This window comes from Mytilus trossulus, chromosome 4, assembly GCF_036588685.1.
Source record: "Mytilus trossulus isolate FHL-02 chromosome 4, PNRI_Mtr1.1.1.hap1, whole genome shotgun sequence".
Lineage (NCBI taxonomy): Eukaryota > Metazoa > Mollusca > Bivalvia > Mytilida > Mytilidae > Mytilus > Mytilus trossulus.
In genome coordinates, this window is record NC_086376.1 from 69192499 (window position 1) to 69336677 (window position 144179).

General features: G+C 31.9%; 3 protein-coding genes and 1 long non-coding RNA gene across 8 annotated transcripts; 3 read left to right on the forward strand and 1 right to left on the reverse strand.

The window, feature by feature from the left end:
- Positions 1 to 1575: 1575 nt before the first annotated feature.
- LOC134716775 (hornerin-like) lies at positions 1576 to 3242 on the forward strand. The gene is made up of 2 exons (XM_063579784.1): positions 1576 to 2071; positions 2293 to 3242. The coding sequence occupies exons 1-2, from the start codon at positions 1576 to 1578 to the stop codon at positions 3240 to 3242; spliced, it is 1446 nt and encodes a 481-aa protein (XP_063435854.1).
- Positions 3243 to 5282: 2040 nt separating this feature from the next.
- LOC134715836 (uncharacterized) lies at positions 5283 to 34978 on the forward strand. 5 transcript variants are annotated; one of them, XM_063578333.1, is made up of 10 exons: positions 5283 to 5398; positions 20570 to 20819; positions 23528 to 23619; positions 25387 to 25530; positions 25993 to 26155; positions 27895 to 28836; positions 29937 to 30104; positions 30345 to 30433; positions 31696 to 31836; positions 32358 to 34978. In XM_063578333.1, the coding sequence occupies exons 2-10, from the start codon at positions 20676 to 20678 to the stop codon at positions 34051 to 34053; spliced, it is 3579 nt and encodes a 1192-aa protein (XP_063434403.1). In that variant the 5' UTR covers positions 5283 to 5398; positions 20570 to 20675; the 3' UTR covers positions 34054 to 34978. The 5 variants fall into 5 exon arrangements, with proteins under 5 accessions (XP_063434403.1, XP_063434406.1, XP_063434405.1 ...); XM_063578336.1 differs by lacking the exon at positions 5283 to 5398 and adding an exon at positions 8405 to 8463; XM_063578335.1 differs by lacking the exon at positions 5283 to 5398 and adding an exon at positions 8605 to 8861.
- Positions 34979 to 45329: 10351 nt separating this feature from the next.
- On the forward strand, positions 45330 to 109982 carry LOC134715837 (sodium- and chloride-dependent GABA transporter 2-like). Its single transcript, XM_063578337.1, has 14 exons — positions 45330 to 45758; positions 79658 to 79792; positions 80086 to 80215; positions 82068 to 82103; positions 85222 to 85354; positions 86834 to 87010; positions 87826 to 87932; positions 93937 to 94061; positions 96219 to 96322; positions 96689 to 96829; positions 97348 to 97444; positions 106035 to 106114; positions 107340 to 107510; positions 109341 to 109982. The coding sequence occupies exons 1-14, from the start codon at positions 45626 to 45628 to the stop codon at positions 109560 to 109562; spliced, it is 1791 nt and encodes a 596-aa protein (XP_063434407.1). The 5' UTR covers positions 45330 to 45625; the 3' UTR covers positions 109563 to 109982.
- LOC134715838 (uncharacterized) lies at positions 81428 to 86926 on the reverse strand. The gene is made up of 4 exons (XR_010106806.1): positions 86827 to 86926; positions 85212 to 85384; positions 82921 to 83000; positions 81428 to 81519 (listed from the first exon to the last, which is right to left on the reverse strand). It is a non-coding gene; the product is annotated as an uncharacterized LOC134715838 (long non-coding RNA).
- Positions 109983 to 144179: the final 34197 nt, after the last annotated feature.

The window sequence follows — 144179 nt, forward strand, 5'->3', positions numbered from 1 at the left end:
AAGAAATTGTTCAAATGAATTAAAAAAGCTTGCATTTGCAAAATTGCTGAAAAGTAAAAAAAAATGAAGCATTTTGCTATTTTAAATTAATCGAAGAAAAGTAACTGTTGCTTAAATATGGTGTAATGATAGTCATCATAATTTGCAAGAGTTTACTAATATTGTTCAATTAAGGACCAACACCTGATAACATAAAAAGCTGTAATTTTCGCATAGACTTTAATAATGGTCTTTTGATTCAAATAAAGCGAAATTTGCTAAGATATACTATTATGGTTTAACGGCAGTATACAGTTCCCCAATCTGGAATGATAGTTTAAAGAGTAATATTTAATAATATTGATGGTTTAGTTTTAGTTCAAGGTAAAAATAAATCTGCTTAACGATGCAAATAAATAAATCATATTTTGCATTACAATAAAAGCAAGGCACACTCTTATTGTATATGAGTAAAGGCAACAGTAGTATACCGCTATTCGAAATTCATAAATCGATAGAGAAAAAAAAAACAAATCCGGGTAACAAACTTAAACTGAGGGATAGAGAAAAAATCAAATTGCAAACTAAAACTGAGGGACATATTATATAAGCGTTTAACGATATAGTTTCTGCTTAGGTATAAAATTGAGAATGGAAATGGGGAATGTGTCAAAGAGACAACAACCCGACCAAATAAAAAAACACAACAGCAGAAGGTCACCAACAGGTCTTCAATGTAGCGAGAAATTCCCGCACCCGGAGGCGTCCTCCAGCTGGCCCCTAAACAAATATATACTAGTTCAGTGATAATGAACGCCATACTAATTTCCAAATTGTACACAAGAAACTAAAATTAAAATAATACAAGACTAACAAAGGTCAGAGGCTCCTGACTTGGGACAGGCGCAAAAATGCGGCGGGGTTAAACATGTTTGTGAGATCTCAACCCTCCCCCTATACCTCTAACCAATGTAGAAAAGTAAACGCATAACAATACGCACATTAAAATTCAGTTCGAGAGAAGTCCGAGTCTGATGTCAGAAGATGTAACCAAAGAAAATAAACAAAATGACAATAATACATAAATAACAACAGACTACTAGCAGTTAACTGACATGCCAGCTCCGGACTTCAATTAAACTGACTGGAAGATTATGATTTCATCATATGAACATCAGGCACATTGACAATCCTTCCCGTTAGGGTTTAGTATCATACCATCATAACATATATGAGAAGAACATAACCCGTGTCATGCCAACAACTGTTTTTAGAATGTTTTGATAATGTATTATACCTTATTTCTCTTTTGGAGACTGTAAAATGAAATTGTTGTGACAAAATAACATTATAATAGATGAACGACAACAAAAATCAAAATAATAAAATCCAAGTGAACACATGTCATAGGTCATCATGCAGAAAACCTAGTAAAAGTGATTTGTACAATAAAAAATATGCATTGTCTGATGGTAAACTGTATTAATCAGTAGGAATATACGATTTAGCGATAGTATAGTGTAGGTCATGTATCTATTTGAACAAGTTTCTGTCCATACATAGGTAGTATTATCCTTAACTGTCGAAGTCAGGCACATGTTTGGAAGTCAGTCAGATCAGTCAGGTATAGTGAGGGTGTTTGGAAGTCAGTCAGATCAGTCAGGTATAGTGAGGGTATTTGGAAGTCAGTCAGATCAGTCAGGTATAGTGAGGGTGTTTGGAAGTCAGTCAGATCAGTCAGGTAAAGTGAGGGTGTTTGGAAGTCAGTCAGATCAGTCAGGTATAGTGAGGGTGTTTGGAAGTCCGTCGGACCAGTCAGGTATAGTGAGGGTGTTTGGAAGTCCGTCAGATCAGTCAGGTATCGTGAGGGTGTTTGGAAGTCAGTCAGATCAGTCAGGTATAGTGAGGGTGTTTGGAAGTCAGTCAGATCAGTCAGGTATAGTGAGGGTGTTTGGAAGTCAGTCAGATCAGTCAGGTATAGTGAGGGTGTTTGGAAGTCCGTCAGATCAGTCAGGTATAGTGAGGGTGTTTGGAAGTCCGTCAGATCAGTCAGGTATAGTGAGGGTGTTTGGAAGTCCGTCGGACCAGTCAGGTATTTTTTTTCTTTTTTCTAATAATAATAATCTTTATTCGAAAGCAATACAGCTTATAGAATATAAATATTACAAGTATTCAATTACATCAATGAAATATATTTACATTTAAACAATTAGACAAATAATCATATAAGTAAGTATACCCATATAACAGTACAGCAGAGTATGATAAAACAGAACACATATTAAGCATTTATAATGATTAAATTAATTACAGTGAGGGTGTTTGGAAGTCAGTCAGATCAGTCAGGTATAGTGAGGGTGTTTGGAAGTCCGTCGGACCAGTCAGGTATAGTGAGGGTGTTTGGAAGTCCGTCAGATCAGTCAGGTATAGTGAGGGTGTTTGGAAGTCCGTCAGATCAGTCAGGTATAGTGAGGGTGTTTGGAAGTCAGTCAGATCAGTCAGGTATAGTGAGGGTGTTTGGAAGTCAGTCAGATCAGTCAGGTAAAGTGAGGGTGTTTGGAAGTCAGTCAGATCAGTCAGGTATAGTGAGGGTGTTTGGAAGTCCGTCGGACCAGTCAGGTATAGTGAGGATGCTTGGAAGTCCGTCAGATCAGTCAGGTATAGTGAGGGTGTTTGGAAGTCCGTCAGATCAGTCAGGTATAGTGAGGGTGTTTGGAAGTCAGTCAGATCAGTCAGGTATAGTGAGGATGTTTGGAAGTCAGTCAGATCAGTCAGGTATAGTGAGGGTGTTTGGAAGTCAGTCAGATCAGTCAGGTATAGTGAGGATGTTTGGAAGTCAGTCAGATCAGTCAGGTATAGTGAGGATGTTTGGAAGTCAGTCAGATCAGTCAGGTATAGTGAGGATGTTTGGAAGTCAGTCAGATAAGTCAGGTATAGTGAGGGTGTTTGGAAGTCAGTCAGATCAGTCAGGTATAGTGAGGGTGTTTGGAATTCAGTCAGATCAGTCAGGTATAGTGAGGATGTTTGGAAGTCAGTCAGATCAGTCAGGTATAGTGAGGGTGTTTGGAAGTCCGTCAGATCAGTCAGGTACAGTGAGGGTGTTTGGAAGTCAGTCAGATCAGTCAGGTATAGTGAGGATGTTTGGAAGTCAGTCAGATCAGTCAGGTATAGTGAGGATGTTTGGAAGTCAGTCAGATCAGTCAGGTATAGTGAGGATGTTTGGAAGTCAGTCAGATCAGTCAGGTATAGTGAGGATGTTTTGAAGTCAGTCAGATCAGTCAGGTATAGTGAGGATGTTTGGAAGTCCGTCAGATCAGTCAGGTATAGTGAGGGTGTTTGGAAGTCCGTCAGATCAGTCAGGTATAGTGAGGGTGTTTGGAAGTCAGTCAGATCAGTCAGGTAAAGTGAGGGTGTTTGGAAGTCAGTCAGATCAGTCAGGTATAGTGAGGGTGTTTGGAAGTCCGTCAGATCAGTCAGGTATAGTGAGGGTATTTGGAAGTCAGTCAGATCAGTCAGGTATAGTGAGGGTGTTTGGAAGTCAGTCAGATCAGTCAGGTAAAGTGAGGGTGTTTGGAAGTCAGTCAGATCAGTCAGGTATAGTGAGGGTGTTTGGAAATCAGTTCGGTAAGGTGAGGGTGTTTGGAAATCATTAAGGTATGTGTTTTTGGAAATCAGTCAGGTACGTGTGTTTGGAAATCAGTCAGGTGAGAATAGGGTGTTTAGAAATCAGTCAGGTATAGTGAGGGTGTTTGGAAATCAGTCAGGTAAGATGAGGGTGTTTGAAAATCAGTCAGGTAAGGTGAGGGTGTTTGGAAATCAGTCAGGTAAGGTGAGGGTGTTTGGAAATCAGTCAGGTACGTGTGTTTGGAAATCAGTGTTTGGAAATCAGTCAGGTAAGGTGAGGGTGTTTGGAAATCAGTCAGGTAAGGTGAGGGTGTTTGGAAATCAGTCAGGTAAGATGAGGGTGTTTGAAAATCAGTCAGGTAAGATGAGGGTGATTGGAAATCAGTCAGGTACGTGTGTTTGGAAATCAGTCAGGTACGTGTGTTTGGAAATCAGTCATGTAAATGTGTTGAGAGATCAGTCAGGTAAGGTGAGGGTGTTTGAAAATCAGTCAGGTACATGTGTTTTTCTTATAGGACAAATATTTGTCTCATTGGCACTCACACCACATCTTCCTATTTATAATGAATATTTCTTGTTCAAACCAAATGTTATTGGACAGATAGCAATAGTACTTGGTCTTTTTGGCTGTCATGTGTCTTGTTTCATTTAATTATTTCCTGATAGGTTTTATCTGCTCAGTGTAAGGAAATATGTCAAACCGACAACACTAAAAAAAAACCCGATATTTATTAATTAAGACATTACTAGTATAAAAGCTACATGTAATATTAACGAGGACAGCCTGCAATACAATGCAATGTTCTTGCTGTGAAAAAAATGAATGAATTTCTTCCTGCGAATGACAAAATTCAAAGAAAATATAAGTTTTATATCTGGACAAAATTTTGTTGTTATATTGTTAAAATCGAATATGTAAATCATGAAAAACGTACACTATTAAGGGCAGATAACTCCGACGACTATATTACTCACAATCGATTTAAATGTTATTTTAATATGAATCAAGAACCTAGATAAATGGGGTTTTCCTTTACTATTTGCTCGGTTTATCTTAAATCAGTGGTAAAAATTAAATTAACAAAACACCAAAAAACTCTTTCAACTACAAATTACAAAGGTCCGCTTATTCATCTATATATATGTAGTGGATATTGAATATCATGGGGAAAAAATCAACCTAAAAAAAACCATCGTAACATCAGGCTGCATTTTTAATTGACGTTGTCAAGTTCATTTTAGGACCAGATAAGTACCCCAAATTTTCACAACAAAGTTTAAAAGCTGTGAACGGCATAAAAGCTTATTTATCGATCGCGGTTCGCAACTCGTTGTATTGTCTGGCTTGCTTTAAAAACTTTTCCTCATATTTGATTGGGGTCATTCAAACACCCAATCCTGGAGATGCCCAGTGACGAGTATCCGAATTTATTGGTATAATATTATACGTTCAATTAAAGAGAGTGGTGTTGATAACTAGGTAATCAATCTTTCATTTAACTCAGTTCTATTGAGAGATACAGATATTCAGATAAAAACAACATTGTATAGGTCAAGTCAAAACCCCATTACCTATTTGTTTACTTACATATCAGCGATCAGTAGCTAAATTACATCAGTATACAGATAAAGTTACTTATCCCTATAACAATAAAGGTTAATACCAGCCTTCGTCACGAATGACTCGAACAAACGTATCACCAGCTTTCATCTGGACTGATTCAAGTAAGGATAGTTTTGTCAGGACAGATTCGATAGAAATCATCAGGAATAACTTTCTTTAGAATCGATTCCAGTAAGTAGAATTTTATGAAAACATTTCATAATATTTGTAGAAAATCATTTCTTTATTGAGAAATGCATTAAACTGATAAAAAATATAATATTTATGACGTTTTGTGATGTTGGTTTTTTTAACAATTTTAGTACTGACAGGGCTGTTATTATAAATTAAGTAGATAAGACAACTGCCTACTCTTACTTTTTAATTTCAAGGTTTTTCAATATGCTCCATTATCAAAGTTTTTGAATGCAGTCATTCTTTTAACAGTGCAGGAGTTTCCGATATATATAATATTTTCCAAGAGGCGAAATGCTTCTATCTTCAATTGATTCCTACCAAATATATTCATATGACCGAAAAACATATCAATAACAACCTTAAGAAAATGAGTTGTTTGGTTCGTGATCTTATACACAGTTTTATTAAATGATATGAGCAAATAAGCCCTAATACGGACAAATCAGCATGTGCAATACTAAAAACGTTCCACTGTCGATATAAATCAAGATTTAATATTGTTCTTCGAACAGGGCCAATACGGAAAAAAACAGGGCCAAAACAGAAAAAAGCGGGAAAAAGCCATATTAGCCCTAGGGCTAATACAGGACGTTCACTTCCGGTTTTCAATTTTCTTACGCCATTACTTAACTTTGGAAGTATCGTTATGCATAAAAACATTTGTATAATATTTTTTAAATTAAAGTCATAAAATAAACAGGTTAAATGATGTGCAATGTTTTGTATCGTCTTAAAGTTTTGAAACGGAAAAAACAGGGCCAATACAGAAAAAAGCGGGAAAAAAAGCTGTATTGGCCCAAGGGCTAATACGGGACGTTCACTTCCGGTTTTTAATTCTCTTATACTCATTTAATAAAAGTGTTATGAACTGGCTGTTTCTGTATTGGCACTGGTATAGATTCTCGGTCAGCTGAACTGGACCTCGACCCTACGGGTCTCGAGGCCAAAAAAGCAAACCTTGAATCTATACCAGTGCCAATACAGAAACAGCCAGTTAATAACACTATAGTATAAACTTTTGACCTATCTGGTTCAATTTTCTCTTCTTTTGATTGAGAAATATTTTCTAGTAAGTATCTGAAGTCGATATGATACTACGTTTAAATGCAACAATCGTTCATTCATCTGAAAAATAAAAAACTGTAGTAAACTGTGACACACATGATACATAACATATATAACTGACCTGAATTATCTTAACTATGCAGGTTCGGTCTATAATATGGTTAAACCTTGATTGGATATTTACAGGGCCTTCCCTTTTGGGTTGGTTTATAGTGAAGCATAAATCGATTGTCCTCAATCTTGCTTAGATTAGATATACAGTGCCACGTCTCCTGTATGCGGTCCTCAAACTAGAGCAGCATCTATTTTAGAATCCTATATAAAGCCTTATTTAAAATGTACAGAGCCCAGCCTCTTACATTGCCTTTAATGAGTCATAGATCGACGTTACACAAACCTCAACTACTTTATGTTCCCATAAAAAGCCCTGATTTAATACTTTATACTGGGCTAATTCTCTCATATCAAATGGATGCTAGATCGGTGGTTCCTACATCGTAGTCCCGGGGCATAGGCATGATTAGATATTTATAAGAGTTTTTAAATACCGTTTGTCTTGACATGTCTAAAAAATCTTATAGCATGTATCTTTATATTTATCTTTGCATTGGAACCCTATGCGGTAGATATTTCCTTCCTCGCTTACATGAATAACAAATAGGCGGACAAATAGTTTTGAATGTCATTTACGTAGCTCCTTAAAATATGCACTTAGATTAGTTATTATTGGAACTTCTTATATATGCATCACAGCTGTACTTATGATAGTCAAAGAAAATATTTCTTCTTTGATATGATCGACATATGGCTGAGAGATGTGCACTTATTTCATCTACTCTTTAACAATTTAGATATTTAACAGATATACCATAATGTAAATGCAGTTTGATGATAACTTTCAATCTAAATTATTCATAGGGTGATGACAACATACAATATTGAGAGGATATGTACTATGAAGATTGTATCTATGTCGTCACTGGACGAGGAAGAATTTATTGTACAAATACATATACATGTAGTATATATAAATAAAGAAGACGTGGTATGATTGCTAATAAGACAACTCTCCACAAGAGACAAAATGACACAGAAATTAACAACTGTATGTCACTGTACTGCCTTCAACAATGAGCAAAGCCCATACTGCATCTTTAAAAGGCCCCGAAATGACAATGCAAAACAATTCAAACGAGAAAACTAACGGCCTTATTTAGTGTTTATTTTGAGCTAGACACAATCATCATGTATCTGTAAATTCTGTTTAATTTGCAATTACTGGTATTATTCTTCATTTGAAAACTTTAAGTGGAAGAGCAGTATTTGACCTATACGACCTTCTGTTATAACTACCACCTGAGAGGCACTTTCCGTTTAATTAACTTTACAAATCAAACATTAATGTATTTGCCATATACTTTGACTTAATCTGTTATTTTATCTACCGATATACATCGACTGTTGATAGATAAAGATATCAACGGATAACAACGAACCTTTAAGTGGTGTATGTGAATTATATACAATTACAAAAATACCTATGCATGGAGAATAGGATTAACATTTCTATTGTTAGTGTGTCATAGGCGGATTAAAGGGGTGGGACCGTGAGGGGACCCATGATCCCTTACTGGGGTACATGTACGGTTTTTCAGGTCCGACTTAAGCAAATGTAAAATGGAAGCGTAAAATACTGATCTCTTATAATAAGTTAAGCATAAGAGGATTCTAGCCATATGTTCAAATTTCGTTATTCAAATCTTCTTACTGAAATAAAAAAAATCACAATATAAACACTTGGTCAATAACCTTCACTGTTCAAGGAACAGTCACATTGATTCAGACGAAAGGAAATACCGGGTTCAAATGTTTCTGTAGTATAAACACGCATTATATAGCCCGTAACTTGACATGTACATGTGTTTAACCCGTTTCTAACAGATCTACCTATCAATCATACAGACACATTTGTTTGTCTGTTGACACTTGTGTAGGTAAGAGTTTTCATCAAATGTGCAATTACTGCGTGTAAATGTATCGAGACTGATTACTTTTTTATTGTTGTATAATCATAACGAATTATTAATATGTTCCTCATAGATATATTATATCGGTGTTTCGTTCATGTTGTAGTGTATCATATGTCGTTTTTAATGGAATGTAAACATATGTAAATATAAAATGTCTCTTTATTTGATCAAAGTAATCATATGATGGATAACTGGTAGTGATATATGTTCCTAATTGGATTTTCTTTCACTCGAGTTTCGTCCCAGTATAACCACTTTATGTATCCATTGAAGTAAATATAATACTTTCATGGTGTATCTAGCGATTTGATCCAGTTGAAAAAAAGTTTTAAAGACAAATCACGATCAAGTTTCTTATACTAGTAAGTACTTGTAGTATTATTATTTTACTTATTGTTTATAAATTAACCGTACAATACAAATACTGAGTGTGATAGAGTGATTGAGAATACTACGCTAGGATTGCATATACATGTACATACATCACTCGGCAGCTTTCATCAATATGAATTATTTCATTTTAAATTGTTCAAAGGTAGTCTTTATGATTAGTTCAAATATATTTGTAAGGTTTATACAGGAACATTTATATTGACATGTATATATACTGTTCCCAGGTTTATGATAGAACTTTTTTTTCAACAAGGTTCGACAATCTTCTCCATTAATTACATTTACCATCAAACAGAAACATTTATCTTTTTCTCGCATTACATAACTTCCTCAGACTTTCTACATACATTCTTACGTGTCTACAGCAGACTAAAGCATGGTAGTAAATCAATATACTATAACCCGTAATTCCCAATTTTGACAAGTCTGACTTAAACAGCCAACACTTGTTTCTGCTTGTTAATGATTGCATTGTCTGCGTTTAAGAATGTAAGGCACCGAAAGGGCGGGGGAGGCAGTGAAAATAGCCTATAAAATAGAGGCAGGACCACGATGCCCACAAAAGTATAACATACAATACTGTTATCTCATAAGTCGGCTAGTATTTAAAACGTACCTTAAGAATTGATACTGGGGTATAGAATAACGACTTCATTCGTGCATTTCTATGTATTCGTTTGTTCCATTCTTGTCTTGAAGGTAACACATTCTGCCAACCTTTTTATAAAGGAAAGGTATACACATGACTGTTTGCTTTATTTTTACATGTACTAAGTCTCCTGTTTTCCTGTTTGAGCGAGCGGTAATGTTGACATTACTGTTTACGTAATAGTTCATGTTTTTCGGTCATCTGAGTCTACGCGATCCAGGGTTACATTTTGTACTGGAAATTTTAAAAATTAATCCTAGATTTCTTTAAAAAAAAAATCATACAGCAATTTGGAATTCAAACAGTAAAGATAACAGCGCTATTGTTACATTGCAAGACTCTTACTTTTAATTTTGATTTGTAAAATGTTGGGGAAATATGAAAAAAATGTACTAGCTATGAAGCGATAGATTAGCTCGGCGAACCTTGCTTTTGTACTGCATCTAAAATCACATACATTTTCCGAAAATTGTGTATATATATTTAAGGAGTATTCATGATTGTACGGAATTTTCACTTCTATCGTTTATAGTGTCATACTCTTTATTCTGAATTTACAGTCCCGGCAATCTGTTAATGAACTATTACTTTCCTAAATTATATGTTCATAAACAGTTATATTGAAGTCTTTATATAAAAATATATGTTTTATTCTCACACTTCGTATCAGTAAAACACAGAGCCTTTCATTCGTGAAGTACAACTCAGACAAACAAAAACAAAAGTAGACTTGTTAAATTTAAAGTTATTAAAACATAAAGATCTTTTATATAATTATGCTGCTGTACAATAAATCACCCTAGTTATGTGGATTGTGTATCTTTATAGCGGTATATCACATGATTTATATATCTCCAATATTGATACTTGCGACTGGTACAACCCTAATTTCAATGACATATTGAGATAACGACAGTTAAAGACAGGTCACCATCTGTCGATACAAGTAGGGGACATAACTTATGTAAATAGTTTTAACTGGACTACAAGTACTTTGTAAACAGTAAAATTTATTGTCGATATTCAGGTTCATAAATCTCTCATATAGTGTGTAAATATGTTTTCTAGTTCAGTGGAGACGCTAGTTGGTGCAGCTGCAACGTACCTACTGATTTGTAACGCTCATATATCTCTTGTTTATTATAATTGGTGAACTCTGATAAGTACTGTGTTTTCGTGAAATTAATTTGTTCCCGGGCGGATACCGATAAACACATGGATGTAAAGTCTTGACACATCACCTTGTTAAAACTGTCATCAGAAATAAACGAACGAAATTCAGGTAAAGTTTTATCAATGTATATTTTTAAAAATGTTTTATAGGTTAGAAAGTTGTTTTTGTTTATTTATTTATTTATTTGTCTTTTCAAATCACTATAAAACCGGCTGATATTCAAAATAGACAAAAAGAAATGATCAGAAATGTTCAAAATATCATCTGTTAAACTTGAAAGAACAGTTAATATTTATTATTAGTTTATACTTCATGTACATGTATATGCATAACATAGCAGAATAGATCAGAATAATTATACGATTTATTGGGGTCGTCAAACAGGAAGAAGAATTCTTATAAACTTGACAACTTTATGGATGCAATAAGGTTTTAATTTTCAAAATAATGAAATTGCTTTAAGATTTGCTTTGATCCTCGTTTAATCAAAATGATATTAATAGCTTGATTGTTTTTGCTTAACGTCCAGTGAGAAGTTATAATGCTCATGGATATGTAAGTGTATATAGTTTAAATATGACAAGGGAATTTATTTAATATTACATTTTATGATTGTTAAATTAACCTTGACGGCTACTCATATTTCGATCATAAACCTTATATAAATATTATTTTACTATCAGATCAAAATATGAACTGAAATTTTGTACCTTTATATACACATGTGAGCGATATCACCTGCGATTATTTTGTATGTATGTACTGCCTAGGGTACACTAATTTAAATTCAATTAAAGGTCATCATTGATAAAACATTACTTACTGCATAGCTGATCAAACATATATGAAATATTTTTGAATATATTTATCAAAATTGTATAATAAGATAAAGCAGAAAAAGACTAATTAATCAACAACGTCTTTGTGTATTTTTGTATATAACAATAGATATGCAATGTAGAAAAATGTGCACAATATATTATGCGACCTGTTGCACAAGTAGGTGTATATTTAATCTTTTATGGTGTGTTAGTGCATGCAATCATTTGTCATTCATGTTTGCCTCTTTGTATATTTATTACTTAATTTAATAAGTGTTTAAGACTTCATGGAATATTTTTTTTAAATTTGCACTTAATAGGACATTTATGTTTTATGAATAAAAATTGTGACACATATCAAAATTTTGACCCGCCTTGGTTTTATATTAGCCTTTAAATTAGATTGTAACATTCTCAGGGAAAACTGACCGTCATGATATAGTTATGGTAGTCATAGTGGCGTTTCAAAACAATCGTTATTAAAAATCCCTTTGACCCCTTTGACTTACTGTGTTTCACTTAGTCGACCTTCTGATTTTCATTTAGTTGACTTGCCGTTTTTAACTTTGTTGACATGCCGGTTTTTTAATTTTTTGATTTGCCGTTTTTGATTTTGTGACTTTCTGTTTTTTACTTTGTATATATATATATTTTTACTTTGTTGACTTGCCTTTTTTTTTCACTTTGTTGACTTGCCGTTTTCACTATGTAGATTTGCCGTTTCATGGAAACTCCCGCTGCCTTATCGCACAGTTGAGATCTGTTTGGATTGGCCTCTCGTTTAGGCCCTGGGTATAAAAAGTTAACATTCGACTTAATTTTGTTGACTTGTCGTTTTTCGCATTGATGATTTGCAGTTTGTTTTCTTCATTTTGCTGATGTGCTGTTTTTCCCTATTTTGACTTGACACTATTCTTTTTGTTGACTGCGGCAGTTTTTCACTATGTTGACTTGCCGTTTTTCAGTTCCTAAATTGTTCCTGCTTTTTGACAAGAACCTTATTTTGCTTTGATAAATATATTGTACGGTTTTTATATTACATATTCATTAAAACGAACAGAAACGTTCCTATGCTTTGCAAACTCTCTCAACATATGTAACTTTAGTTATTATATTATATCAGCATTCCATTACATTACTAGAAATGGACTTTTGATTATATATACATATGCCACTGTAACTAAATAAAGATATATTATAGCATTCATGGTATTTGTAGAATAGTTTGAACAGTTAGCATACTAAAATGTCATAAAGGATTATGTTCGCTTAGGATTTTAATCGATCCCTAGATTTTTAGGTATTTTAATACTACACTTTTCCCTATGCATGTGTAGTAAGTAGTACTATATTTATACAACATATGTTATTTTTGGCACCACACATTATAAATTACGAAGTTATGACTCCTTAATTATCCATTGTTAATGTTGTCATTTCTGGTTCACTGAATTTTGCATAATTTATAACAGTTTCAAGCATAATTAACTTTGACTGTCATCCCTGACCGAGAAAGTTGTTATTTCTCAGGATCAATGTTAGAATTTTTTTTAATTTTGTTATCAAATTTTATACACTAGTAAGCTTTAATGTCCAAAAATTGCACAATATCATCTTATTTTACAACACTCCCAAAGTACTATTATATTTTTTTTTTATCTAAACTAAATTGTGCCCTGTTTGATAAAGTTGAAACATTCAAGGCCATTATTTTCTAAAAAATAAGTATTGGTTATTCATGACAAGCGGTAAATATTACAAATCATAGACGATATATAACCAAAAACGTAGATCAAACGAGACCCATGTGGAAACTAATGTATCGGGTGGTTAGCCCTATATATACTACAAATGGACCGAAGCAAGGCCAATGCCCCTGTTTTTAGTATATACAAGCAGATGTAACTAATATTTTACCTGAAATAACCCATACTCATATACACTTTTGACATTTAACGCTAATATAAGTCCTATCCGTGGGTGTTTCCACTCGACGTTTATAAACCGACCCAATACAAAAGACACTCTGTAAAATCAGTGAAATTATAAATAAAGATTTTTTCGTCAGTACAGTCATGCGTCAAAGATTGAAACTAAATCTATTTATTGAGCCTTTCCTTTTAAAATTTGATTTAAATTGAAGACACGGTATAATAATATTTATTTACTGTGGAAAGCACGGTTATAAAGGAACACATTGATGAGTGGCTACCCTGGTAAGGTTACCTTTAAATTATATCACTATATCAACATATATATATACAAGTTTGATGTTGTATATTATATACTAGTATATATTTCAATTTGGAAAATGATATACATTCATCTATGTTTAAATATTAAAGTTTTAATTATTATTTTTAAGATAAAGTACGATTTATTACGAGAAATAATTTTTTTTAAAAATCCAAATATATCCATTTGATACACATGTTTTATCCCACGTAAAGAAATATGACCATCGAGATGACAATCTGAACTTTTGCCATCCGGAAGTAAAAACCTTGCTCAAGGATCGTCCGTTTGGCATGCCGGATGTATAAATACGCAGTAACAACCGGTCGAAATGAGATGTTTAATCCACGTGTTGAGAGAGTACAACTATTCATATACATGTGTTAATGCTAAAGAACCCTTAAAACAACCCTTTTTTGGGAGTCCATAAACATGGCTTGTTGCAGGGCAATATTTGTGTGTGATGAGTCTATAAAAATGGCCTGTTTTAAAGGTCATTTTTTGGGGGAGTTTATAAACATGGTAAATAGACATGGTTAAACTTATTATTGATAATAAAGATCCTAGTTACTCATTAATACTAATGACGGTGCTTTTAGGCTCGTTTTCATGACTTTTTGAACTTTTGACAAGCAAAACGTTAAAAGGTTGTTGTCTTTTGATACATGGTACAGTATTCTCGCCAAATTATTGTTTTATCCTTATTTATAATATATATGCCTTTTTAACAAACGTGTAACATATAATATCTTCCCATATGTATCAATTAAGATGATTTAGAAAGACATCCATTCAAAAAGAAAAAGAGTTTCAGATAGTAGTCTTCTTGATCATTTTATGTTTTGCGTCTTTATAACGTGATCTCGTGGATTTTATTTGTTGCGGTACAACGAGACTGACGTGACTATATAGATGAACACAAACGTTAACTTGTATAAATCTGAACACATGTTTGGTGGATTATAAGGATATACATGTACAAATACAACAATTTTAAAACGAAAAAACTTCATAAAAACCCTGGATATTTTAACATTAACATGACTGTATTCAGCTTGGCTTACTTTCAACACTGCATGCATGTTGAGAGAGTCGAGTCTACCGCCTTAAACCTTTTAGTTGACGTCAATGATAAATGGCGGTGTTTGAACAAAGATTATTAACTAATTCCTCAGCAATCTGTGAGATAAAGAGATCTGTAAAAAATGTCGAATGTATATTACTGTTATATCATACCTGTCAGATCTGGCATTTCTTTTCTTTGGTCAAAGGATCCCATTCATTATTAAATACACGTTTTAAAGAGAACAACAGTAAAACAGAAATGCACAAAACATTTTGAATAATAATATCGCAAAAACCTCTCTTTTCTGAAGAAGACCTTGGTATTATAAAACGATCTGTAATGATTTATTGAATATGGCTGTTAAAGAGACTACAGTAAAAAAAAATTGAACAAAACATTTGGTAAATTATACCACACAAAAAATCACTTAAGAAGACCCTGGCATTACATAATGATTTGTTACCTGTCATATTTTAATAACAGTTGTTGAGATTATCATGTTCTTTTCAACTCCTAATGTTCCGTAAAATTGCAGATTACATGGATAGGTAACTGTGAAAAGACGGTTTAATCTAAATTCCTCTATGAGCAGTCCTACAATGTTTATCTGTTGTTAAAAAAAATAATCTTCCTGATGATATAATGTCACGAGCAGACAACAGACCCCCCCCCCCCCCCCCCAACACACACAGGTATTTTTTTTGTTAATACAAATCTTTTAACAAATAGAGATTTTTAACTATTGGTCCGGCTAACCGGACGAATAGCCACTCCTTTTAATTATCTTCGTATCTTGATATTACTTTAGCCTATATTTGATTTGTTGAACTAGTAATCAAACCAATACACCACCTTCGTGCTTGGCCTTCTACATTTTGTCTCATCTTTCGATTAGAAATCACAGAAAGCTAGATAATTTAGATTATAACAAGCCTTTTATTGAACTTCGCATCTTGTAGGCAATATTTGATTTGCTGAATATCGGAACCAAACCAATACATTACCTTTGGTTTTTTTTTTACCTCTCTTTTGTCTCGCCCTAGACCAGAAATCACAGAATGCGAGATATTGAGATTCTATGAACAATATAGGTTGTTAGGATGGTTGTAAGTTGTACATGATCGTTTGACAGGAATTGACTGACCTTGTTTTAATTTTCATGGTTAATTGACCAATGTCCAATTTTAGTGGTTGCGTTCGTTTCTCTTGAACTACTAGCAATATGTCCACAAAATTTGGTGTATGTAAAAGTTGTAAGGTGGTAGGGTTTATCGACCTTGTATAATTTTCATGGATCAATGATAATTTAATGTTGATTTAATATTTGTAGTAAGACCTTGATCTTAAAGATTTTCAACATACATTCTATCATGATCTGTAAGGGAAATATTTTAGTGTTTGCACTCTTGCTTCATTATTTTACAATATTATAAACCTTGGGTTTTAGAGTGCTGTCAATATCCGAATCAAACAACGGTGACATAATATTTGTAGTGTACCAATATTTCAGCTATTTACATGCAAGAACAAGTATAACTTGTACTGAAGTTCCTAATTTTCGTCGTAATTTAGCACAGGTGCCCCTCGTTATCAGGAAGAGTGTTGTCTAACTAACCAATAATGAGCTAATTATACTCTTCATGTGTTCTGTAGAAACGAACATAATTGCTAGAAATAAAATGCAAATAAATATAAATTAACAACGCATAATATAATGTTGTCTTTTGCCCTTGTTTCACCTTGAAAATGTCTGGAAGAACCATTGAGATTACAAGATCAATGGGATATCTGTTTGGCAGTGTGCTCATTGACATTTTTGGTATACTTACTTTTTGAAGTCATCAGTGCAAGTTTTAAGATTAGAAGCCAACTAACGTAACCCCGAGTAGACTTTGTTTTGCCAACCCGAGCAGCTTTCTTAAATATTAGACAAATTTACTGACATCAGTCATGTCAGTATGCTCCACTACGAATTGAACAAGTACATTAGAACATTATTTAATAATTAGTGCACGAAGCACACATTAAAGATACTGATCAATTAATGTTGACAAGAAACACAAGGAAGAGGAATAGATAACTCGGTTTAGAAAAATTATTACCGTAAAAATTAGAAAGAAAGAATGCGACCGCTGTTTAAAAAAAAATAGTATTGCGAATATTCCTCTCAAACAACTAGTATTAGCTCATAATAAGCATATGAACGAACCATCTACATGATTCTTCCAAGTTTCATAATCCTTACGACAGGAATTACTTATTTGTTCATCCGCGTATTCTATTATATAACTACCAAATCGGTTGGGATTTGAATGGAGAAGATTCATGTAGCATTGCAATGTGGGATTGATGTTTTTCCAACTCTCACTCGTTAGGCCTGCATGGAATAATATAATGATAACATGAGCATTACTGAGGAGACATTAGTTTTCAAGGTGCACATATGGTGCATTAACATTGGTAGCTTAAATGTTAGTATTATCACTGGGTCGATTTCTTCCATTTAGATTGTGAATCCCTGAGAGTATAATCAGTCCAGTATATCCATGCAGTATATTTCTCTCATGCAAAGTTCTGAATCCTTGTCCGAATTTACCATAACTTGTGTCCTTTTTGGCTTTTTAAATGTTTGGATTACATTTTGAATTTCAAATATTAGTTTGGCATCACTCAAGTACACCGAAGAGACAATACCTGTTGATATGTGCAGCTGGTGCAATAAAATCGGTATTGTTAGCTGTAACTGTTATAGACGATACTGATCTCACCTATCAGAAAACACAATGCTAAAGCAGCATGCTGACAACTTTATTTATTTTGTTAATTTACTTTCTGATGTCAAGCCAACCTTATTATATACTGATTACAGATTCGAACTGCAACCACAAACAAAAAACATAACAGATATGCATTAAATATGGAGTAAACGCCCATTAACATTAAAAATCTAATCCAAACATTGGAAAAAGCCATACAGGACACAAGTTATGCAAAATTCGGACAAGGGTTCAGAACTTTGCATGAACGAAATAAGTTAAGCTGCTGAACAAGTCAAGCTTACCAAAAAAAATAACAGCAAAGATGGTTGAGACATTCAGTCTTCAACGATATTCACACTAAATTCTCAAGAATAAGTTTCAAACATAAATTACCGAAATGACGACTATCAAGTTATCACGTGCACATAATTCCTGTATTTACTAGTCTTCACTGACTCGACATACCATCATCTCGTCAAACACTAATTGATAAATGAAGCTTCTCTAATTTGAGCTATGGTTTGAATTACGCTAATACGAAATAATAATAAATAAACAACTAGTTTGAAGTCTACAGAACAATCCGTTTACCCTGAAAATACAAAGGTGCTATTAGCTCAGTCATCTCAAATGTGATAAACACAAATAATTTAGAGATGAAAAGAAAAATATGTTATTATTTACAATTATGAATGGTATCCAACATACGCTGCATTAGATAACTTACTAGGTGCTTCGAATAATGTTTAGGATTTATGACGTTTTCGTTGGAATATACCAGTTTCAGTCAAGTGTGAGTTTTGTATACATGTATACATTTTTTATTAACAAAGTAACATTTTCTCTCGTATCAAATATTTAAGAATCGCATATAGATTTACCAACTTTTCAGACAACTGTATTGTATCACATGTTCGTCACTAATAATGTATGTTTCAATCACTCAGATACTTCGTTTTGAATGGAATTTGCATTATCATTATTCACTTTTCAGTATCATAGATAATTCTAAGATTAAGAAGTAATATTATTCGAATTGGTTATCTATCTTTTGAAAATATATAGTACAAAATGTTCAGATACTCCGGTTTGAATTCCGTTTGTAATGTTGGCAAATGAGTCACATACGACAAATGTTTGCCTACTAGGAAAATACTACTACTAATAAATAATAGCTGAATCCGTAAAAAAATTATAAAAAACTGAAGTTATTTGTCTTCAACCCCTACTTTGCAATCAGACTTGCATCCCCCTTTTTAAGTTTCGGACCATTTAAAAGTTGCATACTGTAATACTAAAATAACTTTCAACAAGGAAAACAACAGATATCATTATTAAATCAGGCGATATATTAATGGCATGTACTCTTATTTCTCCTATCTATTCGTCCTGAAGACAATTCCATGTGATTCAGATCCGTGCAATTTAGGAAGTAAAACTATTTCACCATGAATTCTCGATAAAGTTCCTTTCATTGTTTTTCTAATGAGCAATCATGATGTTTATACTATAAACATCCTTTATTCTCCTTACAAACAGAAGTTTATTTGTTTTGTTTGCTTATTTTTTTAATGTGATATCGGTACAACTAAAGTGGACAATGTGTCTTTTTCTCTACTGCGGTAAGTTATATATGTGATGTTTCATTTGAAATCTGTTGACGATTTTTTCATTCCCGAACTGACAGATGTATATCTGCATCGGGATCTTCAACAAATATATGCTTCTTTGAGTATTCCTTATTTTGATAACTTTAAGTAATTGAGATTATTTTCAAAGGAATATAAGGTGGTCGTGTTGTCTATCGCACCGGTTACAGTGCAGGCGATTTGGTGTCACGATATCTCAGTAGCATGGGTTCGAATCCCGGCGAGGGAAGAACAAAAAAGTTGCGAAAGTAAACTTATAGATCTAACATTGTTGGGTTGATGTTAAGACGAGTTGTATATATGTATAATACATGTCTCATCTAAACATTATATAATACATTTTCAGTCCATTAATCGAAACTCTCATGACGAATAATCAACATCAGTAAAAAATGTTTATAAACAATTTATCTGTCAAGCAATATCCTATTTATTCAGTTTTCGTTCGTAGTTTAGTTATTTTTGTCATGGCCAGGTTTGTTCTTGTCGATCGTTCTTTTGGGTTCATTGTTACAATATGTATTGTTCATAAAAGTACGAACCCAGCTACTAATGTTTCAATCTGATTAAACAGACTTTCTTTCTTGCATTCTATATTATACTACCGGTATTTTGATAGAATAATATGAGATTCTGTCCCTTTAAATGACATGAACCCAATAAAGATAAAAAAAAAAGTCAATATATTTGCCTTGAATCCCTATTATATTCAGAAATTTTTATTTGCACAAAATTCTATTTTATATGTCAGACGAAAATGCAAATATATTAAATTACATAAAATGATGGGAGAAAAGTTATTAACTAAAACTGGTTTAATTTCATTTTTATATAGTTTGCGTTGGCTATTGTGATAAATCCAAATTAATTTTTCTGTCATATCTAAGCTCTGTTAATTATTTTTTTACACACAATGTTGACAATTGATTGGAATTCCCATGATTACCGGCATGCAAACTTGGAGCAAACTTGTGATGTACAGACTTTACCCTCGTAAAACAGATATGATTGTTTTGTTACAACACGTTCACATGTAGTTTTATTTCAACCAGCGCATTCACAACTTTTTATTCTTCTTGATAGAAATGAAAATGATTAGGAAATACTGTACACGTGTTTTCATTGAGTGAGTATAATAGAAAGCAAGTACCAGTACATTGCCGTAAAGAGGTAACGAACCTTCTCACAAGGTTTGCTATGTACTTATCTTTATTTCAGTAAATTCTCATTTTAGACAGACTGTAGCAGTGTAAAACAGAATTTCCTCCACATTATTTACTGTTGTATAATGACATATGCAAATTAAATCGGTGTATCATTACAGGGTTATATTGATGGGAAATAATGGAAGCGGATAGCCTTCTATAGTTTTGATTTACGAGTGGCAATTTCTACGGAGTTATTTGACGACACAGAAACACAATAGAATCATGAAGATTCCAACGGATTTTGACTTAGCGGATATTATAACTGAACAGAAGGTGGCACCACCTCCACGGAAACCAAGGTTACAAAAACATGACATTTTTATGGATATTAAAAAGTTCAAGGCTATTGATGACCATGCAATTAAGGTGAGTTGTAAAGTGATAAAAAGTTGTTTCAAAGTAATAAATTTGAAATTAAATAGTAATTGCGTCTAGTTTTCTGTCATAAAATTGAAACATTATCGTTGCCTTTGTATTGTAATAGTCATATATATTCATGGACTATCTTGTCTTAATCTGGTTTAATGGCCCAAATTTGAACTTTTTAATGATACATTTAGATGTTAACACTTCTTGTAAGAAATAGATACAAATACATTTTATTGCAATACAGGACACAGTAGTATACCGCTGTTCAAAACTCATAAATCCATGGACAAAAAACAAAATCGGGGTAACAAACTAAAACCGAGGGAAACGCATAATAACGCTTCTTTGTAAGAATTAGATACAATTACTATTTATTTCATACATTTAATTAAACATGTTAACGTGAAAAAAATTATATTGTTTCTTTAAATGCAAACATGATCTTAACTTTAAATTCATCTTTATGCCTTGTTTATGTATAATGTTTTTTTTTTTTTTATTATTTGTTGTTTCTTTTATTAATACATACACAAGTATTGAATATACCCGGGCGAGGGGGCGTAAGACCGATAGGGTAAATCTAGTTATGGCGAATGCAAAATGAAAACTGTCAACAAGGGAAGGGAGGCCAGGATATTTTAGAAAATTCATAAGACTTAATAATTTGTTTCTAAGATAACAAAGGCATATTGTAAATTCTATGTTTTCTGTAATTTTATCTAAATTTCTCGTCGGTATTATGTATTTCACGAAGTTTTAGAAGTATTTGGCAACTAATTCAATGTTAGAAATACTCTTACATTGTACTAGAATTGCATTAGCTATCAAACACTTTTAAAAGATGCTTAAATCAAGTTTATTTTCATGTGAAATGATGACGCAGAACCGTGAATGCAATCTCGGCAAATGGTATGTTTTCCGTCTGATTAGTCCCGTTCCTTGGAGAATAAGAACAAAGATTGCACGTAAACAGTGATGCTTTTACAGATGCTAATAATTTTCTCTTTTATTTGTATAACATGTTCAATAATACCACAAGTAAACTGTCTGATATTTACTAATTACAAAACCCATCATCAGACAACGTTATTTGTTTGTGATTAACAACAGCACTTTTGAAATAAACAACCTCATTGTCCTTGGTTTTCAATTAGGCATAACCCATTCAATGATCAAACAAAAAAAATATAAGCTATACCAGGATCAAACGACAAAATTATAAATGCATCAACATTGCTTTCTTTTATAAATAGCCAAAATGTTTTGCTCCCGTCGTTTCATAACGAGTAAAAAGGACGAGCTAATGCTTTGTAGTTGTTATATCTCTGAACACCCCAAACAGCTTTGCAAGAGAAACCGAAATAAGAAAAACATATTAACATCGTCCAAGGCATTCCAAGGATTATTTACTTTTTTCAAAATTTAATCAACAACTGTCGTTACCTTTGGTAATTTGTCTTGTATTTATTTTCCTCGTGAGGCTCAAATAAATAGTGATATGAAAAAACTTTTAAATGGAAACAAACTGACAATGCCATGACAAAAGAAACAACAGTAACTCTGCAAAAAACACAACATAGGAAAGTAAAGACTCAACAGCTAGAATGACTCATAAACATATATCATTCTTTCATGGTATTGTGTGGAGACATTAAGAGGCGATATCAGTTTTTAATATCTTTTTCTTAATATGTTTCTGAAAGAAACGATTGTGTTATATAATTAGAGATTTGGAATTTCACAAACAATTATAGAATGTAGTAGTTAAACTAAGTTTTCAAGTTGACAGTAACTGTTCATTTTATTTCTAATGGTAAAGATTATATTCTTGATAGGAGATGATGTATTGTAAATTGTGTCTATAAAAAATGTCATTCAATAAAATTGCATGCGATCGAATCTAAAGATATAAGAACATTTGGAGAAGAAAAATTGTATGGTGTTTGACAACATTACAAAGATTCTGACATATTGTTTTTAAATATATCTCTGATCAGCAGCATTCTTCAACACTTTGTTTTCTTCCGTATGTTTAATAGCACACATGCCTTCTGACAAACTCTGCATACTGTTCGTCATGGAACTTCCTTCACTTACACTTACATGTTTTCGTCCTGACTATGCATGAAATAATTGCCACTGAACACTTAACATGTAAGACTCGAACAAACCATTTGACATGAAGAACTCTTAGTTTATGCTGGTTTTACTTAAATTGAAAACTTTTAGTTTAAACACATTGTATTGCTTTAAATTGCAAAAGGGGGTGAGGCACAAGTTAATTAAACTTAGAAAGCCTTCTCCCATTTAGTTGTGTTACGTAATTCCCTTTGTGATTCCGTAAAAAATGTTCCAAATACAAATGTTCCTTTAAAGGATCGGAATCGCAATAAAAACTAACAGTTTCTTCAATACCATAAATCATACTAGAAATACAGGTGCTTTTATCATTCGTTATATTTTTTTTAAATTAACAGGTAGCTAAGCAGAAATCTTCGTATTATTTAAGACTGCTATTGTCTTTATAAACAGGTAGCACAATAGAGACGCCGGTCTTTTAGAATACTGGTGTTTTCTTTATTAAAAGATAGTTTAGCAGAGCTACACGTCTTGTAGATATATAGTATGTTCTTTATTAACATATAGCACAGTATCTAGACACCAATCTTTTAGATGTATGAAACTAGTATGTTCTTTATTAACAGGTAGCACAGCAGAGACACCGATCTTTTAGAGGACTTATCTGGCATTTGGTTTACAGTTCCAAGCATGTAAAAACACAAGTAGAAAAAGTCAGGTAAATAAACTCATCATAGATACTAGGATTGAAATTTTGTATTTGCTCCAGATTCGATTTTCGTCTACAAATGACTCATCAGTGACGAGTAAAGTGATGTATTTGAGTCGTTGTGAAATCAAAGGGTTTACATATTTGACGCCACACAGCCGTAATATGAAATTTTATGAAGAGCTGAGCAAGTTAATAAAACCGTGTGAAGACCAATAACACGATTTAGGCGACATTCTTTTGATATTCATTGGTGATATCAACAGGTGCAAAAATGTAATGCAAATTTTTAGATTCAAAGAGTTCAATTAATCTTCCCTCTTTATTATAAATTAACTTTGGAGAAGACATCGTAATAAACTCATTTTATAACACCCATGTCACCATTAAATTTCCATTATATTAATAATAGCATTGCATAATTGAAGATGAGGTAAACTTTCAGACGTCTAACAATTGTAAATGAAACTACAATTTAACATCCACCCACCAAATCAGAACTCAATCTGTTAATATAAAACGTGATCTAGATATTGTCAATGATGGCATGTATTTAAAAAGATTGTACATATAGATAGTAATTCGATACCTTGAAAACTTCTTTATAATTATATAGGATATCTTTGACACATAATAATAACTAAAGTCAGATTAATCGCAGATGTAAGACATGTAATACCCATTTTACATCTATGGTTTAATAAAGTGTTTTTCGAAAAACTAAGGATTTTCTTATCCCAGGCATAGATTACCTTAGCCGTATTTGGCACAATTGTTTTGGAATTTTGGTTCTTCAATGCTCTTCAACTTTTTACTTGTTTGGCTTTATAAATATTTTGATATGAGCGTCACTGATGAGTCTTATGTAGACGAAACGCGCGTCTGGCGTACTAAATTATAATCCTGGTACCTTTGATAACTATTTACACCACTGGGTCGATGCCACTGCTGATGGACGTTTCGTCCCCGAGGGTATCACCAGCCCAGGAGTCAACACTTCGGTGTTGACATGAATATCAATAATGTGGTCATTTTTATAAATTTCCTGTGTACAAAATTTTGAATTTTTCGAAAAACTAAGGATTTTCTTATCCCAGGCATAGATTACCTTAGCCGTATTTGGCACAATTGTTTTGAATTTTGGTTCTTTAATGCTCTTCAACTTTTTACCTGTTTGGCTTTATAAATATTTTGATATGAGAGTCACTGATGAGTCTTATGTAGACGAAACGCGCGTCTGGCGTACTAAATTATAATCCTGCTACCTTTAATAACTATTACAATATTTAGTAAGCGAATCAACCGCCTTTTACAGATTGTTGTAATTTTTTTTTATTATTTACATTTTAGAATATTACACAAAGATTAAACAAACAAAACACAATGTATTGCAATTCAAGATAAATCTATGCATTAAAAATGTCAAGTTAAAAAATGACTAAGGAATATTTAGCCCTTTATTTCGTTTGCTTGTTTATTGTTGGTGTTAAACGCCACTTTCGACACTTTTTGTTGGAAGAATACAGAGTACCAGGGGAGATTGCCGACTTTCGGCTGGAAAACTGGTAATACTAGTCAACTTAAAGAGGAATCAAGCGCAGCTGCAACAAGTGGGTTGTGTAACTCACCAGCTCAGTGTATAGATTGGCTTCTGATACCATTTGGCCACCAGGGTTCTGGCCGTTGTTTTGAATTATTTAGTAAATTGTTAGGTATTATCTTTAATTCCTATATTATGTTATGAAGATTACCATATTCAATAACTTATATTTTTAGGGTATTATTTAAATGGATAGTACACCGAGATCCCGGAACAAAGGTGTTTGATACTAACAGTGGAAACAATACAGTAGAAAATATCATTGAACAGTTTAAAAATGGAAAGTCTACGCATGCTCAGATCTTTCAAATTCTTTGCCTGTAAGTATATAATGCATATTTAGTTACTATAAATATATTTTTTAAAAAATAATTACAGATATACATGTGTTTTTTTTCGGTTTTTCTTCATTTGTTCACGGTAAAGTCTTTCGTTCATTGAAAAATAATGTGTCATGGTATGATTGTCATTGAGATAACAGTAAACTCACCATAAGAACACAGATGAGGTTGATGTAACTACGGCTTTAAATATACTGTCTGTGTTATAACCATATATCAGTGTGCTATTTCTTAATACTGATAAAAAAGTAATTGTAAACAAAAAAAAATATTGGAATTAAACAATGGATGGCTTGATGTATGGCTATTTTCTATAAGTTAACATAAACACTTAGTGTATATATACTAAAAATAAAAAAAACAAAAACTGTTTCGTGAAGAAAATAAATAATTAGTTAATTTATCGTCTCATTCGTCTTGAATTACACTTATTAATTAAAGGTATGCTGGACTTAACTGTAAGATTATCTGTGGTAAAGCAAAAGGGAAAGACTATAAACCAGCTGACTCCTGTAATGACGATAAGTACCAGCATTGCTGGAATGCAGTTTGTATTGACGGGAACTGGTTTCCGGTCGACACGAAATGGGCAGCAAAACGAAAGGTAAATATTTATAAAACCCGGTCAGGAGATTCTGTAATAAAACTTGAAGTGCTATTTTCATTGCCAGTATATTCTTTCATGTGTAAAAATGTCGGGAATGATAACTTTTTCCCATCGATTTTAGCCGCATCTTGAAATTATAAGAGTTTTATGTTACAAACTCAAAATACCTTACATATACTTATTTGTGGAGATGCAGGGAGTTTCATTTGGTAAATCGAACAAAAATCTTAATTTAATGCGATAAGTATTATCACTTGTCTTACAACAAAACAATTATTCTCATCACACTTTAATAAAGAGCCGAAATATGTATGTTATATTGTTGAAATAACCCAATTTCGATATCTTGCCATAAATATTTACATATAAGCCTTGGCTTAACCTAAACTGATATTTTGCTGCTATATATGTTATATGTAAATACATATTTTACAAAGATGTTGTTGTGTGTAAAATATCTTATTTGACGAGGGCATGATTCATATATATTGCGTTTAAAAACTATTTTTAAAATGGCCATTCAGGTCAAATATGTCAGTTTCGACACATTATCATTAATACAACATGAGTGATCTTTCTACATATACTTCATTACCATTTAGAAAGTCTTGCATTATATGATTATATTTTTAAAATTCAGGGGCAACATAACCCCATAATAGCATGCGTATTCTTTGATAAGTACTACTAGAATTTCAATCATGCACGTATAGACACATTGGCTTCTAGTCTATCTTGATGGTAACCTTTGAGAAGTACATTCTACTAACAGTAACATCGTCCCAATGGTTGTAATTTAAACGTATAACTCTCCATTTAGTTACGCATGACCCAAGCCAGCAATATAAAATAAGGAATGTCTACTATTGGTTACATTCTCTCTCTGTTATAATTGCTTGCAGTCATAAAAGTGATTAAACCGAGAGCATTGAATCCGACTGCATGGAGAGACAATCAATTTCCATAAAAACAATTACATGGTTAATAATGGCGTCTTTGTTTCATAGTTTAAGACTGTTACATCGCCTTTCAAAAGTAATATGTCTAAGCTTTTAATACCAAATGTGGTAAAGAAATTGTAAATCAATGCGTTGGATTCTTTAGAACAACAAATTCTAATACGGGAATGTCACTTTTGTTTTTACGAGTACTTATTTTCAAAGCTACTCCTGTTCATTCAATCCGACATTTACATTCTTAATTGACCTTTTACGTAATAGTCAAAGTACTAATTTATCACATTTAAATTACCATAATTGTTGACAATTTTCTTCTATGATGAAGAATGACTTCCGTTTACTAGTTATTTTTCGTTATCAAAATGACATTTTCCTGACAATGTATTTCCCGCCATCATCGTGATTCATGGAAAACTTTATCACTGCGCACAAAGAAAATTGATTCAAATATGTATCTTCAGTGGTGGATCCAGATCTTTTATAAGGGGGCACACTGACTGCAATAAGAGGGGGCTGCTCCAGCCATACTTCAAGGATTTCCTATATGATCACCAAAGCTTTCCCACAAATGGGACCGCCCCGAAAGTCCCACTTGGATCCGCTTATGATCTTCATTGTTCCAAATACCGGTCTGATGTTTGAGCAGCAGTGAAGGCAGACTACGTCGATTCATCTGTCATTTCTATGACCATTGTTTTTTTTTGTCTTAACGACCATTTCCCCCATTTCATAAAACGAATTTGCTTTAATGTATTGAATGATTTTCTATCGTTACAGACACATCCAGGTTCCGAGGAATTCTACTTTCTTACAGATCCAGAGAAACTGTTGCTGAGTCATTGGTCTTCTGATCCAGTATGGCAGCTCGTGGATCGTGCAATCTCGTTGCAAGAATTCGAAAATTTACCATTCGTCAAGCCACATTTCTACGTTTGCGAGTTGAATTTTATGGCAAACGTCAAATCTACCATACAAACGAAACGTGGCCAAGTAAAATGGGATCTGGGAATCACGCAGCCGACAAAATTCTTTTTCAGAATGACCACATTTGATAGTGGTAGCGAATTGGTAGATGGACAGTGTTTGAAAAATTTTGTTTATCATGAAGTTCATAATGGACGAGCAAATTTCATCTTGAGATCACCCCCTCAAGGAATGTATTTATTAAAACTCTATGCAAAACAGCTTAAAACAGATCGTAAAGAGGAGATAACAAAATTCCAGGAGGTGGTTTCGTACAGGGTCCAAATAGACCACACGTGTATAGAAGATGACCCATTGCCTTGTTGCTGGGATCGGACATGGGGACCAGGTACCAGAAGTGAAAGAATGTGTCTTTATCCGGTTCAAAAAAAGGGAACAATAACAACAACAGAAAAGTCTATTTGTATCGAAATCAACAAAACTAGACCCGTTAATATTTTCTGTAGATGTATCCGAAATGGCTGGAACGAGAGAGAACTTCAGAAGTGCATCAAGATAAAAGACAATGACACGAAGGCTTATGTTGCCCTAACAATGCCAATGTCAGGTGAATATGGACTGGAATTTTACGGTAGTTTTCCTAATCAGCCAGAAACTGTGTATACGCATGTATGTCAATATTTTATTGTTTGTACACGTAGAGACGATGATGAAAATGAGGAGTTACTGCAGCAATACCTACTCTCTCCCGGAAGTAAAAATGTGGAATCTTTTGAAAAGATGACAGCCAAAAATGTAAGTTGGCTGAATGTAGAAATTTACGTTCAATACGTGAAATACTTTCGTTGGTATTTTAGTACTGGGACACAGTATATTGGTAGTATAATAGTACCAGCTTAGTATCCGTATCATAAAAATAGGTTTCCAAAACATGGCTGATAAAATATCAAAAAACGTTATTATTTCTTTTAGATATATCTTATATGTTCGAAATGTTTCTAGAAAAGCGGAGGGTCTTTTTCGGGATACGACAAAAATTTTCGCAGGAATTCGGGATTTACCTTTATTGTCACTAGGGAAATATTGAATAATTTTTCAAGATCCTGGAAAGAATGATTTATTTCAGTCGGGAATTTGGCTGAAATCCCTCTAATCGCCCCCTTTTCTAGATGTTGCAATCTCATTTTAAATCAAAATAGACAAACAGTGTAAATAAAAAGGTTACAGTAGACCAATGATCGATATGAATCCGTTTTTAATAGACAAATCATACCGTATCTTAATTTAAAAATCATATCTCTTTGTATGTCGTTTTTGATTATTTTGTGGTTAATTTACTTCGATTTTTCTTCGAAGAGTGTCTAATTTTTCATATATACGTATTCCAACGATTTGCGTATGGTAAATTTTCCTCAGATTTGGCATTTTTGATATGAAAGTTTTGAAAGAACTTCGTAAAACAAAGCCAAAATATAACTAAATATTTCCAAGAAGAAATATTCATTAGCTATCAAACTAATAACGACACCTTTGCATTGTCTATGCTTTTATATATTTATTGATGATGAATTGTGAAAAAATAATTTTCCAATATCGTTTGTCCAAACTTTAAAATGTGGACGTTACAGATACAAAATGAAAGGATAATAAAACAAATCGCACCCAACTCATCAAAAACACGACGTTTTTTAGGTTTGAATTTTTTAGAGGTTCTTTTAAGGTGTTTTTTTCTGATCTATAATTTTTGATTGCCTGTTTTTTTAATCGTCCGTCTGTCTTTCTATATAGTTGAATATACCGCATACAGTGTACTAGCTAAATGATATTGCTGAATATCTTACCTCAAAGTTGACTGCTTCCTCTAAATAGAAAAATGCATGTTTTTTTCTAATCAGGTGCAACCAATAAATAGTATGCCAAATGGGGTTGGATCACCACCATCATCATTCCAGTTGTCAGTTGTCAACATGAACGACGCCAATCTTCCAGATCCGGTTCCAATGAACCATCCGACCAATCATAAATTCGAAAACAACAATACCTGGGATAAGCACGTGAGGAAGGTAAATAAAAAAGATCAGGATAATTTTTTTCAGCAAATCATAATACGTTGTACTCATAAAATTTATTGTTACTCGCTCTAAATGTGTAATTTTAAGTTTAAACAATTCACTGGAATACAATAGCGTAGTAATGTCAATAATTTTTTTTTCTATGCAGTAGAATACATTTAAAAGTATCCATCATTTATTATTTGTTTTTTATACAAGTAACAAACTAATAAAATACATATGACTTTTTAGATATGTGAAGTGAAATATTCAACATTCCGAGAACTAATGTGGGACCTTATCTATTCCAAGAAACTAGAAGACGAAACAACAAAAGCTAGGTATGTATTTTTTAAATCAAAAAGTGAAGGAAATTAAATCATACATACAAAATTATAATTATGTTTTGGTATGGATTAAATTTTCAACATTTAAACGTTTGGAAAAGGGTATGAAGAAATGAAATAAAGAAAGAGATGTTTATGTCGTACTTTTCAAACCAAACTCTATTGTTTCATAGCTTGATTATAGGGGGTTTCGATCATGTTTTACGCATTCAAATCTCCACTTTGTTTGGCTTATGGTATCGTACAAACTGCACACTATTTCTCTAAATACGAGATTTAATGTGAATAGTTCAGTTTAAGTGGTAAAGAAAGGATACATCATAAAACATCATGCAATACTTTCTCTGTATTTATACGAAACGAAAACCCATCAAATAGTGTTGATTGCTTTCCGGTATCAAAACATATTGGACAATATAATTCTTTCAAAGGAACAGCTATTTTATGACATTCATTTTTATCTCGTGCTCGTGTCCTATACTTTGATAGTACGCATTTAATATACGTAATTTACATCATTGTAAAAAAACTGAAAAAAGTAATTGATTTTTACTTACAGATGGTTGCATTCTTCTTTTCTGCGGTCATATTCATTTGAATGCCTATCTTCACTCATTGCTGAATCTTTCTCGCTCTCTGCCTGTACTTTGATGACTTAATTTGACCTACCAAATTAGACTATTTACCGGATTTGCAATAACATGAGCAACCCGACGGGTGCCACATGTGAAGAAGGATTTACTGAGCCTTCCAGATCACCTGAGATTGATGGAGTTCGGGTTACTTAGTCTTTAGTTTTCTATGTTTGTGTACCATTATTTGTCTGTTTGTCTTTTTCTTTTTTAGCCATGGTTGTGTCAGTTTATTTTCGATTTATGAGTTTTGACTGTCCCTCTGGTTTCTTTCGCCCCTCTTTTAAGATGGTTCCAACCTCAACCAGATGTTTTGATCCTCTACCATTACATCCTTAGGTTGGCGGGTCAGTAGAGATCGTCAAACCTCTACCCATCAGCACATGGCTTCAAGCTCATATCATCTCGGTGATGCCATAACCAGCAAGATGAACATCCTTGTTTCTACGATCTGTCTTCATGCTGTCTTTATTACCTTTCCATCTAATCTCATTGCCTGTAGCATTCTCGCTCCCTACTGACTGTGTAGGAAATCCCCTGCAGCCTACTTATACTGGGTCAAATAATTTTTGTAATTGTGTAGTAATCCGAAAAAAAGTATTGTAACACAATCATTTATTTCAGGATCTTATTTACTTGGTTGGCGTCAGTTAATCGTCAAGAACTTAGTTTTGAAGACGTGGAACCTGGAAGTCCAGAAGAAGTTCTTAGTGGAATGAGTAATGGTAGAACTACTTATGCTATGGCTTTTCATACACTGTGTTTGTAAGTTCATTTTCTGCAAAATAAATTTATCACTTCGTACTTCGTAAAAAAAAAAAGATTATGAAAGTACATGTACATTCAAATTTATAATTAATTGTGTACCAATCTTAATATATCGTTTGTTGTTTGGAGTTAATAAAAATCGAAAATAGCACATATTGTATATTCGCTGTGTTTCTTTTTTCCACTAGATTATACTTTACATTGGATATGAGGAGCATTAACTTTTGCAAAGTAGTCAAAAAGGTTATTTACAAATTGGTACAGTAGGTTATCTCGAGATTTTTTTTTATTAAACTTGATAGTATTTGGTTTTGTTCGAATTCAAGTTACAAAATAGTCTTATGATGATACCTTCTCCATTATATTTTTGCTTCCTTTTCTGTAAGTATATAATGAACAAAAATCTATAGTCTTTCAACAAAAAATGTATGTGATAAGAAATAAAAAAATGCATTTACTGTTTATTGTTTTGATTAAAAGTCTTCTAGAGAGTAAAGTATTTCTATATATTTTTTCAGACATAGCGGACTACACTGTAAAGTTATAACTGGTGTAGCTAAAGGTTCCGACTACAAACCAGGTCAACCACTGGGACCAGGATCCAATCATCACACCTGGAATGTTGTACTTATAGATGGAATATGGCGTCTAGTAGACGTCAGGTTTGCAAGAAGACCAACGCAAACATCGAGTGGAGAATTGAGTTACGAAGTGGACAGCCATTTTTTCTTGACACATCCGGTGCTGTTTATTTACACACATTATCCGGACGATGTCAGATGGCAGCTTTTAGAACAACAGGTCTCAGAGGAAGAGTTCTGTAATATGCCGATTATGACCCCACATTTTTTTCTTTTGGGAATAGATTTATTAAGTCATAAAATGGCAAATATTTGTTCAACAGATCAGGTATATATTGCTTTGAAATATCCTAACAAAAGAACGTATAGCTTTACTTTTAGTGTACAAAACGTGGACGGAAGTGAAGAACATGAAGGAGTGAAGTTCAATCGTTACGCCATGTTGGAAGCAGCAGACGGTATGGTGACCTTTAGAGTGAGACTACCAAAATCAGGGACTTACAATTTGATAGTCTATGCTAAAGAAGACATATCCGATAGAAAAGAAAACATGTTTGCTGAAATATGTGAATACAAAATTATACAAGAAACTGTGTCGTCCACTGTTCACAAACCATACCCGCCTTGCGCTTATCAGTCATGGGGAGTCGGTGCTGCTTTCCACAAATTTGGTCTTACTACCAATCAAAATTCTGGTATTGTAGACACGTTAAACGGGGAAGTAAAAATTGAAATAACTTCTCCCAAAGCTATGCAGTTTAGAAGTAGATTGCTTCACCATGAACAGACCGGCGAATTTGAAGGTTATGTAACATACAAAACCGTGGACGGTGAGAATGTTTTCAATGTTACGGCTCCTTTCAAAGGCGAATTTGGATTAGAAATCTATGCAAAAGATCCAGATACAGATACAAAAAAGATGCGTCATGTGGCTCAATATTTAATCTGCTGTAACGAAGACGTCAAAACCCTTCAACTACCCAAACTACCGTCCGGGTTCTTAGGACCACAACCAATGCTTGTGAAGTATGAGATTATTGCAGCTAGCCATCCTGATCCAGTTATTCACACGGACGGCAACAGAATCGAAATTGTCTTTAAAACATCCGAAGCCATGCGTTTTACTGCTAGTATGTCAGAAGCTGAGACTACTAATGACTGTTCCGATCATGTATTCATTCAATCAGGGGATAGCGAAGTGAAACTTCTGGTAGAGCCACCAAGAAAGGGATTTTTTGTTCTGTGTGTCCATGGAAATCCATTCACTGATAGTAGTCATCAAATTCCAGGTCTTTATAATTACCTCTTGTATTGTAAGGCTGTTACTAAAGAAGTTGTTCCCTTTCCCAAACAATTTGGATATTGGAAGGAAGGCTGCTACATGTGGAAACCAATGTCAATCAAGTCTGGGCTCAGTGGCGAATTTGTGCCTTTTGCAGTTCGTGTGCCAAATGCTAAAACTGTTGCAGTAGTAGTTAATAAAGATTGGACTCCACTAGTTTTAAACGAGTCCGGTATTTGGGAAGCTTCAATTCAAATAAATTGTACTGAACCCTCAAACAAGGTTGTTTTGGTAGCTAGCTACGGCGATGACCAACTGCGATTTGCCACATTATTAGAATACGTTTTGTGATGTTGCCTATTCTTGATTTTGGCGACATTAAAAGATGTTTTAAATACATTTGACTTGAAACAATTTTTCTATTGATAAAATGGTTTCACAAATAGCCTTTTGGAATCGTGTATGTAAATATATAGTAGCCCTATACATTAGTGTCAAAGTATGAATTGATTTTATTTTTAATTCTTAAGTTCATGATTATAATTTTAGTTTTCGTATTTTAAACTGATTTAAATATACTTAGTATTTAATCTGATAAAAGTTTTTTATTGATAAAATTGCTTGATAGATATAGTTGTGTAACAGTAAAGTTTCGAAAGTTTATAAGTGAAAATATGTAAACATTTTAAAGCCCTGTACATTAAAGTATGATTTTATTTTATTGTTAAGACGCAAGTTCATAATTTCTTGTTATTTTGTCCTCAACATTCGATATAATATGTGTTCACCATGATGTTTTGTGGTGATACACCAACCATATTTAGTCTTAAAATTTAGCAAGAGTTATTCCTCTTTGCATTCCTTCTCATTTTCATTTTATTTTGAAGTATTATTATATATCCAAGCTCATTTTATATATGATTAGATGAAAAGTCCCTATTGTATTGTTACTGTTTTCTATTAATGTATGAAAATCAAATAAAAATGATGAATTACAAGTACAATCATAATCTAAGTAAATTATGATGACTATTGTGGTATGTAAATCTTTTTAATCACTGACAAGACTCAAACACAGGGTCCCATAAATACAATCAATGTTTTATGAAGTGACCAACATTATTGATATGTTCAATTGATATTTTTTCTACCGTTATCGTGATATACATGATAACAATTGTTTTATACTCCAAACTTGTTTTGAAAAGCCAGGACTGACCCAATTCTTAGTTAATATTTTGCAATTATGACCAGAACAATAAATCAAGCTACTTCACGCTTAGTTATTGTTTTAATAAATCTGCAAAGTTGATATGGAAAGAATATGGATATGATTGTTAATGAGAGATCGATCCAATAGGAACCACACAACGATGATGTAACTACTAAAGAGCACTGTAAGGCCTTTAACAATGAGCAAAACCCAAATCCAAAAGTGAGCTTAAAAAGTTCACAAATTTTTAATGTGTACCACATATTTTTCACAGGAACGACACAAATGCGAAAAACCTGATTTATAACACAATGGATCGATAAGTATTTTCCCATTGCACCTTAATATAAACGTGTTAAGATAATTGTATTTAAAAATATATCAATTTATCCGTACCACAAGTTATTGGTTTTAACCAACCACGATTTTCAAGCAAAGATAATATGGTATACTAATCAACCTCAGTTCGTCCGTCTGTCCGTCCCTCAGTCAGAATGATGTATGTGCACAACACATATTCTAAGGAACTACGAATTGGGCCGTCATGCAATTAAGTAATACGATGGATGTTAGAATGCTCCTCAATGTGATGCGTTTTTAAAACCTTCGCCCCTTTTCTCCTATTCATGTTATACTTATTTTTTTACCAAAATGGCCATATATGACATTTTTCCTGATTACCGAAAACTCTGAGAAATCATGGGCTAATATGGCAACCACGACATATCTCTACGATCATCATTTCAATCATGTTTCCAGAGAAATTACTGATAAAAAACAGTAGTGATCGATGGTTGTTTTAAAAATATACTATTTCGCTCCAAATAGTAGAAATACATGGCAGCACGCAGGTCCAATTAGTTGATTAAAAAAATTTAAATGAAGGCAGAATCTTGATAGGTTAGTTTCCAAATATTTCTTTCTGTTTCATTGACAACTGTTGTATTGTTTTACAAAGTTTTCTTATTTCGTGCATAAATGATTGTAAAATTGCTCTGTCGGTTTTCACTCAATCTTCAGGGAAATAACATCTTTGTTTTCTCTGAAATTACTTAACGCATTTTAACCTTCAATACAATTGTATGAATGATATTTATCCACAAACCAAAAATAGATCTTGAGGTCAACGTAGACTAAGACTCTTGTACAGTACTAGTCACAAAAATATATCAATCATTTAGACAAAAAGGTCCCAGCTGACAAATTTAGGACAGATTAAGAGATGTTCCAAAAGCTGTAAATATAACCTTTTTGCGCCTGGCATAACCACTCTTTCCTGCATTATATCAGTTAAATAAAACATAGAAGAAGAAAAAAACCCATTTTACTCCACTTTTTACATATCCACCCCATAAATTTTTTGAAATGATTGAGAAAGGTAAAGAAAAATAAAACAAAGAAAAAGTACAGAACGATTAAAGGGGACGATATTTCGTTGAAATTAAACAAAGAAAATATCGAATACTTATTACGGTCTTGGGCCAATGGGCCAACTATATTAAACAATACTGTAATTTCATACTAACCTGATACTTAAAAAGAAACATAATTAGTTATTTTATCATCCTCAACCATCTTACATTCTTATTTCGACCAGTTCAAAACTGTCATTAAATAAATGAGATGTACTTAATCCAACACTATCTGGTTGAATCGTCAACAAAACCCAGGTTTAATTATACAATACTTATTGATATTGCAGCGAAGAATACAGAGAAAAAGTTTGGTATTTAATTTACCGACTTATGATCTTAGACAATTTAGTGCAGTTGCCATAAGTAAATATCTATAAAATCTAAAAAAAAAAGTAAAGTCGCGTTTAAAACTGCGAATAGGCAAATTGACAGACATACCCAAAAGGCAAAATGCGATGATTTGTTACAAATAATATAGTTATAAATATTATCAATAAGTCTGCTTAACTAAAAATCCAATTAAAACAAAAAGGACACCAACAGCCAAACAATTGAAATGTCACCGAGTACATTATCTGAGAATATATATTTATGATACACACTTTGCAAACAGGCATATTCAGATGTTAGATCAATTCCGTGTCAAAACCAGTTGTAAGTAAAATAGCGAGTATTTTGGATTGCAATCTGATTCGAGAAAACATGGTTGCTGTATAACAAAAAAACAATAGTACAAATGCAAAGGTTGTGTTACCTTTACAGCACATTTCAGTCAGTATGTAGCTAATGGTAATATATTTGGTTAGCTTGCTTGCATGTTAGCTGAACCGTGAAGTCATTGTAGGCAAGGTAAACTTCCCTCCTTTTAAAGTAGCTTAGTCCTACAGAGAGATAGATTTTTTTTTATCTATTGGGCTAGTCTACTATTAAAGGAGGGAAGTTTACCTTACCTAACAATGACTTCACGGTTCAGCTAACAAGCAAGCTAACCAAAGATATTTCCATTAGCTACCTACTGCCTGAAATGTGCTGTAAAATTTAATGTACGGTATAAGGAGCACTCTTCTTATGACGGGAAATAAACACGTGGATATTTAGTCTGCTAAACGGTAGGGACAACGATTGAGTATAAATGCTCTATAGATGGGCTAGGAATAGCATATACAAAATAAGAGGCGAGGTTATCAGTATATATATATATATATATATATTAATTGAACTCATACTTTCAACAAACCTTCATTAACCTCGAATTCCTTAGATCGGTACTTTGTGTCTGTTGTCTTCTTATAAATTGTTTTACTGCTTTGTATAGGTGGTATGACTAAAGCCTTTTCCTACTGATGTATATAGTTTGTTCGTTTGTTTTCATGTTACACAAATACCCCATATTAGGGGAGGTTTAAGCACTCACAAACATACCGAGCCATGTCTTCTGTAAGTGCCTGTCTCAATCCAACAACAAATGATTTGTTGGTACAGTTGTTTGTTTTAAGCCATAGCTTTTGTTTCATTTGTCTTTCATCGAATATCAGATTGTTTCATTCTTGGCTTGGCGGGGCCTTCTATTGCGTACTATATTGTATTAGTTTTTGTCATTGTTGAAGGCTTTACAATGATCTATAGTGTATACATCCTTATTCTTTGGTCTTTTTTTGAAAATTGTCTTATTGGCAATCATACCACATTTCCTTACTTTTTTATATGAGTATTTCTATTTTATTCTCTTACTAAGAAATTTAAGGGTCATTGTGGTAGTAATTTCCGGCGTTTTTTTTATTTTCTAGAATTTAGTAGCAGAGCAAAGCCAATTTGGGAAAATAGACATTTTATTTGGTTTCTTACACAAAATGTATCAATCTGTGCGTAAATTTATTTCAACGGCTGACATCACTGTGCACAAATATTATTAACAAATAATTAGTTTTCTAACATTTTAGTTCTTCCACGATTTTATTTCATTTTTTACCGCCAAGATGTAAGGACTGTCTTCGAAACTTCAACAATTCTTGAAATAGAAGATGGATTTTGAACTGAATTTAGAACATTTAATTAGTTTTGATATTAGTATTTTGGCATCTTCGTACTTGGAATTGAACAATCCCAGTAGAATCTCACTCAAACATTATAAGAAGATTGCTTCGCCAATTGGAATAGTTAAATAACTTAGTTTGAGGCATTTCACCACCGAGATTCGCCATTTGAAATTGATAACATATTTGTTCGTAATGTCAAGAAAGTAAAATTAGGGAATGTTTTCTGAGAGGTTTAGCTAGCTATAAAACAAGATTTCATCCACCATTTTCAACACAAGAAAATGCCTGCACCTAGTCAGGAATATGTCAGTTCTTTTCCATTCGTTTGATGCGTTTGAACTCTTGATATTTTCATTTGTTTAAGTACGCCTTTTTTGGTAAAAATTCTCCACGAAGTTCGTTATTTATTCTATTTTACTTTTCATTGATAACAGATCATCGAGTCTCTTTTTAATAACGAGCCCCTAACTCTTTTGACCAGGACGGTTTTATAGGTTCTGACTAATTGTGAAATAACTTACTATGGAATACCACTAGATCACATACTGTAGAAGTCGTATGGTTAATGTGTCGTTGGACAACTGCATCATTGACATACATATGTGAACATGTACTAACATCTCGTTTTTTTCTTTAAATTGGTGAATTAACCCAGATAATAAACAAATATGAATCAACGGTGAAACAACATATTGCAAAAAAACTCCAGTATTTTACTAACAATAAGAAACATCCATTAAATCTTTAATATCAACTAATGGAAAGTGTCCTAGTAAAGCAATCAAGTTAAAGTCGTATTAACATTGGATGTCACCTTAAATGTCTCAAAAGTATTAGAGTGTATCATTATGAGAAACATTAATGGAGATTGTTCAACTTTTACAGATACTGCATTAAGGATAAGCCAGTCTTCGTTGCTAGTTTGAAATATTTTACATGAATAAACTTTTACAGAACCCATTATATTTCCCATTTACTAATTGTGTGGTGTGAAATGTCGTTTTGCGTTTAGACCGATTTTAAAGAAAGTGCGTATTTGACTAGAAAATTGAATTTGCATTAATATGTCAGTGAATAAGGCGACATTGTACGGTACAACGAATAAAAGGGCGACAAATGAAAGAAATACTTGCTTGTTCCTGTTTACTTTAAGAGTATACTATGTATATTTGAATAGCACTTTTAACTTGATATTTTATATGAGTTTTTTTTTAGCAAAAATGTTAACACGACAAGATCTACAATTAAGACAATATGGATGAGTTCGTCCGATATCTTTATTACAGGTACATGTATGCCCTTAAATTTCCGATTGACAATGTGTTTAAGAACATGCATGAAATATTTGCGACTGGACATTAAAAAAAAACCAAATTATTTTCATGATTATACTGGCATAATTTGAATCGTGTATTCTAATTGTTGATTGTTTAAATTTTACCGAATGACATCAAACCATGAAGCTGCAATTAAACGTCAAGTGCAATATATATGGAATATGATGTATTTTGTGACACTGAATTCCTACGCACATGTGACAAGATCAAATGCAAAGAACACACTGCTACTCGTAGCCCCCGCTATCAAAATTTGTCGTATAGTCAACTCTGTTTTGATGCTCTAAACGCAAAAAATGATTTGTCGTAAAAGATATTCCCATACCTATTGGGAAATATATCCCGGCTAAAACAATCGCCATGCGCAGAGAAATCAATTGGACAAGTATCATGCCATAAAATAAGTGGAGTGGCAGGATAATTTGGTATTAAATCATTTTATTATTTCTAATTGTTCATATTTTGTCATCGAATGCTTTGTTATAGTCAATACCCCATAGTGATGCAATTTTATCTGCAATGTTCTGAGAAAAATATAAGTACAATGTTTCCATTTCAATTTGTTATTTGTATATTATATTAGTAGGTCTTTAAGGAGTTTTATTTAGTTGAAAGAAACAATGATTTTTTAAACGAACCAGCCTATCAGTTTGATTATTTATTTTTCATATTACACGTATAGATAATCATTATCATCTATGAGCGTTCCTTTTATATATTGCAATAGATTCCCCATTATTGCTGCTTACAACTAGTACATCGAATGCTTTGTCATAGTCAATACCCCATGGGGATGCAACTTTATCTGCAGACTCTAAAATAACTCTATGAGATTTTCCGTTGTCACTAAGTTGTATTATAGAGTTGTTTGACCACGTTGCCACGTATATGTTTCCAAATTGATCCCACGTGACCCCACTGGGTCGCTTAAGTGTTTCATGCTTCAATCGAAAATGTTCTCGTCCATCGAATGACATTTCAAGCAAAACACCAGACACTCCCATTGAACACACCAGTCGATGATCCATGCTCATGCAAAGATACATCGCACCTGTTAACTTCGGAAATTTTGAAAGTACTTTCCCAGTTTTACTCAAAACGAATATACCTTCGTGGATGCAATTGACAACAAGTCGATTTTCGGTGAAAGTTATTCCTTCACATTCAAAAGGAGCAGTCACGTGACGAATAGTTTGCAAAGATGTAGCATCTACAATCATGATACTCTTTGAACCGGATGTGGTTACTGCTATTTCACTTCCAGACATCACAGCAATACATTGTGGGTGCTCATTCAAAATGGCTTCTTTAGATAGAGTTCCATGCAAGTCGTAAATCATTAAACATTTATTGTTATAATCTGCTGCAACGAATCGACCTCTTGATAGGCACGCTAAATCCGTCACAAAAGCAGCCTTGTTTCGTTTTGGTAATGGGAATTTAGTTTGAAGTGAAAATGACTCATTTCTGATATTTGTTTTGATTCCCGAGTCTTCCTCTTCGGTGTATTTTTCTGATTCTTTTATTTGACCAAGTCGACCAGACCTGACTTTATCAAGATAATGTTCATATTCGCGCGGAGATCTTTGATTCTTTATCGACACACCACTTAACCTACCATAATCACCCGTTGATCTGTAGGTGGGTACAGATGCCCTTGATGTGCTTCTGAAAGACATTTGACTAACACTAGTATTGTCATTCCGGGAAGCTGTAACATCATTCATAGCTGTGGATGTTACCCTTGAAGCACTTCTAAATGTATACCGACCAGTACTTGCATTATCTCTAGGCGAATACTGAGTAACCGTACTAGGTGTGTCTCTACCCAGGCCAAGGGGTAAAGATAAATCTTCATTACTACTAGTTTTTAACATATTTTTCTCTTTCTCAGCTTTTCGCTCTTCTAATTTTACATTAGAAATATTGTCACCCTTCACGTGCAGCTTTGTTAACTGTTTATGGATTTGCTTCAAATCACGCAAACCGAATTCAATATCGTGTTTGAATTTAATATCAATTTTAGTTTTTCTCAATTCATGGATTGCTTTTTCAGTTACGATCTGGTGTTTTTCAGCAGCCTTAACGAAAAAGAATAATTCAATATCAGGAAGATTGTTTGCTACTATTTCTGTATCAATTTTTAGCTGATTTACTTCTTCTTTAATTTCTTCCATATATGATACAATATTATCTAACATTCCTTGTAATTGATCATAGGATTTTTCTAATTGCTCCAGGACCTCTGAATGAATACGTTCTAACTGGATGTCAATATCTTCCCGGATTTTTAACAAGTCGTTAACCACTTTATCTTTCATGACATCTAATTTTCTGCGGTTTTCGAAATTTTCGTTAATTAGAGATTCAAAGGATAAAATAGAATCTTTCAATCGTTCAGCTAAATCTGGGAAATCAACACTTGTACGAATATTCATTGCTACCTCGTCAGTTCTAATGACTTCATCGCAAGATAAATGTACCAGCCGCTTACAACGTTCACAAGCTGTCGTCTGATGTTTTAAGCAATAGTAATTAGATTCTACGTCGCTATGTACGTAACAATTTTCAAATCTTCCAAAGTAACTGTTTATTAAAAATTCTCTGTATTTCATTGTACTTAAAAATGAATGTTTTTTTCGTTTAATCTTATTTTCTAGGAGACAGTTAGAACAAAAATGATTTCTGCAATCGACGCACCATGCCATAGAATCTTGGGAAAATCCTTCTTCCTTGCACCTATCACAGAAAAGGCTTAGTCTGTCTGCATGGTCGTCCATCTGTAGGGTATAACACCAGTCATAAATTAATATGAATAAATTTCGTCAAAACATTACAAACAATAGTGTGTGCAAAGTACACGGATTCCCCACTCGCACTATCATTTTTCATGTTCAATGGACGTGAAAATGGGTAAAAAATCTAATTTGGCATTAAAATTAGAAGGAATATACCATAAGGAACATGTGTACTAAGTTTAAAGTTGATTGGACTTCAACTTCATCAAAAACTACCTTGACCAAAAACTTTAACCTGAAACTCCCACTTTCATTTTTTATGTTCAGTGGACCATAAAATGGGTCAAAAGTCTTATTTGGCTTTAAAATAAGAAAGATCATATCATAAGCAACAAGTGTACTAAGTTTCAAGTTGGTTGGACTTCAGCTTCATCAAAAACTACCTTGACCAAAAACTTTAACATGAAGCGGGACGAACGGACGGACGAACGGACGGACGAACGAAGAGACGGACGGACGGACGCACAGACTAGAAAACATAATGCCCCTCTACTATCGTAGGTGGGGCATAAGAAGCCAAATAAAGCGTGAAAAACATGTCATTGGTCTCTGAAATTATTCAATCTTTTAGGTGCGTTTTCAGAAATCAGTAATATTTTTTGTCTCAATGTATACATCTGGATACATATATTTGTTTGTGTATGTGGATGTACAAGTGTACGATATTTCAATCATGTTTTTACGACAAGACTGCCATAACATATCGTTTAGAAATATGAAAACCTATCATTTAAACTTCTATAGCGGTTAATAGACCGTCTTTTCGTCAGGTTTCTTAATGTCATGGCGTTGTCTGTCTTTCTTCAAATTGTGATTTTTTTTCATTGCTTCTTTTGCATCGCTTTCCCCATAGCATTTGAGTTACATAAACATTGATGTTTTTGTTTACATTAATGTTTACACGATTCGTAATGTGAAAGTTTATTTGTACACGAACCTATTACAAAAATAAATCGTAAATGTGAAGTTAAATTTAGCTGAAAAAAAAACATGACTTAAATGTCCTTGATTGAAACGTCACTGAATACCAATGGTACAATTAAAAACAGTATTTAAGAGAACAATAACATAAATTTAACAAATGTTAACGACATATTATAAAGATATTTGTTTAATCAATTAATTATAAACAAGCTAATATTCTATATAAGCACTTTTACCTTGACTTTAGATGTTTTCCTGGCTTAATTAATCAACTATTTGTATACTTAAACCGTATCGAAAACAAAAATAGTGATATGATTCTCGGTTTGAACAAACACAATACGTTGTAATAGTATATACGTCAAGTACGCTTGTTGTAATTCAATGCTTTTTAAAACCTTGTATGTCATATTTATTGTGTTTATTGTTTTGTGCTACATTCTAAGCCATTAGTTTTCTGATTTTGTTCTGTTCAACATTTTGTCATATTGGGACATTTATAGCAGACTTTACAAGGTGCTAGTTTTGATAATTTTTGAAATCTATTTAAAAAAAGTGACATATAGATGCTGAAAAGCACACCATTCGGACTATGATGAAAGTTGTCAAATAAGCAATCATACAACATAGCCTCAATTTTTTTTTATCATTATTGACTAAAATAAGCTTCTTTTCGTTTGTACATTTACTTTTTTTTAAAATTCTGCATTTCAGTGTTGTCAGCGAACTGTTTGTTGAGATTTTATACATTGCTGTATATATGTGTCTTGTCATACGCCTACGTGTAGGTCACATAATCACGGAATTTACGCCGGATTAGCTACGGATACGATATGGCATATTTCGTAGCAATCTGTATTGGTCTGTAGATTTCCGTTTTTTAGCTGTATTCATACGTAGTAGTACTTGTATATCCGGCACAAATTTTGAACATGCGCACAATTAGACCAGGGATCAAACAATTGTACTAATCCGTTCTAGTCCATATTCAAATCGTATTAATTTGTACTTATTCGTAGGTCCAAAGATTTCTACGATTTGTTCCAGGGAACTACGTACGGTTACACCACGTATTTGTAAGGATACACTACGATTTATTATGAATTTGTCACGGAACGGGACGATTTCATTACGTTGCCGCATAACCGTACGTAGTTTTTCATAAATGTAACATTGGACATCCGTTTTTTTCCATCTAGCTTCGTTATTTTAATCCTTGAATATACTAGATATTACTTAGTACATGATCAATAGCTATAAAAACATATTTTTTTTAAAAACATATATTGGATTTGTTTTAATGGTGGTTCGTGTTTGCTTTAACATTTTTATTTTGTTTTTTCGGAGAAAATTTCGAGGATTCTGTTTTTAATTCTAGGGGTTGTAGGAACAGCGTTCGTAACGTTTATACGGATAGCTAGGGATCAGATAAGATTTTTTTACGGTTTACTACGTTATAATACGATAAAACACGAAATATTACTGGCCACAAATAGACACTAAGTACATGTCTAGCACTAGTTACTGACAGCTAGTCCGAAGCCAATAACAAAAATCATGCATTTAAGACTAAAATTCCTTCGTTGGCTTACATTGTAACTACTTTTTTTTCTGTCAGGACGAAATTTATCAGTTGAAAATGCAATGAAATATTTTTACTCTCGTTTCCTATAAATCATTAAGAATCAAAGAATTATTTTACGTTTATTACTTCCCTTAATGAAGCTTTTAACAATTATATCTTTTCTGTCCTGATTTTCCAGCCGATAAAATCAGCTGATTGCTTCGAAATTTCGATTTGTTCTGACCGGAAAAAAGTTTAAACATATAAATTTATCCTTAAACGGTTCAATATTCTAGCAAGCACTGGTAATCTTCAAAAATCTATTATAGACAAAATAGAAGTTTTGTACTTATCAGTGTGAAATCGATGGATTTTTGTTTTATATTCATGTAGAGAAAATCATTATATATCTAATTAGAAAGCAGTGAAATAAAAAAATTAATCAAAGCATCATTCGTTGACATTCACAGCTTAACTATTTATTCATCTACAGATCCTATAAGTGAAAGAATGGAATTAGCTGAGTTTTAACTCAAGCCTTCCAGTCGTTTATCTGATACTGGAGCATGCGTATTGTTCCTTCCATTATATTCTTACATTACCACGAATTTATAGTCCAGTAGTTATTGTGTAAATATGAACGATCTAGGATTAGAACAACAGGAGTATAGTGCCAAGTGGGATTTAGTCCAGTTCTTCTTTTTGGCAACGTACACAGTTGGTCTCCATGGGACTACATCGCTCCCGTTCTACATTCAGAAATACACAGGTAAAACATTTATCATTCATAGATCTTAATTCCTTTTATTCAATTGAAAAAGAATATCTGATGTTTTACCACATACTGCATATTAGAAACAATCTTCATTATTAATGAAATTCCCATATTGAAGTTATCAGCTCCTACTTTTCTAATTACGGTAATATATATAGGTACAGATAAGTTTTGCTGTCGGATGAATCACCTTCAGAACTTACCTGTTTAATTCAATTCAAAAATATTATCAATGTGAAGCAATCTGGTAGATCTTTTATTGGTGTATAGTAATTTTTTTTATAAGGAAGTGAACCTAATTGTTTATATATTGATTGACAATTAGCAGCAGATATGAATCGCGCGTGCATTGGAATCTTGGTATGAGTCACGCATCGATCGAGACGTATAAAGTGTCATGTTGCTTCATCAATATTTCAGCAATTTATAGCATTTATTCACTGCTGCACAAGAACACTAGTTGTGTTCCTAAGGGAGGAATATAAACATCTTCAAATAATCTCTAACAATTATTTTGAAAGATAAGATTTCCTGGAAATATTAATTAGATTTTCGCTTCATATTTCTGTTTTCAATAACATTTATTCCCTTGACCCTCAATTAGTTTCAAATGTAAAATAGTAAACAATAAAAAGCACATTTATCAATTATAGAATGAAATAGTTTTTACTTTGTGTTTTGTCAAGTTACAAATAACAATTTGCAAATATTTAGTAATGCGTTTTTGCACAAAATATTTTGAAATACATTTCAACTGCATTGATTCAAAACATTTCTTTTATAGTGATATATTTTATATCGAGTAAATCGTTTTGTTTTTTGGAATTTCAAAACACTTTCATTTTTTTTCATTTAAAACAAAGATGGATATCTAAATGAACGCCTGTATTAAAAGGCAATTTCATACGAGAAAGATACAATATAAATATAAAAAGAAAAGTTAGATATTTGTCAATCAAACAGCTTCCCAACCACAAATAAACACAGAACATCTAGAGGTACATTGTTTAATGCTAGCATGTTAAGCTCATAATCACTTTGTGTCTAGACAAGGAATAAATAAAACAGTAAGGTATTACTAACTACCTTCCATCAACATCACTTTCCCGAAAGGACAGAGAATACTAATAAATAAACATACTCATTTGTTGTCTTATTTGTAATCATACCACATCTTCGAAAATGGAAAACAATCAAATTTTAAGCTTGGCAGGTTATAATTGTTTTTTCACCCGCGAGTCGTTTATGGGTCTATTAAACTTCCCAAAAAACAAAGTTTGTATTCAAAATCGTTGTACTATTATGAAATATGTATCAAAACTGCAAATCAATTACTGCAAATAAATTACTTTTGGAATACATTTTGTGATGTACTAGCCAACAGAGCAACTTAATTATACGATGTTTTCGTTATTTGATGCACTTGCTATACAAAGACACAGAAATTACAATTTGTAGTACGTTCATACCTTCTAATTCTACGAAAGGAAAGTTCGCAGATGATCAAATTTCATGAACTGCTTCAACTGAATTGAAAGCTGCTGATGAACTTTACATGGTTTCCACTTTGAATTGGATTCCGGTATATTACACAAGAAATCTTATAATTTTGTTTTATATTTGCATCCAGTAATTTTATACCAGCTGTATTTCCCTCTTTTTACATTTGACTAGTGCTCTTAATCCTTTCCTTAAACGATGGTAACTTATAATTATAGGTAGTGTTACAATATTTTAAGTGTGCTAGATTTTGAAATCCTATGTTATAGTTTTTCTCCGTTGACAGTTATGATTTGTCTACTCTGTATACAACACTACGAAAAAGAGAAATATTTTCAAACAAAAACATTTATTTTTTGTATCAAATGACATAATATGGTTGTAACGTTTTGGATTGCAATGGTTTAAAAAACTACGTTTGGAAATGAAACAGCATTATTTAGACATACACATGATCGATTTAACCTATTTTCTTCCATTTCTTGATTATATTTATATGTTCGTGTTGGAGATAAAAAAATACTGTCAAGTGATTGCATTTCAATAAGAACTAGCGTTTCCCTTCTCATCGCAGTTTTTCATTTGTCTTTACTCATCAGTTTATGGTACATAATTGTAAAAACTAATATAAAATAAAATGTCTTCCTTTTCAACAATAACTGTGGATATTGAGGCGAAATTTATTATTACTTAGCTAAGCTATAATAATTTGGTGTTGATTGCAGATCTTTGATAGCCTCTGTTCGATTAATTTTTATTATCAATTTGTTTAGATCCACCCAGAGCTAGACACTTGTCTATGGGAAAAGACGATATTAGAACTTACAAAATCAGGACATAATTGCTATGTCAATTTACAAATCGGTCGGAAATTATGATTCATTTCCTAGTTTTCAGAAGTTATCGATGAGATTTTATTTTGTGACAATATTGAGGTACATACATGTATGTGGTCTGTGTATTTATAAAGGTTGTTTATCCTTATATATATATCTACCAGCTCATTAAAAAAAACCAACCCCAATAACATGCTATTCAATAAAAAAAAATAGCACCTGTTAACCGGACCAGGACGGGATTATTATATCAACTCCACGTGCACTGAAGATTATTTAAAAAAAAGATGCTTTTCTCTCTCTCCCTTTCATCCTCCCAGACATATATTTTGTATATTTCTTTTCGGATTTTTTGTATTTATGCTTTTCAGCTGCGTACTTGAGTTTAACTTCCAACGTGAGCATTGGTCTTACGGATGGATTAAAGAAGTATGAAATATAATTGGGCAACAAAATGATGTACGAAAATAAAATTTTACCAAAGTTTTTAGTCTAAACTGTACTTTTAGGTACTTGATAAGATGTTCATGTGACGTCATAGATTGGACACTTGTGTTATCAATTGAGCACATGTACCTATTTGAAAACGATAAGAATGATGTGAGCATACGTGGCTGTATCCGTCCAAAACAATGGATCTACATCTGTTAACCTATTTCGGTTTTGAAAAAAAAAAAATACGGAAAAGATGGGACTGTTTGCAAGTTGAATTGTTCATCGCATGCTACAAAACGGACCAAATTTCATGTTATTTCCTTGTATTTCTTATATGAAATAACAAAAAATCAATCATAGTCTTATACATGTACATATTTACGTCCACTTGCATAAGGTTGATTTCTATCATTTTGACATGTACTCAGTGAAAAAGACAGTAATACTCATCTGTAATTGAATCAAGATTCACCGATTTGGAAATTGCATACTAGTATTCTATTGGTAATGGTTTTGTCTAGTAATGTCTTAAGGTAACGTTATTGTTTTTGATTGTCACGTTTAAATCTTTTCTTCCCTTTATGTACTCGTTTGTCTTGGTAATTCACACTTGAGACAGCAAATGTAATGATAGTTCTGTACTTTAAACTGATTTCTCAAACGGTCGTTATTTCCAATCATGTTTAAAACAACTATTTGCTTACTAAATTTCCGGTGAACACTTTGTCTGGTGATTGATTTCTTATTTACAACATCTATCAATTACATCGTCGATGAAGTCAATTGTAAAGTTATATAACTGCCTTTCCTTTAATACCCTAGAAACCTGAAAAAAGAGTTAAACAGCTATCAGCTATTTTCTCCTGACATTTAAGGCAATTGTGAGGTAATTTATAATCAGCGGAATCAATCACCTGTATGGCAATGTATCATTTACGTATGACACTTGACATTTAGAGGAAACTTCAAAATATTGAAAACGTAATTACATTTTTAACAAAACGTGTTTTCCTCGCCAGTTATATTAGGAAGTTAATATGTAAAGCTGTTATACATACAGGCGATGTAATATTTCAGAAACCTATAGAATGATCTCATAAAGAGGAGTTGTACTTTTTCCATTTACCTCCCGTAAATTATATATTGAGAAGGTGAGATGTCAGCGATCAAAAAGCTTGTAAAAGACACATTGAATTAAATACTATTTATTTGCTTTTATTGATTCAATTCCAATTCCTGCATGTAAAAACGCCTGAATTATTATGTTTTGTACAACGCTATTATGACCATAATGACCCATAAATTGTACCTGCATTTTACTTCGCTTTATACACAATTAATCAAGTTAGATTGGACAGTGCAATTTGGCTTTATTTTTTCGTATTGCCTGATTTCATCACGCTTATTTCGTTAATATGTTTAAATAAGTTTCTTATAATCAACAATAAATTATCAAGAAAAATGTATTTTGATTGAAGAATATATAAATAGAAGTACATTGTTTCAATGTGAGATGAGGGTTATAGACAAATAAGATAACAACCAAACGGCAAACATAACCAGAAGACACATTAAAGAAAATCCTACATATTTTGGCTCGTTGATCAATAAATAAATGAAGGGGTATAAACAATGAGGATCAAACCTTTCTAACAGGAATTGTAGCGTCAGTATCAGTAAAAAATTCATTACCATTTTGTATGTTTGGTAATATTTATTTTAAATCCAACAGAATAAAAGTATCAACACATACACTAAAAGAGAGGCGACATATACCCAGGTGATATTCAAACCCATTAGTCTAAAACAAACTGGCAATAAAGAAACGAAAACTGACATTTAAATCATCGAACAAATTCTTTATAACAAAATTGACACTCAAACTTGTTTTAGAAATAATCCACCACGAAAACCTGTTGTTATGTATAAAAAGAATCAAAATTATCATAATTAGAACAATAGTGATTATAACACACATTTTACATCAATCTTGCCTTTTTTTCGTACACATTTCTATCTGCCTTTCGCCACTGAAAGCTTCCTACGACAAGTGTACCCTTATTTCTGCTTAGGTGTAAAACCGACATAAACGAACATTTGAAAATGACATTAGACTTCTGGCAAGTGACACTGTATTTCAAATTTGTAATATAAACGATGATCATGCTTAAGTAACAGCTTCTTTGAGTTATATCTTATATATTATCCCAAACAATTTTACAATAGACAAGACAAATTGTATTGGACTGATCAGTTTAATCAATTATTAATGCAAAAGTGGGTGGTTTGGCTAGCAATAAAATCAGGTTTGGTGCCTGTACCAAGTCGGTAATATGACAGTTGTTTTCCATTCATTTGCGGTAATTGAGCTCTTGACTTTGCCAATTGATAAAGAACTTTCCATTTTGAATTTTCCTTTTAATTCGGTATGTTAACGGTTTTACTTCTTGTTTTTAATAAAAAAAAATGCTTTGATTTATCTTTCCCGGGACTAGGTAACGTTTGTTAGAAAAGAAATCACTTATACGTTATTAATATACTTTTATAAACCAATACTAATGTAAGGTTGTGTTTTTGGGACAATTGCTTTCATAATGAGTTCAAACTTCTTGCAAATGTTCAAATAGAAGCTGCTAAAATTATCATTATACTTCGGCGTAATTCCTAAAAAAAATAAACTTTATATTGACGTAGGATAAGATACTCTTGAGAATAGAGGAAACAAGTTTATACTGTTTAATGCTATATTAAATGAAATGACACCTGCATACTTATATGAGTAAGTCTAGTTGTTTTTTCAAGACAAAACCACATACTTAGCAATGTAAATTAACTTTTCAATCCCCACTTTCTAGAACTAGCTCCTACGTTAATAGTTTTGTTCCTTTAGCTAAAAGACTGTGTAATAATCTTCCTCTGAATTTAATAGAATCCTGAATCGTATGTCATTTAAAAGTAGACTAGAAATGTTTTATAGGACCAAGGAAATATCTAAAGCTTCAATTATGGGATAGAAGATATAATAACAATCATTGATAGATGTGAAATAATGCGTCCAAACTGATATCTCATTTGTTATGATAATTAATAAGCAGAGAACACTATTTGTCCTAATTGCAATTATTCTGTTGAGGATAACCAGCATTTCTTTTATATTTGCTCTAAGTATAATAATGTCGGTCAGATCGTACTTGATTCCATTCACTTAATTGTTGATTATAATGTTGACGCGAATAATGTGTCACTTTTTCGAAATATATTACTTTCGTATAATATATAAATATTGCTTTTTAAAAATCTGTTCAGAAATATATTAAAAACTCATCGTTTTGTTTGACAAATATCTTTTCACTCAGTTCTTTTTTCTTTCTTCAACATTTTTCCAATTATGTATGCTTAGTGATTCTTCTAAACCTTATAGTTTATTTTGGCCACGAGCATCACTGAAGAGACATGTATTGTCGAAATGCGCATCTGGTGCAGGAAAACCGATACCGTTTATGTAGTTATATATATTTCAAATGATTTATTAAAAGTATTCATAAATGCATCACTCAAAAATTTGAATAACTGATAATTAACGTGACCACATGATCTCAGTGTTGAATTGAACATATGGCATATATAGTTCCTTTACTACTAGAAAACTGACTTTGATTTCAAACAGTCATTTTTTCTGAACTACTCATAAAAGACTGAAAAGAAATAATTGAGTCATTTTTGTCCTACTAATTTGATACACTTATTGACAGGTCAGGTAAAATAATGATCCAATAGAAAACGTATGTGTTTTTATGTTATTCCTGTCAAAATAATGAAATAATGTAAAAAGTAAAATCACAAAAATACTGAACTTAGAGGAAAATCAATTTGGAAAGTCCATAATCACATGGCAAAATCAAAAAACAAAACGCATCAAAAACGGATGGACAAGAACTGTCATATTCCTGACTTGGTACAGGCATTTTCAAATGTAGAAAATGGTGGATTAAACCTGGTTCTATAGCGCTAACCCTCTCACTTTAATAACAGTTTCATCAAATTCCGCTACATTTACATGATGCGTTAAATAAACAGTCACAATTAATAAAATAGTCAAAATATGGGTACATCAGTCATCATCGTATAACAATTTTAAAAGGAACAATTTAACAGGACACAAAAACATCTTCTATCAACGAACACATGGATTGATTTGAGTGTCTGACGTCAGAAAAATTATATACGTCACATAAATTTGTCGTTCAATGTGCATACAAACAATTTTAAAATTTTCATAGGCAATGTACGCGTACCATAGTCGTTCTGATGTTTGTCAAGTCAAAAAAACTATACAATAGAAAACGAAGTCGTTCTAATGTTAGTCAGGTCAAAGAATGTTGCTACAGAAAACGTAGACGTTATTATGTTTGGTCAAATATTGAAACACTATCAAACGTTGACGGTATGCTGTCATGTCTAATAATGATACAATTATAGAAAAAGTAGCGTTATGATGGTGGTCAGGTACAATAATGATACAAAAGTAAACGTAGGTGTCCTTATGTTAGTCCGGTCAAATAATGAAACAATATCAAACGTAGTCATTAAGATGTAAGTTACGTATTTTAATAAAACATACGCAAACATTTCCGTTCTAATGTTAGTCAGGTCAAACATTACAAAGGAAGATAGTGCAATCATTCAATGATACAATTGAAAGCGCAGGATTTCTGGTGGAAATCTAATCGTGAAATGATACAATAGAAAGCGTAGGCGTTCTGATGTTAGTCCAACCATTAAATGAAACATAGAAAGCGTAGGTGTTCTGGTGTTAGTGCAATCATTCAATGATACAATAGAAAGCGTAGGCGTTCCGGTTTTAGTCCAATCATTCAATGGTACAATAACAAACGTAGGCGGTCTGATGTTAGGACAATCATTCAATAATACAATAGAAAGCGTAGGCGTTCTGGTATTAGTCCAATGATTCAATGATACAACAGAAAACGTAGGCGTTCTGAGGTAAGTCCAATTATTCAATGATACAATAGAAAGCGTAGGCGTTCTGGTGTTAGGCCAATGATTCAATGATACAACAGAAACCGTAGGCGTTCTAATGTTAGTCCAATCATTTAATGATACAATAGAAAGCGTAGGCGTTTTAGTGTTTGTCCAATCATTCAATGATACGATAAAAAGCGTAGGCGTTCTGGTTTTAGTCAAATAATTCAATGATACATCAGAAGGCGTAGGCGATCTGATGTTAGTCCAATCATTCAATAGTACAATAGAAAATGTAGCTTTTCATATGTTAGTCAGGTCAAATAATGATACAAATAATCATGTAGGCGTTCTGGTGTTAGTCCAATCATACAATGTAAATACTAATACGGCGGCGTTGTGATGTTACTAAGATTAAACAATAACATACTAGAAAACGTATGATGTATTGCAAGGCGATACGCATTACGAAAATAATTACAATAACAACGACATAATGATAATAACCTGCTTTTAATTTTGTCTTGTTTATCTCATTATGATAGTAGCTTGTAAAATTTGACTCCTTAATTCTTCAATCAATTTTAACAGTTGTAAATAGGTCTTTAACTAAAAATGTTGCGATGCAGTTTTTTTTACCTCATCATTGAAAATTATTTTATTCAAATATCAATACACGAAGAAACCATCTAAAAAGTAAGTGTCAATTAAACATCAATCCAGCGACACAAAAAATAAATGGCATCTGATATAATACTAAGGAACATCCTATAGGAAATGACTTACCTAGTCACAGGCACTTGTTTTACATTGATTTTGTATAAAGTGTACCATATGGCTAGTATCATATTTCTCTCTATTAATGTTCTCATGAACCCTGGATGTATAAATCATGATCTCAGATGTCTATTATGGTTGAACATCGGTTCTATTATAAATCTTCCTACAATTGTTATCTTTCAAGTTAAACGTATAAATCTCGTTCTTGACAGAAAATGCTGTTTATATGAATGAAAGAATTGAATTATTCATCCGTAGGGAACAGAACAGTGCAACAGGAGCAAGTCTAAACCGCTATTGTAGGGGTATCACTTATTTCAAATAACCATTCGATGAAATATTCTTGTCTTTTTGCGAAACATAATACACATGTTTTAAAAAAAAGTTTTGAACTAGTACATTTCCAAAAGTACGTACTTACTTTATTTGCACCTAGACAAAACGAATGGGTTAATATTCCTAATCAAATTGAAATTTCGGCTTATTATTGTTTCTGTTATCAATCAATGAAACCTTACGAAGATCAATATTTTATACATGTTTTTTTGGGCAAACATATTAAACCCCACAACATGTCCCAAGTAAAACAATTGTAATTCATATGGTACTGTTTATCATATTTATTTTTCGTTTATGGTTTAATGTATAAATTAGGCCGTTATTGTTTTACTTATTGTCGAGTCGATGACTTTAAGCACTTGCTTTGTAGTAGGGAGGGGGCTTTATGTAGGTATTGAACACTGTACGGTCAGCATAAGTTTCTTATATCTGCGTCATTTTGGTATCTTGTGGACAGTTATGCCATTGGCCACAATATTATACCTTTATTATTCAATTTTTATATTAATTTCAACCTTAGCATGTTGACTACTCTCAAGAACACTACATTATACTTATATTATTAAAATCTCCAACAAATCATGTACGGATATCACAATATTAACAAAACCAATAAAAAAATATGTGTTGGTTTATTGGTATATTCTTTATTATGTGGACTAACAATACGTTACATTTTTTAATCGATATTTGTCGTTGGTGACATGATGAGTTTTATCTTTGTCGGCTTTCTAATATAAGTATTTTAATTCTAAAATTCAGAGAAAGAAAAAAATCCTGAAATTGATTTCGTGTGAGTAAAGCAAATACCAGCTAATGAAATAGCAGTCTGTCATTTAAGTAAAGGAGAATTGATTTAAAATAGATTAAAGGATGAAATATTCGAAGCATTCCGGTTATCTTCAATTAAATTTAAATTGCCTGAAATTGAATGAAATTGATAACAAAATCCGGCACTTATCATTTGTTTTGACAGTTCAGCATTAAATAATCAAACAGCCGATACAAAGAATCATTTATTAATTTCACATTTTGTTTTTTTGTGTAATAATAACCTGATATTACCAAAGGACGATATTGATTGCAAATTGATTTTTGGTGAAGAAATTAGCAACAACGCAGAAAGTGCAAAATGTTGAGAATTTTGTGCTATAACTACATCTCCTGGAAACAACAACACAAACCATCTATGTTTTATTGATTTCAGCATATATTTTATTATTTGTTTAGCAAGAATAACATAGAGCAAAGCAGTCAGAAATACTAAATAGTTTTATTACATATAAGTATATCTCCTAAGAGAATAATTACTGTAGAAATAAAGGCAACAGTAGTATACCGCTGTTCAAAACTCATAAATCCATGGACAAAAAACAAAATCGGGGTAACAAACTAAAACCGAGCGAAACGCATTAAATATAAGAGGAGAACAACGACACAACACCGAAACGCAACACACGGACCAAGCATCAGACAAAACACCACGAGAATAACAAATATAACATGAAAACCAAATACATGAATTTGGGATAGACAAGTACCGTGCCACGTCTTATCTCAATATCTCAAAAATAAGAGGAAACACAACCTTGAGACAAATGTTACTACCTTTGTTGTGTTCAGTGTTTTCTTTTATTGTGTGAGTCAATGATCAAGATATATTTCATAATTTTACCAGTAATATGCATTTCTTGTTATTTGATGGTTATGTTCCGCGTAAAATGTTAATTTGAACCATGATTCAAATGATTGACTAAAATAACTGGATGCATTCCCACAAATGTATTGCACATAGTACATTGTTTTTGAAAAAAATAGTCTTTACATTTCATGAGTAAAAAAAAAGCATGAGATACTACATACAAATGAAGGCGTAAGTAGGAATTTTATTTACTGAATGCAATTAAAAAGTCAAACGCAACCAATCGGTTAAATGCAGTATTCGAGATAGTCAGTGAGCTCGAGGATCATTAACGTTTTATATTTGACGCCTGGAGTGGCATTAAATTTGGAGATTTGGATTCATGAGGGTTACACATCTTATAATCATTAAAATTTTCACAAATAACTTTTATCGGAAAATTAATTACCATTTGTTTCCTCCTACACATTCTGTACGTTTTAAAAAGTTTTGTATGGGTTTGAACGTTTATTATGAATTTCATCATTACACAATGTTTAACTTTGACCATATGCATTCTTTTCATCAGAAGACTATAATTTGTACCTTCCATCGCCCAAATTTGAAATTGAGTTTAAAAGAGCCAATGACATCATTTAGTTTCACAAACTTTTGTTCATTTCTACGTTCAAAGTGTTTCCCTCTCACTACATTGATTTTTGTATGTATAATTTGGATGACGATAACTAGATCTTACCTGTGTGTTTTTGTTGTATAGTGTGGTAAAGGGGGGTGCTTGCACGAAAACAACGTGAAAAAAGACATAATTTCACGTTGAACGTGAAATAGTTTCTGTAATGAACGTTGTACGAAAAATAAATACTTTTATGTGAACCTTTATGTGTAAAAATTTATCGAGCTCTTTTTTTTATACTTCCAGTTCATTCTGTAATTACTTATGTTCAAATGGGTCATATTCATTATAGTTTTTACTGCACGATACCATACAATTTCGTTGCAATGTTTACATTCAATTTCTATCAAGTATCTTCAGCTTCGATAAGTAGGAAACTAGGCTTAACAATGATGATAACAATCTGTTGAATTATAATTGTACAAAGCCAAATAATGTCCTTATCATTAATGTTTCTATCTTGGTTAAGAGTAAGACCGTTTTAATCTGAAAATTAAACACAAACATTTTTATATCTACTCATAAAGTTTGTATTTCCTGATTTTTTGTCAAAATTTACTTTGTATTGTCCTTTTTTTATTACAATAAATTTAATATAAATGGCCACCGGGTTCGTTGAAAAGCTACGTGAGGCCAAATCGTCATTTTTTGTGGGGCTTGTTCATGTTTTTTTTGTTTCAAGAAAAGAACTATTATTTGAATAGGAAAAACCCAATAAAAGAATAAAATATTAAAAAACTGATATGGCTCATCTGCTGAATTGATGACAACAGTTGTATAGAAGAGTTCAAAAGTCGAAAACCCATTGAGAAAAATCCGGGTTACAAATTAAAATCGAGGGAAACGCACCAACTTTTAGAGGGGAATAAACGAACATCAGGAATACTGAAGTGCTACAACAACGCCTACATACAAAAAGACAAACTATTCAATAACAGTTGTAATATTTCTAGCGTGGTACAGTGCTATATAAGAAAAAAAAGTGGGTTAAACCTGGCTTAAAGGATAGACGTGTTTAAAAATTAAGATCAGATTTTATTAAGAATATGAATTAAATGCAACATTACCGATTATTCATGTACAGAAGGCCAATGTCATATAACAGGCGAAAATGTACTCCTTACCGTTCCACCATTCGATACCTTTGAAAAAACCTGACCTATGTATTATGGTTTATGAAAAACGAACAGTTGACACTGACCAATGAAGTATAAAAATGGGGTAAAGGTAGCAATAAACAGTTAGGACAAAATACTAAAATTTGCCCTTATGAATTTTACCATTCCCTTTTCATTGCTTTCTTGCAATATCAAGCTTACTGTTTGTGTCATATATGGGCATATATATGTAATCAGAATCTTCCATAGATTTTATTTCCAGTATATAAAATTGTAAAATATAATTTCTTTTTGGTGTATCCATGGCAAAAATCTGCATTTATTTGTTATAAAATATTGCAAAAAAGGGGGGAAAGATGTCACATATTTCCACAAAATTTGGCTAAAAGTAGAATTTCAATTGCTTGAAGTAATACCTTTTCTGAAACTGTGTACATATATCATTCAGCAAATCCAATGAAAATCATATCATTTTAAAATTGCGTCAAAAACTTCGTGTAGAAAAAGAGTGTTTGTAAACAGTACATTAATTTCTGTACCGATGGCCGGTCTAGCTTTGAAAATACGGACTGTCAAACAGAAAACATAAAACATGTAAAAAATAACCTTGATGCTCTTATAAACCATCTTTGAAGGCTAAATTAACACTCATCTGTCTAAAAATGAATTGTATTACACAATAACTTTCCTATTTGAAAAATCCACAGGGGCCATAATGCGAAACTAAACTCCTAACTGTGTATTGCTACCAAAGGACTGATAAACCCTGTAGACTGACGGACATGTACATTTTTCAATAATTCAATATTATACCTGGTTAAGTTGACCTATAATCTAATATTATATATAGTATATGAGATCACGAATCCTTAAAATGATGTCAAAGTGAGATTAACCCTTTCTGCCTGGCGGACCTTTAAACCATGGAAGTCATCTAATTAATTATACTACGACATAATTCCCGCAAAATATGTTTTTAACAGTCGCCGAACCATTCGAATAAAATGAAGGACATTAAGATATGGTAAAAAAGATCTCTGACATAAGCCATCTGTATACAAGATATAAAATATATAAAGGAATTCTTCCTTTAAAAAATTAAGCTTATGAAGGCAAGGCTGCCACCGCTGTCGGATATGTAACTATATGTTCAACATACGTGACTTTTTTCGCTGGCGGAAATAAAAACTGGGAATATACATATATATCTTGAATTCCCCCAACAAAAAAGATAATTTTACTTAAATATCAAAATAGACGAATTGACTGAAATTGACCACTGTTTTTTTTTTTTATAAATCTTTATAACATTTAAAATTAGTTTTTGTGTATTTTTAAAACAAAAAAAAATTTGATAACTATTTAAAACAAGTTGATACATAAGAACCATTTAGAGCGTGCATATATAAAAAAACCCCAATAAATTGCAATTCTGCATTGCTAAATTCCTTTAAAATGTGGACCAATTGCTGTCATTTGCAATCGAAATTGATGAAAAACTTCCGGTCTTCTCTATGACGTTTCCTTTATATGATATTTTGCAGAGTTCTAGGAAAGGTTAATGATAATTTTCGAAAGTGTTGTCTTCATAATCGAATAAATGGTTAAAATAAAGTAAAAACAACGTTCCTTCCATATCATCGATCTATGGGTATAACATCTTGAATTATTCGATTTATTGACGACTTGAAAAGAGAACAACGAAAAAAATATTGCCAATTAGGCTGAGATTAATAATAAAAAAGAAGACGTGGTGTGATTGCATGCCATACATCTTTTAGCAGAGACCAAATGACACGGAAGTCAGCTACTACAGGTAACTGTACGGAATTCACCAGTAAAAAATCAAAAGTGCATAGTAAGCTGAAAAACACTCCGTCATAAAAAGTTTAATTCAATTCAAACAAGAAATAACTTACGGCATGATTCATCCTTATAGAAAATAAATGAACGATTACATGCCACAAATAACACTCTGAATTATAGACTACTTTAACCACGGAACTGACTAATATGGAATAGTTCGATCTCAAATATGATTCTCATGAGTTACGCTCAAGACCAAAACTTTCAGATATTGATAGTGTTACATAAATTATTCTACCTTTTGAAAATAATGTTCATATATCAATGCAGGTTTAAAATTACCGCTGATTACGTGAAGTTGGTTTTAAGACTTGTAATTTTTATCTAAAATGTATAGCGATTGCGGTAATTTGTATAAAATTAATCATTTGCGATGTCGCCTTTCAGCCGCCTCAAATATCGGATAATATTTATCTTAGCTTGGAGATACACACTTTCTGGTAAAATTGCTAGTGAAATGATTGGTTATAATTTACATAAGAAGGAATCAAAACATTGCATAATAGTTGATGACGACCAAGTAATGACATAGAATTCGACAATACCATTTGTCAATCATTCCTACATTTCTCTGTTTTCTTCAATCATCTCACAATTTGTCAAAACTTACTTTTAACGGAAATGCGAACACATATTAACGTTTTGCAAATGAATTATGGTTTGATAGATCATACAACCATACAATCTATGTTATAATATATGTAGAATGTTCGTAAAGCTTTTTATAGCGTGTAATCATTGCTTTTCTGTGACGTTATATCACGCTAAAGTTTTAAATTGAGAATGGAAATGTGGATTGTTTCAAAGAGACAACAACCCGACCATAGGACAGACAACAGCAGAAGGTCACCAACAGGTCTTAAATGCAGCGAGTAATTCCCACACCTTTGTTTGTTTTCTTTTGGCCTTCATGTTCTTTACTTTTTTTTCAACTGTAGATGTTTAATTAGTCTTTGACATGTCCTTATCCTTTTTCTAAATACAAGAAGTCATTTCAAAAATTTCTAAGGGACCTAAGCAAATGAATGAAACGCTAAATTATACAATAACACTTGGTGCATTGAGGAAAATTACTTTATCTTCGAATCAATTTTTCTAATTTTATATAGTAAAAGCATGATGAATACATGATTTGTTTAAGTCTATAGATTTAATAAAGCCAAAACATACGTGAAGAAATTTACATAACAAATTACTTAACATTCTTACAGCACGGAATTTCACCATCTTCTGTATTGTTATTGCCCGTAATGAAAGACTTCACGCAATGTTCCACTGAAACACTAAAAGGAATTTCATCATTTCATTTGGACTTCATTTGGAATAGTTTACATGGAGTTATTTTGCAATTTCCTCTTACGTTTAAAGTTCATAACTTCAAAAGATTTGTATGAAGCATGAAAAATACAAAACGAGATTTGATCAATGCTTTTATTCCCTAATATAGCTATATTTAGAAGCATCTAACTGTTGAATAACGTATCTTCAAAATATAGATATCATATCCATCTATGACGACTATAAATAAGCAGACCTTATTTCACAGCAATGATACAATATAATATGTTTTCTTTGAACAGTTATCTCTGAATTTATTTGGTCACTCATAGGGTGTCTTTTAAAGATTTGATTACATAGTTACAGTTGTTTGTGATAAAGTTCAATACTTGCTCCTGACTGAGAAGATCTAGCCCAAAATATGTAATCAGGTTTAGAAAAATCTATACGAAAAAGTTATTGCATTGAAAACAACAAATAATCTTGTTTATAAAACGTCTTCAGGACACTGTTAATACTACTAAAAGTTAATGTCTTCTACAAAGTAACTAAAAAGGAAAAACATAGATAATCTTTATAACTAAAAAAATAATTGTTAAAGACTTGTCAATTTTCAAAGAATTTGTGTAAAATTAGAGGACATTCCAAAGATGTAAGCGATTGGTCCATTATGCGGAACATCGGTGATGGTGATGGTTCTCAGAAGACAATTTACGCGGACTATAACCTCTTACTAACTTCTAATTAAAAGATTTTCGATACATCAAACTGTTGATTACCTGCCGCTTAGTTTGATTATTATATTCACGACTGATTATTTATTTGACAAATAACTATAAGCGTATGCAATAGAAGTACAAATATTTAACAAGCTATGAGTCAAATCATAAGTAAAGTTCCTGTAAGGAACAAGAACGGTATTATATGAATAAATTAAATGAAACCCTGGTTATTTGGGGTTTGGTGTGTAGTTCACAAATTGGTTATTAAATCACATCTCTTTTTATTGGTGTATCTGATTTAAACAAAACTTCATTGGTTTAATTGAAAACTACAAAATAAAGTCATCTTTCCATAAATAAAAAAACCCACACCTTTCCATTTTTATTATTATCTAAGTTAATATAAGATAGATATTCAATATTAAGTATACTTGAAGTTAATTTATAATCACTTCAAATAATAAATTCCCGAATTAAGATTGGTGTATATTCCGAATTCCGCCGAAAATTAAAAATAAAAACCCAATCCCGATGTAATGTAAAAGGTCATTCCGCTCCTCACGTATCTATTTGAAAAAATGATCTTTTCATTTCAAGAGTAATATAAAACTGCATTCATAGAATTGTTTAAAAAGTATCCAGACAAACTACATAAAAATGAAGGCGTAAGTAGCAATATATTGACTAAATGCAATTTAAAATAAAAAGTTTTTGTTAAAACAAAATCAGTTAATAGTGACATTTGACTCAGTCAGTGCATACGATACTCATTTGGTGTTTAATGATTGGACCCATGAGGTGAATTATATGTTTTTGATATTTGGAATCATTAGTGCTGATACTATTTTATAATTATAAATGTTCACAAATACCTTTATCAGAAAAAGTCATAAGTAAATAGGAATTTAAGGATTAAACAAAATTCATAGTGAATTAGTTTGGTCATATGCAGTTTTTGTTAACACATAAGAAGAAAAAATTAAAATGACAATATAGATTTAGAAAACCCGGTCATCTTACCGATGTGTTTGCTTTATATCAAAATATACAAATGTACTGAAATTGATCAATAATCCTATAAGTCGACATTATCTGAATTTATTAGATTGAGAATAAAAACAAGGAATGTATCAAAGATACAACAACCCGACAAAAGAGCAGAAGGAAGGCCACCACTAACTCTTTAACACATTGAGAAAAACTCTGTACCCGGAGGCGGGCTTCAGTTGGCTTTATGAATGCACTTAAAGAAAACAATATTGCACAGATATCTAGTAAAGAGGAGCGAACGATATCAGAGGGACATTCAAACTACAAAAAAAACAAAAATAAACGGACAACGCCATTGCTTAACAAATAAAAAAGACAAACATAAGCAACACGAACTCAATAAAAACTTAGGGGGATCTCATGTGATCCGGATTGGAAAGCAAATCCTGCTCTACATATGGCATTCGTCGTGTTGCTCATGTAAGTACACACCCAGTAACAAGTGTAATTCAGTAGGTCACTTTCGTGAAAAGGGAACAGAATTGTAGTTACGACATTAGGAACATAATTGTAGTTACGACATTAGGAACATAATTGATAGTCGTCAGTGATAAATTTCGAACGCGTGTTTTAACCATTCATAATCAAAGAAATGGTTTTGACATGTCTAAACATCGTTCCAACCATATGTTACCATATTATTGTGAATTATTGAATAAACCCGATTTCTGACAAGACAATGCATAGCTCAATGTGACATACAATTTATTTAACATCGAATCGTCAGCAAGATATGCTGTAATGTCAAAAAATTATTTCACATTTTCCTTCTTAATAAACTAGTCACTCCGCACGTCTCTTTAATAATCTTCTAACCATATATAAAGTGTCCTTCAGTTGGTTTCTGCTTTTTGCCCGGGTTGTTGTGTCTTTGACACATTCCCTTTCTCCATCGTTAATATCATTAAAAACTAAAGTTCACCATATTATTTATGGTACGCTCTAGAATCTATTGGTAACTTATGAGCGTCTTTTATTGTTCTTGTTAGATTGTAACATATTTCCTTATTATCACAAAATCAACATCGAATTATAAGAATGTTTGCCTTTGGGATTCCGAAACAAAGAACATGAAATACTTATACTTGCCATTCATTCACAAAAACGTATTGTAGAAAAGACAAGCAATGAACAATAGTCTATTGTATTTCAACTCTGAAAGAAAAAAAGTTCATTTCAAAGAACGCTTTTGTCTTTATAAAGAATCATCCATGCTTTTCTGTACATAAGAGAATATTGTTCTATTTATCTTATTCTAACTTAATTCTAGACGAAAGCATGGACAATAATTCATAAAGACAAAAGTGTTCTTTCAAATCAACTTTTTCAGAGTTCAAATATAAAAGAATATTGTATACTTTATTAGATCAAATATACCGAACTCATAATTGTGTACTCCAGCCGATCGTTTCGTCTACAAAAGACTCACAGTAACGCTCAAATACAATTGTCAAGGCTAAATAAGGTATAATGTGTGAGGGCATTGAAGATCCAAATTTCAGAAAGGTTTTGGTAAATACAGTTAATGCAATCTATTCCTGGGGTAGACGTTCCTTACCACTTTATTTTCGACTTTTGAGTTTGAACGTCCCTCCGGTATCTTACACTTCGCTTTGAGTATTTTGACCAGTTCAACAAATTATTAGAATAATAAATTTCGATGAAATTTAAAGTAGCTACTTTACTTAAGCTACGGTCACACCTTACCGGATAGAACGAACGGACGCCTAACGGACGAAAATAAAAGTTGTCCGTTGACAAAATTGTTATCCGTTGGGATAAACGTACCGGACAGAACGGATGTCGAACGTACATCCAGCGGAAACATACCCATAAAACGGACACCTATTGGATAAAACGAATAAACAAAATTAAAGGCAACAATAATTATACATGTAAATCGCATTAGTATTCAAAATGTTTCTGTGTAACTGGTTTTGGTTTGTTCTTCAAAATACCGCCAAAAGGCAGTGTCTGGCCTGAATAAGATCTGCGTGATTTTGAAGACGTGACCTTACTCTAAGATCGATAATGAATAATAAGAATTTATTAACCTCAAAGCCTCGGTCACACTTCACTGGATAGCACGAACAGACGCCTAACTGATGAAAATAAACGTTGTCCTTTGCCAAACTTGTTATCCGTTGGGAGTGTGTGGATGTACTCACCGAATAAAACGGACGCGCAACGAATGCATAACGGACACACGCCGGATATGCAACGTACAAAAAATGGAAACTTACCGGACAGAACGGATGTCGACCGTACATCCAACTGACGAGTGCCGCATAAAACGGACACCTAACAGATGAACAAGATAAACAGAAAATTTAAGGCGACAATAATAATACATATCAATCGTATAAATATTCAAAAAGTTCCTGTGTAACTGGTTTTGGTTTATTCTTCATAATGCCACAAAAGGGTAGAGTCTAACCTGAATAAGAGCTGCTTGATATATAGTGAAGACATGCACTTACTTTAAGATTGATTATAAAATATAAAAATTCATGACACTCAAGAAACCTGACATACCAATATGTGTAATTTCTGACGCAAAAGTTTCAATTGGCATTTATCCGTTTCCGATTAATTCATCATCCGTTTTATCCATTATACGCCCGGTAGAAGTCCGTTTCACATTCGTTCGACATCCGTTGTATCCATTAGACGTGCGGATGTCGTCTGTTGGTGAATTCTCAACCGAGACCTCCAACGGATGTTCAACGGACAAGTAACAGATACAAAACGGAAACGAAACAGATGAGGACCGTTCAAAACGGACACCTAACGGCCGACTTACGGACGTTTTATCCGTTGGACGCCCGTTCAAAAATTTGAACATGCTCATAATTTTCATAAGGACAAAACGGATGTTGACGGATAAAACGTACGCTAAACGGACATGGACGGGAGTCTAAAAAAATACCCGCTAGACGTCCGTTCGAGATTACCGGTAAGGTGTGACCTAGGCTTAATGGATAAATATGACATCTAATGCTATACAAAAAAATTATTGATGAAAAAATTTATGCAGAACAGGAAAACGACATATAGAATTACTAAAGCTCTGAAGTAGTGACAATTTCTTTTCAGTCCTGCACGCGCTATTGACTTAATATATTCCTGGGGTAGAAGTTCCTTAACAGTTTATTTTCGACTTTTGAGTTTTAAAGTCCCTCCGTTATCTTACACTTCGCTTTAAGTATTTTGAGAATAATAAATTTGTTGATGAAAATAAACTGTAGCTACTTTACTTATGAATAAATATGACACCTAGTGCTATACAAACCAATTATTAATGAATTAATTTATGAAGAACTGGAAAACGACATAAAATAATTTATAACATTAATAAAAGCTCTGGAGTAGTGATAATTTCTTTCCAGTCCTGCATATGCTATTGACTTTACAAGAATAGTAACATGAACATATTTCTTATCCGTGAGGCTTAGATTTATATGAAAATTAATTATGTCTGTTTTCTTCAATCATCTCAAAATTAAATTACTTTTTACGGAAATGAAAATATATATTAAAGCTTTCAAAGGAATTATAGTTTGATAGATCATACAATCTATGTAATAATATATGCAAAATGTTTGGAAAGCTTTTTAAAGTGTACAATCATTTATTGTATAAGTCATTGGCATGTCCTTATCTTTTTTCTAAATACAAATAATCATTTAAAAAAAATCTGAGGGACATAAGTAAATGAATAAAATGCTGAGTTATATAATAACACTTGGTGAATTCAGGAAAATTACTTTAATCAATTTTTTACTTTATATAGAATGCTATTTCTAAGATGATTGGGTTATACCATGATTAACACATAATTTGTTTAAGGCTATAGATTTAATAAATCCAATACATACGTGAAGGAATTTGCATAACAAATTACATTACTTAAAATTCTTACAGCACGGAAACCTAACATTATCTGTATTGTATTAACTGTCTGTGATGATACACTTCACGCAATAGTCAATGTCAAACATTAAAAGGATTGCTAAAATTTTATTAGGACTTAATAGTTTAGAAAGATAATTATTTTGCAATTTCCTCTTCCGTCTTATGCTTCATAACTTCAAAAAGGCTTGGATATTTTCATGTACGTGCCTTTTATAGCCTACAATACGTTATTGGGTTTTCTTATGATTGAGGGTCATACCTTGCCTGATAATTGTTTAAATTCACTTCATTTGAACTCATTTGATGGAGAGTTTTCTCATACTAGTACCATATCTTCCTACTTTTACAATGAAAATAACTCAAGGTCTTATACAAAATTAACCAAATCTTTAAACACTGGGGCAATGAACATTTTACCATTGGACTAACGTCTAATATATCAATAGTTATCAAAAGTACCAGGATTATAATTTTACACGCCAGACGCGCGTTTCGTCTACATAAGACTCATCATGAGATCAAAATAGTTAAAAAAACAAATCTACAATTTAAATCTGATAGTATTCATTATTTATCTATTATATTCGATTTCATATAAAAACAACATAACTCAATGAATTTCAGACAATTTAATGAGCGGAGTAGTTTATATTCAAATAATAACATTACATGTCTATGTATATTTCATAAAAATCCGTACTTTTGAGTGACGACAATCGAGAGGCATTCCAGAATTATATTATATTTTCAAATACAATGCAATAGTTCAGACAGCACGTGTTGACAATGCCACACCAATGCACAGGAAAGCAAACATAAAAACAAAACTAAAAATTTTATATCAAATGAACTGTCATGGTTGTATCATGATAAAGTTCGTTTATAAGAATTAGATGCTTCTTGTAATTTTCAAAAGCGTTGACTTTGTGCGCTAATGTTTAATATGAAGCGTGGAAGAATACAAAATATGATTTGATCAATGCTTAAAATCCCTAATATAGCTATACCTAGAAACATTCATTTGTTGATGAAAGTACATTAAAATGTAAATAACACAGCTCTCTATAACGACCCTAATTAAGTAGAATTTTTTTACAACAATGATACAATAATAATAAATGTTTTCTTAGAACAGTTATTAATTATTGCTAAATAAGTTCAACTGTTTTATCTTTAAAAGTGTAATTCAGTAACATTTTCTTTGGTCCCTTACAGACAGCATGTTTTTATAAAGTGTAATGGAGTAACAATATAGTTGGTCTCCAGCATGTTTTTTTACAGTGTAATCAGTAACACTGAATTTGGTCTCTTGCAGCATGTTTTTTTAAAAGACTGGATAATACAGTTTTAAATATTTTGTCATATAGTTCATTACTAGCTCCTGGCAAAAAAGATCAGTCTGAAAATATTCTGGTTGGTAATCAGATTGAAATAAATTAATACGCAAAAGTTAATGCATTGAACAAAAATAATAATCTTGTTTAAGAAAATTACTTTAGAACAATATAAGTACTATTTAGGGTCAATGTCTTCTGCAACTATAAATGGGAAAACGTAGATTATCTATAAAATTTGTTAAAGACGTACTAATATGCAAACTCTAGTTGTTATAATAGTGAGCATTTCATAGATGTAAGGGATTGGTGCATCATGCGGAACATCGTTTGATGGTGGATGGTTCTAAGAAGAAAATTTGCGCGGACTATAATTTCTAAACTTCTAATTAAAAGGTCTGCGATATGTCTAGCTGTATATTATTTGTTTCTCAGCTTTTATGCATATACTCACGACAAATGTTGAATTTAAGAATTTAAGAACCAATTACTTGTGCAATAGAAGTATGAATATCTATAATACTAAAATTACGAGGTCCAATTTTTCAGCCGTCATCACGTAAAAACGACGAATCACAGAATTCAACTTTATATATAACTAATATAGTACAAAGGTGTAGATTAAAAATTACACCACTCAAGGTCCTTTTGTTTTCCACGTAATTGATATTGCCAATAATTAAGAAGTTCCGGGTCGAGTCCGATACCGATACCAATAGTATATTCACCTGTTTCCTATTACCTTATATGTACGTTCCGCATCTGATAGGTGCACCACCAAACGGTGTATTCAGGATTAATATGCTATATATACACGGGTCATAATTACAGGGTTGACACTAATAAATTGTCAAATTGTTACCTATTGTAGTATTTTATTCAGTAAGACTTTCTAGGATAACAATACAAATACTAAATATCTGGACTAAAAATAAGGCATATAGGTACAGTTTTCAATTTTTTAGTGGGCATGAACGTAAAACAGCGAATCAAAGAATTCAACTTTATTTATAACTAATATAGGACAATGCTGTTGATTAAAAAGTACTCCATTCAAGGACCTTTTGTTTTCCAAATAATTAATATTACCAATAATTGATAAGTTCCAGTTCGACGGGTTCAAAACAGAAAGATTTGAAAGCAAAGAAAAGCTGTGTATCTTATAATCGGCATGACTTTATCAGATGACAATAATAATACTAAAATAAGGCTTGTGCATAGTTATATACTTTAATTCAGTCACGGACCCGTGATATCACGGGTGTGTTCTAGTTTAACAAAATTTGCGATTTATCATGAGAGAAGTTTCTGTAAGAATCAAGAACGTTATCATACGATTAAATTTAATGACATCCTTGTTTGTTATCGTGTTTCATTTTTGTTATGTTGGGGGAAAACTATATAAACAGCAATGTTAAGTAAATGTATAGCTACTTGATTTGGTACCCGGATGAAAAAGGTCGATTAAAAAATTTGACGCATCCCATAATGCTATTGTACACAATTGAGGGGCGGTATGATAGGATGTCATCCCAAATTCCGGAAATATTAAACACTCGTTTTCGAATCACGAAAAATCATAAATTCCCTCGTCACAATAAGTGTAAATTCCGAATTCCTGCGAAAATAAAGAATCTATCCGGTGTTCCCAAATATAAAACAAATCCCGACGTAATTTTTTAAATCTTTCCGTCCCGCACGAATCTATTTGAAATATTTATCTTTTCATCTCAAGAGTAAAATAAAACTGCATTTAAATGAAGTATTTTAAAATAATCCAGACAAACTACATAAAAATGAAGTCGTAAATTGATTTAATGAAATTTAAAAAGGTTATTCTTAAACAAAATCGGTTAATTGATAAATTTAAGATAGTCAAGTGCACACGATACTCGTTGACGTTTAATGCTTGGACCCATGAGGTAAATTATATTTTTGAAATTTTAATTCATTAGTGCTTTTACATCTTTATGATCATAAATGTTAACAAATACATTTATCAGAAATGGTCATTAGTAAATGGTTTGTCCTACACGTTCTGTACGTTTAAAAAAAATCTTTTATGATTTTGAACGTTTTATAGGAATTTAATGATAACATAAAGCATCAGTTTGGCCATATGCTTTTTATTATTAATCACTAGATGAGAAAAAATGAAATGAGAATATAGATTTTAATGAGTTACTTCTGCAAAAAAAGGGTCAAATTTCCGATTTGTTTTTGCTTTAAATCAACATATACAAATGTACTGAAATGGACTATAATTCTTTTACAAATCTTTATTATTTGAATTAATTCAATTGAGAATAAAAACAGGGTCATATAGAAGGCAACTCGACCAAAGAGTAGATAAAATAGCATAAGGCCGCCACTTGTTCTTCAACACTTTGAGAAAAATTCTGCATCCAGAGGCAGGCTTCAATTGGCTTCATAAATGAACTTAGATGCTTTATTTTACAAATCTTTATAGTAGATAGGAGCGAACGATACCAGAGAAACATTTTAGTTAATAAATCGAAAATAAACTGACAACTTCATGACTTAAAAACGAAAAAGACAAATAAAATAACGATTTTAGTATCACAAACCCCCCTAAAAAACTTGGGGTTATCTCAGGTGCTACTGAAGGGTAAGATGTCTCCAAATATGGCACCGTCGTGTTCCTCATGTAAGTACAAACCTGGTAACAAGTCGTATTCGATATGTCACTTTCGTGAAATGGGGACGGGCTTTTAGTAACGAAATCAGGAACATATCTGATGAAGGTCAGTGATACATAACAAAAACGTTGTTTAAACCATTCGTAATCGAAGAAGTGGCAAAGACATTATTGAACCATTGTTCCTTCCATATCATAGACTTGAGACATATTATATGTTATTGAATGAACCCGATTTCTGACAGAAAATGCGCAGCTGAATGTGACTTAAAATTAATTTAATATCGAGCCGTCAGCTAGGTATGCTGTAATGTCAATCATTTCTGCAGAATTATCATTCTTAATGAAATACTACAGTCACTTTACATATTTCTGTACTAATTCTATTGGCATATATAACGATGTAAATCAAGGCGAACTATATTATTTATGCTACGCTCTAAGATCAATCTGTAAATTATGATCTAATTTGAGCTTCTTTATCGTTCTTGGTAGATTCATATACAATTCTTATGATCACAAAATCAGCATCGAAAGATAAAATGTATGCCTTCGGGATTCCGAAACAAAGAACATAAAATACTTATTCTTGCCATTCATTCCTTCACAAAGACTTATGTAGAAAAGACGAACAAAGAACATTATTCAATTATATTTGAATTCTGATAGAAAAAGTTCAGTTAAAGGAACGCGTTTGTCTTTATTAAGTATTGCCCATGCTTTCATCTAAAATTAACTTAGAGTAATATAATAATATCAAAGAAACCTAGCTCAAAATTGTGCACACCAGACGATCGTTTCGTCTACAAAAGAGTTCGTAAATAAATGTTAAGGCCATATAAAGTACCAAGTTTATGTCCATTGAGGACCCACATTTATGAAAGGTTTTGGCAAATACAGTTAATGTAATGTATTCCTAGGGTAGAAGTTCCTTGTCAATTTATTTTCAGTTTTGAGTTTGAATGTCGCTCTGGAATCGTTCACCTCTCTTAGTATTTTGACCAGTTCAGAGAATCATATATCTTGTCAGTGGGACTATTATTGATATGAAAATAAGAAGATGTAGTTTGAATGCAAATGTGACTTCTTTTCACAAGAGATCAAATGACGCAGAAGTTATCAACTATAGGTCAACCTAGGGCATCCAACAATGAGAAAATCCCATAGCGAAAAGAAAGCTATAAAAGGTTCCGACATGACAAATATACTACAATCCAAAAGGGAAAAACTCACTGCTGACTTTTTTAACAGAACAAACATGGAAAACAAATATGATATAATGTGACAAGCGAGAACACTGAATGATTGGCTTCTGCTATTCAGACCGATATAAAATTTAATTTTATTTAATTTTGAAATTACATACTCAATGCAATACTAAATATTTTCCCTGTGATGTATCAGTGTAACTATGAACCCAACTGATGTCAGTGTCATCTCAAATCCCTATGCACAAGGCCAAAATGATGGAATTGATAAGTATACATGTACTAGTAATATTCTACCATTAAAACATAATCGGTATATGTCAACAAAATTTAAGTTTAAAATGTTAAATAATTTTCACTGTTCCTCGGTTTTAGTTTGCTATCTGATTTTGTTTTCTCCTAACCGATTTATAAATTTTAAACAGTGGCATTCTAAGGCTGTCTTCATTTTAGACTTGTATAGAATTTAACATTTTCAGTGTCGTCTTTCAGCCGCCTCAAATAACAGATAATATATATCTTAGCTTGGAAATACAAACTTTCTGGTTAAACTGTTCACGAAATGATTGGTTATCATTTTACAACCGACGAAAACAAAAGATTGTCTAATACTAGTTGATGACGACTTAGAAGATTTAATAATTACAAAGAAAGAACGCAACAACATCATTTGTCAATCATTTCTAATTTTGTCTGTTTTCTTCAATCATCTCAGAATTGAGTTACTTTTAATGGAAATGCAAACACATGTTAACGTTTATGAAATGATAATTATAGTTTGATAGATCATACAATCTATGAAATGATATCTGCCAAAGGTTTTGAAAGCATTTCATAGTGTTCAATCTTTATTTTTCTGTGTACGGTAGTATTGAATGCACTGTAGTTTGTCTTTTTGTTTCTTTTGGTCAAAATGATCTCTGTCTTTTACTTTTAACCAATTATAATAGCTTCGTCAGAAAACGGAACCAATAAGTACATCAACATATGAGGATGAATTCCTGAATGATACAATAAAGGCTATGTATATGCAAGAAAAGTTCTTTATCTGCGAGTCAATTTTTCGAATTACAAATAGTATATTATTACTTTTGTGATTTGATACTAATATAATGAACACATAATTTACTTAAGGCTATAGATTCAATAAATCCAATACGCGAGGAGATTTATATTTGCATAACAAATTACTGAACATTCTTACAGCACGGAATCACAGTAATAGTTGTATTGTATTTACTGTCCGTAATGAGATATTTCACGCAATATTCAATGTCAAAATCTAAAAGGATTTCGTTTGAACTAAATAGTTAAGAAAGATAATTATTTGGCAATTTCCTTGACCGTATTAAGGTTCAAATCTTCATGATAAGGTTGAATATATTTTATTTTGGACCCTTTTGTAGCCGACAATACATCTTTTTTATTTTTTATTTTTTTTATCTGTGACTATTAATTGGTTTCATTCACTTCTTTAAGACTATGTAAAATAGTTGTCTGATTGGCAATCCTAGCACATTTTCTTACTCTTACACTAAACATAGCTCAAGGTCTTCTACAAAATTATTTAAATGAACTAACGGTCATGTGAAGCTGATTCGTTCATTTTACCATTGGGCTGACGTCATATATATTCAGAGTTTAAAAATCACAGTATTCATTATTTATTTATCATATCCTATTTTGAAATGAAAACAACATCAAGAAGTTCATAACCATATAATAGCTTAATATGTTCCCATGTCCGTGTATATTTCATAATAATCCGTACTTTTGAGTTACGACAATGAAGAGGCATTCAAAAGTTATAGTTTCCTAATAGAATAAACCGGTTCCGACAGTACGTGCTTCACAAAACAATGGCATGGCAATACATTGGAAAAGAAAATTGAAATTTCATGGTTGCAGCATAAAACAATGTATTTATCTGTATTGAATGTATTGAATGTATCGTTTTATAGTTGTATGGGATATACAAGCGTTGGCTGTGTGCTAATTTAAGTATGAAGAGCGGAAACATACAAAAATTATTTGGCAATTTCCTTGAACGTATTAAGGTTCAAAACTTCAAGATAGGGTTGAATATATTTTATTTCGGGCCCTTTTGTAGACGACTATATATGTTTTTTTTTTTTTTTTTTTTTGTTTTTTTATCTCTCATGGTTTAAGGGCTTTCTGTAACTATTAATTGGTTTCATTCCCTTCTTTAAGACTATGTAAAATAGTTGTCTCATTGGCAATCCTAGCACATTTTCTTAATCCTACACTAAAAAAATAAAAATAGTTCAGGGTCTTCTACAAAATTAATTAAATGAACTAACGGTCATGTGAAGCTGATTCGTTCATTTTACCATTGGGCTGACGTCATATATATTCACAGTTTAAACATCACAGTATTCATTATTTATTTATCATATCCTATTTTGAAATGAAAACAACATCAAGAAGTTCATAACCATATAATAGCTTAATATGTCCCATGTCCGTGTATATATCATAATAATCCGTACTTTTGAGTTACGACAATGAAGAGGCATTTAATAGTTCTATTTTCCTAATAGAATAAAACAGTTTAGACAGTACGTGCTTCACAAAACAATGGCATGGCAATACATTGGAAAAGAAAATTGAAATTTCATGGTTGCAGCATAAAACAATGTATTTATCTGTATTGAATGTATTGAATGTATCGTTTTATAGTTGTATGGGATATACAAGCGTTGGCTGTGTGCTAATTTAAGTATGAAGAGCGGAAACATACAAAAATTATTTGGCAATTTCCTTGAACGTATTAAGGTTCAAAACTTCAAGATAGGGTTGAATATATTTTATTTCGGGCCCTTTTGTAGACGACTATATATGTGTTTTTTTGTTTTTGTTTTTGTTTTTATCTCTCATGGTTGAAGGGCTTTCTGTAACTATTAATTGGTTTCATTCCCTTCTTTAAGACTATGTAAAATAGTTGTCTCATTGGCAATCCTAGCACATTTTCTTAATCCTACATTAAAAAAATAAAAATAGTTCAGGGTCTTCTACAACATTAATTAAATGAACTAACGGTCATGTGAATCTGATTCGTTCATTTTACCATTGGGCTGACGTCATATATATTCACAGTTTAAACATCACAGTATTCATTATTTATTTATCATATCCTATTTTGAAATGAAAACAACATCAAGAAGTTCATAACCATATAATAGCTTAATATGACCCCATGTCCGTGTATATATCATAATAATCCGTACTTTTGAGTTACGACAATGAAGAGGCATTTAATAGTTCTATTTTCCTAATAGAATAAAACAGTTTAGACAGTACGTGCTTCACAAAACAATGGCATGGCAATACATTGGTAAAGAAAATTAAAATTTCATGGTTGCAGCATAAAACAATGTTTTTTTCTGTATTGAATGTATCGATTTATAGTTGTATGTGATATACAAGCGTTGGCTGTGTGCTCATTTTAGTATGAAGAGCGGAAACATACAAAATGAGGTTTTGTTAACGCTTAAATTCCCAAAAATAAAGCTATATCTAGAAGCATTAAGTTCTTGAATAAACGTTGATAAAACATCTCTCCATGACGACACTAAATAAAAAGTCATTTTTCACATAAATGATACAATATTTTTTTTTTTAAATAAACGGTTTCCTTAAACGGTTATTTCTTTTAAGCTAAATAAACTTTAATCATCTTTCTTTTATAAATGTATAATTCGGATACAATATTAATGTATTTGGGCGCTTACAAATTTTTCTTTTCTTTTAAGATTTGATTATACAGTTTTCGAAAATTTTAAGACATAGTTCATTTCTTGCACATGGCAGAAAATATCAGAAACAGGTCAACTCTAAAATATTCTTTGTATGTAATCAGGTTAAGAAATATCAATACAAAAAAAATACAAAAAAATAGTTATGAATGTGAAATACCAAACAAACTTACAAAATGTACTCAAGAAGTACACACATATACAGTGCCTGTCGGAAACAGAAGTGTTATCCTATATATTATACTAATATCAATTTGTTAACGTTTCTTCCTTTTCGCCATCGTATGTGACGTCACAATTTTTTTAATTACGTTGACGCCTGAACTGATTCGGATGTGTGTCTATTTTGTGATAAACTTGGGTTTAGTTTTCTGTAATTAGTTAATATTTCAGTTTCATTATGTATATCTCTTCCATATTCAGTTGTTAAAATTTACTGTTTGCAATAGCATTAAGTATTCTATATAATAAGGATGTTCTTATCCCGTGCATAATTACAATGCCATTCTTGTCAAAACCTTTTCAACTTTTGATCTTCAGTGCTGTACAACTTTGTACCTTTTTCACGTTCGATCTTTTATATCTAGGCGTTATGTATTCAGGTTTAGTTTTCTGTAATTAGTTAATACTTTAGTTTCTTTGTGTATATCTCTTTCATATTCATTTGATAAAATTTACTGTTGCAATAGCATGAATTGTTCTATATAATAAGAATGTTCTTATCCCTATTTTGAAATGAAAACAACATCAAGAAGTTCATAACCATATAATAGCTTAATATGTTCCCATGTCCGTGTATATTTCATAATAATCCGTACTTTTGAGTTACGACAATGAAGAGGCATTCAAAAGTTATAGTTTCCTAATAGAATAAACCGGTTCCGACAGTACGTGCTTCACAAAACAATGGCATGGCAATACATTGGAAAAGAAAATTGAAATTTCATGGTTGCAACATAAAACAATGTATTTATCTGTATTGAATGTATTGAATGTATCGTTTTATAGTTGTATGGGATATACAAGCGTTGGCTGTGTGCTAATTTAAGTATGAAGAGCGGAAACATACAAAAATTATTTGGCAATTTCCTTGAACGTATTAAGGTTCAAAACTTCAAGATAGGGTTGAATATATTTTATTTCGGGCCCTTTTGTAGACGACTATATATGGTTTTTTTTTTTTTTTTTTTTTTTTTTTTATCTCTCATGGTTTAAGGACTTTCTGTAACTAGTAATTGGTTTCATTCCCTTCTTTAAGACTATGTAAAATAGTTGTCTCATTGGCAATCCTAGCACATTTTCTTAATCCTACACTAAAAAAATAAAAATAGTTCAGGGTCTTCTACAAAATTAATTAAATGAACTAACGGTCATGTGAAGCTGATTCGTTCATTTTACCATTGGGCTGACGTCATATATATTCACAGTTTAAACATCACAGTATTCATTATTTATTTATCATATCCTATTTTGAAATGAAAACAACATCAAGAAGTTCATAACCATATAATAGCTTAATATGTCCCATGTCCGTGTATATATCATAATAATCCGTACTTTTGATTTACGACAATGAAGAGGCATTTAATAGTTCTATTTTCCTAATAGAATAAAACAGTTTAGACAGTACGTGCTTCACAAAACAATGGCATGGCAATACATTGGAAAAGAAAATTGAAATTTCATGGTTGCAGCATAAAACAATGTATTTATCTGTATTGAATGTATTGAATGTATCGTTTTATAGTTGTATGGGATATACAAGCGTTGGCTGTGTGCTAATTTAAGTATGAAGAGCGGAAACATTTAATTATCTTTCTTTTATAAATGTATAATTCGGATACAATATTAATGTATTTGGGCGCTTACAAATTTTTCTTTTCTTTTAAGATTTGATTATACAGTTTTCGAAAATTTTAAGACATAGTTCATTTCTTGCACATGGCAGAAAATATCAGAAACAGGTCAACTCTAAAATATTCTTTGTATGTAATCAGGTTAAGAAATATCAATACAAAAAAAATACAAAAAAATAGTTATGAATGTGAAATACCAAACAAACTTACAAAATGTACTCAAGAAGTACACACATATACAGTGCCTGTCGGAAACAGAAGTGTTATCCTATATATTATACTAATATCAATTTGTTAACGTTTCTTCCTTTTCGCCATCGTATGTGACGTCACAATTTTTTTAATTACGTTGACGCCTGAACTGATTCGGATGTGTGTCTATTTTGTGATAAACTTGGGTTTAGTTTTCTGTAATTAGTTAATATTTCAGTTTCATTATGTATATCTCTTCCATATTCATTTGTTAAAATTTACTGTTTGCAATAGCATTAAGTATTCTATATAATAAGGATGTTCTTATCCCGTGCATAATTACAATGCCATTCTTGTCAAAACCTTTTCAACTTTTGATCTTCAGTGCTGTACAACTTTGTACCTTTTTCACGTTCGATCTTTTATATCTAGGCGTTATGTATTCAGGTTTAGTTTTCTGTAATTAGTTAATACTTTAGTTTCTTTGTGTATATCTCTTTCATATTCATTTGATAAAATTTACTGTTGCAATAGCATGAATTGTTCTATATAATAAGAATGTTCTTATCCCGGGCATAAAAACAATGCCGTATTTTGCGAAACCTTTTCAACTTTTGATCTTCAGTGCTGTACAACTTTGTACTTTTTTCACTTTCGATCTTTTATGTCTGGGCGTCACTGGTGAGTCTTGTGTGGACAAGGCGCGTTTTTGGCGTATTGAATTTTAAACCTGATGCTTTTTGTTATCTATTAATCATGTTTTTCTGTGTCTAATATGTTCTCCTATTTATTTGTATTGTAGTCCTGTAATATTATGTTGTCATTTCAATGTTATATTTAACTTTGCCATTAAAGTGCGAGGTTTGGCATGCCTTAAAACCAGGTTCAACCCACCACTTTTATTCCCCTTTAAAAGTGTCCTGTACCAAGTCAGGAAGATGGTCATTGTTATAATATTGTTCGTTTCTCTTTGTGTTGCATTTTAACGTTGAGTCATTTGTGTTTTCTCTTATTTTTGAGATATTGAGATAAGACGTGGCACGGTACTTGTCTATCTCAAATTCATGTATTTGGTTTTCATGTTACATTTGTTATTCTCGAGGTGTTTTGTCTGATGATTGGTCTGTTTCTGTGTGTGTTGCGTTTCGGTGTTATGTCGTTGTTCTCCTCTTATATTTAATGCGTTTCGCTCGGTTTTGGTTTGTTACCCCGATTTTGTTTTTTGTCCATGGATTTATGAGTTTTGAACAGCGGTATACTACTGTTGCCTTTATTTACATCTTTGTAATAATTGGTCTTTGGTTGGAAATCGAGAAATTAGTTAACAAATCACATCTCCTATTTTATTTTGTTTACTTGATTAATTTTTCTTTACCTTCCTTGATTTGATAAAACAGCCAGTTTTCATTAATATACTCTAAAAACCTTCTTTTTTTAAATAGAATATTATTTAAAAATAAACATAAATTAGAGTACTTCCGGCATACAAGAACGTAAGTGTAATTGAACTACCTTCAATGAAATAAAACATTTACTGTATTCTAAAGAGCGTGCAAAAACTGAATCCTTCATTTCCCGCACTTCATAACCGTCAACACAATAGCAGAGCCTACTTGTCTGATTTTTTTTTAAAATGTCTTCACGTCCTGGATATGCATACATTGCACATACAACAATCAACTTATTTACATATGTTATGACATACTATACAAATGTGTTTTATGTTTTCAGTTCTTTTCTTAGTGGCGTATTATGTATTGCTGATCCTGATATGCATTCCGATATGTTACCTTCAAATAAAGCTTGGAGCTATCTACAGACACGGAATAGTTGGGATCTTCAGCAATTTGATCCCAGTTTTAAAAGGTATTTTTTTTACTTACATAGTCTATGACAGCAGAAGTTCGGCATTATATTTTCTAGTCAGTCTCATCAATTTGAAACTGATTAAATAACACGTATAGAAATAAGAAGATGTGGCATGATAAGCAATGAGATATCTTTCCACCGGAGACTAAAAGATAAAGAAAGTACATGGCATTGTTAATACCTGAAGGTTGTAGTAGAAAATAAATGATAACAAGCTAAATATAATAAAATGTTTTTTACCAATCAAAATTAGATTAATGAAATCAAAAATAAACTAATTTATTTTACAGGAGGCGCTGTGGCTCTTCTGGTAATGACATTTATACGATGTTTAACATCAGGATTGGAACTGAGTTACAGCCTTTACTTTTCCTTTGTCTCCTTCGACAGTTTTAGAAGTGGCAACACCAGTGTTGTTAGGTAAGGAATATTTTATATGCATGAGACATCTTCCTGTTAAGCAAATTATTGAACATGCTGTACTTTACATTGGCCAAAAAAAATAAATTAAAATACAAAAACGTGATAGAAAACTGAACATGGAGCAATATGACAGCAACCAAAAGCCAATCAATGCTGTTCAGCATGTCAAAAACAGTACATGTATTTATACTTATATCCTTATTGATGCTTGCTTACCTAAAATAACGATGCCCCCGTTCTGTATCTACATTTTAAATATTCCTATAAGTCAAGGCATAACTAAAGCCGACTTTTTGATACTTTCCTACACGATCTTACTTCTACGACCAGAAATATTTAGGTTCAATAGGAACAGTTTTATATTTCATATGTTTTGCTTTGAAACGACAATGATAAGTACATTAGTATTATCACGTAAATATTCGTGCAAGTATGAATAAGCCAATAAATTACAAACTTACACCGCTAATGGTCTCATACTAATTAGTTCACTCATTTTCATATGACAAAAATAGCCAACCCGTCTAACTTAATGTTATCATAAAAAGACAAAGTTATTTCAGACCAAAGATTATATATATCTAGCCGTTTTAGTGCTATATTTGGTGTAATTTCGTGTAAACTGTTCATGGTCTTATAAATATGTTAAAATGTACCGTTTCTAAAATAGATCCTACTTTACTTTTACTTGTATTTGATGCAATTTTTGTTGTTATTACATCTAAAACAGTTACATAAAACCCTCAAGCATTTATACTACGTATTTACAATTTATACACGCCATGTTCAGCCTTCTTGAATCTGACGTCTTCGCTTTACGGTACATCAATTCATAAGTAAAGGTATATAATTTCATTTTAAAATATTCTTATTTTGTACTAATGAGTAAATATTAAAGATAATCGAGTATCATCGAAAATCAACATGAAATTTGATTAAAAGCCACGTTATAGATGACAATTAAGGGAGCTGTTGGATAAATGTCAACGAGAAAGGAACCAACCGACATAAATAACAGCTATAATATAAAAATGGAAATGGTATGACAGTCCGGCCACACAATTCTTTCCCAATTGAAAAACTTTCTCTAACCTAATGTTTGGTGATATTATCAATTCTAGTGTGATGATTTTGTTTTCCGTTCCTTTTTTTCAAATAAAATTAGAATAAAGGATTTTGTTTATACCGTATTTTGATTTATAGTGACTTGTAGATATTTCCATTATCCTCTTCTTGGTCCTTGGTTGAAACATTTACATTTCGGTAATCATTCCAGGTTTGAAATTCCTTTTTTTCATATTCTGAAAAAACAATTTTTCTTTTTGGTATTTCGAGTTTCATGAACTTTAAATATTTCTCTTTGTTTTCCGAAGAGCTGATTGGGTTATTCGATTACGGTTAAAGCTTAAGAATATTGTCCCGAGTAGACACTTTGGACAAGCTTAGTCATCCGGATAGTAGGGGATGATGGACATTAAAATATATAAAACTCCGTCATAAATCTATATGCATCAAGTCAAAAACCTTGCCATGCAGTGGTTATCCTATCTCTTTATATCTTGATGTTTTTTTTTCATCTTATTTAAGGGAAGTTTCTGTTTAATTCATTCGTGAATTTTTTGGACAAGTTTGACAAATTGTATATACACATCCTAATTGCAAACTATTTAACGCTATATGATATCAATTCATGGGATATTTTCACTGGTGAAATACCAAAAGATATTGCACGCTCATGTTTGAATGGATAGAGAACAACAGCAAATGGTAGGCTGTCGTGATTATATTTTCTCTTGAAAATGTCACAATAGGACTACAACATTTCATACATGTATATTTTATTTTACAGACCAACAGAATATGGAGATGTTAACAGATATTTCCAGTAAGTATTATAGATTACTGTTTATCCTGCCTATAATACAGACGTTATATATACCTTCATTTGTAGGGTGCTCGGTTCTTTATTAATTATAAAATGACATCTGCATTATTTCTTTCTTTGACAAACCGCGAAATGTCTTTAACTACCGGCTACAATTTTTTATGGAAATTGCACAAAAGCCAAAGCTGCTAAATGTTTTGATATTATTCTATTTCTATTTGCAGATAAGGTAGATATGTGGTTTTATTGACTTTTGCTCATTGTTGAAGGCGTCACTGAAACCTTATTTCTGGTTAAGGGTTTCGTGTTTATATACTTTGTTGAACAAAACATATTTATGTGGTAAATGCTTCCCCTATTTTGATCATATATGTACAGAGTTCATGCAATTATGAAAACTTCAACAATCGAAATTACTTTATAAACACAAAAGTACTAATTAAACATATACAACATCCCGATTATAAAATTAGTATTTTTGAATCTTTCAAATTCTTACTGCCTACTGCATATAAATTTATGTCTCATCGGCAATCATAATACATCTCCTTTTTATATTTCAAACCATTCACATATGAAATTATCACTTCAACGACAATGACAGTTTTTTTTATACTACATAAATGCAAATGAATAAAGATACATAAAACAATCTCTTGAAGAATAGCTAAGGTGTTAAAAACAGCCGTATATCGGACTTTTATTATTCAGATCATATCTTTGTAACAGTCATTACCAGACACTTTCCACCGTTTTACTGTAGGAGACAATAACATCAATACCAATGCAATTACTAGAATACTTGTATTAGACTTACGTAACACGACCACTTGCATACTAAAATATACATGAACTTATATGCATCAATTGGATCACCAGAATTGTTCGTGACACTTACTGTAAAAAAAAAATTACAGAAGAATATTGAAGATGAGAATAATACAATTATCCCTTAACGGAAGAACACACGCTGATTTGAAGGTTATGCAAGAAGAGATTAGTGTTTTTTTATTTAAAGGTTATCAACCGAACATAAAAATCTATTTGTATGTCTGATTCTACCCACTGCAATCATCGATTATATAAAATAAGAATAACTATCTTAAACGTGGAGAAATATTTCTTGTTATTAATATTACGTTTACTGTTTGGTCTGTTTTATGTGATATCCATTTGACGTGGCTCGGTACTTATACATCCCGTCTATGTGTTTGTATTATCTTTCATTTTTGCTGGTGTTGTTTGTATATGCAACTTTATGATTCTTTGGTTCTTATAACGGGACTTTATACTTTTAAAGATCCAGACATTATGCTTTAGTTCTAATATTATAAATTTGATAATACTTTGAACGGCAAACGACAAAATTATTTTACTCGCGTAGTATTAACCATATATATGGATTTTTTAAAATTTCTTTAAGAATTTCTGGATAATTTTAAATCTTGGTCTGTTTTTGAAATGAATTCTAACATAACTTTTGATTTTTTCAAACCCTGCACATAACCGTTCCCCATTCCCCATGTAAAATTATATTGTTTTGATATACATTGAACGACAAAATGTTTTCCTATGTGACATTTACATTTTTTTTGACGCCAAACACTCGAAACAATGAATGTGTTTTTAATCTGATAGATGCTTTTTGTGCTTGTTTTGTGCTTGTTTGTTTGTCTTGAGATTGTAACACAGTGATGACTGCTGTAATATGACTATTTACCGATTATGTCTGTTTTGTTGATGCATCGTTGTAAAAATAAAGGAATTTGATGCGACTGTCATACAAGTGAGAGATTTAGCACTATAAAACCAGGTTCAATCCACCATTTTCTACATTTGATTTTGCCTGTACCAAGTCAGGAATATGACAGTTGTTGTCCATCCGTTTGATGTGTTATCATTTGATTTTGCCATTTTATTACTGACTTTCCGTTTTGATTTTTCCTCGGAGTTCAGCATTTTTGTGATTAAACTTTTCACATGTACACTAATTGTCCAATTCACAACGGTTGTGCTGAGCTTTATTTAAAAGCAAAAATTAAATCGACATGGAATGTAATTTTTTAAGCCTGTTGTTAAATTAATAAAGACGTAGGGAAAATGCCAACGAGATAGCAACATACCAAAATGAAACATATAGAGGACAAACTGTTATAGTTGGCAACAATCGACAGGGCCTATACATTTGCCCAGTTCTAATTAATTTCATAAAAAATGACAATAGATTTAACAAAACCCATCAGATATCTTATAACAGAACATTCGGATATCACATATGACATCCACTCACAAAGTTCCCGACTTGGAAGAAGTTTATGACTTGTCTATATTGCAGCCTCAGGGTTAATCTATATTTAGAATAGTCAAACTCCTTTCTCTTTTAAAAATCTCGATCAGATATCTATCATACTTAAAAGAGCAAACAGTTCCTTGAAAGTTGTACCCCACATCGTTGTTTGGTACGTACTTTTTAGTTGTCTCATTGGTTATCATACAGCATCTTTTTATTTTGCATATACAAAATCAATATAGTAAACCAACTTGATTTTACATGATTGGCGTGTTAGATTAAAACGCAAACTAAATAACAATGTTTAATCGTATTAAAAAAATTCAAAGCTTGCGGTTACTGGATGTAAGATCAAAGTACCTAGCTCGCTGAAAATAACCTTTCACTATGCCCGAATCAAAAAATTTTTTTTTTCTATTGTAAGGCGATACATAGGGCATTTAAAGGACGGCTTACGAACTAATTAGTTTTTATTCATCAAACTGCATCTTGCATAGTTTAAAGGAGTATATAACTTAAGATATGACAAAAATCTAAAAAAAAAAAGTATTTAAAATTGTAAAGTGATAAGCGATACGAAAATAAAAGTGCACACAGTTCAAGTTTGGCGAAATCAATTTTAGCCAAAATCTCCCCAAATGTTAACGAGTGTGTTATGACGTAAAACGGAGAAACTATCTCTGCTTTTATCTTACATAATGCGTATACTAATGTTTATATGACGTAAAACTTAGAAACATATTGATTTGTCGAAGGACAACCCATAACTTTTAAGTGACTGCGATTCAGCATTTAATTTTTTAATCAAATATAATTACTTTGTTTCAGCGAGAAGTTTTTGCAGAGATCAGATGGTATTGCTGAGCCTGGTCACTTGGTATGGTATCTTCTGCTCTGTCTGTTAGCCACGTGGATAGTCATCTACTTGCTGACATTTAAAGGAACAGCTGTATTTGCAAAGGTTATACATTTAAAGTTAGATTGTATTGCACTAAAGCAAGAAAGAAACAGCTACCTGATCTTGCAAGCACAAAATTTTACGTGTCAATATATAATCGAAATTAATGATGTTTTCAGAAAAATCAACAGTTGACATGTTATTTGATGTTTCCCTAAATATCTAAAAAATGAAGTCATAAGTATTCTAAGCAGAAAAAAAGTACAAAATATTGACAATCAGTTATTAAAGGTCCATTATGAATTGTGGTCTCCAAACTCTTATCATTTCTAAATTATAAATAACTGAAGAAATAAATAAAATGAAAAAAAAAATGGTTTATTCATATTTTGGTGAAAGTAAGAATATAACAAAAAAAAAGTTTCATGTCAGAGAAAGGAGTAATTCCGGTAAGAACCGATTTTGGCCTCAAAGTTCGGGTTCATCTGACGAAAGATTTTTGACCACTTTTTTAACACTTAAGTGTCCATTTCATTTGATTAAATGAGTTTATGTGAAAGATTTAAACTGATAAGGCATTACAAAACGACCCAATTTAGGCTAAAATATGAAAAATCTACCAAATATGCCAAAAAATGACACTTTATGGATTTTTTTTGTCAAAAATGAAAGTGGCCGCTTTCGTGTTCATCCTCAACCTTTATATAATTTATGTATTATCTTCAAATAGAACTTAAATTTCAATATTAAGGATGAACACGAATGCGGCCACTTTCGTTTTACACGGAAACCGTCTAAAATTTAACTAAAATGCTAGAATTGTGAAGATTTCAGTAATTTAGCATGAGTTAATTATATATATGATACATTTGCATTGTATTGTCAAAAACAGCCTATATTTATGTAGAAGATGCATTCTACTGTCCAATAAAAAACGTAAAGTTTATATTGAAACAATTTTGTAAAACTGCTATATTTTTTGGGCCAAAAAGGGGTCTTACTGGACCTACTCCTTTTCAATCGTATAATTAGATGATTTACAATAATAAGTCGTGTTATACAAATTGTATTTTTCCAATTTGTTTTATTTTCAGATAAAGTCCTCAAAGATCATTTGCGTTTTTGTTCTATTTTAAAAATACTCTCTGAAACATGAATTTTTATTTAACCGGTTCCTCTATTAGATGCGGTTATACGAGGTTCTGCTGTCTGTAAATCATTGACAGATGTTATATCGAGCTAGCACATGCTATCGAGCTTCTATGCATTTCCGTAATTTTTTTTCGCGTTAGTGAACATTATTCGTGCGTTTAGGGGCTTCGTCACTTCCGTTCCCATGTTGAGCGAGTGGTTAGATAACTATGATGCTATATTGCACGAATAATTCGTGCAATCTAAAGCAAAATAGATTTTTTTTATTAAATTGGGTTTAGCAAATATCAGAAAAATAAGAATACCATCAGTTGATCAGAAATACATGTAGACTAAAATGAGATAAAAAGGCATACAGTGACATCACATTATTTTTATAATACTTTTCAGTCTGTATACGGTCTGACAACAACAGCCTTTATCTTGTTGCTGGTAGTTCTGGTATATGGAAGATTGAAAGACAACTTGATCAGTTATTCCCGCCATTACGTTGTGACTGGAGAAAATGAAATAACTGAAATCCAAGACGTCAGGACAGTATCAGTTGTTCATCTGGGATCACCAGAAGTAAGAAATACACAGAAGCACCCCCCCCCCCCAAAAAAAAGAAAAAAAGAAAAACTACACACACCACAATATTGTCACTTAAGGAAGTCTCACACATTTCTTGTTACATATATCACTTGAAGCTCACGACTTTAAAATACATAATTTCCAAGCTACTTTTTAATCATAATTTAGCAAGGAGATGTTATATATTGTTACATATTAAATTACAAAATTTCATAATTTATCTTTGACATTCTTGTAATATTCAAAAAAGTAATTATCTGCCGTTATATAACATTTTATTTCATCTTTGCTGTTCATTACAGGCACTAATAGTATATATCATCAAATATTCATAAGGATATCTACAATCATTCTAAAAAATATCTGATGTGTAAACATGAATAGACAACAGACACATTGAAAACAACCTTCATTTGACAGAAACTATATTTTTCATTGTGTACATTATACCAGTCATTACGAAATAATGAGATGTGATATTACTGCAAATGAGACAATGATTTTCAAAAGACCAAGGTCGATGTCAATATCAATATCGAAACAAAATACGGTCTTAATTTTGCAGTGTGCTAGTGACCTAATGCAACATATACGGGGTTAGTATATTTCATATGAGACGAGAGCGAGCAACGCTGTATAGAGGACAAGATAAATGGTTACATTGAACAATATAATATCAATAAAGGCAACAGTAGTATACTGGTGTTCAAAAGTCAAAAATCGATAGAGAGAAAGCAAAACAGATATAAATTTCTTGTATTCGTGTAATATGAATATACTAACAATGACATTCATTATTCTTATTGTAGTTATGGGTTGATGCACTTCTGCTGCACATGAATAGTATTGGTTTGTGGTCCGGTGTACTACCACTTTTAGGAACCAGAATTTATAACAAGAAAGTGGTTGTCAATTCGTAAGTATATGACAATTATATGTGGTATAATATAGCTTCATGTTATTTTGTATAAATATAAGCATGTGTATAAGAACGTGAAATGTTTACTCTTTATCAGTTCTTGTGTTCACCAGGATCCAGTAAGCTCATGATGCTCAATCGTTAGTGGCGTAAGAAGTGTTGGGTTTTCTTCGATTTTTTCCATTGTTAATGAAGTTGTTAACTTTATGGTTTTTGATAACCCCTTTATTAAATTCTCCCTCGCTATGCTCGTCCGAATTTAAAACTTTCTTTACTAAAGTCCTATGTCTGATAAATAAAACAAAACTCTAGGAATATGTTCAGTTGCTTGCAGTAACTTTTCTCTTTTCTAGCAAGCAACGTTTAATAACATTATGAACCAGCATATTATAGCAACAATATTCAAAGTACAAACACAATTGTCCAACACATTTAAATGGACTGAAATCAAACTTGATATATTGATCATACATTGCTATGTTATAATACACTGCAAACTGACTGTCATAGTTAACGTGAGCACTTCCGATGAAATGACAAACACAAATATTCTTTATATTATATAACGGAACCCCAACTTTTAAAACGCCAAAGTATTTCACGTACATATATTACCCATATATACTTATAACCAAAAAACAAGAACCCATTATACAACTACTCTCACTAACCATTTTTAAACTCCTAAATAATATGACTATAACACAGGGAAAACCCCAAGTCTCAACGATAAGAAATGGAAGAGTGTTATTCTTTTTTTGGTTAAAACATACCTGGTATCTATGACGAGTTTATCTACAACAACTGGGTCGATGACACCGCTGGCGGACTTTTTGTTCCTCGGGTCTAGTAGTCGGTACGGTACGTCTCTGTTGACATGAATTATTATTGTTATGGTCATATTCGTACTTTATTTGGTCATTTTTTTTTATTCGAGCGTCACTGATTAGTCTGTCGTAACGCGCTTCTGGCGCAAATACAAAAAATCGATCCTGGTCTTTATGATGAGTTCAACTATAATTGGTTGAATTACATACTATATTATCATAGTGTCTATGCAATGTGTTTAACATGTAGTTCTTTAGAAACTTTCGTCAATTACATTGCATATCAATAGTTTGGACTGTCTAGAAATTTACAACAACCTGGTAACCAGTTGGTATTTTCTGACATAGGTCGATGTTTTGTTTTGTAACTTGTAATAATATGTGCTTCTAGCGAAATTTTTTTGTAGAATTAGTTCGAACAGCTTCTTAAGAATATTTCTTCGGTTACACATGCATGAATTTAAAGAATAAATAAAGGCAACAGTAGTATACCGCTGTTCAAAACTCATAAATCCATGGACAAAAAACAAAAACGGGTAACAAACCAAAACCGAGCGAAACGCATTGAATATAAGAGAACAACGACACAACACAGAAATGCAACACACACAGAAACGGACCAAACATCAGACAAAACACCACGAAAATAACAAATATAACATGAAAACCAAATACATGAATTTGGGATAGACAAGTACCGTGCCACGTCTTATTTCAATATCTCAAAAATAAGAGGAAACACAAACGACTCAACGTTAAAATGCAACACACAGAGAAACGAACAATAATATAACAATGACCATCTTCCTGACTTGGTACAGGACACTTTTAAAGGGGAATAAAAGTGGTGGGTTGAACCTGGTTTTATGGCATGTCAAACCTCGCACTTTAATGGCAAAATTAAATATAACATTGAAATGACAACATACTATTACAGGACTACAATACAAATAAATAGGAGAACATATTAGACAAAGAAAAACATGATTAATAGATTAACAAAAAGCATCAGGTTTAAAATTCAATACGCCAAAAACGCGCCTTGTCCAAACAAGACTCACCAGTGACGCCCAGATATAAAAGATCGAAAGTGAAAAAAGTACAAAGTTGTACAGCACTGAAGATCAAAAGCTGAAAAGGTTTCGCCAAATACGGCATTGTTTTTATGCCCGGGATAAGAACATTCTTATTATATAGAACAATTCATGCTATTGCAAACAGTAAATTTTATCAAATGAATATGAAAGAGATACACACAAAGAAACTGAAGTATTAACTAATTACAGAAAACTAAACCTGAATACATAACCCCTAGATATAAAAGATCGATCGTGAAAAAGGTACAAAGTTGTACAGCACAAAACGGCACAAAAAAAACTACAAGGAAAATAAAAGACGGGGAGTCATGTTCAAATAAATTCATCATAGATACCAGGATTGAAATCTTGTATTTGTGGCAGGCACGCGTTTTGTCTGCAAAATGCTCATCAGTGAAGCTCGAAACAAAAAAAGATTAAAAGGCTGTAAAATGGATTGGAGAAACAAACTTTCTAGACATATTGGTCATAAAATACTTGTTCATAATTTACAAGAGACGGAAACAAAAGATTGCATTATAGTTGATGGCGACCCCATAAAATGCGGCAATATCATTTTTCAATTAATCCCTTTTTGTCTGTTTTCTTCAATAATCTCAAAATATAAATATTTTAACGAAATGCAAACACATAGTTACGTTTTACGACCGAACTATAGGTTGATGGGGCATTCGATACATGTATATGTATATGCAGAATGTGCGGAGTTTTGTTAAGCTTTCTGTTTAGTTTGGTCGCGGTGGTCTTTGTCTTTATTACGTGAGATTTTTGATTAAATACAAAGTTATATATATTTTTTTGTAAAGAACTCCGAGAAAAATCAAAAAGGGAAATCGATAATCAAATGAAAAACCAAAAGCTTAAACACATCAAACGAACATTCTTGACTTGGTACAGCCATTTCATTGTTGACCTTGTTTCATAGATAATAATACCTATTTCTTGTGTGATAGTCTCATACATGTCTTAGCATTCCATAATATTGACAACAACGTGTGACTTAAACAATCAGACATAATATGTTAATTTGTCCAAAGTTGAGGTATAGCCATCAACATAGACATGTATTACACTATAAAAACAAATAACTATTTCAAAAAAGAAATACATAAGATATATGTGACATTGTCGTGATGTTGTTGTATATGACAATACACGAAAGATCCAAACTAATCAATACTCATTTGAATTTAGGATAAGATGGACCTGTCAACATTGATTTCCGATGATATATTGACCATTCAATGTTCATTTATTATTGTCAAAGGCCGTTACATTGTACAGCGTTATAAGAAAAGGATTGCAACATTGACTGCCTAGTTATATTTTTCGCGATATAGCATTAAAAGTTTTTCATAACTAACGATTTCATTATATCGATCATTGGTAATTTTGCTATTTTGTATATACATCGCCCTACTGTTCTTGCTTTAAAGTGTTATTATATAAAGAATTGACATTGCTGTTTCGTACATTTCATTGGCTATTGTTAAATATGGAAAACATCCTTTTTAATATGTTTTGAAAGATGGCCAGGTTAGACTAATATTGAAAGACACAACTTGGCGCACGGTCCATTGTACCCGATCCCTCTTGAAAAGACTACTATAAATCTAGCATTGTTGAAATTGAGTTCCCTCTTCAACATGTTTAACAGAGCTACTCGAAATCTGGCTTCCAAAGCATTGTCCTGTTGTGCACATTACTGTAAAACCGTTGTAACTTACAATCTCGTAACTAGACTACCAGATAAGTGGGTGCGTTGTAAATGGCCCTTGATTAAAAAAAAAAAAGAAATTGGCCACAGTGTACTTTAGCATGAAAATACGGCTTTTTGTGTTATTAAAATTTGCTGTTTCAAAATATTAGAAATTATTATAATTTAAGGAATGTATCTCCCTCATGCAAAGCTCTGATTCCTTTCACGGATTTGGCTATACTTTTTGAACCTTAAGGATTTATAGCTTTTCATCTTTTATATAAGCTTTGTATTTCAAATATTTTGGCCACGAGCATCACTGAAGAGACATGTATTGTCGAAAAGAAAATTGGTACCGTTAATTTTATTGTTCTCACTATTTGAAACCTGGCTTCGTTGAACTCAGTCCTGTCTTACATAGCTACTGCAAAACTATGCCGCATTGTAAAAAGTTCTCTCGTACACATGACTGGAAAAGTGACTTCGTTGTTTCTCTTAAAACACTACTAGATAACTTGTCTCGTGGAACTGAATATTCATCTCAGGAGATTACTAGAAAACTGGCACCATATTGCCTTGTTAGCTTCTGTACACATTACTGAAAATCTGGTATTGCTGAAATAAGTCTTTGACAGAATATAACTCATAAAAAACTGGCCTTTTTGTAGCTGATCATATTTTCAAGTTCTACATGATTATTCGTTTTGTAGTTTTTGGTCTTTCGAATTCCTTCATGAGACTGAAAAAATGAATCCTTTCTTCTGAGGTACTCTCTCTTCTCACGAAGACACCAAATAATCTTGAGAAATAGAAAATATTCTATATCACGTAATAACGTAAAGTGTTGTCCTTACAATGAACGTTTCATCTATTGGTATTACAATTACAAAGACTATTGTATAGTACATAGCTTATTCATAGTTCTAGACAGAAAGAAAATAAGCAACGTAATTTGATCAAAGGTTCATTACATTGATTCAGCGTGATGTTATAATAATAATAGATAATTATGTAACTGTCGAAACTAGGACTGACATTTATTGAGTGGAAATAAACAAGAAACTAATAAATATTTCATTAATCTCTTGTCCGGCATTGACCTAACTGTTCCAGATTATAAACCATAATTATTTATTGATGGTCAAACAACCATGCGTATGGGTAGGTCGGTAATGAACGTTAAGCTGTCATTCTACATATTTAAACCTCTTTATCTAGAACAATAACCTTCGTGTTAACACGATAAAAATATTTAGCTGTAGGTACCAGTTAAGTCGACAAACCTGAAATTCACCCGCTGTGTTATAGTAATCTTGGCTGTAATAATTTGTTTTATATAGCAGTTGAGGCACGCATAACTTACCATGTGAACGCTACCAATCTCGCTTCTTTTAAGAGATTATTCAATTCCATGAAGTTTTTTTTTATTCTTTGATAATACCTTTTTTACCATAAAAACAAACTTCTGTAAATAGTAATCAAAGGTACCAGGATTATAATTAAATACGCCAGACGCCCTTTTCGTCTACATAATACTCATCAGTGACGCTCTGATCAAAATAGTTATAAAGCCAAACAAGTACAAAGTTAAAGAGCATTGAAGACCAAAAATTTCCAAACGTTGTGGCAAATACGTCTAAGGTAAACTATTACTAGGATAAGAAAATCCTGAGTTTTTTGAAAAAAATCAATTTTTCAAAACAAGAAATTTAAAAAATAATTACCATATTATTGATATTCATGTCAACACCGAAGTTGAAGAGCATTGTGGATCCAAAATTCCAAAAAGTTATGCCAAATACGGCTAAGGTAATCTATGCCTGGGATAAGAACATCCTTAGTTTTTTTTAAAATTCTAAATTTTGTAAAAATGACCACATTATTGATATTCATGTCAACACCGAAGTGCTGACTACTGGGCTGGTGATACCCTCGGAGACAAAACGTGCACCAGCAGTGACATCGCCCTGAGGTTGTTAATAGTTATCAAAGGCACCAGGATAATAATTTAGTACACCAGACGCGCTTTTGTCTACATTACCCTCATCAGTGACACTCATATCAAAATGCTCAGAAAGCCAAACAAGTACAAAGTTGAAGAGCATTGAGGACCAAAACTTTTTATAAGTTGTGCAAAATACTGCTACTAGTAATTTAACATAATCTGTAAACTACTATAGCCTTTATTTAATCGAAGAAGGGAATGTTATTTGTTTTGCCGAAGATGGCGTGACATTTTCCTGCTCTTCTTCCATTTTATTATTTTTTGCATACGTTTTTGCTTATATCGAAATTTTATTCAGCCTTAGAAACTGATGCCTTTTTAGATTGTTTTTGTATACTGTGATGAATTGAAATATTTTTTATTCTTTTTATAGGGCCGTTGCTTTACTTATCATTGCATACAGTATATTCCCAGTGGTAACATATCTTGCATTGGAACCATATTACGATATGAGTTGGGATGAAGGATTTATTGCTTTACAGAGAGGTATCAAACCAGGTAGGTATTCAAAAAAGATACTTATCTTCTCGCGTTTTTTTACACTCGCATAGATATAAAGCGTGTAACAGTCGCTAATTCGCACATTGTTGAGGATGGACAACTCGGTTGTAGGGTTCTTCCTTAATCAATAGTTTTAGCCCTAAATGTCATTTAATTAACAGCATTTCTGTAACATCCAACCAAATTGTGGCATTTAGTTTTAAAATTTCTTTAATTTTTTTCGTTTGAAAGAAATCCAACATAAAAGAGAAGGGGATTACATTTATTGAGTTTCATTGTATTTCTGAAGGCGGATTATATGCATTTTGAATACACGAAAAGACGAATAAACATAACTTCACATTTTTTTAATAAACGGCAACAGTAGTTTAACGGTGTTCGAAACTCGATTAAGAAAAAAAAAAACAAATCCGGGTACCAAACCAAAAACTGAGGAAAACACATTAAACACAAGAGAAGAACCAAGACACAACAGAAACAAACCATTTAAATGTAGCACACACAGAAACGAACTATAATATAACAATGGCCATTTTCCCGACTTGGTACAGGACATTTTTAGAAAAAATGGTTGGTTAAACCTGGTTTTGTAGCATGCCGAACCTCCCGCTGTTATGGCAATGTTAAATATAGAATTAAAATAACAGGAGTACAGGAAGTTTTAAAACAGTACTTGGTTAAATTTGTGCGTCCAAAGCGCCATTAATGAGTGATCGCACCTATATAATAATTATAATAAATTTTTTTTATCTCATTCATTGAAGTTAAGTTGGTATAGAGAGATGCACTGAGTTTCTTAATAATTTTTACACAAACCGGAATGAAATGAATGAAAATAATGCTCATAACTTTTGTGCATCCGAAGCGCTCGATAGACCTTTATCGGGAAAACTCAGACCTAAACATGAAAACTGAAAACCAGTGATGTCTGAACTATAAGTAGCGTTATAGCAACTTTATGATCTGCAAGACATGAAAAGAATATCCAAATTAGTTTACGTTCAATTTTTCATGAGATTATTTCTTTATTTATAAACGGTGAGTTTGTTAAAGGAATGTGTAATTGCTTACTAATGGACTGTTGAGTTATGTTATCCGCTGGCACTAACAGTTAAATATCAGAAGTGTCGACTCCATGCTAAAAAAAGATAACACTTTATACAGTCCTATGCACGTTTCTGGATTTAGGTTTATTATATCAGAAACGCATATTAATCCTGAATGTCAAACCGATCTCTTGGTAAAATGTTTACATGCTATGGAATGGGAAAAGGAGAAGTTTCTTAAAATATTTTGTAACTGGTAAGAACGCGTTATCCCAAATTGGACTCCCATGGTTGATATCACAAATACATTTTTATTACAGGATTTATTTAAATAACATTATTCTTCACATTTATGTTTTATTTTGAGAGACAGGATATGTTTGGTTTTGTTTTAACATATTCTCTATGATCTACAATACCGCAAAAGTACATTTATAGACTAGATGGATTGATATGCGGTTTATATATAATACAAACACCTGCGTGACAATTATTTACTGTATGTAGGGTCAAATTTTATTGGACGTGACTCCATCATTAGCATCAATAATTTACAAAAAAGCTTTATTAGTATATATATTTTAATATTATATATACATGTATGTATGACGTAACTTCAACACTTGAAAAAAAGACAATGTAACTACAAATAAGCTCAAACAATAGATTACAATTTACCGGTTTATTTCATTTCATCCAGACAAAAGGTATTGCGCATTGAATTGTGATATTTTGAAATATGTAACAATACACAGCAAATTGCCTTTAGTGTGTAGGTTTAGGTAATATCTTTGCTTAGCATACTTACTAGATGAACTGTGAAGTCAGTATTAAGTTAGGTATAATACATCGCTAAGTCTTACAGAAGATAAGTCCAAGTAATCACCAATCTATATGTCTGTAGGAATAAAGTACTTGGAAAGGAGGGCAGTGTACCTTACTTGAATTCGCGGTTCTGCTAGCAAGCAAGTTAACCAAAGATACTGCCTTTACTAACACACTGAAGGCATTTTGATGTAATAATACCCATGAAAACACCTTTCATAACATTTATACTAGTAATTACAAAGATTTCAACCATAAAACAATACATTGTTTTCTTTTGAAGGGTTATCATACCTGTTTCTTGGCGTGTTTTCTACTGTTCGACATCATCCAGTTATAGCATTATGTTTGTTTATGTTTTGTTTTCTGTTCGGGATGATTCACCAGGTAATTAATCAATTAAGAAAAGGATTGAATTGCATTTTTCGTATACATATTCAATTGGACTGATATTATCAACAATCCTTCTCATAAACATAACGTTTTCTGTTAATAAACAATATTTCAAAAGCAAAACGGTTTTTTCCCCCTTCATTTAAAGGGGTTACTAGCTATGTGGTGCATGATTTTACTCCTTACATGCGCACATCGTTCAATGTTACTGCAAGAATGATATAGATATTTGAAATTTTAAAGTAAAGATCTTTCATAGATCATGAAATATTCCAGAGTTATTATTTTTTACTATTTGCGATCTCGACTAAACGGAGTTAATAAATCTCTACAGTTATACAATGGTAATGTATCTTATAGGTTATCCATCTGTGTGTTATTTGGGAGTCATTGCTTCCATCTCTTCCCAAGATGATCATGAAGAGGATCAGAAGACGCGAGTATCTTATTGGCATTGCGTGTTTCTCATCGTTTCTGCTTAGTGTTCCGTTTATAACGCAAGTAAGTTATTTTCTTTGAACTGTCATCTGTGATCTACCCTTAGACAAGAGGTGCAGGTTAACCCCATATATAATTACACTCTTAAATCAACCACCAGAAGATTCTTTATTTAGTACTACCGGGTCGGTACAAATACTATTGAACTAAAAATTCGCCGGTTTCACAGTAAAATAAATGTCATGAAATTGTGAAAAGTCCAATCAAGAAAACAATTATGTTCATAGCTATATGTATCATCTTAAATTAAAAAAGGATATATTATCTGTTAATAACTTTGAAATTTAAGCATTAATAAAACACTTTCTATTATGTTAAAGTTTTTCTTTTATCTCTTTAAAACGATTGTTGATCTTACAAACACTTAATCAAAGAATATCATGCAATTCTTGACTTGACGTCAAATTGAGAAGTGAAAGACTCATTATAACGACCATAGCAACAATATTATGATAAAATTGAGTATTTGTGTTATGCCATACCATTAGTATATTTAGACAAATATTTACTTACCCTTGCAGGGTGGACTGTTTGTTTACATGCTTGTTAACAGTTACGTAGATAGACTGGTGTTTACCCTGATTATCGTTAGTACAGTGCCAATTATTACAGGATATTGTAAGTACAAATAATACGTCAAAGTCGTTTTCATTGCTTCTTCTCTCATTTATGTATGACTACTCTGTTTATTCAAAATGCGACTTATTGACAGGGATGTTCTTGTTAAGTAACTTTGCCGTTGACTTCAGGAGAAAAATATAGACGAATTCATTTTTGATATCAGTTTGGTAATAAAACAAACAATTGGAAGCTAGAGAACAACAACATTGTCAAATGAAAAACGATGAAAACACAAACATCCGTAAAACTTTCAAAATAGGACGTATCTGCCGCTGAAAGTCAGCTCTTCGCCCGCCTTGTTAATCATGTCGAACATAGCTTTGATTATATCCTATGATAAGGTATCACAATAACCAATTTTTAGATCTTGATACATCACATAATCATTTTCAAAACAGGTGTGCACGTGACTGAGGCCATCGATTGACGACCTAAATTATCCCGTTGACTGGGATAGATTAGGGGAACGTTTGTCTGTAACGACAAATGCTCACTTCTTACTTATTATAGAGTTCTTCACGCCTTTGATAATAAAATAATTTGAAAAATTTATTAGGAATAACCTTTATGTTTTGATTTATGTTATTGATATAAACAAAATATCGTGTTATTCGTCTTTATTTTTTCGAATAACTTTATCTAAGTGTTGAGATCCTTTGGTTACCCCACAGTTTAAGTGTCTTAAACAAGTACATAGTGAGCAGTTGTCGTTACAGACACAATTTCAACTAATCTGTCCTAGTCAATGGGATAGTTTCGGTCGTCAATCAATACGTCTTTAAGCATATTTAAAAGTCGTAAAAAAAACCCAAATAATAAATACCCTAATTTTTACAACACTGGTACAAGAATTGGTCAAGTATTGCATGCCAGGTTAAGGATGAATAGTAGTTCTCTAAATGAACATTTGTTCAAACGAAATCTAGTAGATTCTTCAAACGGCTCGTGTGGTTTGAACGAGTCTACAGGTCATTTCTTATTGCATTGTAAAAAATATGACGAATTGCGATATGACATTATTTTCTCAATTGATTATCAAGTCATACTAAACACGGATTTACTTTTATTTGGATCACAAGCTCTAAATTTAGACCAAAATAAAGATATTTTTGGAAAAGTACAAAAATTCTTACTAAAGTGCAAGAGATTTACAAGATAAATTGTTATTCACTATTTTCACAAAGTTGCATTTCATCTAAACATGTGTATATAGTTTTCTTTTTTCTTTTTTTTTAACTTTTTTTTTCTTCCTTTGTTGTATTTATTTTCATTATTTTAGAATTATATTTTTTTTCCTCAATTCGTTTTTAGTTACATAGTAACTTATTTATTCTTGTTACATATCATTGTAATATTGCATGCTATATTTATGTAATAGTTAACTGGAGTTGATATTTCAAGGCAACGGATTGATATAAGCTATATATAGCTTGTTTCCGAATCCTGTTATTATCGTGTATTTTGTATGATTATATATTTGTATTGATGATGAATAAATATATTTATACTAAATTAATGGCCACAGCCACACTGTTTTGAATATGATATGTTGGTTATGTAAATTCTTGTAAAAAATGTGATATAGTTGCACAAGCAAATTTCCCCTTCTTAAAATAAAATATACCAAAGATGAATAAAAAGTTAAACAAAGACTACAAAAGTTATAACATTAAAAAATAAACCTAACAACCGGTTTAATGTTCACGAAAGTTCATCTCAGAATTGGACACGCGACATGTACGAGTTACAGTTATCAACCTCCTCGTCTATGCTCTTGTGTTGTAAGAAAGACAACCATAGAAAAACTAGATAAAAACCAAACATTCTAACATTTTTAATTCTATAACGAAAGTTGAAATCATGTGCTGATTACGAATGGCACAACAACTGGAAAACGGATTTGTTCAAATTTTGATAAAGTAAAGAGCAACAATACATTTTAAAAATCTACAAATAGTGTATGATAATTGAGCAATTTTAACGGAATGTAAAGTTAAATTGTTATTTGAATGGAGAGTTAAAACATTGACACTCAATCCACATCTTTCTATATCTATTAAGTTCTGTATTTAACTTTCTATGGAAGTATTCCCAAATTATCAATACAGATCAAGTATCATTTCGCGATCCCTATTCATATTCAATCTCCGAACTGGGTGATAAGAAAGAGATATGTACTACAAACATTAGCACAAGTTATACTATATTACCTCCTATAGATTTATAGAGATAGTATTAGTAAAAGGACCGCAAGTGGTGACTTTGTATATTGGATATAGGATGTCCCAAAAAAATATAGAGTTAGTTACCATATATGGTTAGTTACCATATGGGGTTAGTAAGGCGTTACTTCCCTTCGTCACTTCCTTCAAAACAAAAAAAGAAGCAACAACCCTTTATCAAAACAACAAGGTGTTGAGAAAACATCTAAAAGGTTGCAGGATTTCAGACGAATAATTGATGATAAAAAGTTGAAATAAGTTAACATAAAGCTGAAAAGTTGTTTTTGTTGGCATAACGGAGTTATTTCCTTTTCAAAACAAAAAACAAAAAAGAAATCTGAAGGGATTGATCAGAAGAAGAAGTTGATACATGTAAAGAACGATTAAAGTTGACGTTATTGTAGGCATTTGTTTTCTGTATAGACAAATTGAAGTAGGATCATAATACTTAGTATTGAAGACTTGATCACTTTGATATGCAGCTAGTCAAAATACCACACGAGAAGATAGCCGGAAGATGAATTCGCTCTCACTCCGTATGGAATTTACTGACCCCATATATATCGTGTGAGGTCACTGACACACCATGTAACTAATATTAATGGGTTTGAAGACTCATAACAAAATCTTGATTTTTACACATAAAATAGTATTCACATATTTTTGTTATACATTCACCTATATGCACGCATATGGAATTTCATTAAAATGAATCGGCTTATTTTATATTTACACGATAAAAATTTGTAAGATTATTGTTTATTCAGTTGTCCTTGAAATAACCACTCAAAATGTATATAAGATTGTTACCGTTCAACAACTATTGAACAACAGTATACTACTGCTACCTTTATTATTATTATATATACATTAAGGTGGGAGCATGATTTTATCTAATCGATTGGAAAGGATATAGAAAAACATGCAAAATACAAGTTTTTAGAAGCAAAGAATACATCAATATCAAATTTATTTAAAAAAAAAATCTGTTTTTTAAATTAAGTTTTTCGTTATCATCTGTTGTTTTATGACGTATGAGAGGTACATAATACAAATAGGAGATTAAATGAACAAGAAGGAGACAGCAACATAATCAGACAATTTAAAAAAAAAGAGAGGACATATCGTTGAAACTTATCTAATATGTACATATTGTTTCAAAAATAACAATATGATAAAAGAACATGTTATATGATTGCCTATCAGACAAGTATTCTCTAGAGACAACATGACGAACGTTAAAGCTATTATATATCAAAGAGAAGGCTTCATATATGAGTAAAATGAATATCATAGTGTGAGCTATAACAGACATGAAAAATATAAGGAAAATCAAATAACAAATCCAAACAACCTGAATTATGGAAAACACAAAAATCGGACAACAAATGTATATTTGACAGAAACATAAGAGCATTTCTGAAATGTTTATGGACTACTTTCGTGAAAAATCTATAGAAAATCATTATTTGGACAAGGGATTACGAATTCTCTTGTAACTCGTAGCTGTTGAATTGTAAAAATAAACATGGTGTTAAAAATAAAGTAAATGAACAAAATTTCCTGATAAGGACGCTTTTACTTGGATTTAATAATAGTTTTTCGGAAGTTACATTCACCACCGATGCGAATGTAACGCGTGTTTTGCCTATTGCTACGTATCTTTTTTTTTTATTGCAATAACTTATTCGACACCACTGCTGGTTAACGATTTGTCCTAGATTCCAACGTCTTTATTGAGTATAGCGCCAATAACATGACAAGGGAAACCTCAATCAAAGAGAAGTAGAAGAAAGATACCAGATGTATCTTCACATGAAATGTAAGTAACAATATACAGTAATTCAGCACAAACAGTCATATGACTTTTAATTGAGTTTTATAATGGGTAACGTATCTATTGATACCGAAATTATAAGTCTTCTGGAATAATATAGTATCATCTTATATTTTTCTTTTTTCTGATGACATATTGTAACAACTATATGTGAGACCCTTATTTGACTAATCATAAGAGTTTAGGTAAAGGCCTTTGAATGGTTTAATTTTTGCATTTAGTCACATCTTTTTTAAGCTTATGCATACAATGCTAGAGATCATTCAAGAAACGAAACGTGTAATTTACCTGTCATGTGCACTAAAAACCGGTTTATACGTTTTAAAAGAGAACTAAATCAATAAAATTGACTTTCCCTACGATCCATCCCAATTTAGCAATATTCTATCATCACAATAACCGAACCCTTAACAGACTACAGAAAGAATACAAACAGTGTATTTATATTCACATTACTATTATCTATATTGTCCATTGTTATAAGGTTCATATGTGTAATTTGTCATCAAATGTCTTCTATTGAGAGTAATCTGGCGTGTAAAGATTGGTAAAATATTACAAAAGCTTTTGGTTGAAATCGTTGTGGTCATCAAGATACCTTTATTAATATTTTTCTACAAAAGTTAATCATTCATTAGAAAATGCGTAAAAAATGTCATTGGCTGATATAGTTTTCCCTTTGTTGTTTACAATTATAAGTTTTTTTTATGTGTTTTTATTCGCTGTTTAAATATTAGTGTATATATATGTGACACTGTATGGGATTTATCAATTGACAACGTAGCTTACAAAATCAATTGTGAAATTGTACATTTACGCAATGACATGAACGCGTCACAACATTTATGTCGTAGTAAATGCATTTATCAACTTAAATACAGCTGGAAAATACTATATTGCGTTTCATTCACTGGTATTGAGATTGAATTACTGTACTTTTAAATAAGTGTTGGGGGGCATAGTCATGTCTTGATTTATTATCGTGACAGCTGTTCAGGTGATATTTGCCTTTGATGGTTGAATAAAAACCGGAAATGTGTACTATATGACCTTCACGAGGTGATCATAGGTGTAGAATAGCATATATATAGCACCGGTACTTTACATGTCTGTATTACTTTATACTGACGCTGCAGAAATGGTTAGTTTATCCACGACTTATAACATTTTCTTATGAAACCTTTAGATAATATCATTTCATTTTTTTGAAGTTTCCATATTAGTTTGATCATAAATATAAATTTCATAGCAAAATTAAAATCTTTATATAAAAAAAACATTTTTTTCTAATAATCCTCATATTTCTTTTAATTTCTTTTCAGAGACTTTTTGGGTTAAAAATGTGCATTATAATTCTTTGCATGAGGTTTTGTTGCGTGCTATCGAACCAGGCATGTACGCCATGTGATCTAATGGAAGTACCGATGATCAAAATTTTTGAATACGCAAGAGTATGTTCAACTTGTGGCGATTTTTATGGCGATGATATTGAAAATTGTTGTTTTTGTCATAAACAAATTCGAAAATTGTGTAGAAGTGCTTGTGGTGGATGAAAATTAAAAAAAAACACCTTTTTTGATGGATTGGTCATCAGCTTAATGAAGCTTCATTTCTAGATGGGTTATGGTGGCAAGGAAGACACAATATAGGGCAGAAGATATGAAATTGACAGTGTGTGACACACATGTATGACGGAATAAATGAACATATGGACTAGTTTGACCGAGGACTGAACAGACATAACATTGAATAAAGCGAAGGAGAAACATATGACACTTATACAATAAGTACTGCATATCATTAGTTAATTGTATTTATAAATTCGTAGAAGTAAACCTTGAATACATTTTTCCTTGTTGTTTTCTTTTCTCTGTATGAGATTGATTAACCCATTGCTTATACCAGCAGTAAGTGATTTGTTTTTATCAAATAAAAAAAAGGACATTAATGACAATAATTATAATGTTGTATATACTTAACCATTTGAGAAGTTGAAAACTTCACATTGAAAAATATATATTTTGCAGTAGCGTACATATCAAAAATACCTCTATCATAAACCTGATGAATATCACGTATTACTTTGCCAAATTTAATTGAACCGCTTACAACATACAACATTAGTTCAATATTGAATGGCATTTGTGAATTGTTAGATATAATAATCTCCAACATCGTAATGGGTTTTATTTTCTAACCCCTTTTGTACGTTCCAAGTTACAATCCTTTTAAATGAATCATAGGAAGACCCCCTTAAAAAAAAACAAAAAAAACCCATAAACGGCCACCCTCTACACGGTGTAATAGATATTACTCTGTTAACATTATCAAAATGAATATAATATTTAGTAAAGACAAAATGAGATAATTAACTGACATTGTATTCACAAAAAGTACACTACCGTGTTTTTTTTTTTAATTTATGACAGAAGATGAATTATAATAAGTACAAGAGGTAAACGATAACAAACCGAAAAAGAATAAATGCACATGTCTGTCAACCTTTTTCTTAACAGTATTGCAAGCGAACCTTTCACATCGGAATTATCCAAGCCCAGCTTTATTGCACGTACATTTTAATTCAATAAATTTATAATAAATACACTGAAATAGATTTCTTTATACACATAGAAAGCAGACTATATTTGTGATAAGATGAGAAAGTGACACGTAGTAAATTAGTAACATTTTATATTTTTTGAAGTATCATTATCATAACCTTTGAATATATTTCATCTGTTACCGGAATGCTGTTTTTAAGTCTTATTGCATAGACTTCTTACGTAAGCTATATGTTATCCATAAGATTATTTTGATAATAAAATGTTGTTTTTTCCTTATTTTAATACATATGACGTAGCCACTGAAATCGGTAACATAGCTTTACATTTATGCCTTTTTAAATATGATTTTCTATATATTTTTAGTTTTTACCTTACAAAAAAACCCTATAAATTCTGTAATTCTGTATAAAATGTATTAATATCGTGAATATTGGATTCTTCAAATTCAAGTTGGTTCACAAATATATTCTACAAAATAAATTCAACCTTTTCCACGAAAAAGAAGACAATTCAGTATCATATTGCCCTATGATCCTTATAAATTAACGCAACAATATAAATGATATAAATATTTTGTACCGCATTATTGCCGGGATGACAATGCGTAAAATAAGCTTTTATCTTTGTCAATTGAAAAGTTGACATGATATCTGGTAACAAATGGCTAATTCTAAAGTTTGACAGCGGATGTGAGTTTAGGTGACCCAGAGTTTGTTAACATTAATTACTTTTTAACCACACTTCAAGGAATTATTATATGATACTATTCTAGTTAAAACAAATAAGTTTGATAGCGTAAGAATAGATATGTTTTTAAAAATATGCGAATTTGAAATACGGTATTAAAGCACAATTAATATAACAGCACAGCTCTCATATAAGTTAAAGGTTTAGCTAGCTATAGAACCAGGTTTAATCCACCATTTTCCTCACAAGAAAATGCTTGTACAAAGTCAGCAACATGAAAGTCGTTATTCATTCGTTTAATATGTTTAATGCGTTTGAGCTTTTAATTTTGCCATTTGCTCAGGGACTTTCCGTTTGAAATTTTCCTCGGAGTTTAGTTTTTTTGTGATTTTACTACTCTATCGAAAAAATAATTAATGTATATTGGGAGTAGTTACAGAATAATGTGTCATCCAAAACTGTGGATACTGATCAATTTTAAAGTGATGAATCAAAAAATAGATCCTAAATAATGTCTGTGTTTATTTTTTGTAGCATAAACCTAACATAACACTATACAAAGAGAGACAATTCCGATTAAAAATTACTACTATGGAGAATTGTGGGATTTTAATGACTTAAAATATTAATATTACTCTTAGTTTTTGCTACAAAAATTTAGTATATGTACATAATATGGCGGGTTTTAACATATGTCGGAAGCCGAACATCGTCTTAACTTTGATAGTGGTGTCACAGCCCAACATAAGATTAAACTATATATAAAAAATATGTAAAAAGGGCTTGTTTCTACAAAAAAGCATGTATTGTTCCAAGTCAGGAATTTGACAGTTGTTTTCCTTTGTTTGATGGGTTTGAGATTTTCATTTTGCCATTTGTTGAGTAACTTTTTGTTTTTTAATTTTTTTCATTTGATTTCGTTTACAGATCTGAGAGTAATCCTCACCAATATCATCTAACAAAAAGAAAATGTATCCAAGATTAAAATATCACATTGTATTAAATTACATGGTACAAATAGTGTCATTAAGTTAATGTTACACACCGGTCGAAAATTTAACATAGTGTGTAGTCACGTAATGTTGCCTTTACTCCCTGTTGATTTTTACAATAAAGAGTATGCTCAAAACTTTTCTTTTAATTCTGCCATTGAAAATTGCTATGTGGCAATAACAAAAATAATAAATATAAAGGAATATAATACTGCTATAATACTATGGTTTGACCGGCGGGGGTACAATTTTTTATATTTATCAAAATACAATTGTATGTTTCAGTGAAGCAAGAATCCCTCTATCTACCGGTTGAACGTGTTTTTATGAGTGCCTGGTATGGCCTAGCTTCTTTGATTCCTGCTGTAAGTAACAGTTTTGTCCCGAATAAATACTATTATTAGTAATAAAGTTACAAAATGTATAATCTTTTTTTTGTTTGGTATCAAATCTATCATCTTTGTCTTAAGTAAATGACTCTCATTAGTTATACGGATTGAAGGCTTTCATAGCAAACCGTTAGACTGGTTCTGATACGTATTTTTAAAAACATTGTCAAACGTTGATATTCAATTAGTTGATTGTACATACAAATATTCAGTTATAATCTTTTGAAACGAAAATTTAAAATATTGAGAGTACTAAACCCACATCATTTTGCAAGTCATAACTAATGCACGTTGACAAAATAATTATAGATGACATCTGTCGATACAAGTATTAAAACACACCTTAAAATAGCTGATGTAATATATGCTTTCATGCCATTGTATTCAACATAGACGGATAGACTTTTGAATCATTGTGTGAATTATAAGTAGCAGAAGGCTAATGTAGACACATGGCATGGAGCTTAACGACAAGCCTAGTTGTGGTTAACTTCTTTTTATACAGATGTAAATGAAGAAGAACTTTGATATTTGAAAAAAGGAGTTCAACGACTTCTTGCTACATTGAGATGGATTAAATCAAACGAACTTTTTCACAGTCATCGATACCTCAATCAATTCAGTCATTATTTGTTAAGAAAGTGACATTATTCAAATTAACCATACTCTGTGTTCAGAATCGATGGTACATTGAATAGTCAATAATTTCTTTTTCTATATTGTATTTTAAATTTTCATACTTTACATAAGCTTTGTAAATGTAAAAGGTTTAATTTTGTCGTTAAATTTTAAAATCTAACCATATTTGATCATAAGTATAACGAAAACAAGAACAATTGATCTTTTCTTTATTTTATTTTGAAATAAGAAATTAAAATTGTAAACAGTTTTGGAATCCAACAACTTAGAATTAATCAAAATTATTTTAGAATGGTTGATTGCAATCTCATTTCAGAGTTTGGAAAAGAAAAAAAAACCTGTAAACTAGTATGGTTTATTCTATATAATCATTTACCTTTACGAATGTCAAAAAGGTAAAATGAAAGATTGAAGTTAAAAAAAAACCCAACTGCTATCAACCAGCGGAACGATCAGACAAACCAAGACTGTTCCCAAAATGTCCTTAAAATATCGCATGTATTTCAAATTTGCATTGCAGTTAGTCATACTTTATCCGATTTGTGTATTTTTTTTTACACAGGGAATGCTTATCTACTACTTTGCTCTAAATGTGTACCCATACTCTATATTTGGATATGACGAACAATGGGCAGAAAAGATTGGATGGGTCATTTCAATCTCTCCGATTACCTGTTGTATGATCCTTGGGGCAGTCCATGCCATTTGTAAAGGGAAAGGAAATTTCAAGCAGGTAGTTATAAATCTATAGTAATCAGTATCAACACTAGCAAATAATCGGAGACAAAACTTTTAGTAAAACTGAATACTACTACAAGACGTCTATGAAACAATCTAAGGAAAGCGTTTCATATCTGAAGGATCAACTTTGAATATTAATAGTAGACAAAATTCTTTTTTCATAACCTTTAATCCCGTTTCAATTTCAACATATAACCATGCCTGTCTAATTTCACAATATTATTATTTTCTAACATAATGAGTTCAGGGATATGTTTACGTTATTTTGGTGTTAACCAACAACATTTTCACCATTTTCCAAATCAAGAAATCTTAATCTTGTGTTGTTCTTTGTTTTTATATGTATTTATTATAATTAATATGCCAAAAAATAACGACATATCAACATAATTGTAGTTGCCTGTCGTCAATCAGAATTTTAATAGATAAAAAACGGAAGCATATTAATGTGTTTACATTGAAACTTAAACAAAGTCAGAGTTGTAGATCCTTGTACTTGAAAATCATAAGCCATTTCTACATTACAAAAGGGGGGAAACCGCAGTTGAATTGTACTATACACACTCGGTATATTATTTTGTTTAATCTATTTAAATCTTCATACATCGATAGATAGATAGATATATATTTATAAATTTCCTGTTTGAAAAAGTATTAATTATTCGAAATACTAAGGATTTATTCTATGCATGTATTACTTCACCCGTATTTGGTACAACGTGTTAAAATTTTTGGTTCACAATGCTTCTCAACTTATTTTGCTTCATACATATTTTGATCTGAGCGTTACTGGTGAGTCTTTATGTAGACGTAACGCGCATCTGGCGTATCAAATTATGAGCCTGTTACATTTGAAAACTAATTTCAACACTCACAATATCAGTAAAACTACTAAAAGAAAAGCCTCAGCTTGACCAATAAAAAAATAAATATATATAATCATGACACTCAAATCTCTGTGGCCCTTTGTTGAGCCCCAGAAATCTGCCCCTGAGATCTGTGTCTCGTGCAGCCATTAAACTTAATTTTTTGGCTCTATGTTTATACAAATCTGTGTCCATTTCATAGAGTAGGTTACATTACTTTGACATGACTTAGGACATGTATATCTAAAATGCGTGGAGATTAAAGAGCTTAAGCCCCCAAACCTATGATCGTTCGTAAACAGCACAATATATGGGCAACTGAACAAATAAGTTGAAAAAGACATTGCTCATCAAGATCGACTCAAAACACTAAAAAATAATCAAATAAACTTATCCGACAAATAAACACAGAATTAAAGTAACGATATGAGTGTCTCAAAATGTATTTTAAAGTTTAGTCTCTATGGGTTCGTTTACGAACCCCCCTAAAGGGCTAACGACTAATGTATCTTTATTGAGACTTAAAAAAAACTGACTGTTTTCACAAGTATTCTTTGATTTAAAACGAAAATCATAAAATAACCTTTATAACTGACTTAACTAATACGTTAAATGTTGGAAAAATGTTTTTCTATTGCGATAAATTGTTAGCTCCGATGTAGAAAGTTTAACGGACGTTAACTGTCGAAAAGCCTCAAATGATATCGATTTGATATTCGAATATAAAACTAGTATTGCAGACTTTTGCAACACACATCTGTTCTCGATGGTTTTTTCATAATAATACTAACGGCAAAACATTGACATTGTTAAAGGTACACATATTTAAGAACAGGAGGGACACCGATTTTTTACGTCTTAAACGCAGGAACATAGATATAAACATGTATCACAACCTTAGATTTAGCATCTTTTTCTTAAACTGAAATAATTGTACTATTTCTTATTATTTACAGAAATGTATTCAAGCGTTGAAGGCAGATAGTTTAAATGCCACCGACAGTTATACAGAAGAGAACTCAGAAACGAACAATACCGGCTTTGCGTCGTCTAAATCGCCGAGTAATTCAGTCATGGGAAACAAAAACGACCCTGAAACAAATGTTTCACAAGCAGAGAAAGCGGAGACTGAAATTGTCATGCGGCCTCCAGAATTCACGGAAGTTGTCAAAGTTTGACAGAGATAATTGCGTAATTTCAAAGTTTACTGTATGAAGTTGGAGCTTTCCTACTTATCATTGAGAACAGCTTTGACAATCGGAACCGGTTGTGAATTTAAATATCAATTGCTATTACTTGTATTTGTGAAATTGTTATTTCTTATCATAAATGACGTTTTTCATTTAAAAAAAAGATACATATAATATTGATGATAATTACAGATCCAGAGGTGAAATATCTATAAATATTTGTGAAATATCAAATGTCATGGCCGAATATTAATAGAGCAGCACCTGTATTTAGAAACTTTCATTGATTGTTAAAACAATCCCTATAACTTTCTTATAATAATGTCGGGAATACATAACATAATACATGATTATTAACTGTATTATTATTGTAAAAGTATCGTATCAGATCATAAACCAGTAAATTATCATGTTATTTGGTTAATGTGGTTAAATGACACTTCTTTTTCCACTGGATAATTAACTAAGACCAGTCGTACAAGCCGAGGATACCAAAGGTACCATTGAAAATTAAACGAAGAAATCAATTCACACGAAAATCGACGTCGACATTTTATTTGTCAGTTTTAAACAACATTAATTGTTGAGCTTACTTTCCCATTTTTAACTTTTGGAAATGACAAATGACGTTGTATCATACACACTCTTAAATCCTTTTATTTCATTATCAAAACGTTGCATCAACTATTTTTTATTTAAAATATTTTACATTTATCGATAGTGAGTACAAGAGTTGAGAATCAATTATTTATCAATACGGATATTGTGTTATTGAAATTTGAAATTTTTGAAATTATCTTAAATTGTATCTCCCTTTTGCAAATCTCCGATTCCTTTCTCGGCTTTGGCTACACTTGTATAGCTTTTGTTTTAGTATTATCAAATCCTAAATCTCTAAGGTCTTGTAATTTCAAATATCGGCGACAAAGGGATCGTAGTTGGCTTCTGAGTTTTTATAATACAAAATCTGATAAAAACAAAAGTTAAATATTAGCTTTTCATCATTATTGTGTCAGTGGTTAAAAATCTGCTTTATTTAAAAATTGCCCATGAATGAAATTAAAAAAAAAACTGTTCGATTTAGGACTTTTAGAAATAGTGTGATTAAAGAATAACTCTTACATTGTTTTATGTACATCTAGACCACGAATACTCTCTAAAAGATAGCGCTATATTTGAATAAGGAATCCATTTCAATTGCTCACTGTTCAAATTATCTTTCCCTAAATTATAAAAGACATCTTTGGAAATATTTTGCAGGTTTTGTCCCCGAGGGTATCACCAGCTCAGTAGTCAACACTTCGCTGTTTACATGAATAACAATAATGTGGTCATTTTTTTTTATATAAATATTCTGTTTACAAAACTTTGAATTTTTCGTAAAACTAAGGATTTTCTAATCCCAGGCATAGATTACCTTAGCCGTATTTGGCACAACTTTTTTTGAATTTTTAGAACCTCAATGCTCTTCCACTTTGTTCTTGTTTGGCTTTATAAATATTTTGATATGAGCGTCATTGATGAGTCTTATGTAGACGAAACGCGCGTCTGGCGTACAGAATTATAATCCTGATACCTTTGATGTCTATTGTATATTTATATGCATCCATTAGTCTTCAATAGACTTTTATCTTATTACTGACTTTTGTCTATGGAATTTTATAATTTATCGACAGATTTCCTAATTTGTGGTTACTCGGTCAAGTAAAATTTAAAATAGCAAAAATTCCGAACTCCGGAAAAAAAATTCAAAACGAAAGTCTCTAACTAAATGGCAAAATAAAAAGCTCACACACTTCAAACGAATGGATAACAACTGTCTTATTCCTGACTAGGTACAGGTAATTTATTTTCGTATGTAGAAAATAGTGGATTTAAATTGGTTTCATAGCTAGCTAAACCTCTTACGTATGACAGTCGCACAAAATTCCATTATTTTACCAACAATATGTAAACAAAGTAAACAGGCGTATTTGCTGAAAACAGAGGTACAGTAGTCAAATAAAAGAACACTATATAAATATGTAATTCAGATGAACTTCAGATGTCTTACGATGTACTCTTTCATAAAAAGTACGAGACGTTCTTCGATATAACTGGGTAATAAACTTTCTGTTAAGATACTTGTGACGTATTACAATGTATATTTATGAATACCGCATATGTTTGGAAATAATTATCCCATATGCAGGTGAAGATAGTATATTGCTCAAAATAGGGAGGGATTGACTGTAGTGAAATTTAAAAGAGGTTGTGAAGGAGAGCATCACAGTACAATTTACGTTCAAACAAGAATGCACACAATTTGAAGATTTTTTACAGCCAAATTCAGCAACTAAGTTGTCAATAAGAATCCCCAGACAAACAGATGCAATGTAATACTTGTATTTCTCCTCTTTCAAAAATTAAATTTTCAATAATTTAAAGCTTTGCAAGCATCGCGTTTAAAATATGAAAATTTAACTGTCTCGAGTCGAAATATAGCATAACCAACTTGATACATAGGAAGAATCTATGTTTATCCAATCGACAATGTTTAAAAAGAATTAACAAGTCAGAACAATATTTAATTTACTGATTTTGAATTCACCAAAGCCTAAATTGTTTTAAAATGGCACAGGAATGAATATAAAAGTTATGGTAATATGTCTTCTCGAAAAGATCAGTGGATCAAAACTTTCTTTAAGTTCAGATGTATTTATTTACATTAAACATACTTGATTTGATTTTTATATTGCCTTATTAAATTAAAGTATAAAAATCATACGAAAAGATGGGTATTCTGGATGACCTAGATATATGTATTCAAAATGGTCATTATTACATGAACAACTTAATTTGTTAGGATAAATGCTTAAGATAATATAAAAACAGGAAGGTTTCTGCATATATTGATCATGTCTGCTAAGCTCTGCTGTAATCCTAAAACAAAGACTGAAAAAGAGAAAAGGATAATACCAAAGGATATAAAAAAAAAAACTAATGTCGAAAAAAAGTCATCAAAGATATAATAAACACGAAGTTTTACGAATGAAAAACAATAGTCTTCAAAACGCAAACTTAACAACTAAAGAATAAACAACTCGAAAACCATCAAAGAATAAGTAATCTCAGGTACTACAACATATTTACGAGGACGAACGGCTCAAATAGACACACAGAAGTTTAACAGTCGCCTTCACAAATTGGTTTACTGGTACAATATGTCTGTTAGCCAGTTTTCTGACATGGTTTTGCAGTCTCAGATATTAAGATAGTAGAATTGTTGTCTTATATGTAATTCGTATCCCGAATTGTGTCATATTAAATCAGTTTTGATTCAAATGACGGAGATGCTTGCATAACAGGAGACGTTATAGTTTATGTGGTTCCCTTAGTCTTTGTTTGCTACATTGATCTGTCGTCTTAATCAATTTGTTAGATTTAAACAACGGTAAACCTCTGTTTCATAATGTTTATTTTTTTTAATACCTTCTCATGGAAGAGGACATTGGAATGTATTATCTGATTGCATAGAATATTCATCAAGGAAAACATGACTGCGTAGAAAACGAATAAAACACGAGATTCAAATATGGGACATCGTATACAACATTTCAACCTATATAAACTCATAATAAAGCTGTCATGCACGTAATCTATTTAAAGATTCTAAATTCATAAAGGAAATAATACAAAGAAGTCTTGATAGAATCAGAGACATATATATATATGTCTCTGATAGAATCATGTGAAAAATGGGGGAGAATTTATATAGATTAAGAAATTGAAAATCTAATTCGAATCAACGATTATAGCTGACTTAAATAAATTGAAAATATAAACTGTATTATTAAGTGTGAGAAAAAAAAACCCATAGAACCTGGTAAAATGTCGTAGATTTAATTAATCAAACCACATAAAGATTTTGTTGGAGCAGTAATACATGCAAGTATGTGTCATCTGATTTTGTATTTGTCATGAATAAACCAATCGTTTGCATATATGACTTACTGGAGGAGAAAAAGTTCCATGTAAGTTCATGTCTTTAACACACCAGACACGAGTTTTTTTCCTTTTTCCTTTTTAGAAATTCAAATTTTGAAAAATATTACAATGTACTAAATTATTTTTCCCCCCAATTTTTTTTTCTCAAATTTGTTTTCCCCTTTTTTTTCGTTTCCTTATTCGTTTTCTATTTCCTTATTTAATCTTCATTTCCTAATTCGGTTTCTTTCTCATTATTCAGATTCTATTTTCTTATTTAATTTTCATTTCTTGATTCGGTTTCTTTTTTCCTTATTCAATTTTCATTTCCTTATTCGGTTTCTTTTTCCTTATTTGGTTCCTATTTCCTTGTTCAATTTTTATTTCCTTATTACTTTTCTATTTCTTTATTTAATTTTCATTTCCTTATTCGGTTTCTTTTTCCTTATTCGATTTTCATTTCCTTATTCAGTTTCTTTTTCCTCATTCAGTTTCTATTTCCTTATTCGATTTTCATTTCTTTTTTCGGTTTCTTTTTCCTTATTTGATTTTCATGTCTTATTTGGTTACTTTTCCTTATTCGGTTTCTATTTCCTTATTCGAATTTCATTTCCTTATTCGATTTTCATTTCCTAATTCGTTTTTTTTTTCCTTATTTGATTTTCATTTTCTCATTCATAAAATTGAGAATGGAAATAGAGGATGTGTCAAAGAGACAACAACCCGACCAAATAAAAAATCAACAGCAGAAGGTCACCAACAGGTCTTCAATGTAGTGAGAAATTCCCGCACCCGGAGTCGTCCTTCAGCTGGCCCCTAAACAAATATATATTAGTTCAGTGATAATGAACACCATACTAATTTCCAAGTTGTACACAAGAAACTAAAATTAAAATAATACAAGACTAACAAAGGCCAGAGGCTCCTCACTTGGGACAGGCGCAAAAATGCGGCGGGGTTAAACATGTTTGTGAGATCTCAACCCTCCCCATACCTTTAACCAATGTAGAAAAGTAAACGCATAACAATAAACACATTAAAATTCAGTTCAAGAGAAGTCCGAGTCTGATGTCAGAAGATGTAACCAAAGAAAATAAACAAAATGACAATAATACATAAATAACAACAGACTACTAGCAGTTAACTGATATGCCAGCTCCAGACTTCAATTAAACTGACTGAAAGATTTTTTTTTCCTTATTCGGTTTCTATTTCCTTATTCGATTTTCATTTCATTATTCGTTTTTTTTTTCCTTATTCGATTTTCATGTCTTATTTGGTTTCTTTTTCCTTATTCGGTTTCTATTTCCTCATTTGGATTTCATTTCCTTATTCCGTTTCTTTTTCCTTTTTCCTTTTTCAATTTTCGATTCCTTTTTCGGTTTCTATCTCCTTATTCGATTTTCATTTCCTTGTTAGGTTTCCTTTTTCCTTTTTCGATATTCAAATTTTTGAAATATTACAAGTCCAAATATAATTTTTTATTTCCCTCAAAAATATTTTTCTCGAATATTTTTTTTCCTAATTTTGTTTTGTTTCCTTATTTGATTTTCATTTCCTTATTCGGTTTCTTTCTCATTATTCAGATTCTATTTTTCCTTATTCTATTTTCATTTCGTAATTCGGTTTCTGTTTTCCTTATTCAATTTTCATTTCCTTATTCGGTTTCTTTTTCCTTATTTGGTTTCTATTTCCTTATTTTATTTCTATTTCCTTATTCGTTTTCTTTTTCCTTGTTTGAATTTCATTTCCTTATTCGCTTTCTATTTCCTTATTCGATTTTCATTTCCTTATTCGGTTTCTTTTTCCTTAATCGGTTTCTATTCCCTTATTAAACTTTCATTTCCTAATTCGATTTTCATTTCCATATTTGGTTTCTTTGTCCTTTTTCGATTTTCATTTCCATATTTGGTTTCTTTGTCCTTTTTCGATTTTCATTTCGGTTTCTATTTTCTTATTCGATTTTCATTTCCTTTTTCGGTTTTATTTTCTTATTTGATTTGATTTCCTAATTCGGTTTCTTTTTTCCTTATTCGATTTTCATTTCCTTATTCAGTTTCTTTTTACTTATTCGTTTTCTCTTTGCTTATTCGGCTTATTTTTTCTTAATCGTTTTCTATTTTCTTATTCGAATTTCATTTCATTTCCTTTTTTGATTTTGATTTTCTTATTCATTTTTTTTCCTTAATCGGTTTTTTTTATTCAATTTTCATTTCCTTATTCGGCTTCTTTTTCCTCATTCGGTTCCGAATTCATTATTCATTATTCGGTTTCTTTTTTTCCTTATTCGATTTTCATTTCCTTATTCAGTTTCTTTTTGCTTATTTGGTTTCTTTTCCTCATTCGGCTTTTTTTCCTTATTAGGTTTCTATTTCCTTAATCGATTTTCTTTTTCTTATTCAGTTTCTTTTCCTTATTCGTTGTTTATTCCTTATTCAGTTTCCATTTCCTTATTCAATTTTCATTTCCTTATTCAGCTTCTTTTTTCCTTATTCGGTTTCTATTTCCTTATTCAGTTTCTATTTCCTTATTCGAATTTCAATTTCTTATTCGGTTTCTATTTCCTTATTCGGTTTCTATTTCCTAATTCGATTTTTAATTCCTTTATCTGTTTCTTTTTCCTTTTGCAATTTTCATTTCCTAAGTTGCGACATGTTTGATAAACCCAAAATAGGACTAAGATGTGTCCTAAGAGAGCTTCGATAAACAGGCCCCTGTTTCCTTCTTCCTTTTACATTTCCTTTTTCGGTTTCTATTTGTTTATTTGATTATCATTAAATATTTTCCTTTTTCGGTTTCTATTTTCTTATTCTGTTTCTATTTCCTTATTTGATTTTCATTTTTTAGTCTGGTTTCTTGTTCCTTATTCGATTTTCATTTCCTTGTTCGATTTCTATTTCCTTATTAGGTTTTTATTTCTTTATTTAATATTAGATTTCCATTTCCGTAATTCGGTTTCTATTTCTTTATTTAGTTTCTATTCCCTCATTCGGTTTCTATTTCCTTATCGATTTTCATTTCCTTATTTGGATTTCTATTTCCTTATTCGGTTAAAGAGAAAAACGATTCTTGTGCCGGGACACTACCACTACCATGCAGTCGTTTTTTATACTCTTTTTTTAATTATATTTGTGGAAAATAATGAACAAGGGTTAGTTTCATATAATTTTCAGTATTGTTTTTATCAACTTAATATTAAATTGATATCAACTACGACACAATTTGTCCACTACGAAACAGTTTTGTAAACTACTAAACTCATCAAAACGTCCACTAAGTAACACGAGACTGAGTTGTTTCTTCGTATGTAAAGTACTGTCTAATCTTTATCGTTAAAAAAGGGTTCTCCATTTCAGAAAAAAATAGATCTTTCTCGTATACATTGAAAAATGAACTGGAAATTCTTTATGATACATCAAAATGATATAACAGTGGCGGATCCAGAAGGGGGGTTCCGGGGGTTAGAACCCCCCTTTTTTCGGCCGATCAATGCATTTGAATTGGGACATATAGTTGAACTCCCCCTTTTATCCTGGGTTTGGAACTCCCCTTTCTCCCTTTTTAAAATGGCTGGATCCGCCCCAGAATAAGATGTGCATTTAGAAGCTATTTGGTAAGAACGAATGTCCCCTACGAAACAATACATGGTAGATTATGAAATGCCAGCGTATTCCCGATTTTGGTATTACATGCCCCGTTTTTACTTCTTTTACAGAAGCGACATATAACAACCTCAGTAGCCGTACATTACAATCCTTGTTCCTACCAGCAAATTGAGTTGTCTTATTTATTTCATTAAAAAGGTAAGTTATATACTGTTACTTAAAGTTATTTACAGAAAGAAATTAATTGCAAATTAATAGAAAATAATTCAATAAATATAAATATATATAATAGATTTTAGTAAATGTGTTTAATGAGGTTATTCAATCCATGTATAACAAATAAGAACGTAGTTCATAAGTTTAATTCCAGCAGTATTTGAAATAGAAATACATGTGTTATGGTCAAATAATAAACTTATTGTTAATCTGTATGATATATGCACTGTGATATTTTATGATATATAAAAAATATATAAAATAAAAAGCATTACAATACTTGTTCCTACCAGCAAATTGAGTTGTCTTATTCATTTCATTAAAAAGGGTAAGAAGGCACGAGTCCCACTCTCGTTGCCAAGCCAGTCCATAACAACGGCAGACATGTAGTCCACAGATGTCCAGACATCATTCTACCTTCAAGACCCGTATAGGAGAACTGATCGAACGAGAGGAGTCATTTCAACACCATGTCTTCTAATTTAGAAATCACCAAAAACAACCATAATACAAATATTAACAAGTGACATCCATGTGAAGTTAACATATAAAATACAAACACATTATAAAACCTCCGTCACAACAATTGTAGAAATGCGCATCTGGTGCAAGAAAAATTGCAACCGTTAATTTTATTGAACCTATGTGGTGGCCAGACGGGCCCGGATCTCAGAAAAATATCTAAGTGGGTTATAGCCTGGGTCAATTCCTTTGAAATGAGCTAGGTCCGGTTCAGAACTTTGACGTAGGGATATGCCGAGTAGTACCGAATGTGTGATTAATACGGAAAATTACGTTAACCCCAGGAAAATATTTAAGAGGGAAATAGCCTGGGTGAAATGAGCTAAGTCTAGTCAGAACTTTTCAGTAGGAATATGGTTAAAGAGTAATGAATGTGTGGTCGGAATTGAAAATACGTAAATGCACAATTTGGAACATCTCTGGTGGCCAGACGGGCCCGGATCTCCAAGAAATATTTCAGTGGGAAATAGCTTAATGTAAATACCTTTGAAATAGATTGACACAAGCTATTTCCCACTTAAATATTTCTCTGGGATCTGGGACCGTCTGACCAGCGTATTAAAATAGAAACCGAATAAAGAAAAAGAAGCTAAATAAGGAAATGAAGATTGAGTAAGGAAAAAGAAACCGAATAAGAAAAAAGACCGAATACGGAAATGAAAATCGAATTAGGAAATAGAAAACGAATACGGAAAAAGAAACCGTATAAGGAATTGTAAAACGAATAAAGTAAAAAGAAACCGAATTAGGAAAGAAAACGAATACGGAAATGAAAATCGAATATGGAAATAGAAACCGAATACAGAAAAAAAGAAACCGAATAAGGAAATAAAAATCGAATAAGGAAAAAAAGAAACCGAATAAGGAAATAAAAAACGAATAAGGAAATAGAAACCGAATAAGGAAAAAGAAACCGAATATGGAAATAAAAATCGAATAAGAAAATGAAAATTGAAAAAGGAAAAAAAAAAACGAATGAGGAAATGAAAATCGAATAAGGAAAATGAAACCGAATAAGGAAATGAAAATCGAAAAAGGAAAAAGAAAGCGAATAAGGAAATCAAAATTGCATAAGGCAATAGAATTTCAAACCGAATAAAGAAAAAGAAACCGAATAAGGAAATGAAAATCGAATAAGGAAAAGAAACCGAATAAGGAAAAAAAAACGAATCAGGAAAAACCCCCCAATAAGGAAATGAAAATCGAATAAGGAAATAGAAACCGAATAAGGAAAAAGAAACCGAATATGGAAATAGAAACCGAATAAGGAAAAGGAAATCGAAAAAGGAAATAAAAAACCGAATTAAGAAATGAAAATAGAATAAGGAAAATGAAACCGAATAAGGAAATGAAAATCGAAAAAGGAAAAAGAAATCGAATAAGGAAATCAAAATTGCATAAGGCAATAGAAACCGAAAAAAGAAAAAGGAACTGAATAAGGGAATGAAAATCGAATATGAAAATAAAAACCGAATAAGGAAAAAGAAACTGAATAAGAAAATGAAAATCGATTAAGGGAAAGAAACCGAATAAGGAAAAGAAACCGCATGAGGAAAAAAATCCGAAATAAGGAAATGAAAATCGAAAAAGGAAAAAGGAACCAAAAAGGAAATTGAAAATCGAATAAAGAAATAGAAAACTAATAAGGAAAAAGAAACAAAATAAGGAAATCGAAATCGAATAAGGAAATCGAAATCGAATAAGGAAAAAAACGAATAAGGAAATGAAAATCGAATAAGGAAATCGAAATTGAACAATAAAAAAGAAACCGAGTTAGGAAAAGAAATCGAAAAAAGAAAAAAAATACGAATAAGGAAATGAAAATCGAAAAAAGGAAATAAATCAAGATATGAAAATCGATTAAGGAAATAGAAACCAAATAAGGAAAAAGAAACTGAATAGGGAAATGAAAATCGAATAAGGAAGAAGAAACCGAAAAAGGAAATAGAAACCGAATAAGGAAATGAAAATCGAATAAAGAAATAGAAACCAAATAAAAAAAAAGAAAATGAATAAGAAAATGAAAATCGAATAAAGAAAAAAAACAACGAAAAAACGAAATGAAAATCGAATTAGGAAATAGCAACCGAATAAGTAAAAAAGAAACTGAATAGGAAATGCAAATAGACTAAGGAAACGAAAAAAAATGAGGAAAATTGAGGGTACAGTGTAATAATCTATATAGGACCTATAAAAGTTTTACCTTCTTTTGGTATGAAAAGACATATTGTGTACTTTATTGTAATTAAACGTTTTATTCGACATTAAGGTCGTGCGCTACTTTCTATAAAAACATAAACACATATTTTGAGCCTTTGTTTGCAAAAAAGGTTCCTTTATTATTTGGTAGAATTGGTCAGGGAACTACACAAAGACAGTGTAAAGATATATTATTCTTGAGATTTTGTATGTGACTCTGAAAATATGAATTGGTCCTGGTATTCGTAAGTTTCCTCGGCAATTTCACATAAAAGTGCGCAAATACAAATAGAAATGTGCCACTGTCAATGTCAAATTACAGATATTGACTGACATAAGCATACGCCTTGTTACTATGTTTACAATGTATAAAATCAACGTTTATTCGACCAATCAGGTGGAGAAAAAAAAATGGGGATCAATGACTCATAGGTCTGATAAAGTTGGGTACAAACCAATTAAGGTAATATACCCTGGTCATACAACGAAAACTAACCCTATCCTCAATGTCCCAATATAATTCGCATAAACAATAAACACATATGAATAAAATACCTTTCGGTCGCAATACTAGCAATATATACAGAGTTTACATTGACAGTTCTTTCGGTGAAATATAAACAATGGTTCAGATTAGAGCAGCTGAGCTCGAAAATAAAAATGAAAGAAGGAAGGAACTGCCCGATCAGACAAAACATTAACTAGTAATCTTAGGCAAAACACTAAATTGTTTGTCCTCGAGCTAAACATAAAAGGATACATACCAAAACCTTATCTATCATAAATAGAAAAATCTATTCTAACGGTTCTTATACATTCTATTTTTTTTTTTAAATATTCAGTGTTAAGCATTTCTGTTGTAGGCGCGTCGGAATGATGCTATTTATATTTTTTTTTTTCCTTTTCTTCTAATAGTGTTGGTGCTTCGTCTGAAGTCCAGATTTCCTTGAGTTCGAGCATAGTTCCGTCTGGAAAGTAACATCTTTCTTCTTTCATGATGGTTCGAACGCCCAAAGGAACCAGTTGCCGTTGATATCTTGCCTTTTGTGATTTTCTACATAAGTTAACCTTTTCCCTCAAAGTCAGAGCCAACGAATGGTTTTGATATTGTGATGGGGCACCAGCAAAAAATACTCTAGGATCTAGGCAAAGATGTTCGTTACTGTTATTAGATAAAGAAGGAGGTTGCAATTTCCATTCATTTGTGGATGAAAAACAATCAAAGATAGGTGTTAATGGTTTATCTGGTATTTCTTCAGGTTGATCAGGTGTGACAAGTACATCTAGAGGTATTTCTTGTAGCTGTTCTGCATATTCTTCGTTTTTACATGTAGGATGACTCTCTTTTACTGACTCTTTAGTTGATGTCGATAAGCGGTTAGGTTTTGATACTGTTGTAACTGTGTTCAGATCTAATATTGATAAGGTGTCTTTAGGTTCCTCAGTATAATTCACGGTTGAATGTGATGAAGCTATTGTAGGTTGCATGATGTCTTGTGATGGGCCAATGTCAAAAGCTAATGTGTTAGGAGTATTTTCCGATGAACGATATTTATCTGCGGGTATCAAAGCCTCTGGATGTGGTTTATTTAACAACTGTCTCTGGGGAGACGGTGTACGTAACTCTACACCTAACTGATCTGCAAAATCAGGCATGCTGGTGTTAAAACTTTTTTTCAGCTTTCTGATGGTCTCTGTCTGTGTGTCCAATGGTTTTGGCTCACGGTTGAACTGTTTATTTCTCAAAGTATTCTCACAGTCATCACATTGGTAATTGTCTGGATTTTCAATGTTACTCATCTCTACAAAATATAAGATAACATTTTATTTCAAACGATGACCATCTGAGTTCCTTTTTGAGGAGTTATCCTAAACTTAGATAATTTTCTTATTACAAAAACAATTATAGTTAATACTATTATAACTTCACAGTTTGATCATTGTACTTCATCGATGTGTTTGCTTTAAAACCAGGTGTAAACTACTATTATCTATAGCTAACCATAATACTTTCATTAATTTAACTAACAAAGCAACTAAAAAGTAAATTATGAAAAATATTTAACTTCGCGGAAAATTCAAAATGACAAATGACCAAAATCAAAAGCTCAAACATGTCAATTTTGGGATGACATTTGTTTTCTATTCTTACCATTGGTTGATTTTAACGAACGTTTTGATCTCGTTAGTTTTTATGGACTTCACTTCTTAAAGGCCAATTGAGCTTTTATCATCATTTGGTGTCCGTCGCCCGTCGTAGTCATCCGTTGATTTAGTCGTCTTTAACTTTAACAAAAAAAATCTTCAATGAAACTACTGGGCCAAATTGAACCAAACTTGCCACAATCATTATTGGGGTAACTAGTAAAAAAATTAGAACGACGACCACGCCGCCTGTCAACCAACATGGTCGCAATGGCTGAAAAAGAACATAGGGGTAAAATATAGCTTTTGGCCTATATCTCTAAACTAAAGCATTTTATGGCTAATCTGACTGACATGGGAATCAAAATGTCCAAAAGGTTGAGATCTGTCTGCCCTGCAATTTTCAGACAAATTAAACAACCCGTTGTTGGGTTGCTGCGATTGAATTTGTGTTTTTAAGGAAATTCTGCAGTGATTGGTTTTTATCTTGAATATTGTTATAGATTGGGTAAAACTGTAAATCACAATTATGTTCAGCAAAGTAAGATTTACAAATAAGTCAAACATAACCAAAATTGTCAATTGACCCTGTAATGAATGATTGCATTTTAAACCAATTTTTAACAATTTTTCGTAAATCTTTGTTAGCTATTACGAAAATCTTCTCTGAAATTACTGAGACAAATATTACTAAAATTTGTTACAATCATCAATAGGGTATAAGGTTAAAAATTGTCCGATGACCCCGCCTTCCAACCAATTTTGCCGACATGGCTAAAACTAGAATATAGGGATAAATTGCAGTCTTTGTTTTTTTGTTCTCTGAAACTGAAGCAATAATTACACCAGCCCAGTAGTCAGCACTTCGGTGTTGAAATGAATATCAATTATATGGTCAATTTTTATAAATATCCAGTTACAAAACTTTGAATTTTTCGAAAAACTAAGGATTTTCTTATCCCATGAATAGATTACCTTAGTCGTATAGTATTTAGGACAACCTTTTTGGAATTTTGAGTCCTCAATGCTCTTCAACTTTGTACTTGTTTGGGTTTTTAACTATTTTGATCTAAGCGTCACTGGTGAGTCTTATGGAGACGAAACGCGCGTCTGGCTTATTAGATTATCCTGGTACCTTTGATAACTAGTTATACTTTCCTTATGTTAATCAAGTTAAAACTTCATTATAAAAAAGATAATTTTAGATAAGGTTTGAGTATAACAATGATGAAAGATAATTTTGTAAGGTTACTCGAAGGTGTTTATATGTTCTAAATTGTTCAGACAATACATGAATACGCCTTGGGTTTAATCTTTATAAAACATTAACAAATATTGTCTAACTTATACTTGAATGATTAACAACAGTTGGAATATCACTCAAACTAATAGTATTTATTAAACAAAGCTCTATTCAAATTCGTGTTCTCCTTTTAATAACTAAACACGCACAATAGATGCGTGACCCATCTTTTACTATGGGGTTTAATTGAAAGTCATATGAATACGGATTCATTGAGGTCGAATTATTCACTTGCAAGTGAATAATTCATCAGCGATCTTTCCTAGCTAATTTCGACAAAACTGAACCAAACTGGCTGATAAAAAACGAATTGCTATTTTTCTACTACACTTTACATAATAATTGAAAGAAAAATAATATATTGATTTATTTATCATAATGTTTCGTAGCTTTAACGGATGGCAGTAATAATTTTTTTCTTTTTTTAAATAAATACCAATAAAAAATGTGGTGCTCACCGGTAACCAGTGTAGTGTGTTATATTAAAGTGATCACAACATTTTAAAGTTATTTCGAATAGACAGTAAATATACTATAGCCAGACCTGTCCCAAGTGAGTGGTTGTAGTTTGTTTATGTGTAACATTTTTGTTTTTCGTTCAATTTGTGTACTGTATAAGGCTGTTACTTTTCTTGTTTGTTAGTTTTACATTGTCATTTCGTTTTTTTTGTACCTGACTATGTGGTATGGGCTTTGCTCATTGTTGAAGGCCGTACGGTGACCTACAGTTATTAATGTATGTGTCATTTTGGTCTCTTGTGGAGAGTTGTCTCATTTGCATCATACCATATGTTCTTTTTTCATACTAACAATGTATGATATCTTTATAAATACCGTTTTAAAGGAGTTGATCATAAAAAAAGTTGATAACGTCACTGTGACATGCCAATATAATGTTATTGAGCAGCTAATCGGAAGATGTGTTACATCCAAAATTAAATTAATCAAATAGAAAATCTCAGTCATGGCCCGTCCATTTTTCTACGTTTTTTCCAGACTTTGCACCTCGTATTTTGGGTTGATTGCACGTCAAACGGTTAACATTTTATTATATTTGTGTTTTTCTAAATGCATTTGTTTGCTAAGTTAAGTACCCCTACTGTATGTAACCTTCATGATAATGTTGCTGTAAATAATGAATTTACCCAAGGCTACTAACTTAAAAAAAATCTAATACGGACAGCATTACTTTTTTTTTATATTTCTTTATTTCAGTGTATTTAGATACACACGGAGAAAAACTGATTAGATAAAACTTTTACTGTATACAAATATGTTTTTGAGAAGTTTGACATTAATTCTATAGTTATAATTCAAAACGGGGTATACCATAACGATTTTACGAGAACGTACATGTAATTTTTGATACGATTTTTGTAAAACAAATCAAACGAGAAAAGTGATGAACTCATTGATTCTTTGAACAAACGTTATAAAAGTTATCTATTTATTGGTACAAACTTCTAAATTTTTCATATGATGATACTAATCCCTTGTTGATAAATATTCCATATCAACTTCACAAATAATACATGATGATAATAAAATTGAGAATGGCATTTGAGAATATATCAAATAGACAACACCTCGACTAAAAAGCTGACGACAAACGAAGTCCACCATTTGGCCTTCAACGCAGCGAGAAATCCGACAGCCGGAGGTGGTCCTCAGTAGGCCCCTCAATACAATTGTGCACAAGTTCAGTGAAAATGAACGTCACACTAAACTCCAGAACATTTAAATGAACTAAAATAAAAACTAGAGGCTCTAAAGAGCCTGTGTCGCTCACCTTGGTATATGTGAATTAAACAAAGGAAGCAGACAGTTCATGACAAAATTGTGTTTAGGTGATTTTGATGTGTTTGTACATCTTACTTTACTAAACATTCTTGCTGCTTACAATCATCTCTATCTATAATGAACTTGTCCGTGTAGTTTCAGTGGAAAATGTTAGTAAAAATTCACAAATTTTATGAAAATTGTTAAAAATTGATTATAAAAACGATAACTTCATAGGGGGTCAATTGACCATTTTGGTCATTTTGACCTATTTTTTAGTCTTAAATTGCTGTATATTATTGCTGTTTACAGTTTATCTCTATCTATAATAATATTCAAGATAATAACCCAAAACAGCAAAATTTCCTTAAAATTACCAATTTAGGGGCAGCAACCTTACAACCAGTTGACCCATTCATCTTAAAATTTCAGGGCAGATAGATTTTGACCAGATAAACAATTTTGCCCCTTGTCAGATTTGCTCTAAATGCTTTGGTTTTTGAGATATAAGCCAAAAACTTCATTTTACCCCTATGTTCTATTTTTAGCCATGGCGACCATCTTGGTTGGTTGGCCGGGTAAAAAAACACAAATTTTAAACTAGATACATCAATGTTGATTGTTGCTAATTTTGGTTTAATTTGGCCCAGTAGTTTCAGAGGAGAAGATTTTTGTAAAAGATATGGAAATTTACGAAAAAAGGTTAAAAATTGACTATAAAGGGCAATAACTCCTAAAGGGGTCAACTGACCAATTTGGTCATGTTGACATATTTGTAAATCTTACTTTGCTGAACATTATTGCTGTTTACAGTTTATCTCCATCTATAATAATATTCAAGATAATGACCAAAAACAGTAAAATTTCCTTAAAATTACCAATTCAGGGGCAGCAACCCAACAACGGGTTGTCTGATTCATCTGAAAATTTCATGGCAGATAGATCTTCACCTGATAAACAATTTTACCTCATGTCAGATTTGCTCTAAATGCTTTGGTTTTTGAGTTATAAGCCAAAAACTGCATTTTACCCCTATGTTCTATTTATAGCCATGGCGGCCATCTTGGTTGGTTGGCCGGGTAAAAAACACAAATTTTAAACTAGATACATTAATGATGATTGTGGCCAAGTTTGGTTTAATTTGGCCCAGTAGTTTCAGAGGAGAAGATTTTTGTAAAAGTTAACGCAGGACGACGACGACGGACGACGACGACGACGGACGACGACGGACGACGGACGCAAAGTGATGAGAAAAGCTCACTTGGCCCTTTGGGCCAGGTGAGCTAAAAAATATAATAGACTAACAAAGGCCATGGGCTCCGGACTTGGGACAGGCGCAAAAATGCAGCGTGGCTACACATGTTTCGTGAGATCTCAAACCCCCTACACCTCTAACCAATGCAGAATAAAAAAAATACATAGCAATACGCACAACAAAACTCAGTTTATAAAAAAAAATGACGGAGTCTGATGTCAGAAAAGGTAACAAAAGAAACTAAGCAAAATGACAATGAAAAATAATTTAACAAAGGACTACTAGCAGTTTCTTTAGCAGTTACTTGCATGCCAGCACCAGACCTTAATTAACCTGATTGATAGATTATGTCTTCATCATATGAACACAAAAGACATTCCCTCCCGTCAGGAGATAGTATCATTACACCATGAAACAAGAAGAAATGAGAAGAACATAACCCGCATCATTCCAACAACTGGTTTTTAGAATAAATGTGTTTATTTCAGCTACAAAGAACCTATGAGTGAATCAATATTAATACCAAAATATGCAATCCTTAATGATCTGACAACAGTATCAATCGTTACTATATAACCGATGACACAAATTTAGTAAATGTTTTGACTAGTTTGTGATATCGAACACCCTGGTGTAATACAAATTTTCAGTAATACAGATATTTCTTTCAATATATTTACAATCAAGAGCGAATCGAACAAGTTGAGATAGATAAACACCATAAGATAGTTACAAGGGAAAGTCACCATCTAAAAATGGACAATTAACAATAGGAAAGAAAATAAATTTCTTTTATCATAAATTTTGGTATAAATGTTCCCGTTAAAGATATGGTTATCAAAATCCAGGAAGGGACAGTGTTCAGTGTTAGTATTAGCTTCATTCAAAGTAGGTTTGACATCATAAATGATGGTCTTCAAGTATAGATTCTAGGTACTGACGTTGTATAATATTTTAACTACGTGTTATAGTCTTGTTATATTTGTCTTTGTATATTGTCCACCTCTAGACAATTTTTGGTAATATCCTTTTGGCGAGGCGAGGATTGCTACTTATTCATCTCGCGATGGGGTTGTTGTGTTGTGAGGAAATTTTGTCATCTTGTCATTCATTTTTGCTTATCTGTTTTGTCTATATTATTTTGGTGATTCTCGGTGACATATTTGTTTGTTTAAATAGTGATTAAGAATATTACTTCAAGTTGAATGCTGTACCACAATTTTGACATTTTACCTATTTTGTTTGTTTGTTTTGTTTACACATGGTTGTCAATATCATAAAATTGTATGCGACTGTCATACAACTGAGAGGTTTAGTAATCTATCAAATTGGATTAATCCACCATTTTCTACATAACATAAGAAACTGCCTATACCAAGGGAAGTATATGCCAGTTGTTATTCAGTCGTTTGATGTGTTTGAGCTTTTCGTTTGAATACTCCTCGGAGTTCGGTTCTTTTTTTATACTACTTTGCACACTTTATTCTCCTTCTTGAGCGTAAAAGTAGAACTTGTTTGTTTTTTGATTCGACTAGTTTTAAATTGCAGCGGGTATACTTAGATTGGTATTTGTATGCCTGTGTCGATCTGATGATTCAAACATATTTTTTCAGCTGGGTTTTACAGTTCAATATTTGTTTACTTTTATACAATTTGTCGAGGTAAGCTGAGTTCAAATGTTTAACCTTGCTTTTTTTGTATGTGCATGTGTTAAGCCAGTAGCCTGTAATTCAGTTTTTGACATTGGTCGATATCTGACACATTTATTTTTGTCTTTTGGATTGTACATATATTTGGTTAATGGTTTTTTCTTGTTTAAATTATTTTATATTTTGTCATATTGTATCATTAACTATCATAACACAGCTCCTTATTTTTAAATACTTCTCCAACATAGTTAAGTAATGCAATTTCTGACTGAAAACTAATTTAAACAAAATGTCGATTAATTTTTCAATTTTGTGTTTCCTTAATTCTTAATTAATGGTGTATTTAAAAGTTTTAACGTTATGTTAGACAAATTTCAGACACTTGCACAGTTTGTTAACTTTAAGGGACAAGGTCAAAATTGGTGGTCACAGGCTTAACATTTTTTGCAAATCGTTTTGTAAAAATAAGAATTATAAACGCACAAAAATGACGAAGTTGCAAAGCAGATTTTTTTCTCGCCAAAAGAATTAAAAACAATTTGAGAGGGTCACTATTTCTACCCCCAAAGTTTTAAGTATCTTTTAGTTTTCTTCTTTTATCAACACAATATCCTTTATATATATGTTTTAATTTCAGATCATTTGAATCATTTTCTACAAACAAATAATATAAAAAAGAAGATGTGGTATGATTGCCAATGAGACAACTATCCACAAAAGACCAAAATGACACAAACATTAACATTTATAGGTCACCGTACGGCCTTCAACAATTAGCAAAGCCCATACCTCATATAGTCAGCTATAAAAGGTCCCGATAAGACAACGTAAAACAATTCAAACGAAAACAAATATGTAATACATAAACAAACGACAACCACTGAATTACAGACTCCTGACTTGGGACAGGCACATACATAAATAATGTGGCGGGGTTAAACATGTTAACGGGATCCCAACCCTCCCCATAAGCATAAACCCTTTCTTAGTTTTACCCCTATTATTTCAAAAACATACAAGTGTTGCAAAACTTTCCTTCAATGGTATATTAGAACGCCAGTCACATGACGCGTTGTGTTAACATAAGGCTCGATCATCATTTAAAGGTGTTTTTTTTTAAAGCAAATCTTGGTTTTGTGAATTCTGTAAAACAACGAAAACATTTGTCATTTTTGCCATTGAATACTTGGTCACCTAACAATCATGCACTATCTCCTTGTTTTAGTGAGATAAGCTGTCAAACTGTAAAAACAAAAGAGTTTACGGTAAAACTCGTCTTGATATTTCTATAAAATATGAGTTTTAAAGTTCATCATTTTGTAATAGCCAAGTAGCAAGTTTGAGTCATCGATTATAGAACAATTAGTCTTCGGAGTGTTCCAGAAGTTTTGCAATATTGATAAGCCGTCAAAGAACAACAGGCTCCTGACTTTGGACAGGTACATAAGAGAAGCATATATAACAATATAACAGTCGTTAAATACCGACCGTGCAAGGCCTGTTTTTTGTACACATTTATTTTCCCCTTTCCACCTCCTTTTCCTTGAAAAAGGGTTTTTTGTTAAAAGTTTTTCCTCCCGACGGTCTAAGCTTGGATTCATTTGTTTTTTCTGATTCGTCCGCATCCTCAACTGTAAAGATTTATTTTAGCAGAATAACACTACAAGGAAGATACCACCAATCAAAGTTCTGAGGTAAAATGCATTTATCTTCTGTCTGTATAAACCAGCAAACACGAGTACAATATACCCTTAATTGATCTTCTGTTAACGCGCTTTTCCTAGAGCTGATAGTAGAAAAGTCTTTACAGAGTCCAAGCTTAGAAAGCATGATGGCCGTTTAGTCTACATAAGATGCGGTTATCAGCGGAAGTCTTGGTAATGTTTTTTTGTGAAAGAACATCCATCATTGGTCTTTATGGGTAGTTGTCTCATGATTGATTACACCACACCTCCTCATTTTATTAATAAGTATATCAGCTTTACTTAATCTTCTCAAGTTCATTCTATAGTTACAATGTATCATAAGGAGATTCATTTTAGTTGTCGAAAAGAACCGTCATGATTTTCCTGTAAAATGGGAGTTTTGTAGTTTATAAGTGATGAAATTATAGCACCCTGTAGTTGCTTATTATAATAATTATTTTTTTTAGAAATGTTCTAGAAAATTCATGATTTTTTTCTAGTTTTCAAACCGGATTCAATTTGTGTTTATAATCAAAACTAATAGGAAGCATATATAACAGTTATTTATCTAACTGCGTACCTTCATAAATAGTCGATACCGATATCAACACAGGCGGAACCCCAGTTCAAAGCAAACAAAACAAAAACGGTACTCTTTATAAGAGAGGGCAACAAATAACGCCAATTATGTATTTTGATATGTTTAGACGTTACACGCGATGTTCGTGCCGATAAGCGTAACACAGACGTTATCGCTAAAATCGGGCGTTTTGTATGGTTCAGATGCTGCAAAAATACGTCTAAAATAAGTAACGTTAATAGCAATTGTACTATATTGATATGTATTCCCAATACAATAAATATTATAACTATTTGCACACCATTTTACCTCTTTTAAGATGAGCCATTTCAATGTAATTTTATTACAGATAAAACAAGAACTGTGATCAGGATCACCTCCCCCTTTCCCCCTCAAAATAAGATTACCTCAAGTACATGTATATATATATAACAGTTGTCAGAGTACATTTTTATTTTTCATACAAATCTTTGCAAATAGTATACTATACTAATGTAAGGTTTCATTGAAATCCGAATTGACTAGAATTTACAAATTTGGACAAAACATAGCATATGACGTAACATTCCAAAACAATTTCTAACCTTTAATGAACCTTATAACCATCAGTAAACTTATGAACAACATTCACATGATCTCAAAACAAATAAACACTGTATATACATGTTATTCTTGGCAATGGTTTGAACTTTTTGGATACAAAAATGGTCATGTAATTCATCCGGGCTTATTACAAAGAAATGCTCAGAGATAATACATGGAATATCCGGCAGACTTTCTAGTCCGTCTACCTCCATAATTTCATGTCGATAAATTACTGACACATGCAGATATATACCTTGGTGTGCTGAATATAAGTTTGTTGAAGTTCAAACTTTTCTTTGCAATCGTAGTTTTCGGAATAGTCAAGAAATATGATACAGTTGTTAGGTAATAAGTTTTGTTCAAACATTTAAGTTGTGCATTTTGCCACTGTGCACGGAACTAATGTCCATCGGAAAGTACGAATGCTATGGAGATCAATATAAATATTTTGAAAAGACTAGAAAAATAGCATGTCATATTTGAATTTCATTGTCCACAATCAAGTGCCAGACTAAACAAAGGTAACTTTATATACGTCTGTACGCAACGATTTTGCAAAAAATGAACGTGTGTCATTTTAATCACCAAATTTAAAAAAACTTGAATCTTATTTGTTTTTGTCTTTGAACAATTTTACTTTTGAAATTTATCAATTACAGAAAAAACAACACTATACTAGCTATATCATTTTCTCACCTAATGACACCATTTATATCCGTATTTTTTAAAACTATTTTTGTGAAAGTAGTTTTGGAAATGGAGATGGGACAAAATTAAACTTTGCCGATTTGCCTAGCGAAACAGAATAAGACGCCATTAGCCGTCAAACAAATACATCAAAACGGATTGTCATTTCATGGAAACTCGCGGCAAATGTTACCCAAGACAAACCATTATTTATCCAATATCTATTATCAAATGCTTTTTATATTGTTTTTATGGAGATAAATGAGCAAGGACATTTATATCCAGCACATTGATATCTTTGTGTTAACTAACATACGTTTTTTTTCTGCACCAGTAGCGCAGTTAATATACTCACGAAACGTGCAATAAACGTAAACGACACGAACATAGCGCGTAACGTCTTACATCTTTTTCTATGGGTTTCTATTTCTAAAAAAATATTTGTAAACTTTTGAATAATTGACAATTTTTTAAAACAAGCGATTATGGCATGTGCAAGTACATGTGTATAATTTATTTTGTACACAAGCCTAAATTTCGCAAAACAAAATATACAGAAAGGTAATAAATTGACAATTCGTAATAGCACTAATTGACATCTCTATCCTCGGACTCATGTTTTGAAAAAAAAAATCAAAAGTTAGCAATATTTAATAGCAAAAGAGAAAGTCGAGTACACACTATTTTATGTTTAAGCGTGCTTAAGTTTACTTTTCTGTCCTGAAACGTATACAAAAGTATTTGATACGTCATCTCGCTTCAGATTTTCTTATTTAAAAATACATAGGCTCTAGGTTCATATAATAACATTGAGAATTTTCGAAAGTAAAAAAATTAAATATATGGGTAAAGTTAAATAACTTTTCGATTTTTTCATAAATTTGGAAGTTATTGCAAGTTATATCAATCCCTTTCCACTTTACGAGTGCGAGTGCTGCCATGTAGTGGCATTATTGTGCTCTTTTTTTTTTAAATCTACAAGGCTGTCTTTAACATGCAAGAGATATGGCTCTCTCTCTCAACACGGGTCAGCCATTTAGTGTCCAATTCCGACGGACTAAAGTTGGTGTGTTTTGAATAACATAACTTGACTAAAGTACTTGACGACAGACTTTTCGAGTGAGTCTTTTCAAAAGGAATAACTTCAAAAACACATATTTTTTGTGTGTTTGTTATCTAGGGTTATTTGTCTTTAACCTGAAAATATATAGTCCGCCTCTCCATGAAAGTTTTAATTAGATTTTTCGAAATATTTTTCACTTTCCAAAATTTCCTCTGACCACCGATCAGACAAAAGGTTTTTAAGATGACCAAATGCATACAAGTACATTACATAATGCCCAAATAAGATACATTAGTCATTTTTTTTAAACCCTGTCAAACAAAGATCGTAATGATTTTTTAATGATAAATTGATTGGTTTTCAAGAGCTCAATTGTCACTACAATGGATTCCATGTTTTACGATTATAAATATAAGAAGGCGCAATGGGTGATAATTTTGATGAAGTAGAATTCGGACTGCAACATGAGTTTAGTGAGTTGAAATATCATCTCTTCATGTATCAAAACAGATAGCAGTTACTTTGTTTCCTCTATTATATCAGTAAATACTATTCGTTTACTCTAAATGTATTGAGGATGAACACAAAACATGTTTCTGTTGACCAAAAATATGTTTTACCAATTTGTGGATTATTTTCATATCCCTCCTTTGGGTCTCCTTTTAGTTCCGATTCTTTTGAGCTGGTTTTCTTTCTTCTGTTTGATTTGCAATTGAATGTTTCCCCTCTTGAAATGTCAGGTTTGGATGCATTTGTGTTTTCATGTTCATTTACTTTCTGAACTGTAAAGAAAACTAATATGTTACAGTTTTGATTTGACCAAGCAAACATACTTTAAAAAAATGAAGGTCAATTATGTACAGTTAGGCTCCGTTTTACAAAAACACGCAAGTAATCTGTCACATTAATTCTATAAATAAATAGTCGTTGGTTTGTGTTTATCTGCAGCACCGAAAAAATAAACATGAACTGTTACAGATGTGACCTACCGACTTAGACTTTTTACTTTTATTTAAGACATCTTTACCTATTTTGTCTTTTTGTTTTGTTCACGCATCGTTGTCAATATTACAAATTTGATGCAATTGTCGTACAAGTGAGAGGTTTAGCGCTATAAACCCAGGTTCAATCCACCATTTTCTACATTTGAAAATGCCTGTACCAAGTCAGGAATATGACAGTTCTTGTCCATTCGCTTTTGATGTGTTTTAACATTTGATTTTGCGATGTGATTATGGACTTTCCGATTAGATTTTCCTCTGAGTTCATTTTTTTCCTATCGTTATATATCATGAAGTATGCATTTTTCCGCCAAATGCATTCGGAAAAAATGAGAGAGTCACAATTCTAACCCTCTATGTTATTACATTTTTGTTTTAGTTTTCTTCTTTTAACAATTTATTATCATTTACAAAAAGAACGCTTTCAATATCAGATCATACATAAAACACATATCGTCAAAGAGTTCTATCTTAGAAACGTGATGCACGTTTCGTCTACGCGATCGTCAGTGCAAGTCTTGTTAAATTCAAATCTTGGTAATATTTGTTTTCTATAGAACACAAATCATTGGTCTTTATGGATAGTTTTCTCATTGTCGATTACTCCAGATCTGCTTATTTCTTGCAAATCAGCCTTTACTTTACAAACTATCACACGGAGTTTCATTTAAGTTGACCGAAATGTCCGTCTTGTTTTTACTTTAAAATATAAGTTTCTTTAATTAGCAGCTTTAATTTTCTTATTATAAGAATTATTGATTCTAGAAAATGTGAGCTTCATTTTTCTGCTTTCAACCGGATTCTCTTTTTTTTTTTTTACATAAAAAACAAATAAGTAGCACATATAACAGTCGTTTCTTCGTCATTACTCGGTACCAATATAAACGTTAGTTAGGTGAGTTCTACATGTACTGAAACAGATACCAGAGAAAAAATAATTTCAGTGAATACAAGTTTTTTCCTTCTACTCTGATTATAATGACGAAGAACTAATACCAATTATATTTTTCCATTTTCCGGCTCCTTTTATTTCCGTTTCTTTGGAGCTAATTTTCTTTCTATTATACAATTTGCTATTGGAAGTGTTCGTTCTTGACGTGTTAGGTTTGGATCCATTAGTGATTTTTGGTTCATTCACTTTCTCATCTGAAAAAAAAATTTATGTCAAAATTTTGATATTTAAAAGGCAGATATGGTTTGAAAAATTGAAAATAAATTATGTACATTAATGGTCTAAATATAATTCAAAGTAGTTAAATAAAGAGCTCCAAATGGTGAAGTTGAAATCATCCCTTCGTAAATTTCACGGACGCCATTACGAGTTGGTTGACCTTTATGGAATATTGGAAGTTATTGCAAGTTATATCAATCCCTTTCCACTTTACGGGTGCGAGTGCTGCCATGTAGTGGCATTATTGTGCTCTTTTTTTTTTAAATCTACAAGGCTGTCTTTAACATGCAAGAGATATGGCTCTCTCTCTCAACACGGGTCAGCCATTTAGTGTCCAATTCCGACGGACTAGAGTTGGTGTGTTTTGAATAACATAACTTGACTAAAGTACTTGACGACAGACTTTTCGAGTGAGTCTTTTCAAAAGGAATTACTTCAAAAACACATATTTTTTGTGTGTTTGTTATCTAGGGTTATTTGTCTTTAACCTGAAAATATATAGTCCGCCTCTCCATGAAAGTTTTAACTAGATTTTTCGAAATATTTTTCACTTTCCAAAATTTCCTCTGACAACCGATCAGACAAAAGGTTTTTAAGATGACCAAATGCATACAAGTACATTACATGATGCCCAAATAAGATACATTAGTCATTTTTTTTAAAACCCTGTCAAACAAAGATCGTAATGATTTTTTAATGATAAATTGATTGGTTTTCAAGAGCTCAATTGTCACTACAATGGATTCCATGTTTTACGATTATAAACATAAGAAGGCGTAATGGGTGATAATTTTGATGAAGTAGAATTCAGACTGCAACATGAGTTTAGTGAGTTGAAATATCATCTCTTCATGTATCAAAACAGATAGCAGTTACTTTGTTTCCTCTATTATATCAGTAAATACTATTCGTTTACTCTAAATGTATTGAGGATGAACACAAAACATGTTTCTGTTGACCAAAAATATGTTTTACCAATTTGTGGATTATTTTCATATCCCTCCTTTGGGTCTCCTTTTAGTTCCGATTCTTTTGAGCTGGTTTTCTTCCTTCTGTTTGATTTGCAATTGAAAGTTTCCCCTCTTGAAATGTCAGGTTTGGATGCATTTGTGTTTTCATGTTCATTTACTTTCTGAACTGTAAAGAAAATTAATATGTTACAGTTTTGATTTGACCAAGCAAACATACTTTAAAAAAATGAAATGAAATGAAAAAATGAAGGTCAATTATGTACAGTAGGGCTCCGTTTTACAAAAACACGCAAGTAATCTGTCACATTAATTCTATAAATAAATAGTCGTTGGTTTGTGTTTATCTGCAGCACCGAAAAAATAAACATGAACTGTTACAGATGTGACCTACCGACTTAGACTTTTTACTATTATTTAAGACATCTTCACCTATTTTGTCTTTTTGTTTTGTTCACGCATCGTTGTCAATATTACAAATTTGATGCAACTGTCGTACAAGTGAGAGGTTTAGCGCTATAAACCCAGTTTCAATCCACCATTTTCTACATTTGAAAATGCCTGTACCAAGTCAGGAATATGACAGTTCTTATCCATTCGCTTTTGATGTGTTTTAACATTTGATTTTGCGATGTGATTATGGACTTTCCGATTAGATTTTCCTCTGAGTTCATTTTTTTCCTATCGTCATATATCATGAAGTATGCATTTTTCCGCCAAATGCATTCGGAAAAAATGAGAGAGTCACAATTCTAACCCTCTATGTTATTACATTTTTGTTTTAGTTTTCTTCTTTTAACAATTTATTATCATTTACAAAAAGAATGCTTTCAATATCAGATCATACATAAAACACATATCGTCAAAGAGTTCTATCTTAGACACGTGATGCACGTTTCGTCTACGCGATCGTCAGTGGAAGTCTTGTTAAATTCAAATCTTGGTAATATTTGTTTTCTATAGAACACAAATCATTGGTCTTTATGGATAGTTTTCTCATTGTCGATTACTCCAGATCTGCTTATTTCTTGCAGATCAGCCTTTACTTTACAAACTATCACACGGAGTTTCATTTAAGTTGACCGAAATGTCCGTCTTGTTTTTACTTTAAAATATAAGTTTCTTTAATAAGCAGCTTTAATTTTCTTATTATAAGAATTATTGATTCTAGAAAATGTGAGCTTCATTTTTCTGCTTTCAACCGGATTCTCTTTTTTTTTTTTACATAAAAAACAAATAAGTAGCACATATAACAGTCGTTTCTTCGTCATTACTCGGTACCAATATAAACGTTAGTTATGTGAGTTCTACATGTACTGAAACAGATACCAGAGAAAAAATCATTTCAGTGAATACAAGTTTTTTCCTTCTACTCTGATTATAATGACGAAGAACTAATACCAATTATATTTTTCCATTTTCCGACTCCTTTTATTTCCGTTTCTTTGGAGCTGGTTTTCTTTCTATTATACAATTTGCTATTGGAAGTGTTCGTTCTTGACGTGTAAGGTTTGGATCCATTAGTGATTTTTGGTTCATTCACTTTCTCATCTGAAAAAAAAAAATATGTCAAAATTTTGATATTTAAAAGGCAGATATGGTTTGAAAAATTGAAAATAAATTATGTACATTAATGGTCTAAATATAATTCAAAGTAGTTAAATAAAGAGCTCCAAATGGTGAAGTTAAAATCATCCCTTCGTAAATTTCACGGACGCCATCACGAGTTGGTTGACCGTTAATGAATATTGGAAGTTATTGCAAGTTATATCAATCCCTTTCCACTTTACGGGTGCGAGTGCTGCCATGTAGTGGCATTATTGTGCTCTTTTTTTTTTAAATCTACAAGGCTGTCTTTAACATGCAAGAGATATGGCTCTCTCTCTCAACACGGGTCAGCCATTTAGTGTCCAATTCCGACGGACTAGAGTTGGTGTGTTTTGAATAACATAACTTGACTAAAGTACTTGACGACAGACTTTTCGAGTGAGTCTTTTCAAAAGGAATAACTTCAAAAACAAATATTTTTTGTGTGTTTTTTATCTAGGGTTATTTGTCTTTAACCTGAAAATATATAGTCCGCCTCTCCATGAAAGTTTTAATTAGATTTTTCGAAATATTTTTCACTTTCCAAAATTTCCTCTGACAACCGATCAGACAAAAGGTTTTTAAGATGACCGAATGCAGACAAGTACATTACATGATGCCCAAATAAGATACATTAGTCATTTTTTTTAAAACCCTGTCAAACAAAGATCGTAATGATTTTTTAATGATAAATTGATTGGTTTTCAAGAGCTCAATTGTCACTACAATGGATTCCATGTTTTACGATTATAAACATAAGAAGGCGTAATGGGTGATAATTTTGATGAAGTAGAATTCGGACTGCAACATGAGTTTAGTGAGTTGAAATATCATCTCTTCATGTATCAAAACAGATAGCAGTTACTTTGTTTCCTCTATTATATCAGTAAATACTATTCGTTTACTCTAAATGTATTGAGGATGAACACAAAACATGTTTCTGTTGACCAAAAATATGTTTTACCAATTTGTGGATTATTTTCATATCCCTCCTTTGGGTCTCCTTTTAGTTCCGATTCTTTTGAGCTGGTTTTCTTTCTTCTGTTTGATTTGCAATTGAAAGTTTCCCCTCTTGAAATGTCAGGTTTGGATGCATTTGTGTTTTCATGTTCATTTACTTTCTGAACTGTAAAGAAAATTAATATGTTACAGTTTTGATTTGACCAAGCAAACATACTTTGAAAAAATGAAGGTCAATTATGTACAGTTAGGCTCCGTTTTACAAAAACACGCAAGTAATCTGTCACATTAATTCTATAAATAAATAGTCGTTGGTTTGTGTTTATCTGCAGCACCGAAAAAATAAACATGAACTGTTACAGATGTGACCTACCGACTTAGACTTTTTACTATTATTTAAGACATCTTCACCTATTTTGTCTTTTTGTTTTGTTCACGCATCGTTGTCAATATTACAAATTTGATGCAACTGTCGTACAAGTGAGAGGTTTAGCGCTATAAACCCAGGTTCAATCCACCATTTTCTACATTTGAAAATGCCTGTACCAAGTCATGAATATGACAGTTCTTATCCATTCGCTTTTGATGTGTTTTAACATTTGATTTTGCGATGTGATTATGGACTTTCCGATTAGATTTTCCCCTGAGTTCATTTTTGTCCTATCGTTATATATCATGAAGTATGCATTTTTCCGCCAAATGCATTCGGAAAAAATGAGAGTCACAATTCTAACCCTCTATGTTATTACATTTTTGTTTTAGTTTTTTTCTTTTAACAATTTATTATCATTTACAAAAAGAATGCTTTCAATATCAGATCATACATAAAACACATATCGTCAAAGAGTTCTATCTTAGACACGTGATGCACGTTTCGTCTACGCGATCGTCAGTGGAAGTCTTGTTAAATTCAAATCTTGGTAATATTTGTTTTCTATAGAACACAAATCATTGGTCTTTATGGATAGTTTTCTCATTGTCGATTACTCCAGATCTGCTTATTTCTTGCAGATCAGCCTTTACTTTACAAACTATCACACGGAGTTTCATTTAAGTTGACCGAAATGTCCGTCTTGTTTTTACTTTAAAATATAAGTTTCTTTAATTAGCAGCTTCAATTTTCTAATTATAAGAATTATTGATTCTAGAAAATGTGAGCTTCATTTTTCTGCTTTCAACCGGATTCTCTTTTTTTTTTTTACATAAAAAACAAATAAGTAGCACATATAACAGTCGTTTCTTCGTCATTACTCGGTACCAATATAAACGTTAGTTAGGTGAGTTCTACATGTACTGAAACAGATACCAGAGAAAAAATCATTTCAGTGAATACAAGTTTTTTCCTTCTACTCTGATTATAATGACGAAGAACTAATACCAATTATATTTTTCCATTTTCCGGCTCCTTTTATTTCCGTTTCTTTGGAGCTGGTTTTCTTTCTATTATACAATTTGCTATTGGAAGTGTTCGTTCTTGACGTGTAAGGTTTGGATCCATTAGTGATTTTTGGTTCATTCACTTTCTCATCTGAAAAAAAAAATTATGTCAAAATTTTGATATTTAAAAGGCAGATATGGTTTGAAAAATTGAAAATAAATTATGTACATTAATGGTCTAATTATAATTCAAAGTAGTTAAATAAAGAGCTCCAAATGGTGAAGTTGAAATCATCCCTTCGTAAATTTCACGGACGCCATCACGAGTTGGTTGACCGTTAATGAATATTGGAAGTTATTGCAAGTTATATCAATCCCTTTCCACTTTACGGGTGCGAGTGCTGCCATGTAGTGGCATTATTGTGCTCTTTTTTTTTAAAATCTACAAGGCTGTATTTAACATGCAAGAGATATGGCTCTCTCTCTCAACACGGGTCAGCCATTTAGTGTCCAATTCCGACGGACTAGAGTTGGTGTGTTTTGAATAACATAACTTGACTAAAGTACTTGACGACAGACTTTTCGAGTGAGTCTTTTCAAAAGGAATAACTTCAAAAACAAATATTTTTTGTGTGTTTGTTATCTAGGGTTATTTGTCTTTAACCTGAAAATATATAGTCCGCCTCTCCATGAAAGTTTTAATTAGATTTTTCGAAATATTTTTCACTTTCCAAAATTTCCTCTGACAACCGATCAGACAAAAGGTTTTTAAGATGACCGAATGCAGACAAGTACATTACATGATGCCCAAATAAGATACATTAGTCATTTTTTTTAAAACCCTGTCAAACAAAGATCGTAATGATTTTTTAATGATAAATTGATTGGTTTTCAAGAGCTCAATTGTCACTACAATGGATTCCATGTTTTACGATTATAAACATAAGAAGGCGTAATGGGTGATAATTTTGATGAAGTAGAATTCGGACTGCAACATGAGTTTAGTGAGTTGAAATATCATCTCTTCATGTATCAAAACAGATAGCAGTTACTTTGTTTCCTCTATTATATCAGTAAATACTATTCGTTTACTCTAAATGTATTGAGGATGAACACAAAACATGTTTCTGTTGACCAAAAATATGTTTTACCAATTTGTGGATTATTTTCATATCCCTCCTTTGGGTCTCCTTTTAGTTCCGATTCTTTTGAGCTGGTTTTCTTTCTTCTGTTTGATTTGCAATTGAAAGTTTCCCCTCTTGAAATGTCAAGTTTGGATGCATTTGTGTTTTCATGTTCATTTACTTTCTGAACTGTAAAGAAAATTAATATGTTACAGTTTTGATTTGACCAAGCAAACATACTTTGAAAAAATGAAGGTCAATTATGTACAGTTAGGCTCCGTTTTACAAAAACACGCAAGTAATCTGTCACATTAATTCTATAAATAAATAGTCGTTGGTTTGTGTTTATCTGCAGCACCGAAAAAATAAACATGAACTGTTACAGATGTGACCTACCGACTTAGACTTTTTACTATTATTTAAGACATCTTTACCTATTTTGTCTTTTTGTTTTGTTCACGCATCGTTGTCAATATTACAAATTTGATGCAACTGTCGTACAAGTGAGAGGTTTAGCGCTATAAAACCAGGTTCAATCCACCATTTTCTACATTTGAAAATGCCTGTACCAAGTCAGGAATATGACAGTTCTTGTCCATTCGCTTTTGATGTGTTTTAACATTTGATTTTGCGATGTGATTATGGACTTTCCGATTAGATTTTCCTCTGAGTTCATTTTTGTCCTATCGTTATATATCATGAAGTATGCATTTTTCCGCCAAATGCATTCGGAAAAAATGAGAGTCACAATTCTAACCCTCTATGTTATTACATTTTTGTTTAAGTTTTTTTCTTTTAACAATTTATTATCATTTACAAAAAGAATGCTTTCAATATCAGATCATACATAAAACACATATCGTCAAAGAGTTCTATCTTAGACACGTGATGCACGTTTCGTCTACGCGATCGTCAGTGGTAGTCTTGTTAAATTCAAATCTTGGTAATATTTGTTTTCTATAGAACACAAATCATTGGTCTTTATGGATAGTTTTCTCATTGTCGATTACTCCAGATCTGCTTATTTCTTGCAGATCAGCCTTTACTTTACAAACTATCACACGGAGTTTCATTTAAGTTGACCGAAATGTCCGTCTTGTTTTTACTTTAAAATATAAGTTTCTTTAATTAGCAGCTTAATTTTCTTATTATAAGAATTATTGATTCTAGAAAATGTGAGCTTCATTTTTCTGCTTTCAACCGGATTCTCTTTTTTTTCTTTTTACATAAAAAACAAATAAGTAGCACATATAACAGTCGTTTCTTCGTCATTACTCGGTACCAATATAAACGTTAGTTAGGTGAGTTCTACATGTACTGAAACAGATACCAGAGAAAAAATCATTTCAGTGAATACAAGTTTTTCCCTTCTACTCTGATTATAATGACGAAGAACTAATACCAATTATATTTTTCCATTTTCCGGCTCCTTTTATTTCCGTTTCTTTGGAGCTGGTTTTCTTTCTATTATACAATTTGCTATTGGAAGTGTTCGTTCTTGACGTGTAAGGTTTGGATCCATTAGTGATTTTTGGTTCATTCACTTTCTCATCTGAAAAAAAATTTATGTCAAAATTTTAATATTTAAAAGGCAGATATGGTTTGAATTAAAGGCAACAGTAGTATACCGCTGTTCAAAACTCATAAATCCATGGACAAAAAACAAAATCGGGGTAACAAACTAAAACCGAGGGAAACGCATTAAATATAAGAGGAGAACAACGACACAACACCGAAACGGACCAAGCAACAGACAAAACACCACGAGAATAACAAATATAACATTAAAACCAAATATATGAATAAGGGATAGACAAGTACCGTGCCACGTCTTATCTGAAAAATAAGAGAAAACACAAACGACTCAACGTTAAAATGCAACACACACACAGAAACGAACAATATTATAACAATGGCCATCTTCCTGACTTGGTACAGGACACTTTTAAAGGGGAATAAAAGTGGTGGGTTGAACCTGGTTTTATGGCATGCCAAACCTCGCACTTTAATGGCTCAGTTAAATATAAAATTGAAATGAAAACAAAATATTACAGGACTACAATACAAATAAAAAGCAGAACATATTAGACAAAGAAAAGCATGATTAATAGATAACAAAAAGCATCAGGTTTAAAATTCAATACGCCAAAACGCACACGAGACTCACCAGTGACGCCCAGATATAAAAGATCGAAAGTGAAAAAAATACAAAATTGTACAGCACTGAAGATCAAAAGTTGAAAAGGTTTTGCCAAATACGGCATTGTTTGTATGCCCAGGATAAGAACATTCATATTATATAAAACAATTCACGCTATTGCAAATAGTAAATTTTAACAAATGAATATGAAAAATTGAAAATAAATTATGTACATTAATGGTCTAAATATAATTCAAAGTAGTTAAATAAAGAGCTCCAAATGGTGAAGTTGAAATCATCTCTTCGTAAATTTCACGGACGCCATCACGAGTTGGTTGACCGTTATGGAATAACCGTTTCGCAAATGATCAAATGATATCGGATGTGTTCATTATGTCGTAACTACAATCCCCTTCCCTTTCATAAATGTGACATACCGAATTAGACTATTGACCGGATTCGTTATATCATAAAAGCGGGACGAAAGATACTAGAGGGACAGTCAAACTCATAAATCGTAAATAAAATGACAACACCATGCCAAAAAATGAAAAGGACAAACAGACAAACAATAGTACACATGACACAACATAGAAAACTAAAGAATAAACAACACGACCCCCACCAAAACTAGGGGTGATCTCAGGTGCTCCGGAAGGGTAAGCAGATCCTGCTCCACGTGTGGCACCCGTCATATTGCTTATGAGATAACAAATCCGGTAATCCGTGATGTCGTCGGTAAAGCGGGTATCACATATAGAGCAGGATCTGCATACCTTTCCAGATAACCTGAGATCACCCCTAGTCAATTTTGTACTTGTTTGGCTTTAAAAATATTTTGAAACACGCGTCTGGCGTACTAAATTATAATCCTGGTACCTTTGATAACTACATGTATTTGGTCTTTATAGATATTTGTCTCATTATCAATCAATATATTTCAATTAACGCAGCCATTTCCCATTCCTTATTTCTTAGATTGGGTCATCTGAATATTATGTACTGACACACAAATGACATGCTTGTCCTTCCTTTAAT

What these genes read in the sequence shown, in the direction of transcription:
- LOC134715836 (XM_063578333.1), top strand. Translation starts at nt 20,676, where the DNA reads ATGAAGATTCCAACGGATTTTGACTTAGCGGATATTATAACTGAACAG. An exon ending in TTGATGACCATGCAATTAAG is followed by an intron (nt 20,820 to 23,527) that starts GTGAGTTGTAAA and finishes CTTTATTAACAG; the next exon opens with GTAGCACAGCAGAGACACCG. An exon ending in GGGATAAGCACGTGAGGAAG is followed by an intron (nt 30,105 to 30,344) that starts GTAAATAAAAAA and finishes ATGACTTTTTAG; the next exon opens with ATATGTGAAGTGAAATATTC.
- LOC134716775 (XM_063579784.1), top strand. Translation starts at nt 1,576, where the DNA reads ATGTTTGGAAGTCAGTCAGATCAGTCAGGTATAGTGAGGGTGTTTGGA. An exon ending in AAGTCCGTCGGACCAGTCAG is followed by an intron (nt 2,072 to 2,292) that starts GTATTTTTTTTC and finishes AATTAATTACAG; the next exon opens with TGAGGGTGTTTGGAAGTCAG.
- LOC134715837 (XM_063578337.1), top strand. Translation starts at nt 45,626, where the DNA reads ATGAACGATCTAGGATTAGAACAACAGGAGTATAGTGCCAAGTGGGAT. An exon ending in AAGAAAGTGGTTGTCAATTC is followed by an intron (nt 87,933 to 93,936) that starts GTAAGTATATGA and finishes TTCTTTTTATAG; the next exon opens with GGCCGTTGCTTTACTTATCA. An exon ending in ACAGAGAGGTATCAAACCAG is followed by an intron (nt 94,062 to 96,218) that starts GTAGGTATTCAA and finishes TTTCTTTTGAAG; the next exon opens with GGTTATCATACCTGTTTCTT.